The sequence below is a fragment of the Equus caballus genome, chromosome 1 (genome assembly GCF_041296265.1).
Source record: "Equus caballus isolate H_3958 breed thoroughbred chromosome 1, TB-T2T, whole genome shotgun sequence".
NCBI classification, from domain to species: Eukaryota; Metazoa; Chordata; class Mammalia; order Perissodactyla; family Equidae; genus Equus; species Equus caballus.
The window spans coordinates 59,185,083-59,303,272 of NC_091684.1; the positions used below are offsets into that span (position 1 = coordinate 59,185,083).

A 118,190-nucleotide genomic window follows, 5' to 3' on the forward strand; every position below is an offset into this window, starting at 1 on the left:
CAAACTGGTCTTCTTAAGCAGGGAGATGTCACAGAGACTAACCTACCCTACCTCTGCCTGCCGTCCAGGGGAAAAAGAAGTTTCAGTAGTGTTGAAATGCCGCTGTATAACCAGAGTTGGGGGATGGGGCATAATCTCCTTTGGAACTAGGGTTATGGATGACTTTTATTTGCAACACCATGCATGCATGTCTTAAAAGTCCAGTGATTGGACACTTAAAAACAGTTTAAGATGGTTAAAAAAAAAATCTAGTCATTGGGTACATTACAGGCCAAAAGTACAACTGATGCAAAGATGCACTTGTTCACATTAGAAGGTTAACCCAACACCCACAGCATACTACATTGATGTTAGTAGACTAAATTAATATTAATTCCTAATTTAAAAGCATTAGTTGAGGTCACCAGGCAGCTCAGGAAGTTTTGAGGATGCAGCAGTAATAAAGCTGTCTTTCCTCACATTGCAGAAATTCCAACTACCTTCATATATGCAAAAAAGAAAAAGAAAAAAAAAAGCCTGAATGTGGCAAGCTTTACAAAATTTCCAAGTATGATGTGATAGCTCACTATATTTAGTAGAATATTGAATTAGAGTCCTTAATAAACTCCAGAAATACATGTTTTAGTTTGTAAATAAATTATGGTCATATTTTGGTACATAACTATTTGCCTTTAGGAAGCAATGAAAGAATTTGTATGTTTGGATTAGTTAATTCATTCAATATTTGTGAAGCACGTGGTATATGTGAGGACCTATGCCAGGTGCTGGGGATACAGCAGGGAACAAAGGAGATGGGGTCCCTGCCCTCATGGAGCTTGCAGTCTAGTGGCACTTGGAAATCACCTCCGAGGTTTTAGTGGTCCAATTGGAAGACCCTCTGGCACCTCCAGAAGGCTGGGACCTGCTTTGAAAACCACTGCACCACATTGTACTCCCCTTCACTCTCCCCCACAGACCACCCAGGAAATCCTGGTGGAATGAGTGTGTTCAAATGCTATATCATACTATGGCTACTACTCCAGTATTTATAGAACAGTCTTGCAGTCAACAAACATGCTTGGACATTTCTAATGGAAGAGTATGAGGTGAAAAAGATATTTTATCAAAGAGCATTGCAAGTCACTAGGATTCCTTAAAATGCTTCTGTACCCACTGCAGAAATAACATATGTTCCTTTCCAGCTTTAAAAACTCTTGGTGCCTCTCCAGGGCTTCCTAAAGTCCAGGGTATCCTTAGCAAGAGAGCTTGAGACCTTTCATTATCTGATCCCTGCCTACCTCTCTTGCCTGCCCTCCTTCTATTCTCCAGTTTGCAACCAGCATCCCAGCTACCTACAACACATTAGGTTTCTGGAACATGTCACAGGGAGTGGATTAAGAATATGCGTTCAGGGGCCGGCCCAGTGGCGCAGCGGTTAAGTTCGCACGTTCCGCTTCTCAGTGGCCTGGGGTTCACTGGTTCGGATCCCGGGTGTGGACATGCCACCGCTTGGCAAGCCATGCTGTGATAGGCGTCCCACATATAAAGTAGAGGAAGATGGGCATGAATGTTAGCTCAGGGCCAGTCTTCTTCAGCAAAAAGAGGAGGATTAGCAGTAGTTACCTCAAAAAAAAAAAGCATATGTGTTCAGGGGCCGGCCCGGTGGCCAAGTGGTTAAGTTCACGCGCTCTGCTTTGGTGGCCCAGGGTTTTGCTAGTTCGGATCCTGGGCACAAACATGGCACCACTCAATCAGCCACACTGAGGTGGCGTCCCACATGCCACGACTAGAAGACCCACAACTGAAATATATAACTATGTACTGGGAGGGTTTGGGGAGAAAAAGGAAAATAAAAAAGATTGGCAACAGTTGTTAGCTCAGATGCCAATCTTAAAAAACAAAAGAATATGTGTTCAACAGTACATCTGTATTATCTTTACACCAGTTTAAAAGAATTAGGTAGATCCATAAGTAGTAACATGAAATCTCAAAACGTATATAAGCATGATCCCATGCATACTTAAAAAAACACTAAATTATATGTTTATATATATATATTTAAATATATGTGCATAAAAGCATAAAGAGAAATCTAGAAATATTCATACCAAACTGATAACAGTGGTTAATCTCTAAGAAGGGAGTGGGACTGAGAGCAAGGAGGACTTTATCTGTATTTTTTTAATTTTTAACATATTAGAATTTGTGTAACTTTAAAAATAAATAATAATGAATACATGACTACATACATTTGTCAAAACCCACAGATCATTACACACAGATTATTAATGTATGCAAATTTCTTAAAAATATCATTTAGGAGGTCTTAAATGTTCTCACCTCAAAAATGAAATGGTTATTATGTGACATGATGGAGGTGTTAGCCAATGCTTATGGTGGTAATCCTTTTGCAATATATAAGTGTATTAAATCAACATGTTGTACACCTTAAACTTAACACGTTATATTCAATCATATCTCAATAAAGTTGGAAAAAATAAAAATTAAATAGGTGAAGCTACATTTCTAAACATAAAATCATTTAGGAAATTGGGGGATCCTAGGATGGAATACAGAATGTGACACAATAATCTATATTATAAATGTATGAAAAGCCTCACTAAAGAGGGTAGGGAGAAAAGATACTGAACTATGTATCTCTGGAAATGAGTGCTAGTGGAGTCTGCAGGACTAAAGGCAAAAGGAACTGTGTAAGTACTGTACTCTAGCTGATAAAGTTGTTTCCCACAGGGGTACAGGTCCACAATTTGGAAACCACAATACAGTCAAGAGTCACTTAACGACAGTGATATATTCTGTGAAATACGTCATTAGGCGATTTAGTCATTGTGCGAACATCATAGAGTATACTTACGCAAACCTAAATGGTGTAGCCTACTCACACCCAGGCTATATGGTACTAATCTTATGGGACCACCATCCTATACGCTGTCCATCATTGACCAAAACGTCATTATGCAGCACATGACTGTACACGTATACTGGAATTTAACAATTAAGTAAATGGATGGTTGAGGGGAAACCATCATCAGGTTTCTCACTGTTGGAGTGGGAGGTTGTAGATAAGCAAGGGGAGAAAGCTAGAATGATCCATGTGGTAATAGATTAGAGGTGGAAACATCGGTGTGAACTCCTGTTTAGCTTAATATAGATAGAGTTGGTTATATGCGGAAGTATTTATAGGTATGTGTATATACACAGGTTAGTATACACACATATATTTTCTTGCTATGTCGGCTGAGAGCACCTAGAAGCAACAGCGACTCGGTAGCAATGAGCACACCTAATGCTCAGATCTTAGTTGCTAATACCATTTTCCAATAAAAGGAACCAAGTCTCCTTGGAGAAATGGCTGATTCTAGGGCTGGGGCAGGGAAGCCCAGATGAGCCTGGAGCATCTTGTAGTGCCAGAAAGTAAAGAGGTGCCTCCCACACACACCCCAAAAAACACCCAAAGTTGGGGGGGCATGTCAAAGGGAAAACAAGCTCCGAATGGCCCAAACTGGAACAATTCGAGCAATAAAATAAGTAAAGTAGTGTTGGATTATAGCCCAAAGTATAAAATAAATGTCCATGACTCCACACTGACATAAATAAATGACTGAATAAATAAATAGATGGGAGAGAATAGACACATCTCCCACACACACTAATTCCAAATAATAATGTAGACACTCTGTCCTCAAGGAGGTGGAATACAACTCACCCCTCACCTGTGGGCAGCACATAGTGACTTCCATCCAAAGAGTCCAGTAAGGAGAGGGTGGGGGAGGATATCTTCACAGTGCAGAAACCTGACAAACTGTCTCAGCCGGGTGATCACGCTTAACATCAACAGTGATCCATCACGTTGATAGTATGTGCCCTGCATGCGATATGATGAGAATGGCACTTTACCTCTGTGATCTTCCCCCTAAAACAACTTACCCCAGTGTAATCATGAGAAAGACAGCAGACAAATCCCAACTGAGAGACATTCTACAAGATACCTGACCAGCACTCCTCAAAACTGTCGAGGTCGTCCAAAACAGGAAAGTCTGAGAAATTGTCACAGCCAAGAGGAACCTAGGGAGATGTGACAACTAAACATAATGTGAGATCCTGAAACAGAAAAAGACATTAGGTAAAAACTAAGGAAATCTCAATGGGCCTTAGTTAATAATAATGTATCAATATTGATTCATTAATTGTTACAAATGTACCATAGTAATGTAAGATGTTAGTAATAGGGAAATGGGGTATATGGGAACTTTCTGTACTAATTTTCAATTTTCCTGTAAATGTAAAAATGTTTTAAAATTAACATTTTATTTTATTAATTTTTTTAAAGATTTAATTTTTTTATATTTCCTTCTTCTCCTCAAAGCCCTCCAGTACCTAGTTGTATATTTCAGTTGTGAGTCCTTCTAGCTGTGGCATGTGGGACGCCTCCCCAGCATGGCCTGATGAGCACTGCCATGTCTGAGCCCAGGATCCAAACCAGTGAAACCCTGGGCCACCAAAGCGGAGAGAGTGAACTTAACCACTCAGCCACGGGGCTGGCCCCTAAAATTTTATTTTAAAATAAATAAAACTACTTTAGTCCCACTCTTTCCTCACAAAGAATCTGAGTTCAGGGGGTGGGGACTGTCAAGAGGGAAGGACAGAGGCAGAGGGGCATAGACAAAAAAGAAAAAGATTGACATCAAGAAGTGTGAAGCCTCCAGCTGTGTTCTTCTTTCTTGGGATTGCTTTGGCTATTTGGGGTCTTTTGTGGTTCCATACAAATTTTAGGATCATTTTTTCTACTTCTATGAAAAATACCATTGGACTTTTGCTAGAGATTGCATTGAATCTGTAGATTGCTTTGGGTAGTGTGGACATTTTAACAATATTAATTATTCTGATCCATGAACATGAGATATCTTTCCATTTGTTCCTATCTTCTTCAATTTCTTTCATCAAAGTCTTATAGTTTTCAGTGTACAGATCTTTCACCTTCTTAGTTAAATTTATTCATAAGTATTTTATTATTTTTGATGCTATTGTGAATGGGGTTGTTTTCTTTATTTCTTCTTCAGATGTTTCTTTGTTAGTGTACAGAAATGCAACTGATTTTTATATGTTGATTTTGTGTGCTACAACTTTACTGAATTAGTGGATTGGTTCTAACTGTTTTTGGTGGAGTATTTAGCATTTTCTCTCTATAAAATCATATCATCTGCAAACAAAGACTGTTTTACTTCTTCTTTTCCTATTTGGATGCCTTTTATTTCTTTTTCTGATTGACTTGGCTAGGATTCCTAGTACCGTGTTGAATGGGAGTGGTGAGAGTGGGCACCCTTATCCTAGTTCTGATCTTAGAAGAAAAGCTTTCAACCTTTCACCATTGAGTTTGATGTTGGCTATGGGTTTTTCATATATGGCCTTTATTGTGTTAAGGTATGTTCCTTCTATACTCAATTTGATGAGCATTTTTGTCATGAAAGGATGTCATATTTTGTCCAGTGCTTTTTCTGCATCTACTGAGATGAGCATATGATTTCAAACTATACTACAAAACTATAGTGATCAAAATAGTATGGTACTGATGTGAAAACAGACACATAGACTAATAGAACAGAATTGAGAGCCCAGAAATAAACCCTCACATATGTGGTCAACTAATCTTTGACAAGGGATCCAAGAATACTCAATAGGGAAAGGGTAGTTTCTTCAATAAATGGTGCTCGGAAAACTAGATACCCACATGCAGAAGAATGAAATTGGACCCCTATTTTACATAACTCACAAAAATCAACTCAAAATTGATTAGAGACTTAAACATAAGAACTGAAACTGTAAAACTCCTAGAAGAAAACATGGAGAAAAAGCTCCTTGACAACATTTTTTAGACATGACACCAAAAGCACAAGCAACAAAAACAAAAATTAATAAGTGGGACTACATCTAACTAAAAAGCTTCTGCATGACAAAAGAAACAATCAATAAAGTGAAAAGGCAATCTACAGAATGGGAAAAAATATCTGCAAATCATATGCCTGGTAAGGGGTTAGTATCCAAAATATATAAAGAACTCATACAACTCAGCAGTAAAAAATCTGAGTGAAAAATAGGCAGAGGAACTGAATGTACATTTTTCCAAAGAAGACATACAAACGGCCAACAGGCACATGAAACAGTGCTCGACATCACTAGTCATCAAGGAAATGCAAATCAAAACCACAGTGAGACATCACCTCACACCTGTTAGAATGGCTAACATAAAAAGACACAAGATAACAAGTTTTGTTAAGGATGTGGAGAAAAGGGAACCCTTGTACATTGTTGGTGAGAATGTAAACTGGTGCAGCCACCATGGAAAACAGCATGGAGGTTCCTCAAAAAATTATAAATAGAATCACTATATGACCCAGCAATTCCACTTCTGGGTAGCTATCCAAAGGAAATGAAAACAGGATATTGAAGAGGTATCTGCACTCCCACGTTCAACTGCAGCATTGTTCACAAGAGCTAAGACACGGAAACAACCTCAGTGTCCGTCAGTGGATGAATGGATAAAGAAGATGTGGTATGTATATACAATGAAAAATTATTCAGCCAGGAGAAAGAAGGAAATCCTGCCATTTCTGACAACATGGATGAAACTAGAGGACAATACACTAAGTGAAATAAGTAGACAGAGAAAGATAAATGACATCACTTATATGTGGAATCTAAAAAAGCCAAATTCATAGAAACAGAGTAGCGTGGTGGTTAGCAGAGGCTGAGGCGTGGGACAAATAGGGAGAGGTGGTCAAAGGATACAAACTTCCAGTTAGAAGATAAATAAGTTCTGGAGATCTAATGTACAGCATGGTGATTATAGTTAACAATACTGTATTATATACTTGAAAGTTGCTAAGAGAGTAAATCTTAAATGTTCTCATTGTTGGAGGTGTTAGCTAATGCTATGGTGGTAATCATTTTGCCATAAATAAGTGTATCGAATCAGCAGGTTGTATGCCTTAAACTTACGTAATGTCATTGTCAATATTATCTCAATAAAGCTAGAGAGAGAGCGAGTGACAACGAGAAAGTGAGAGAGAGATGGAGAAATGTGTAATGGTATTAATGCATTTATGTTAAATTGTGACTATTTATTGGGATGTATAAGATGATAACATTTTTTGAAAATGAGCTCTGGAGTAAGATGGCCTGGGTTTGAATCCCACTTCTTCTACTTACTCACTCTGTAACTTTGGGTAACTTCTTTAACCTGAGTATGCATAAAATGGACAATAACAGTGTCTACCTCACTATAGTGTCTCTGGTAGATAGCACAGTTCCTGGCATATAGTAGGTGCCCAATGAAATTTATTCAATAATTGAGTAAAGAAATAATTTTTATGGAGATTAAATAAGATTACATTAATTCTAGTTTGCTGGCACAATCAAAACATTCAATATTCAACATCCTCTTGAGCCTTGGGGTCCTTCTTGACTCTATACCTTTGCATGGGCTATTCCCTCCTTCTGGAGCGCCCTTCTGTCTCTTTTGCACCTTGTTGCTCCAGACTCAGGTCAAGCAAAACCCCCCTAGTCAGTCTTCCCCAGCTGGCCTCTCCCCATATTATCCCTCTATCTTCTTTTCTACCATTATAGCACCTCTGACGTTGGTTTACATGATTTTGGGGGTTTTGGTAATGGCTTTATTGAGATATAATTCACATACCATAAAATTCATAGAATTCATTTTATTTAAAGTATACAATTCAGTGGTTTTTAGTATGTTCACAGAGTTGGACAATCATCATCCCAATTTTAAGAAATTTTTACCGTCCTCTAAAGAAACCTCACACCCATTGACATCACTCTCCATCCTTCCCCCATCACTCCAGGCTCTGGCAATCACTAATCTACTTTGTCTCAATGGATTTGCCATTCTAGACTTTCATGTAAACGAAATCATATAATATGTGGCCTTTTGTGTTTGGCTTCTTTCACTTAGCTTAATGTTTTCTAGCTTCATCCATATTGAGTTGTGTATCAGCATTTCGTTCCTTATTTTCATTCATATTCATGGCTGAATAGTATTCACTCTACGATTATACCACATTTTGTTTATCCATTCATCAGTTGATGGACATTTGGGGTATTTACATTTTTTGGCTATTATGAATAATGCTGCTATGAATATTTGTGTACAAATTTTTGTGTGAACATACGTTCTCTTAGGTATATACCTAGGAGTGGAATTGCTACGTGATCTGGTAACACATTTAACCTTTTGAGGAACTGCCTATTTCCCAAAGTGGCTGCACTGTTTTACGTTCCCACCAGCAGCGTATGAGGGGGTCCAACTGCTCCACATCTACAAGAACTCTTTAATGTATCTCCTTGAAGCATTCACTCCTACCGGTGAACTTGCTGGAGGCAAAGAGTGTTAAACTGTGGTATTCTGTCACGCGGGCTCTTAGCCCAGCGCCAACATAGGGTCACCTTGCAACAACACATGCTTATTAGATATTAGAAAGCTTATGAAGTGCCCATTCTGCTAGCAATGATGTGTCAGTAGGAAGCAAGATGCACAGTACAGAATAAGACAGACCACTTAGCACAATTCACAGTACAGAACAAGGCAGGTTCCACAGGAAAAATTTGTTCTGCACCATGAATCGAGAAAGTCTCTCCCTGGTGCAGTGCTCTCCAAGTGCAGTCCTCAGACCAGCATCACCCAGGAGCTTGTTAGAAACACCTGTTCTCAGGTTCCACCCTAGATCTACGAAATCAAAATCTCTGGGGGTGGGGCCAGCAATTGGTTTTAGCAAGCCCTCGGCACGATTCTGAGGCACACTGAAGTTTGAGAAACATTAGAGCATTCTTTTGAGGGTTAATTAGACATTACTAGGAGGAAGGAAAAGGTACATTTAATAAGCTAAGAGACATATTTTATGTCCAAAACTCTGAGATTTGAGGCACTCTCCTAAGGAGCTGGCAAGAGGGCAAACTGATGAGACCTTTCTGGAGGGCAATTGAGCACACGTCAAAATCCTTGTAAATCTGCCTATTCATGGACTCTGTAGTTCCACTTCTAGGTATTTATGCTCAAAAAATCAGAGCTATTTTCTGAGATTTATTTATGAAGATATTCATTCATTGCAGCATTATTGAAAATCGTAAGAAACGGGAAATAAACCGAAAGGCAAATTATAGGTGGTTAAGTGAACTATATCTTCATTATGTAACTAATTGCCTGAGTCACTTTATATAACGTTGAAAATTTTTATAAATGGAGAAGAGTTATATTAAGGGCCTGACCCAAAGAGGTGCTCAAAGACCTTAGGCAGGTCACTGAGGCTTTCTGGCTCAGTGTTGCAAGTGAATTAAACAAGATGAAGTGCACAAAGTCTATAGCACAGGGCTGGACATTTAGGAAGTTCTCGCAAATGGGAACTCGTGTCATTGCTGCTCTTGCTGTGGTAGAAATTTGCTGGATTATCTCATGCTGATCAGGTTACAAGCCACTGAGAAAGCTTTCGTTGATCTGAGATTTATGACTCGAGCCATGGTTTCAAACATTGAGGTATGTAAGAATCACCCAGGGAACTGGTTAAAAATTAGATCCCAGGGCGCGGCCCCTCCTGTTCTAATTCAGTAGGTGTGTGTGTATACACACACACATATATATATTTTAATAAATATCTCAGGTGATTCAGTGCTGGTGGTTCAGGGACCACTGGAGAGAAGCTGCCTTGAGCCAGGAGCCCTCTGCTACTAGCTGTGCTGAGCACCATCTATTGGTGTTCTCCTACTCCATTTGACTTTCTTAAAAAAAATTAAAATAAGGTCTACATGCTTCTAGGAAAAGCAATTCAAAAAGCACAGAAGCTTATACAGTGGAGCGAAACTCCCCAGAGCCCCCTTCTTCCATGCTTAACTCTACATTCCCACCGTGCCGAGATAATCATTGCAAACTGTGGTTTGTTTTTATTTGTTTCCAGAAATTGTCCATGCCAATACAATCATATCCATTACTGTATTTCTTTCTCCCTGGTGCTCCCTTTGTAAAAAACACAAATAGGATCATTGGCTAGAGCAGAGACTGGCAGATGCTTTCAGTAAAGGGTCAAACAGTAAATATTTTTCGCGTTGCAGGCCATCTGGTCTCTGTCCCAACTACTAAACTCTCCATTGTAGCTCGAAGGCAGCCACAGCAATTCGTAAATGAATGGGTGTGGCTGTGTTCCAATAACACTTTATTGACCACACAGGTGGCCGGCTGCATTTAGCCCACAGGCTGGAGCTGGCTGCTAAAGAGCACTACGGCTTTCTCTTTTCATTTATATATTTTGAACATCTTTTCCATATCTGCCCATGCAGTGACTTCATTAACTGCCACGTGGTACAGATAATACATACGGCCATTCCTCAGTTGGACAGTTAGATATTTTCCAGGTTTTGTTATAGTGAACAAAGCTGCCACACACTGTGTGCTTGGTTGACTAATCTTAGTCCACAGGAATGAATTCTTAGAGCAGAATTGCTGACCCAGAGGGTAAGTAGGAATTTAAAATTTTGACAGAGATTGCCAAATTGCCCTCAGGCTTTTTAAAAAATTCAGATTGCCACATAACCTTGTGATCTTCATTGCTTACTGTTACTCCTGGTGAATATTTTCCATTAATTTAAAGGTTTTGTAAAAACTAAGGGAATGATCCCAAAGACCGACAGAGTGAGCAATGAACTGTTTGGCAATTGACTCAAGTTTATAACTGTCTATAAATACTTGCCCACCATGAAGCGATTTGCACCGCATTCTTGTTCATGTGAAAGCAAATTCCCTTCTTCCCAGACTCCCAGAAAGCAGTCGGGGCAGCTTTCTCTAAAAGTAAAGAACATTCTGTGCAAAAGCACAACTGAAGCCCTTGCAGAGCAAATATGCCGATCAGATAGGACATAATTGCCATGATAGCTGCAGCACAGGCAGGCCTGTGCTCAGCAATGGTGAACATGAATTTTGAATTTCCATTCTCATTCAGACCCTTTACACAATTGGGCCAATGCTTCCTATTCCCTTACCTGAAAAAATGCATTGATCACTCTCAGTGTTGTTGCGATTTCAATTATGAACAACCGGCCTTCACTGAGCACCCACTGTGACCCTGGCACTGGGCTAAGTCCTTCACCTACATCCCCTCCACCCTGTGATGATCACCATTTATGGATGGGAAAATTAATAATGCTAAAGTAAGTTAAGTAATTTAACCATGGTAATAGAGTCAGCTGTGTCTGATTTCCAAGCCCATGGAAAAAAATGCAATCATATGCTGCATTGAAAACTAGCAAAAACACTGTGGAAAACAAGAGGAACAAAAATATCTATATTCTAGGAGTGATGTCAGCATCATGGTGGAGTGAGCTCTTCCCTTAGTCTCTCCCCACTAAGATACAATGAAAAGGACATTCATAAACAAACAGAGGACACTCACACAACACAATAGATGTCTGAGAGATCCACACAGCCATATGTCTGAAGGTGGAGGTGCTGGACCCCCTGGGAGGCAGTGGAATGAGATAAGGGGATCTCCTCTCCTTCCCCAAATGGCAGCAACCTAGGGTATGGGACTGTGCATGGCTCTGAGAGGAGGGAGGAAAGGGCAGCCCTCCGTAGGAACGCCTTTGCTCTTTGAGTTGCCTCCCAGCCCATGGGAAGATTCCACATGGAGGAGGCTAAGCAATCACATGGGCATCTTCACCAAGCCAAGCCACCAAGTAGGGCAGAGAGCAAGTGCAGACTGGGACCACCCCCAGGATCATGCATGTGAAAGAAAGCTCCCCTCTCCCTGCATGGTGCACCAGCTTGGCCAGTTGGCTAGAGCAAGGAAACTCTGCCAGAGTGCCTGCATGCCTACATGTGTAAAGCAGTGAGGGCCAGTGGGCAATTGGGCCTTATCAGCACAGCTGCCAAAGGACAGGCACAGCTGTCAAGGATCATGACAGGCTCAGAATACTCAGCTCCTGCCCCCTCCCCAGTGGCAGCAGGTGGGATCTGCAACCAGGTACTACCACAATGTGATGTGCGTTGGCACAAATCCACCCCATCAAATAGCACGAGGAGGTATATCAACACTCCAGGCCAGAGGGAAAATGACAAATACCCAGAAATCAACCCTGAAGTCACAGAAATTTACAATCTAAATGACAGAGAATTCAAAATATCTATCATAAAAAACTCAAGTTACAAGAAAACTCAGAAAGGCTCATTTCAATGAAACCAGGAATAAAATTAATGAACAAGGAAATTCTTCACAACAGTAATTGAAACTATGAAAAACACCAATCAGAAATGTTGGACATGAAAATCAAAATAAATGAGATAAAGAAAAATCTGGAGTCCTTAAATAACAGAGTGATATTATGGAGGACACAATTAGCAATTTAGAGGACAGAAATATAGAAATACTTGAGATGGAGGAGGAGAAAGAACTAAGACTAAAAAGAAAAGAAAAAACTCTCCAAGAAATATCTGACTCAATTAGGAAATGCAACACAAGTATTATAGGTATTTCAGAGGGAGAAGGGAGGGAGAAAAGAACAGAGAGCTTATTTAAAGAAATAATAGCTGAGAACTTCCCAAACCTGGGTAAGGAGCTGGAATTACAAGTAAATGAAGTTAATAGAGCTCCTAATTACATCAATGTAAAAAGACCTCCAAGGCATATAGTAGTAAAACTTGCAAAAGTCAACGACAAAGAAAAAACATTAAGGCAGCAAGGCAGAAGAAAATAACTTACAAAGGAACCCCTATCAGGCTTTCAGCAGATTTCTCAGCAGAAACTTTACGGGCTAGGAGACAGTAGAATGATATATTCAAAATTCTGAAAGACAAGAACTTTCAGCCAAGAATACTCTACTCAGCAAAAATATCCTTCAGATATGAAGGAGAAATAAAAACCTTCCCAGATAAACAAAAGCTGAGGGCGTTCATCACCACAGGACCCCTGATTACAAGAAATGATTAAGAAGGCCCTCATACCTGAATTAAAAAAAAAGTGTTTACAAAAAAAGGGTTCAGGAAGTTCTGAGCAAGGAGATAAATAGACCAACAAAATCAGAAAATTGCAGCTGTCTACCATAGCAGGTTAGCAAACACTTAATTATAACATTAAAGATAAAGGGAAGGGAAAACATCAAAAATAACTATAATCACTTCATTTTAACCACAAACTCACAACACAAAATGGAATAAATTGTGACAACAATAACTTAGATGGGAAGAGGAAAGGAATGGAAGCTGCTTAGACTAAGGAAATAAAAGGCTATCAGAAAATGGACTATCTCATCTATGAGAGCTTTTATAGAAGTAAACCACTACAAAAAAAAATTAGAACAGAGACGCAAATGATAAATAAAGAGAAAACTGAGAAAACCATCATAGAGAACCACCAAGCTGAATTGTCAGTCGGAAATACATGGGACAAGAAACAAGGAAAATACAGAACAATCGGGAACAAGCTATAAAATGGCAGTATGAAGCTCTCGTACATCAATAGTCACTCTAAATGTGAATGGATTGAATTCTCCAATCAAAAGACACAGAGTGGCTGGGTGGATTAAAAAACAAAACCCCAAAATATGCTGCCTCAGGAAACACATCTCAGCTGTAAAGACAAACCACAGGCTCAGAGTGAAGGGATGGAAGATGATACTCCAAGCTAACAGCAAACAAAAGAAAGCAGGAGTTGCCATACTTAGATTAAAGTAGACTTCAAGATAAAAAAGGCAATGAGAGACAAAGAGGGCCAGTATATAATGATAAAAGGGACACTCAACCAAGAGGACGTAACATTTATGAATATATATGCACCCAACACAGGAGCAACAAAGTACATAAAGCAACTATTAACAGACCTAAAAGGAGATATTAACAGCAACATAATAATAGTTGGGGACTTTAACACCCCACTTACATCAATGGATATATCATCCAGACAGAAAGTCAACAAGTAAACAGTGGAATTACATGAAAAACTAGACCAGATGGATTTAATAGATATATATAGAACACTCCATCCAAAAACAGCAGAATACACATTCTTCTCAAGTGCCCAGGGAACATTCTCAAAGAAGGACCATATGTTGGGAAACAAGGCAAGCCCCAATAAATTTAAGAAGATTGAAATCATATCAAACATCTTTTCTGCCCATACTGCTATGAAACTAGAAATCCCCTACAAGAAAATAGCTGGGAAACTGACCAATATGTGGAGACTAAACAACATGCTACTGAACAATAAATGGATCATTGAAGAAATTAAAGGAGAAATCAAAAACTATCTGGAGACAAATGAAAATGAAAATACACCATACCAACTCATATGGGATGCAGCAAAATCAGTCCTAAGAGGGGAATTCATAGCAATACAGAGCCAGCTTAACAAACAAGAATAATCTCAAATAAGCAATCTTAAACTACACCTAACAGAACTAGAAAAAGAAGAACCAAAAAAAGTCCAAATTCAGCAGGTGGGAAATAAAAATTAGAGCGTAAATAAATGAAATTGAAACCAAAAAACAATAGAAAGGATGAATCAAACTATGAGCTGGTTCTTTGAGAAGATAAGCAAAATTGACATACCTTTAGCGAGATTCACTAAGAAAAAATGAGAGAAGGCTCAAATAAACAAAATTAGAAATGGAAGAGGAGAAACTAAAACAGATACCACAGAAATACAAAGGATTATAAGAGAATACGATGAAAAACTGTATGCCAACAAATTGCACAATCTAGAAGAAATGGATAAATTCTTAGACTCATAAACCTCCCAAAACTGAATCAAGAAGAAATAGATAATCTGAATAGACCAATCACAAGTAAAGAAATTTAAGACAGAGTTAGGGCCAATCTTCCTAACCCCCCCAAAAAAGAACCTCCAAAAAAATCAAAGTCCAGGACTGGATGGCTTCTCTGGAGAATTCTACCAAACATTTGAAGAAGATTTAATACCTATTCTTCTCAAACTATTCCAAAAAATTGAAGATGTTGGAACACTTCCTAACACATTCTATGAGGCCAACATAATCCTGAGCCCAAAGCCAGACAAGGACAACAGAAAGCAGGAAAATTACAGGTCAATATTGTTGATGAACACAGATGCAAAAGTCCTCAACAAAATATGGGCAAACCGAATACAGCAATACATTAAAAGGATCATACACCATGATCAAGTGGGATTTACACCAGGGACTCAGCGATGGTTCAACATCCACAAGTCGATCAATGTGATACACCACATGATCATCTCAATAGATGCAGAGAAAGCATTTAACAAGAGCCAACATCCATTTATGATAAAACTCTCAATAAAGTGGGTATAGAAGGAGAGTACCTCAACATAATAAAGGCCATATATGACAAATCCACAGCCCACATCATACTCAACAGGGAAAAACTGAAAGCCATCCCTCTGAGAACAGGAAGAAGACAAGGGTGCCCACTCTTGCCACTCTTATTCAACATAGTACTAGAGGTTCCGGCCAAAGCAATTAGTCAAGAAAAAGAAATAAAAGGTATCCAAATTGGCAAGGAAGAAGTGACCAACTTGCTGTTTGCAGACAACATGATTTTATACATAGAAAACCCTAAAGAATCCATCAGAAAACTATTAGAAATAACCAACAACTACAACAAAATTGCAGGTACAAAATCAACTTACAAAGATCAGTTGCATTTCTACACTCTAATAATGAACTAACAGAAAGAGAACTCAAGAATACAATCCCATTTACAATTGCAACAAAAAGAATAAAATATCTAGGAATAAATTTAACCAAGGAGGTGAAAGACCTATACAATGAAAACTATAAGACATTATTGAAAGAAATTGATGATGACATAGAGAAATGGAAAGATATCCATGCACAAGGATTAGAAGAATAAACATAGTCAAAATGTCCCATACTACCAAAAGCAATCTATGGGTTCAGTGCAATCCCAATCAGAATCCCAATGACATTCTTCACAGAAATAGAACAAAGAATCCTAAAATTCATATGGGGCAACCAAAGACCCCGAATTGCTAAAACAATCCTGAAAAAAAAGGAACAAAGTTGGAGGCATCACAATCCCTGACTTCAAAATGTACTACAAAGCCATAGTAATCAAAACAGCATGGTACTGGTACAAAAGCAGGCACACAGATCAACGGAACAGAACTGAATGCCCAGAAATAAATCCACACATCTACGGACAGCTAATCTTTGACAAAGGTGCCAAGAACATACAATAGAGAAAAGATAGGCTCTTCAATAAATGGTGTTGGGAAATCTGGACAATCACTTGCAAAAGAATGAAAGTAGACCATTATCTCACACCATACACAAAAATAAACTCAAAATGGGTCAAAGATTGAAGATAAATCCTGAAACCATAAAATTCCTGGAAGATAATATAGGTAATGCACTCTGTGACATCAAATTTAAAAGGATCTTTTCAAATACCATGTCTTCGCAGACAAGGGAAACAAAAAAAAATAAACAAGTGTGACTTCATCGGACTAAAGAGCTTCTGCAAGGAAAAAGAAACTAGGATCAAAACAAAAAGACAATCCACTAATTTGGAGAAAATATTTGCAAATCATATATCCAACAAGGGGTTAATCTCCAAAATATATGAAGAACTCACACAACTGAACAACAAAAAAACAAACAGCCCGATCAAAAACGGACAGAGGATATGAACAGATATTTTTCCAAAGAAGATATACAGATGGCCAATGAACACATGAAAAGATGTTCAACATCACTAATCATCAGGGAAATGCAAATCAAAACTACACTAAGATACCACCTTACACCTGTTAAAATGGCTATAATCACTAAGACTAAAAATAAATGTTGGAGAGGGTGTGGAGAGAAGGGAACCCTCATACACTGCTGGTGGGAATGCAAACTGGTGCAGCCACTATGGAAAACAGTATGGAGATTCCTCAAAAAACTAAAAATAGAACTACCATATGACCCAGCTATCCCACTACTGGGTATCTATCCAAACAACTTGAAATCAACAATCCAAAGAGACTTATGCACCCCTATGTTCATTGCAGCATTATTCACAATAGCTAAGATGTGGAAGCAACCCAAATGCCCAAAAACTGATGAATGGATAAAGATGTGGTATATATATACAATAGAATACTACTCAGCCATAAAAAAGAAAATCCCATTTGCAACAACATGGACAGACCTTGAGAGTATTAAGTGAAATAAGTTGAACAGAGAAAGACAAACACCGTATGGTTTCTTTCATATGTGGAAGATAAACACTTGACAGAGTGAACAGATTAGTGGTTACCAGAGGGGAAGTGGGTAGGGGTCTGGGCATAAGGGGCACATATATATGATGACTGACAAATAATCATAATAATGGACAACTGAAATTTCACAATGTTATAAGCTTTTATGACCTCAATAAAAAACAAATCTCTATATTCCATGACCTTGCAATCTATCCCTGGAAATTTATCCTTTCCAGCCTGTCGTACCAGGCTTAGGATTTCTTTTTGGCTTCAGTATGCAGATAACTTTTATCCAGCGTCGATGACGAAGAAGAGAGCTTTCCAAATATTCAAGCTTCTCCTTGGGAGTAGAATTTGTCCCACGAAAACTCCTATGTTGACGTCTTAACCTCCAGCCCTCAGCATGTGACCTTGTTTGGAAATAGGATCTTTGTAGATGTAATTAGTTCAGAGGAGATCATACTGGAGTAGGTGGGCCCCTAATCTGATGATTGGTGTCCTTATAAAAAGGGAGAATTTGGACACAAACAAGCACGTGGGGAGAATGCCACGTGAAGTTTAGCGTTCTGCTGCCACAGCTAGGAACTACCACAAGCAGGAGAGAGGCTGGAACGATCCTCCCCTGGAGCCTTCAAGGGGGGCATGGCCTGCGGACACCCTGACCTTGGACTTCCAGCCTCCAGAAGTGTGAGAATAAATTTCTTGGTTTAACCCAACCAGTTCGAAGTGCTTTGTTACAGCAGCCCTAGCAAGCCAATGCAAGAGTATTATACCTCTCCTTGCTTTGACAGAGGAGTGGCAGCTTTCTACGGAGGATCATACAGGACAACTACTGCTGACATTGTTTCCGCTGGTATTCTATCGCCTTTCCTTTCCATAAATATCCATGGGTGATTCCTATCTATTGGGCCAATACTCGTGAAGTCCCTCACATTGCATAACCTTTCATCAGAAAACATATTTCTTATCCCACCAAACAAATTACTTCAGAAATCCATATTACAATGACCGAGTCAGCATTGAAAAATAGGACTTACAGGGGCCGGCCCCATGGCCGAGTGGTTGGGTTCGTGCTCTGCTTCAGCAGCCCAGGTTTTCGCTGGTTCGGATCCTGAGCGTGGACATGGCACCACTCATTAGGCCATGTTGAGGCGGCGTCCCACATGCCACAGCTAGAAGGACCCACAACCAAAACTTATACAACTATGTACTGGGGGGATTTGGGGAGAAAAAGCAATTAAAAAAAAGATTGGCAACAGTTGTCAGCTCAGGTGACAATCTTTATAACAACCAAAGGAAAGCTCTGAAAGGTGCTAAGATGGGGAGCTGGCATGGGACCCCAGGACCTGAGAAGAGTGGTGGGGCACTGCATCCTATCACCCAACAGGAGGAGTCCTTCCCGACCCTCACCCAGCAACACATGGCAGCCCAGATAGGCTCATCCCTCCCCCGTAGAGAACGGGGGTCCCTCTGGTGGGCATGACACCACCTGGCAAGGGGGATCACTGGGAGCCCAGCCAGAAATAAGCCTCCAGGGGAGGCACTCTCCTTCCTCACAAGGCATGAGACTCCTTTTGTGACCAAGAGTTACCTAGGTCGGTGGGTAGGCTGAGCCTGAGGGAGAAATCCAGCTCTAGCAGGTGGACTGGTTCAGGAAGCCTCTTTATCTCTGCAGCCTAAGACTCCCCTCCTCCACCCACAGACACTAGGGTGGTGCAGTGGGGTGGGAGAACCAGTTGGGGGACCCAGGCAGCACTAGCAGGAACCAACAGAAGTCCCCACAGCCCCAGATAATCCAAGCAGACCCAACTAACACTGCAAAGCCGCTGAAACCACAGTCTACAAAAGGAGGCCAGGACCCACGCGCTGACTCTACACAGGGTGAATCCTGTTAGAATAAAAGATTTAAATAGGACCTAGGGTCTCCAACTATGACAGACAAAATGTCTAGGATACTATTAACAATCACACATCATATCAAGAACCAAGAAAATCACAACTTGAATGAGAAAGACAATCAACGGATGCCAACACTGAGATGAATCTTGACATGGATTTTAAAGCAGCAGTCTTAAAATTGCACTTAGACTGTCAATTAGAAATTCCCTTGAAACAAGTTAAAAAATAGAAAATCTCAGCAAAGAAACAGAAATTATAAAAAAGGACCAAATGGAAATTATAGAACTGAAAAATACAATAACAGAAATGAAAAATTGCTGGGTAGTTTCAATATTAGAGTGGAGATGACAGAGGACAGACTCAGTGAACTTAAGGACAGAACAATACAACTCATTCAGTCTGAAAAAGGTAGAAAATAGACAGAAAAAAGAAAAAACACACAAGCACAGCTCATGGACCTGTAGGACAACATCAGAAGATCCAACATTTGTATCATCAGAGTCCCATTAAAAGAGGAGAGTGGGGCTGGGGCCGAAAGAGTATTTGAAGAAATATGGCTGAAAAATTCCCAAATTTGGTGAAAGACACAAACTTACAGACCCAAGAAGCTGAGCAAACCCTAAACAGGATAAAGTGCTAACATAGCAATAACTATCTTAAATGTAAATGGTCTAAATATATCAATTAAAAGAGATTGGCAGAGTGGACTAAAAAATACAACTCAACTATGTTACTTATAAGAAACTCACTTCAAATTCAACAACATATGTAGGTTGAAAGTAAAAAAATAGAAAAAGATATACCATGCAAACGTTAATTAAAAAAAAGGGGAGTGGTTATATTAATAGCTGATAAAGTAGACTACAGAGCAAAGAACATTGCCAGAGACAAAAATTAACATTACGTAACGACAGAAGGCTCAATCCACTTGGAAGACATTAAGATCCTAAATGTGTGCACACCAAGAACAGCCTCAAAATATATGGACAAACTGATAGAGCTGAAAGATGAAACAGACAAATCCAGTTATAATTGAAGACTTCATCACCCCCCTTTCAGCAACTGAAAAATGAATAGAGAGAAAATCAGCAAGGATACAGAAGAGCTGAACGACACTGCCAATCAACAGGATTTAGTTGACATAAATGGAATACTCCACCCAACGACACCAAAATACACATTCCTTTTTCTAACACTATGGGACATTTCCCAAGACAGACCACACCCTAGGCCATAAAACCACCCCAATCTATTAAAAAGAATTGAAATCATACAGAGTGTCTTCTGACCATAATAGAATCAAACTGGAAACCACTGACAGAAACTCATTAGGAAACTAGACACATGGCTAAAGATTGATCTGAGGGTTCATGCAGGGCCTTATCAAAATCCCAATAAGGTTTTTTATAGGCATAGACAATAGACATAGGCAAATTTATTTTAAAATTTATATGAAAAGGCACAGGCCCTAGAGTAAGTAATCTTGACAAGGAATAAAGTGATAGGAAGTACTGTTTGGTAGTAAGGCTTACCATACAGCTACAGTAATCAAGAGTGTGGTACTGACAGAAGGATGGACATATAGATCAGTGGAACCGAACAGAGGACCCAGAAATAGAGCCACACAAATATGCTCAACTGACATTTGACAAAAGCACTAAACCCATTCAATGGAAGAAGAATAACTTTCAACAAATGGCGCTGAATCATTGGACATCTAGAGGGAAGAAAATGAACCTCGACCTAAACCTCACACCTTATATAAAAAGAACCTCAAAATGTATCATAGATTTAAATGTAAAATGTCAAACTATGCAACTTTTAGAGAAAAACATGGGAGAGAATCTTTGGGATCTAGGCAAAGAGTTAAACTCGGTACCAAAAACATGATCCATAAAAGGAAAATCTGATAAGGTGGATTTTATCAAAATTAAAATTTTTGCTCTGTGAAAGCCCACGTAAAGAGAATGAAAAAACAAGTTACAGATTGGGAGAAAATATTTGCAAGCCACATAGCTGACAAAGGACAGTCGAAACTTATCAGTAAAAAACCAAATAATCCAATTAGAAAATGGGTAAAAGACACGAACAGATACTCCCCCAACGAGGATACACGGATGGCAAATAAACCCATGAAAAGATGCTCAACATCATTAGCCACTGGAGAAATGCAAATTAAAACCAGTGAGATATTACCACTCACCTAACAGAATGGCCAAAATAAAAAATAGTGACAAGCCAAATGCTGGCAAGGATGTAGAGAAACTGAATCATTCATACATTGCTATTGGAAGTGTCAAATAGTACAATCACTCTGGAAAACAGTTTGGCAGGTTCATATAAAACTAAATATGTATCATATGACCTAGCAATTGCAACGAAAAGTTATACTGGTGTATCATTCTATGTATGAATGTACATAGCAGCTTTATTTGTAATAGCCCCAAACAGGAAAGAGCCTAGATGTCCTTCAACAGGCAAAACAAATTCTGGTAGACACATACCATGGAGTACTATTCATCAAAAAAACACGACGAATGAACTATTGATGCACGCAACAACCTAGATCAATCTCCAGGGAATTATGCTGAGTGAGAAAAAGCCACCCCCAAAAGGTTACATACTGTATGATTCCATTTATATGATGTTCCTGAAATGGCAAAACTTTAGAAATAGAGGACAGATTAGTAGTTGCCAGAGATTAATAATGGGGGTGTGGGGGGAACATGAGAGAAGTGGGTGTGGTTATAAAAGCGCAACACAAGGGATCCTTGTGATGTTAGAACTGTTCAGGATCTTGTAGGAGACAGGAACCTACACAGGGGATGAAATTGTATGGAACAATACAGCATAATAAATACAAGCAAAACTGGAAATCTGAAGATCGATGGATTGTATCAAAGTCAATGTCCTGGTTGTGACATTCTACTAGTTTTACAAAATCTTACCTTTGCAGGAAACTGGGCAAGGCATAGGGAGAATCTCTATTCTTTCTTTCTTTTTTTTTATTGAGTTAATGATAGGTTACAATCTTGTGAAATTTCAGTTGTACATTAATGTTTGTCATTCGTGTTGTAGGTGCACCACTTCACCCTTTGTGCCCACCCCCCACCCCACCTTTCCCCTGGGAGCCACTAATCTGTTCTCTTTGTCCACATTTTTAAATTCCTCATATGAGTGGAGTCATACAGAGATTATCCTTCTCTAACTGGCTTATTTCACTTAACATAATTCCCTCAAGGTCCATCCATGTTGTTGCAAATGGGATGATTTTGTTCTGTTTTACAGCTGAGTAGTATTCCATTGTATATATATACCACATCTTCTTTATCCAAGAATCTCTATTATTTCTTATAACTGCATGTGAACCTATAATGATCTCAATAAAAATTTCAGTTAAAAAGAAATCTGAATGCTTGGTACATGTGATTACATGAATAACATCTGTCTTACAAATGAGGGAAGTGAAGTCGAGTGGTTGGTAACTGACCTATTACAGAGCTAATAAGATGGGCTAGGATTAAGAATCCAGGTCTGTGCAGATCCCAAGCCCATGAACTTAATCACACTGCTATTCCAGCTGACAATTCAGAATATAACATCAATGACTTAATGGTCCAATTAGTTGATTAGAGAAGAAAAGGAAGTAACTACATTTCAATAGGTGAGCAAGGTTGTGCCTTCTGCTAATATGATATAAACTAAAAAGCTTTTGCTTTATTATGGGATGCTAGAAATTAGGTAAGAGCATAGTATCAAGACCACTGTAAATATAAGGGATTTCAATCTCATGTTTCTAAAAATAAAGTTTTAGTTTAATAATTATAAAATTGAATTATAAAAAAGATGCTCATCATCACTAATCATCAGGGAAATGCCAATCAAAACTACACTAAGATATCACCTCATACCTGTTAGAATGGCAAAAATAACCAAAACAAAAAGTGACAAATGTTGGAGAGGTTGTGGAGAAAAAGGAACCCTCATACACTGCTGGTGGGAATGCAAACTGGTGCAGCCACTATGAAAAATGGTTTGGAGATTTCTCAAAAAACTAAAAATAGAAATACCATATGACCCACCCATCCCACTGCTGGGTATCTATCCAAAGAACTTGAAATCAGCAATTCCAAAAGTCCCATGCACCCCTATGTCCATCGCAGTATTATTCACAATAGCCAAGACATGGAAGCAACCTAAGTGCCCATCAACTGATGACTGGATAAAGAAGATATGGTCTATATATACAATGGAATACTACTCAGCCATAAAAAGGGTAAAGTAGTCCCATTCACAACAACATGGATGGACTTTGAGGGTATTATGTTAAGTGAAATAAGCCAGATAGAGAAAGACGAACTCTGTATGACTCCACTCACAGGTGGAAGTTAAACATGTAGACAAAGAGAACTGATCGGTGGATACCAGGGGAAAGGGGGGTTGGGGGGAGGGTGCAAAGGGTGAAGTGGTGCACCTACAACATGACTGACAATAATGTACAACTGAAATTTCACAAGGTTGTAAACTATCATAATCCTAATAGAAAGTAAAAAAAAAAAAAAAAAAAATTGAATTATAAGATCATTGATAGAAAACAAACACCAAACAGTACCCATGCCTGCTTGGTAATGTCAGGCTTCAGATTCAAATAAAAATATCATAAACCAAGTTTCAGCAAAATAATTTTATTTCCTGAGACATGGTAAACATATACATCCAATATCTACTTATCTTGCACATTTATTCACAAATAACTTCCAAATTACAACAACTGCTTTGATATTTAAGCATGTACTACAAGTTATCTTAGTGGAGATATGAAAAATGCTTTTAGATGGGTAACATAAATTACTGGAATATACATTGAATATATTGGATTGGTCACAGCAGAATTTGCCTTACTTATGTTAGTTCTATAATTTAAAGCTTTGAACAGCTACCACTTTTGCATCTAATACTTGCAGACGAATAGGATGCAGCAATGTAAGCTTGTATTCCAAGACATATCCTTAGTTTTTCTGGTGATGGAACCACTTATCCACTGTGTTGAGAGAAAAAGAAAAACAAATTAGAATCAAAATACACCCAACATATAACAAAGAATAATATACTTGCTTTAACATATCGTACTATGGATTATCTTAAAGCAAACCCATATACATGCAAAGTTTCGCTATGACAAAAACAGGTAACTTATCACAGCGTTTTCTTTTGGGCTTCCTTACTCCTGATACTAATCATACAGACACGTGATTCTCACCAAAAGAACCTTACAGAGAACTGTAACTGGGGGAGAACTGTTTTCTGGGCAAAGCAGCCTGTGGCCAGATGGGGACGCAGAGCCCAGCCCGCTCCAACGTCCACAAGGCATTTCCCCGGAACTCCGAGGAGCGCATGGGTCATGGTGTGGAAACTGCTGTGATGGGGGCAGCAGTAAAGGTGGTATGTATGGCCATCTTTCTTCCCACGTATACTATGGAACTCTAAAAATGTTTCCTCTCTCCTTCCTTCATATGTGGTATGAAAGATATCTATAGATACAGAGGTAATTTTCCCACACATACACATATGTTTAATGTAATTTTACTAGAATATAGATCTTACCATCTGTTGGTACTGTGCAGGCAGATTCACATGGCGGTGGTAACTAAAATAAAATATTAAAATGTATTAGTCTAATCTCAGAAAAAAAAATAAGCTAAAAAAGTATACTGACACAAAAATCAAAAAGAATCTGAACAGAAGACAACCAGGTCAATTGTTAGGTTCTAAAAATAACTTATATGAGAACAACTCAAGGTTTGCTCTACTGCTAAGAAATGCTAACAAATTCAAAACTTTTTTTTTTTTTTTAAGATTTTATTTTTTCCTTTTTCTCCCCAAAGCCCCCCGGTACATAGTTGTATATTCTTCGTTGTGGGTCCTTCTAGTTGTGGTATGTGGGATGCTGCCTCAGCGGGGTTTGATGAGCAGTGTGATGTCCGCGCCCAGAATTTGAACCAACGAAACACTGGGCCGCCTGCAGCGGAGCGCGCGAACTTAACCACTCGGCCACGGGGCCAGCCCCACAAATTCAAAACTTTTAATGATACACCAGAGAATTAAAAAAAAGTTTTCTGAAAAATAAAAACTGGATTTATGCATATATAATGATTTTATATATACACATATATATAAAATGTAGGCAGTATTCTCACTGAAATGTTATGATTGTTAACCAAAGGCTTTTTCTTTCCAGTTTTTCTTATCCATCTCAATTTTCTTGGAATTCATATATAAATACAGATAAATCTAAATGCATTGGCTTCATTGTTCAATTGCTCTTTTTCCTCGTACTACCTCATTTACAAGGCAATAAAAAGACATACCTCATTTTCTTTTATTTTTCTTATGTAATATTGTAAATTAAAATAAGAGGATCTAGTTCAGTCTTTTGGTTAATCTAAATCAGATAGTTAAAAATAGTACAAAATCAAAATTATTTCTTTTATGGATGGTTTACTACCTCACGTGAAAGTCCTTTCTAAGATTATGAACCACTCTGCAATGGTAGCGGAGATTTGATAACTTTATCAGTCCTTGTCATAACCAAGTCAAGTAAGTTCCCATTGGTTCTTTTGTGAAGAATGGCTTATCATCAATACAGAGGCACTGGGGTTAGTCAGAACATTCTGGAATCATTCTGATTGTTACAAACTGTACTGCTTTGCTATCTGCCCAATTTAGGGTCGACAGATCCCTCCTCAGCTTCTCCCCTCGGTCAAATGTCTACTTGTGTGTGTTCAAGGTTTGTAATTTCAAGACCTCACATAGTAATATGCATACAGGAGGTCTCAAATACTTGTTCAAAGAAGTATTTTCCCTCCCCATTTAGCACCATATGTTTCAGCCCCCAGGTATGTCCCTTTTCCAGGAAACTTTTACATACAGCATCCACAATGGCTTTGGCAGCATCAGGATCACACTTGAAGGGGCTCTCAGACACCGTGGTATTTATGCTATTAAATAAAACAAAAGCAGTCATGAGTCACAGTAACAAAAACTTCTCTCCTCAGAGTTCAAAAACAACCAGTTGAAGATGGTAGGCCCGATGAGATTCAAGTTTAGTTAGTGAAAGCTTTCTCACCTATGTTAAATATTCTAAGTATTTATTTTGGCAAGTTATAGTTATTCTCATTGTCAACTTTATCTAAATACCTTAAGTCCAGATTTAGAAATCTGAGATGGAAAGCTTTGTAATTTTCACTGAAATAGCTAAGAACTGCACATTAAAAGGGGAATCACAGTTTTCCAAATGAGATAAAATGAAAAAACAGACACAACCATTTCCCATCAGTGCTGGTGAGGCACCTGAAATAAACAGACCTTCCCGCAGGAGCAACACCAATTCAACAATCCTGAAAAATAATCTGGTAAAACATGTCCAAAACTTTTTTAAAAGTTCATGTTTTGATAGAGAAGTTCCACCTCTCAAAACTCAGGCGACGCGCGACTGTATTGATGTACTTCACATTCTATTCTGGTTGTTCCTAACTTTATGCTATTATAAGTGACACTAGAATGAACATCCTTATAAATATATCTTGGTGAGCTTTTGGAATACAGCTAAAGGATACATTCCTAGCAGTGGTGGGATGAAGAAATACATGCAATATTAATTTTTAGACTGGATATCGTCGAATTGCCCTTCATAAAGGCTGTACCCAGGGGCCGGCCCAGTGGCGCAGCGGTTAAGTTGGCACATTCCACTCCGGCGGCCCGGGGTTCCCTGGTTCGGATCCTGGGTGCAGACATGGCACCGCTTGGCATGCCATGCTGTGGTAGGCGTCCCACATATAAAGTAGAGGAAGATGGGCACGGATGTTAGCTCAGGGCCAGTCTTCCTCGGCAAGAGGAGGAGGATCGGCAGCAGTTAGCTCAGGGCTAATCATCCACCAAAAAAAAAAAAGGAAAGAAAGAAAAAAGGCTGTACCCATTTATATTCTCACCAACTATATAGATAGATAGATAGATAGATAGATAGATAGATGTCTGTGTTCTTGGCATCCTTAGCTATTATCTAATTTTTTAAATTTCTGCAAATCTAACGGGGAATAACATTATCTTGCTGAATTGCATTTTAAATTATGAGTGAGACTATACACCTCCTTACATGCAAACTTCCTTTTCCTATCTTTTTTCATCCATCTATTGAGTTGTTGGTCTTTTACTTCTCGACTTGAATATGCTGTTTATAAATTAAGGAATTTAGCCCTTTGTCATGTGTTGTTAAAAAAGAAAAGAAACTGGGAAAAATTGTCTCCTGATACATAAAAAATATTCTAAAGTAAAACTTTCTTTTATGGATTGTGAGTTTGTGTTCTGTTTAGAAAAGCCTTCCCTACTACAAGCTAATAAATAAATTCACCTGCACTTTTTCTAGAATTTTTTAACATTACAATTTGTCTGTCTGGAATTAAATATCAACGTAAGACAAAGGTTGCAAACTCAAATGCCGACCGACAGCACCTACCTACCACACAGGCACAAAGCAGCTGGACGTAAGAACACTGGGCCTGGGCTGCTTGTACAGCGTGCTCGCGAAGCACCTGCCTGGTTATAGCACCTTTTAAAACCAGAATCCAACAGCCAGAACACAGTGGTGGTTGCCAGCGTGCATCTCTGGCATAAGGAGTGTCAGAAGCAAGAGAGAGATCTAGTCTATTTTCTTCCTAAACAGCCAGTTGGTCCAATACCACTCATTCATAATACCTTCTTCATTATAAACTAAATTCCCAAACATCTTTAGGTCTACTAAACTCTAACAGAACTGAATAATCTGACTTTCTTCAATACCAAACTCTTAGTAAAACAATGTTACTAAACAATACTAAAATAATTAACACTCCTCTCCACCACCACCTACAGAATTTTCAGAATTTTTTCTGGCTATTTTCACATGCAAATTTTTTCTAGATGAAACTGAATATTATTCATGAACATAGTATACCTTTCTATTTAATATCTTTTATATTTCTCAATAGTCTTCAAGTGTTCTTCTTCTAGGTCCTGCAGATGTCTTCTTTATACTTTGGTGGTTTTTTAAAAAAAAAAAAATACTATTCTCTATGGGATCTTTTCCTCCATTATAGTTTCTGTTACAGTTTGTATAGAAAGCTATCAATATACATATACACTCATTCTGTAATCAGTCATCTTGCTGAATTATTTATTTTTTCTAGGGTTTTCTGGGTACACAATCATACCATTTGACACAATTTGCTCCCCCTTTTCCAATATTCCTGCATCAAAACACATCATTTCTCTTATTTACTTCATTGACTACTATTTCCAGAACAATATTAGTTAAGTGATGATAGAGGGAATTCTCTCTCTCCTTTTCTTTTTTTCTTTTTTAAAGATTGGCACCTGAGCTAACAACTGTCGCTAATCTTTTTTTTCCTTCCCAAAGCCCCCCAGTACATAGTTGTATATTCTAGTTGTGAGTGCCTCTAGTTGTGGCATGTGGGATGCCGCCTGAGCATGGCCTGATGAGCGGTGCCATGTCCGTGCCCAGGGTCTGGACTGGCGAAACCCTGGGCTGCTGAAGTGGAGCATGTGAACTTAACCACTTGGCCACAGGGCCGGCCCCTGGGCATTCTCTTATAAATCTTTAAATAGCTAAGAGGAAGTATATTGTCCTGAATATGGGTTGGGGGGGTCAGACAGAATTGGATGCGAGTCCTAACTCCAAAACACTTATTGTGGATTACTTTGGTTAAGTTTAATCTCCATCTCTGTTACGTGCCTGGCAAATATTAACTGCTCAATAAATATTAGCTATTATTTTAGTGGCAGTAAATTTCGAGTGCATGGTAGCCAGAGGTCTAGTTGCAATGTATCTTACATATTTATACCAGAGAATACCACAGCTTGCACTCAACCTGATTTTATCCATTACGTTCCGAGCACCCTGACGCTAGGCAGCTGTTCCCAGTTACCCTCACAGAGCTCTGACCTCACTGTCCCCTTTATAGTTTTAGTTCATACTTGTCCAGAGAGCATCTTACAGGCACTTTTCAGTCGTGTAACTACCTACCTTCCCACTCACATGAGCACTAACAAAACGGACAGTCTCTTTCCTAAGTGAATATAACTGTACAGTGTGTTATGGTTATCGAAACCTTTGGAGCAAGCTGGTCTGCTTTGTGTGCTAAACATGCAGAGAAGAGCTAATGCTTACCAACTGATTCCTTTTCCATCGATTTTCTTCGTCACCAGTGCTCTCCAATAATCATGAGTGCTTTTAATGATATCAATTGCAAAGTCCTATAATTTGAAGAGATGTGCATTACAATGATAGAAAAATGTTCTTTTCTTATTATCAACATTTTCCCAAAGCCTGAGAACTCTGTCTCTTTTGAATCACTTCCGTGTGTCAAAAATGGAAGAAAATATTTAAATGAATAAATCAACATCAAGGCTGTCTTATGTCTTTAGACATTTGTTTTATGATCATATAGTCTTTAAATGGTAACAATATATAGTTAAATTATGTCTCAAATAAACAGGCCTAAAGCTACAGTTCTGAATGATACATTACCTTATCTTTAAATTCTGCATTGAAAGCAAACTGGTTCTCTGGTTTTCCATCAGGAACCTTGTACCTTCTAAACCAGTCCACAGTAGCTTCTAGGTAACCAGGTTTCAGCCGCTTGACATCATTAATATCTATGAAGAGAATAAGCAGATTGCAAGATATATATGTAATTATTTATGCATTCAATAAAAATATCAAGTACTTACTTTGAAAGAGCTACAGGATGGATTATCAAAAAGTTCAAGATAATGTTAGAGCTAACCACCTTGTTGAGAAGAGAGCACATACACACATTAAAAAGAAACGATCTAGTGTCTTAGAATAGCTCTGATGTTAAGTACTGAGAGAATAATCAGTACCATAGTAACTTCTACTAGATAAGAAGAGGTAGAAATGACTGGGCTACATAAGGAAAGAATAGTTTGGCAAGTGTGGATAACTTTTATGGGAAGGACAGAAGATATTAAAAAAGACAGGTTGAGGCTATATTCAGAGGATCACAGCCCAAATTACATTCTGAAAGACAAGAAAAACCGATTACACTGATATCCATTGATTGGTTACACAGTAAGTGACTATAGACTTTTCTTGCTCTATAGTATGGGCATTCTATATCACGTTGTTTTAGTTCTGGCCAACAGAAGAGAATCCTGTTTAAAAAAACTTTTAGAAGTTTCTGTACAGCCATCAAAAAAGGCTAGCTTCAATGTCATCAAACAATTTTAAATGACAAAACTGTTGTTCAATGCAAGCGAACAGAAGATACAAGTGCTAAAGAAATCAATCAGGAAAAGTATTATTGAAAGGAGGAATATATTCAACAATAGAAGCTTATTTATACTTGTATCAAATAACTTTGCTTAAGTCCAATTTATAATCTACATAGTTAGAGAATATCATGCACTCTATTATCATACCACTAAAAGTACAGAAAGTTCGCAAAGTGAACTGGGAAATGTTAAACATAAACTTCAAAGAACTTATAATTAACATAAAATGTGTCACCAGATAAGAAATAATTTGAAAACCCAAAAATCCAGAAATCCAAAATGCAAGTGTAGGGTGTTTTCCAACACCAATAACTGATTCTCCAATTCTCCGGGCACCAATCTGGTGTCCAACAAGTCAACTCAATTCCGACACTATCTATCTGGAATTAGCGTCACATCCCACAAGTTAAAGGGATCAGTCTCACAAAACTGACCCCACTTCAGACACCAGTTCCAAGTCCCAAGGCACTCACACTTCTGACTGACTGCTATAAATGAGGGTCCCACAACTCCCTCCTCAGGGTTAATGTGCTAGAACTCAGGAAACACTTCACTTACGTCTGCTGGTTTATTATGAAGGACATGACTCAGGAACAGCCAGAGGGAAGAGACGTATAGACCCAGGTACAGGAAGAGGGCTGCGGAGCTTCCGTGCCCTGTCAGGGTGGGCCACCACCCTCCCAGCACCTGATGTGTTCACCAACTCAGAAGCCCTCCGAATCTCATTATTCAAGAGTTCTACGGAGTTCCATCTCCAGCCTCCCAGCATCTCAGAGGTCGGTTGGTAGGGCTGAACGTTGTCATCCTCTAATCACTTGGTCTTTCTGCTGACCAGCCCCAGTCTGAGGCTAGCTAGACGCCCTAACCCTAAGTCACCTTAAGCTCAGGTGTGAGGAAAGGGACTCATTATGAACAAAAGACACCACAAACACTCAGGAAATTCCAAAGGGTTAGGACATCTTTGCCAGGAACTGGAGACAAAAACCAAATATATTTTTATATTATACCACAGCAAGGAAAAATCAAAGAGCTGATTAACTCTCTGATTGTGAACCAGACATTGAAAGGTATGCTGGATCCAGACTGAGAAACCCTGAACACCAGACCAAGAAGGAAAAATTAAGGAAAAAAACCCCTCAATTTTTGTTCCTCGTGTTGTACGTTCTATGTATGTAGACAAGTCTGCAGAGCTACCTGAATTGCCTCCTGAGGCCACACCAAGACCCTACCAACGACAGCACCAATTCCACGCGGCTCCTTCCTGGGTTCGGCTTTCCTGCCAGCCAAGCAGTGCTGTAGCATGCACGGAATGTAAGGCTCACTTTCAATGATTCCCACAACCAAGCAGGAGGGTAGTCTGGCTGTTGTGGGCCCCACGACAACGAGGAGGATCAAAGTGACCGACCAGGTTGCTTTAGTGGGTGGCCTGTCCTCTTCCATGGCTCTGTGCTATCCCTCCCAAAGTTGTGGCTAGTCAGGAGTTCTCTCTATCTAGAAATGCCAATAAACCCTTCAGAGTATAACTGATGACAGACAGACACTGCCTTAGTTTGACATTTAGGGAAAGCTACATGCTACTCGCGCCATGGGCCCAGCGACCCAGAGAAAGTTTTCAGGGTTCTAATAACCTCTACTGCAGGGAAATGAGGCCCTAGCAAAATTGTGCTAACACAATGACAGGTGTGGCTTCACTAACTGTGGCCACAGCATGCCACTTAGCACGTGCAGTCTAGTCTAAGCAGTACATGTCAAGACGGACACAACAATCAAGAGAATCAGAGCTCTACCGTCAGGGGTTAGCAAATGGTACGAATGCATTCTAGCTGTACAAAATTTAAACAACACAGAAGTATGTGAAACAAAAAGTCAGTCTCTCTTCATCCTTCTTCCTACTGCACTATTAAAGGACTGGTGTTCTTCTAGTAGTTTTTAATGAACTTACCTACTTATGCAAATATACATATATTTAAACATACATGAGATCATGCTCTGTAAGGTAAAGATAACAGCAGAAAGGAATACCACCATTTTGCCATAGTGATCTTTCCACATCTGTATACGCAAGCCTACCTCACCCTTTGTAATGGTCACTCAATATTCCATCATCTGGACAGACCATAATTATTTAACCATCCAACTGGTGATGGACATTTAGGCTCTTTCCAGGTTTCTGCTACCATAAACAATGCTGCAGTGAATATTCTGGCACATACATCTCTGTATATATTTATGAGGAATGCCATGGAATAGATACTTAAAGTAGAATTGCTGGGTCAAGGTGATATTGATGATAATGCCAATTTTCTATAAGTGCTCTAGAAAACAATCTTATTTGGGATATTTGAAAAATATTGCTAGTGTAAAAGGAGAAGGTGGCAGTTTATCCTCCCTTCATATAGTGTTTTTTACTTTTGCAAAACCTTTCCATCTACAGTCTCTCATTTGATGACCACCACAAAATCACAGTATTTACAGAGAATTATGAACCTACCCAAAGTTATACAGCCAATAAGCCAAGGAATCCACATCTCAGCACCTAGTCCAATGCTCTTTCCGTTCACAGGACAGATCTTTCTTATTAATCTTAACAAGACAAAGAGCCTTCTTGGCACTACTTAGTAATGTCAGAATAATAGCACTTTGAGATCTCCTAGCTCACACAACTGTGATTAAGAAAATACAATGCCTAGGAGAAAGCATGGACCACTACGAGGATTTCTGAAATCAGCTACAAACTTTACCACCTGATAGCTGTAGGCTGGTTGCTGTAATCCCATTAAACATCTAAAACCATAAACACTCCTCTCGTGATAAATGCAAAGATGTTGACTCTTGCATAGGAAATCTCAAACTTTAATTGGGTTACAAGAACCAAATGCCTTAATTAGACCCAAGAACCCAAGAGATAAAGCACAACCCAACAGATATCACAAGTCTGTCCTCTGTTAGGCTGCCCCCTTTCAAGTGGCACAGAAACCACGTGATTTTCTGCAGGAACAGCCAAATCTTTTACACACACATCTTATTGAGTCTGATAACATTGTAGTTGAAGTTGTTAGGGTAAACGTGGCCTCAGAGCTCACCAAGGCCCCTGTACAGCCGTCCCTTTGGACTGGCTGCATCTCTGGAGTCTATAAAACATTGTTTTCTAATCATGGTTAAGCAGCTGCAGTACGGAACACAGGACTCACTGGCAAGTGCACACGAGGGCCTCCATCAGCAGCCTAGGGTGTTCCCTTTTCAGAGAGTTAACAGAGCAGAGTACTTCTGCAAGCACAAGCAACGTGACTCTCAGGTCACTGTCTCACTGTAGAATCCCAATGAGAAAAAACAATCAAAACTTCACAACCTGTTTGACACTGACTTGTGTTCTTCCCAACGACTGAAACGTAGCCATCAGCCCTGTTAACATCTACAGAATTGTTTGAGAGACTACACTCAAATATATTTGGCTCACACACTTTTTAGACCTTCTCAATAGCACCTCACATCCTATTAATCATGCTCTTAAACTACTCCAATTGCCTATTTTTTCTAATAAACTTTTAGAATAGTTTTAGATTTACAGAAAAGTTGTGAAGATACCACAGTACAAAGAGTTCCCAGATACTCTACACCTCATTTCCCCCGTTATTAGCATCTTATATAAGCACAATACATTTGTCCCAAATGAAGAACCAATATTGATACATTATTATTAACTGAAGTCTTTATCTGTTCCAGGATCCCACCCAGGATACCACATTACATTTAGTCATGTCTCCTTAGGCTTCTCTAGGCAATATTCTGCCCACCACAAGTGGTGACACTGCGACAGTGAATACATGATGCCGCACATTTGTCAAAACCTATAGAGTTTTACGGTAGCGGGATAATGCCCCCCCTTCCAGAGCCGTCCACCACCTAATCCCTAGCACGTGTGAGTGTGTTACCTTTGGTGGCAGATGGACTTTCAGATGTGATTAAGGTTAGGATCCTGAGAGGGAGATCCAAGACCTAAATGTAAGAGGTAAATTCATAAAACTCTTGGAAGGAAATATAAATGTAAATCTTTGTGACCTTGCATTAGGCAATGATTTCTTAGCTATGACATCAAAAGCACAAGCGACAAAAGAAAACTCTGATAAATCAGACTACATAAAAATGAAAAACTTGAGTGCTTAAGAAAATGAAAAGGGGCCAGCCCCACTGGCCTGGCGGTCAAGTTCAGTATACTCCACTTTGGCAGCCTGGGTTTGGCTCCTAGGCACAGACCTACACCACTCTGTTAGTGGCCATGCCATGCTGGTGGCCCACATATTACAAAACAGAGGAAGACTGGCGTGGATATTAGCTCAGGGCAAACCTTCCTCAGCAAAAAAAGAAAATGAAAGGACAATCCACAAAATGGAAGAAAATATGGATGAATCATATATCTGATAAAGGTCAAGAATATATAAATAACTCTTAGAATTCAACAATAAAAAGACTCACTAGAATGGCTATAATAAAAAAAGATAAGTAATAACAAGTGTAAGGCAAGGAAGCAGAGAAATCAGAACATATACGCACTGCTGGCAGGACTGTAAAATGGTGCAGCTGCTTTGGGAAAAAGTTGGCAATTTCTCAAAAGATTAAACATCAAAATTACCATATGATTCAGCAACTCCACCCCTAGGTATATAAGCCCAAGAGGATTAAAAACATATGTCTACACAAAACCTCGTACTGGAATATTCACGGCAGCATTATTCCTAATTGCCAAAAACAACCCAAATGTCTATCAACAGATGAATGGATAAACAAAATGGTACATATCCACACAATGGAATATAATTCAACCATAAAAAGGAAGGAGTACTGATACATACAATGTGGACGAACCCAGAAAACACCGTAAGTAAAAGAAACCAAACACAAAAGGCCACATCCTTTAAGATTCCACGTATATGAAATATCCCGAATGGGCAAATCCTTTATGGAAAAGGAAAACGGAAAGCAAATTAGCAGTTGCAGAGCCTGGGAGTACGAGGGAATAGGGAGTGACTGCTCAGAGGTACGGAGTGTCCCTCTGGAGTGATGAAAATGTCCTGGAACGCGATAGTGGTGATGGTTGCACAACCTTATGAATGTACTAAATGCTACAGAATTGTACACTTTATAATGGTTAAAATGCTAAATTTTATGTCAAGTGAATTTTACCACCAAAAAAGAGGAATGAAGCACTGATAAATGTTACAATGTGGATGAACCTGGAAAATATGCTCTGTGAAAGAAGCCAGACATACCATCATATGACTCCACTTATGTGAAATGTTCCGAACAGACAAATCCACGAAGACAGACAATAGAGTAGTGGTTGCCAGGGACTGAGGGAAGTGGGCATAGGGAGTGACTGCTAACGGGCACCAGGCTTCCTGGTGAAGTGGTGAAAATGTTCTGGAATTAGATAGTGGTGATGGTTGCACAACCGAGTGAATATATTAAGAATCATAGAATCGTATATTTTAAAATGGTGAATTTTATGGTGTGTGGATTATATCTTAATTTAAAATGTTTTTTTAAATAATCGAGCAACTGAGTGCCAACATGTATGAAAGGAAAGGAAAAAACAGTAAACACAAACTACCAGATTTTTTCTTTCCTGGAATGAAGGAGAAAGTTTACTTAGTTAATTATTGAAGTTCAGTAGCAGAAATAACAGTGCTTTGCCAGAGGTTTGGCTCCCCCATTCTTTGACAGTTTGAAGGCATGGGCTTACAACCCTGTCAGCACAGGGTAAGGTTGGTGGTATGTAAGATATAGGTATAAAGACTCTGACTCTTCTGATTTCCTTACCATTATAATTGGCTGCGTCAGGATCATCCACATTAATGGCAATGACTTTCCAGTCGGTTTCCCCTTCATCAATCATAGCCAAGATGCCCAGAACTTTCACCGCGATTATTTCACCTCTTGCACATACCTGAGAGTCAATAACCAGAGTGAGGACAATACTACAGAATGAAAAGTCTAGAAGAAAGTTTTACTTGGTGGATAATAGGAGATAAGGAAGATGCTGAGTGTCAGCACACTTATCTTAAGATTGCTACTTTAAGCAATTTTTAAAAAGCTAAATAAGTAAGCACTTGTCAGTCCTATCAAAGTTGAAAATAGGTACCCCTTTACTATTTCTAGGTCCTAAGAAAGTCAGTAACACAGTTCAGGGCAATTAATGTTTTCTGAACTCTCATTGATTGTGCCAAAGCATAATTTGTTTCAAATACATACTTAAATGTGCTTTCCTTACTTTTTATTTTATAGACGCACTGAGTTAGGCAAGTCATACAAATGACTTAACTTGATGACTTAAACACTGAATGACAACTGTCTTTTCAGTTGTTTACTATTTCCCTGAGCCTAAAAAAAATCATAAAGAATCTTAGAGCAAGCCTGTTTTGAAAGAGGAATCCCTACCATAAATCTCCAGCTCATGAGGTTATTTGTCGTGGGCCAATTCACTGACCGCTCCAAATCACTGGGCAAGGTCTATCTCGTATCGAGAGGAAATTTGCCCCCTGGCGCTCTTCAGCTATTAACTAGTCATCTGCCCTCTAAAGCAATGCAGAACACATCCACGTCTTCCACAGGTAGGTAGTCATACACGTACATATACAGATTCTTTCCAAACTAGGTTTAAATGTATAAATTGTAATATACAAATGCTTAGATACAATGGAAGCTTTTAATTTATCACCCAGAGAGACATCAATATTTCACAAGTCATATATTTTAATATGAACTTTGTATATTTCATTAATATCATCTTAATCCTAAAGAAAAATATTTCCATTACCTTGCTTCCAATTTCACACACATCAATTGGGTCATTGTCACCACAACAGCCAGTGTGTTGGTCATTATGTCCTGGGTCTTCCCAAGTCTAAAAAAAAAAAATAAGGCTTAGAGTTTATCATTCCTTTTTTTTCCCCTGCTTTTTCTCCCTAAATCCCCCCAGTACATAGTTGTATATTTTAGTTGTGGGTCCTTCTAGTTGTGGCATGTGGGACACCGCCTCAGTGTGGCCTGACGAGTGGTGCCATGTCTGTGCCCAGGATCCGAACCGGCCAAACCCTGGGCCTCAGAGGCAGAGCGCTTGAACGTAACCATCGGCCACAGGGCCGGCCCCGAGTTTATCATTCCTATACACGCTACTGACAAAGAGGATCCTGTTGATATTAGAAGACAACATCCATGAGTCTTTCTGTGAAAATATGAATCTTTATCTATTTTCTCATTTTTAAGAAATTCTTTATTCACATCTAAGAATCATAACTACACACAATAATTTTAATTAAATGTTAGGGCTCCTATATGCATATAATGCTAAACTAAATTTAAGCTTTAAAACTGACAATGATACTATTTAAAACAAACAAAAACCAGTCACCTAATAAATGAAACAACAGGTAAACACAAGAATAGACCCAAATATTTACTTTAAAAATATATTAAAAGAAAAGTGCGTTGATGAACTCTTCATACACACTATCTTCTACTAACTAGATTTTCTTTAAAGTAATTTCCAAAGCAGAGGTGGCTAGGCAGTAATACTAAAATGGAAATGATGTGTTCTGATGGTCAAAGTGTCACCGCGGACCAGGACCCAAGACTGAAAAGTTTAACCAGGATTTTCTGAAGCTTTCTTTCCTGGTAAATCGCAAAACCGAGTCCCGCAGAGCATCTCAAAACAATGGATGACCTGCGCCTGCCCCCAGCTCAGGTTTAAAACGTCGCTGTTGTTCTGGTTCCTTTCGCCCCCAATCCGGAACACGTTACTTGGATTTACTTGCCTGCTAAGCCAGAGTAAAGGCAAAAAGATAAAAGTGCAGGGGGACAGAGAAGACTGGACCCAACAAAGCCAAATCCAACCTCCAGAAGAAGTATTTCAGCAATGCCTTCCCAGAGGGACGGAGGGGAAACACTAAACCAACCGAGTACAAGCTGAGTGCTGTAATTCAGGCAGAGAAACGGCTTCATGATTTCCTAATAAGCAAGACGAGTTCGACCCATGTTTTGGTAACTTACAGATTGTTTCACAGTAGATTCTACCTAATAGGCTTAATGGTTCATAAAAACAAACCATTTATCAACAGGAAAAAATACATTGAATAGTTCATGTAGAAATCATAAGTGCCACAGCATTAGCCTAGCCAAATCAGAGTTCAATATCCATCATTTACTCCTAATAGACATGATTCAAGTGATTGTTCATTCAAGCATTATATAAAAACGTACCACACACACTGGCATTGTGCTGGGGATAAACTGGTAAACAATGCAGACATTGCCCCTCCTCAAAGGTTGGCTATTTAGGAAAATACAATCCCATTACTGCTTTACCACAAAGAACTTGGCTTAAAGAAAAAGGAATGACTAAAAGTCAACAGCTGTGAGAAGTGACATGTGGCAGGTCACCAAGGGCTTTATTGCTCACAGTAACCACATGAGGTAAGCCCTACTAATATCTCAGGGAAGACACCAATAACACAGGGAGGAAGACACAGGCAAGTCAGGTAAGCCGGAAGGGGCAGACTCAGGATTTGAAGCTTAGTCTGTCTGGGGCCAAAACTCAGTGCTTTTAACCACTGGCTTATACTGGCTTTCTTAATAGATGTGCCACTCATTCTGTAAGAAAGAACTTTTATAGTTTATAACCAGTCCATATAGAAAAATAAACATTTCATAAAAGAACAAACTTTCAAATGTGAATTTAAACACTGTAAATATTTACCTTTCAGTTTATCTTGACAATAAGTTGTTCAAAGCAATAATAAAATGACTTAATTATTCCTTATGTTTTTTTCATGAGGAAGATTGGCCCTGAGCTAACATCTATTGCCAATCTTCCTTTATTTTTTTCTCTCCAAAGCCCCACTACATAGTTGTATATCCTAGTTGTAAGTCATTCTAGTTCTTCTGTGTGGGACGCCACCACAGCATGGCTTGATGAGCAGTGCCAGGTCTGTACCCAGGATCCAAACCAGCAAACCCCAGGCTGTTGAAGCAGAGTGTGTGAACTTAACCACTCGGCCATGGGGCTGCCCCCTCATCCTTTACGTTTTTTAAACCTACCATAGCAAAACCTTTCTGAAGGTGTTTAATTTTTTTTTTTTTAATAACAGCAAGATTAATTTTTGTAAGCTAAAAAGCACATTTTGCACAGAGACATACCTGAGGGATGGCACCATAGTTCCAGATATATCCTTTATAAGGGAACAAATTTGCAACGTAACGAAGTTTTCCTTTCTTCACATCTTGTTTAATTGGGTTTAAAGGGTCCTTTGTAGCAATCTAAAATAAGAAATTTCAAGTCATTGTGAAGTACTTTTCAAATAAGGATTTGAGGAAATAAATAATGGACGGAACCTCCCCTAATTCCACTTTAATGATATATTTTACCCCCAATATTGTTATAATTTGAAATAAAAGTTTATCCATAATCAGCCTTTAAGTGAAAAATTTATTTGAGGTAAACAGGAACTACTGAGAAGGGAAAAAGAACATTTACAAATTTCAGAAAACAAAATCTAAAATTAGCTGGAATAAATCCTAACACTTGAGAAATAAAAGTACTAAGATTTTTATTAAAAGGGCAAAATACATATTACCCAACTTCAGCTTTCCATTAAGCATTTAAAATTATTCAAATATTTGAGTGTCTATTACATACAAACTGTGCTTACTGTCAAAAAGCTTAATTAAGTGACATGAAATACATAATAGATATCCATAACAAAAAGCTAAATATGTCAGGTGTCATCAGAAAGCAATTTACAAAATGCAACATAAATTCCAAAAAGATCATTTTTGGATCTTTGGCTGGGGTGACTACGGAAAGCCCATTGCCTCTGTAGAGGAGTCAATGATGGACTTAAAGAGAACAAGAGAAGGGAGAAAAAGATAATTCCAGACTTTGGGAACGCAAGCAGCAGAAGGTGGGGTAGGAAAGTCTGAAGCATATTTGCAAATAGAAATGGCTCAGGTCAGATGGAGGACTGAAGGAAGCCTGGCAGGTAATGGGAGGAGTAACTGGAAAACAAACTGGGACCAGACAACAGAAAACCATGGACTTCAGCTGTTTAACCTTTGAGGAAATCAGTGTGCCTGGGTCAAAACTAATCTCCTCCGTCTGACCATCAACATAAGATGAAACATACCTCCATTTTTGCATTAGACCAGCGTGGTACTTCCACTACCATGTGGAACACGTCCTGAAAAACAGAGAAAGGGAGACGGTCACAGGAGCTGACCTGTTCTCTAACTGAGTGAGCATGCCCTGGTTCCAAAGCTCAACTGTTCACTGCATCAGAGCTTTGAAGTCAATGGACTTTCAACAAAATGTATCAAAAAGTAAGACAGCTTGAGGGGTGAAGAGATAAAGCAAATATAGGAAAATATTCATTGTAGAATCAAGGTGGTGGGTATACAGCTGTCCACCGTACAATTCTTCAAACTTTCCTGCATGTTTAAAATTTTTCATAATAAAATGTTGGTGGGGGAGGAGAACGTTTCTATAAGGAAAGAAACAGTTTTTAATCATAACAGAACTTGTATGTCTGAGGAAGGCCATCTTTAAAGCAATCCTCTCCACAGGCTACTCATTTCCTCAGGTGACACTGCAATTACAATGTTTTTGGATCTTCTAATTCAGAGGTGGTTTCTAAGACAAATCCCAAATCAGTTTAATTACTTTGTCATACTTTAGTTTTAGCCTCAAACAAATTTATTTATGTACTTTTTGCTGAAGAAGGTTTGCCCTGAGCTAACATCTGTGCCAATCTTCCTCGATGTTTTTAGTATGTGGGTCTTAGCACAGCATGGCCACTCAGAGCCATGTAGGTCTGTGCCCGGGAACTGATCCCAGGCCACCAAAGTGGAGCACACTGAACTTAACCACTGAACCACTGGGCCACTGGGGCTGGGCTCCTCAAACAAAATTAATCAGCTTGATTACCTGCATTGTTCCTCCAATTTGGCTGTTTTTAAAAATCAAACACTCCTCAAAAAGATAAGAAGTCTGACACTGATGATAAAATACTATGTTCCAAAAATATTTTAACCAACGCCAGTTCTGTTGTAATTAGTTAATAGCCTTAAGCTGACCACATTAAAGTGGATGATATATTAAGAAATTCCAGATGTTTACTACTTAAAAACACAATGAAAGAAAAATCACACTTTGTCATCTTATTTTGCATACCATAGTCAAATATCAACTTGAAATAGGTTCTCTAATTAAAGCTGAGCTTGAAATAGAAAATTATTTTTACCAAGGAATAAATCTTAAAAATTCAGTTTTTCAGTTGATAGCCTCTACAAAGGGCACACACGAAGCCCAATCTGCAATTACTGTTATAAAATAGGTTTTTTAAAAAGTTGACTTAATTTGAAAATCACCACACAACGTTTTAGAATTACTTCTTTGCCACTTTGCATCAAAAAACAGGGACTGATAAGCTACAAGAGAGTAAGTCAAAGGTTTCCAGCCAATAATGACCTTGTGGCTACTTTTAACCAGGCAGAAAAGCTACCCAGATTTATAGAGTGTAGAACTTGTGTCATTTATTAAATTCTTGTCAAACTGAGGAGACTCGGGCATTCTGTGGGTTTCTGCTCCAAGCCTCCTGACGCCTACTTGATACAACAGAACACCCCACAAAGAAGGAGACACTTAAATCAGGACTGAACAAACACAAACCGCTCTCTCCCTGTAAAGGGATAACTGGATGGTTTTAGAAAAAACATCGCTCATTGTCCATGGTAGGAAACCTCAGACCCAACGTCTGATCAAATTTATTCTCTTTACTCTAAGGTTTCAAGAACTCTTTCTGTCTGGTACCACGACTCGGGGGTTACAATACAGATCCGTGTGTCTGCGATACAAGAACAGGTCAGGGCTTTGCAGTCCTCAGCAGCAATACCCGAACGGCTCACAAGATGGAGCTGTTACTACATGAAAGATTGAGATGTGAAAATCAAGATTAGTTAATTTTTGGGGGGAAAATATTACCAAATGAACAAATTGCCTCAAAAAAAAAAAAAAAGTAGCAAATAGAGCTGAACTCACTAATTCAAAGTTTGGAACTATTTTGAACACTTTAATGGGATTAAATGATGAATACGTATAATCCTCAAAACCACATTACCTAATATTACAAACCTACATAACTAATGGAAAGCAAAAGGGAAAAAAGAAAAAACCAACATTACAGGAAAGAAAACATCTTTCAGAAAATGGTAAGACAACTCTATTGCAAACAGAAGAGCTCCAAAAGCCTGAAGGTTTGGTGCTTTTTAGAAATTAGCTGGGCCAAAATTAGCAAGGAGTATCCTGCACGGAGCCTCAAGCCAACTCATTCATTTTTCAACAAATATTTACTGAGCACCACTAATTTGTGCCAGACACTTCTCTAGGCGTTAAAGACTAGCAGTGAACAGAATAAAAGCTCTTTTAACTCCCTAAGAGTTGGATCCCCAAACCAGGTCGTTTCAGCTTGTAGGCCTCAGGCTATTGCTTGGGGTCCACAAACCCAGATGAGGGACTAGGGGGTAAAATGCACGTTCAGCACATTTTCAAGTGTATGTAGATGCTGTAGTCATTACTGTCTCTCTCACTCTTTCTTTTTCATGAGGAACAGTGGCCCTGAGCTAACATCTGTGCCAATCTTCCTCTATCTTGTATGTGGGTTGCCACCACAGGATGGCTTGAGGAGTGGTGTAGGTCCGCGCCTGGGACCCAAACCTGTGAACCCCAGGCCGCCAAAACAGAGAACACCAAACTTAACATTATGCCATCAGGCCAGCCCCTGTATCTGTTTTTTAAAGCAATGAATTTGTAGTAGCTTTTAGTCATTATTTTCTCCATCAATTATTATCACAACAGAGGATGTTTTTAAATATTTTGATATAAAACAGGGGAGGTTCTCCTTCTTTAGCAGGAACTAAGGAACAGTTTGTTTCTCCTAGACACCATGGCTACAGTTCAGGGAGTTGCCACTAGGTGAAGGGTAATACTGAGGATTTTCAGTGCAACTGATACGAGAAACTCAACCAATTACCCCACTGATAGAAACATTTTTACTGTTAAAACATTATGCATTATAATTGGAACTCTTGCGCACTGTTGGTAGGAATGTAAAATGGTATAGCTGCTGTGGAAAACAGTATGATGGTTTCTCAAAAAATTAAAAATAGAATTACCATATGATCCAGCAACTCCACTTCTGAGTATAGACCCAAAAAACTGAAAGCAAGGTCTTGAAGAGCTATTTGCACACCCATGTTCATAGCAGCATTATTCACAATAGCTAAAATGCAGAAGCAACCCAAGCGTCCATCAAAGGATGAATGAATAAGCAAAACGTGGAATAAGCAAAATACACACAACAGAATATTATTCAGCCTTACAAAAGGAAGGAAATTCTGACACATGCTACAACATGGAACCCTGAGGACATTACGCTAAGTGAAATTAGCCAGTCACAATAAGACAAATGCTATACGATTCCATTTACATGAGGTACCTAGAAATGTTAAATTCATAGAAAATAGAATGGTGGTTCCCAAGGGACAGTGGAGGGGAAATGGGGAGTTACTGTTTACTAGGCACAGAGTTTCAGTTTTGCAAGATGAAGAGTTCTGGAGAAGGGTGGTGATGGTTGCACAACAATATGAATGTACTTAATACCACTGAACTGGACAATTAAAAATAGTTAACATGGTAATTTTATGTTATACGTATTTTACAATTAAAAAACTGGAAAAAATCATGCATCCTAATATTTCCAACATTTATGTATTTAAAATACTGAGACAAGATTTTAGGAAATCTAGTACCACCCAGTTACAAATTCATGCCTTCTTTCTTTAACCCCAACTGGTTTCAACTACTATTTAGCTCAATCCTGGATTTATCGTATTATTATCTCCATTGTTAGGACTTCCCAGAACTCTGTTCTCCACTTTTCTTTTTTTAAAGATTGGCACCTGAGCAAACATCTGTTGCCAATCTTCTTCTTTTTTTTCTTCTTCTCCCCAAAGCCCCTCAGTACACAGTTGTATATTCTAGTTGCAGGCCCTTCTGTTTGTGCTATGTGGGACGCCACCTCATCATGGGCTGATGAGCGGTGCCATATCTGCGTCCTGGATCTGAACCAGTGAAACCCTTGGCCGCCAAAGAGGAGTGCACGCACTTAACCACTAGGCCACAGGGCTGGCCCCCTGTTCTCCGCTTCTACTATGCTTTCTAAATTCTAAGTCCCTACTTTGGCATCAAGTTCTCAGCTCCCTGTTCATAGTTTCAGAGTAAGAAAGGAAGATGTGAAACTTCCTAGTAGGACGATTCTGACGAGGCTGGAGAAGGCAGGGGATAGGCCAACTACAGCTTTAGCTCTCACTGCCCAAAGTCAGCAACATAAAATAACCTAGCAATCAGTCTTACTTCCCAGACTTATAATCAGTTCATGGACAGGACCAGAAGGTTGAGCCGGCCCTGATGGCCGAGTGGTTAAAGTGTGGTGCTCTCACTGCTTCGGCGGCCCGGGTTCAGTTCCCGGGTGTGGAACCACATCACCAGTCTGTCAGTAGCCATACTGTGGCCACAGCTCACATGGAAGAACTAGGAAGACTTACAACTAGAATGTACCACGATGTCCTGGGGCTTTGGGGAGGAAGGAAAAAGAGAGAGAGAGAGGAAGATCGGCAACAGATGTTACCTCAGGGCGCATCCTTCCCGGCAATTAAAAAAAAAAGAATGTTAATGTTAAAGATGTCCAGATTCTAAGGAGATTGGAAAGTTAAGTCTAAATTATATCACTCCATTAATCAAAAGATTTAAAATAAAATTGTTTTAGGTACAGAAGAAATGTAACATAGCTTGGTTAGGCTTTTAACATCATGGTTAAACAGGAATATTACAGTAGTACAGTGATCATGAGTCTTACCTCCAAGCTGGTTAATTTTCTTGTGGATCAAGTCAGTAGTCTGTCAGGTTGTTCATTAATAACAGCTATGGCTATTTGGTAGGGTATTAACACTAACATAGTTAAGTAGGTGTATAGGGAACATGCTCTTAATTACATCCCATCTCTCAATCTTAGTAGTGAAGTTAAATGTGTCTTTAATGGAAGATTTACGAACGTCTCCTGATTACGATCTGCTTCCAACGTTGGATCTGAAGCCTAGTGAACATGACACGCTGTCTTGCAAAATTACATAAGTGGCTTAAATTAGCATTTTCAACACGACTCATCACGTGTCTCTCTAGATAACTCCAGAAATTAAGTAAATGCCAGACAGGAAAAAATACAAAAATCACCCTCTGATTCCATCATCCTTTCTTTTATTTTTCTGTTTTGCAATAAAGTTTGGATAAAAACAGTAGTGGTAGAGAGGATTTTCTTCTAAATCCATCCAGAGATTAGACGTAAAGCAAGAAGCTAATAAAAAACAAGGACAGCTTGCTTTTTTTTTTTTAACTTAGAGAGTAGTTTTGGAGTATAAAATCTCTATTAGAAGAGCTCATGTAATTAATAGATGCTCCACTCCCATAAAGGTGCATTTGAAAAGCTGTCACAGACTTCATCACTTCCAAAAATATTATAGTTTATTCAGGGCTCACCAAGTGACAATGGCTCTTAACCCTTACTTTTAAGTTTTGGCTTCAAAGTCCGTTTTATGATTCTAAGATATAGTTTAAGTTGTTAAAAGTAACAGGTTCCTCCTTGTGCACTGTTGGTGGGATTGCAAACGGTGCGGCCACTATGGAAAACAGTATGGAGGTTTCTCAAAACACTAAAAACAGAACCACCACCTGACCCAGCAAGCCCTCTTCTAGGTATGTATCCAAAAGAAATGAAATCAGAGTCTCCAAGAGACATCTGCACGCCCATGTTCACTGCAGCATTAGTTCAACAGCTGAGATATGGAAACAACCTAAGTTCTATCAACAGATGAATGGATAAAGAAGATGTGATACACTTAGACACACACACAGACACACGTGCAATGGAACATTATTCAGCCTTAGAAAAGAAGGAGATCCTGCCATTTATGACAACATGGATAAACATGGAGGATATTATGCTAAGTGAAATAAATCAGACAGAGAAAGACAAATACTGTATGATCTCACTGACACATGGAATCTAAAAAAGTCAAACTCACAGAAACAGAGAGGAGAATGGTGGTTTCCAGGGGTTAGGGGGTAGGGAAAATGACCGAGATGTTGGTCAAAAGGTGCAAACTTTCCGTTCTAAGATGACTAAGCTCTGGAGATCTATCGTACAGCACAGCTCTATGAAAATTTGCTAAGAAAGTAGGCAGATCTTAAGTGTTCTCACCACACACCCACCCACCTCCCACCCACCCACAAAAGGTCAATATGTGAAGTGAGGGAGGGGTTAATTAGCTTGATTGGGGGGATTCTTTCACAATGTATACGTATATCAAAACATCACACTGTACATCTTAAATAGAATGATTATTTGTTAATCATTCCTCATTAAATCTGAAAAAATAAGTTTCAAAAAATTTTTTAAAAAGAAAAAATAAATGGGTTCCTGGATTATTTCATTGTCAAAAGTCTGTTTGAGAAGCTGACAGAAAGAAATATGATGACAAAGTTCACAGTGTGTGCCCTTTATCCATTTAAAATTTTAACTTCGCAAAGGAAAACCTGATTTATACCAACCAAAACAAATTCGCCCAATGAATTATGTTAAGAGTCCAGGGGAGCTAGTTAACCTATTAAATTTTAAAAACAAACAAACAACAAACACCTTTCAGTAATACCTATTTGTTTTCCAATTACACAGATTTTCTGCTCACAGCAGTTCCAACAAAGTCTTGTGTTTGGTAACGCATAGTGCCATATGTACCTATAGAAAGTAATAAAACAGAACTGACATGTCATAACTCAGAATAAGCTATTTTTTCCCCTCAGATAAGCTCTAAAGATTACTAAATTTTGAAAACAGATATTCTAACCATAATTTCTCTTTACTTTCCTCTCTTTATAAAATCAAGCAAAAGGGTCTGCATTCCCAGCTGTCAAACTTTTCTATGATTTGCAATGACTTAAGAATTTTGACCACAGAAACTTTCCTAGAAAAATGCACACTTACATCAAATCGCAATTTCAGAGAGTTCACAGAACCTCATCCATGGGTTTCATGGATGGGCATTCCAGGGCCTTGGGGCCACCAAGAATCCCTGGACTAGACGACTTTATAGCCTTCCCAAAGGAACAAAGTTCTTATTCATTTCCATTGAATTCTAAGCCAAAAAAACCCTAACCAAGTCTTTTTTTCTTCATTATCAAAGAGATATTTACTGCAGAAAATCTGGAAAATACAAAAAAGCACAAAGTAAAATCCACCCCACACACATCCCCATAATCACTCAAGGCAGTGCTGCTCAATGGTTAAGACCACAAGTTCTGAGCCAGAATGCCTGAGTTTAAATCCTGCCACCATTGCTCATGAGTTCTAGTTAGTGATCCTTGGATAGCAGGGTTAATAAAAGAACCTAGCTCAGAGAATAACATGATGGCTAAATGAGACAATCCACATAAGGGCTTTGGTATAGTGCCTAAGGAAACATTCAATAAATTAACAACAAATTTTCTTTTTACAATGATCTCTAATGAAACTTCATCAATAAGCTTTATCAATAATACACACAGAACCATGGGACATCAGTGTAGAATATAAGCTAAAATACCCACTAAGACTAACAGTACTCAGAGATAAAGCAACTTGGTCAACATCGCAAAGCCAGTGAGTGGTAAAACTGGGACTAAAAATCAAGATTTCTCGCTCCTAGTTCAGTGATCTTAACTCCAAAAAATAGAGGCCTGGGACTGGCCCCACGGCCGAGAGGCTGGGTTCGCGTGCTCTGCTTCATCAGCCCAGGGGTTCACAGGTTTGGATCCTGGCACAGACCCAGCACCGCTCATCAAGCCATGCTGAGGTGGTGTCCCACATATCACAGCCGGAAGGACCCACAACTAGAATATACAACTATGTACTGGGGGGCTTTGGGGAGAAGGAAAAAAAAAGAGGAAGATTGGCAACAGATGTTAGCTCAGGGCCAATCTTTAAAAAAAAAAAAAAAATAGAGCCCTGAAAGGCTTTAGAAATAAGCAGTCATTGTGGTCAACATCAGCAATTCTATTTTTATTTTCTTGGTTATTATGTATTGAGACTTTACTAGAAGCCAAGCATTATGGCTGCCCATTATATGCATATTTAATCATTGCAACTTTATCTTTTTGACAAAATTGATAAACCACAGAGATTATGCTTAGAATAACTGTTTTCAAAATTTAGTCACCTTAGAGTTCATCTGAGAGGAAAAAAATAGGACTTTATTCTTAGCTATGACATGTCAATTACGTTTGTACTCAGTTTTCATCTATGTTCCCACTTCTAACTTTGGTTTGGAAAATGCAAAACCAAAAGATAAACAAGACAAAAAAAAAACAACAACAACCCAGAAAACCCAACCATTCTATATACCTATTAAGTTGGGGAAGACAAACAGTGTTTAAATTATTTAGTGGCATTTTAAAAACTTCCACTTACAGAACTGTCTATAAAAAAGAAATAGAAAATTCAAAACAAAGAAACCCTATAAGAAGTGAGCTAACAAGCACCCGCCTGAGCAGTGCATCTCCTCTCAAAGTGCCAGGTACAGCGAAATAGTCTCTTTAAAAATTTAAGAACGATATACAACTCCAGAAAACATTCTGTTAAGTTTCTGAAGCATCAACCTATTTGATTAGAAGTTTGACTTTTTTTTAAAAGAGAAAAAGAAAAACACAGCTCCCTAGGTATATATCCTGCCAACAGTCACCTGAAAAAAAACCAGCAAAAGGCCCACATTGTTCAAACTATTATTTAACATCAAAGTTTAAAACATGGAACAGAAAAATACCAAACTTCTAAAATTAAAACATCAAGTAATGATATTTGAGCACTTTAAGATTTAGACAAAGCTTCAATCTACCAGTGTTTCACACTGTTTATGCTGACTCTGTTGGGGATTTTTAAAATTTCTGTTATCTCAGAAGGCCCGCCATTTCTATCAGAAGAAACTCTGAACTACAGGTGTTTTTATATTAGATCCCAAAATAAAGCAAAGGACAACCTACAATTAAAAAAATCCAGTGAGTCTTTACCTTTGCCTTCTTCCACCTAATGGATTTGGAAATAATCCAGGCAATGTATCTGAGTCACCAGGATCTCCAGAACTGACTGGCTGGATTACCTAATGGCATATATATCAAATAGAAAGCTGTCCACATTGAAAGGTCCTAACACGAAGCAGAATATAAGCCTTTGGGCATTTTTCCTTCGTAGAGCTAACTGAGCTGTATTAAAGGTCCATTCCCTCACTATTACCCCTCAAATGACCGATCACATTAGGGATAAAGTCTATGGCCACACACACAAAAATGTACTTACGTATACTTAATCACACTGGGATGTTTAAAAAATTACCCTCTTTTGCAATCACCAGAATTGATCCGATCTTTTATTTAGGCTATAATCCAAAATAACTTCAGTGTAACACACCCTCATGTATGTTTTATATAAACTTCCTTAAAAACAAAAGAACTCTTTCCTGCTTCTCAGGCAGGAATCCAGAGTGCTGAGGTTCACTGAGTGGGCCACTGGTGAAATCTGGAGTTGCTGCAAGAGTTTGTGGTTGTTTCTTTTTTTGAGGCAGATCAGCCCTGAGCTAACGTCTGCCACCAATCCTCCTCTTTTTGCTGAGGAAGACTGGCCCTGAGCTAATATCTGTACACATCTTCCTCTACTTTATATGTGGGGTGCCTGCCACAGCATGGCTTGACAAGTGGTGTGCAGGTCTGCACCCAGGATCCAAAACAGCAAACCCCAAACCACCGAAGTGGAACATGTGAACTCAACTCCTGCGACACTGGGCTGGCCCAAGAGTTTGTGCTTTTGAGCCAGACCAGGGTTTTCATTTGAGTTACCCTAGAGTACAGGCACAACGAGTTCTGTACATGACTTTTAGAGTAAACTAAGTGAAGACATTTTACACAACACCAAAAGGTAGTTTCAATTTCCAGTTTTGGGGTAACTTGAAGCAGCAACAAGATTAGGCAACACAATTGCTATGATCATTCTGGTCCTTGGCTAGAAATATTGTCACTTATAGGTTATAGCTATGGTCTGAACGTTTGTGTCTCCCCAAATTCCTGTGTTGAAATCCTAACCCTCAAAGGTGATGGTATAGCAGGTGGGACCTCTGGGAAGTGCTTAAGACATGAGAGTAGAACTCTCACGAATGGGATTAGTGCCTTAGAACAGAGGCTCCATGAAGGTCCCTAGCCCTTTCCACCACATACAGACACAGCTAGAAGTCTGTGACCAGAAGAGGGGCCTCACCCAACCATGCTGGCACCCTGATCTTGGACTTCCAGCCTCCAGAACTGTGAGCAATAAATTTCTGCTGTTTATAAGCTACCGGTCTATGGTATTTTGTTACAGAAGCCTAAACAAAGACGCCATGAACTCACCAAAAAAACAGCTATATGTCCTTCCCTAGCACATCTGGATGCCAATTTGCTATCAGTAAATTTAGGGTCATCATTTTATACCTCTTCATTCTCAAAATGGTCAGAGATGTGATTGTAAAGCACTTTGACATACAGACTAATTATACAAGAAGACAACTCACGCCAACCAGATGACGCCAGCTCAAGAGGAAGGAAGGATCCTGCATCGCATCGCAACTCCCAGGAAATCAGATGTAACAAATTAGAGTTTCTGAATAAATACAACTTTGAGACTCCCACAGGAGAACACAGGCTAATTAGAGGTCCCTGCTGTAACTGTGGCACACAATTGGCCTCGGGCTGTTTGCTCCACCGCCTACAGCTGGAGCCCAGCTCAGGCAGGCTCCTCAGCAGCAACATGAAGGCTGGATTTTGCGCCAGTGGCCAAGCGTCATTACAGAACCGCAGCAAACTTCCTGGTAGAAGTATAATGAATCTATTTCTGATAGTCAAGCACAGAAAAACAGTTAAGACTTAGCACGTGCAAGGATAAGATTTCATCTTTACTATTATTCTAGGCAAGCACTGGAATGTGAGGTTCATATGTCTTATGTATTGACATCTTACAATTCAAAAAGATTCACTGTGAATCAAGCTTCGTGGCTGAATGAAAAAATTTTGTAAAGGTATAAAAAAGAATCAGACATTTGTCCTTGTATCAGTTCCTGAATACAGTACAAACTTCTCCTCTTGGGAAGGAGGATAAAACAAGCTGTGGTTTTTTGTTAAAAAAAAATTAACTATTTAAGCTGTACAAACAATACATGCTCTTTGTAAAAAAGATTAGAAAATATGAAAAAGGCAAGAATGAAAATTAAAAACAAAAAGTCACTAGCAATCTACCTCCCAAGGATCACAAAGATTTTGGAATATATAGTTACAGACTTTTTCCCCTAGGAAAGTAAATATTCTTACCAATTTGTCCTAAGGTTAGATTTCTTCAGCTCACAAGTGTGTATAGGAAGAGCCATCTCTTTTGAAGTTTGAGGACTTACCTTTATTAACACTATTTGCAGATCTTAACTCTACCAGTCCATTAAAAGTACTGAATTTTCCTGTATTCACTTAATAGTCTAGTTTATTTTTACCACTTAATAAATATCAAAGCCCAAATTTTGTGTTGGCCACTTGATTAATTTTAAAACCACTTATGAAGTACTAAAATTTTAGTTCCACATACAAACACACAAATGACCAATCTGGGTTTTTTTTAACCAAGGCAGTTTTAAAACATTTACTTCTGTTCTTCTACTCCTTCCCCAATTTATAGTTGCTTCTTTAACCAAACAATCTGGATTTAAGACTGACTTCTTATTTAGTCAACATACCTTTAAGTCACAGCACGAGGCACGTTAAGCACTTGTTAAGACGTATAAGAAAATCCCCATGTGGGACTAACTGATCTGAGTGAAGTGACTACATTCAAAAGATAAGGATGTCTTACCTTATCTGCATAAATTGGAATATCATGAAATGGAGATATATATTGTCCTTTTTCATTTTCTGCAAAATGAATTAGAAAAAGTTATTACTTTTTTGGTTGACTGTATTTCCAAATGCATGAAGTACACATTATTTTTAAAAAGATTTTACTTTTTTAGAGCAGTCTTAGGTTTACAATACAATTGAAAAGAAGGTACAGAGATTTCCCATATACCCCTGCTCCCACGAGTGCATAGCCTCCCTCGTTATATACTTCATCTACTTGACCCCTCCAAGACTGGGTTAGGTTTTCATCCAATGTGCTCCTCAGGTGTCTAACAGGTACTAACCTCTGTAATGAGGGCAGGGACTGCCTTAGAGATCTTTATATTCCCAGAGCCTAGGAGTGCCTGGCATACAAAAGGTGCTCCAATTGTTTTGGGTTGATCTTACATCATTTGACAGTTTACATAACTAATGAAACAACTGGGCTCCAAGAGAAGGGAGGAGACCAATTTGCTGAATTAGAAACCATGTTGCTTTAAGTGATGCTCCAGGAAGAGAGCCATCTTAGATGATGATTTTTCTTAGGGATAAACGAGCTGCAACATTTTCACAGGTTATTTCTGTATTCTAGAGACCTAACTACCATATCCAAAAAGTAATTTTAAAACTTCCTTACTGGGGTCGGCCCGGTTGCCGAGTGGTTAAGTTTGCTCGGCCGGCTTCGGGGGCCCAGGGTTTCACCGGTTGGGATCCTGGGCGCAAACATGGCACTGCTCATCAAGCTATGCTCAGGTGGTGTCCCACATGCCACAACTAGAAGGACCCACAACTAAAAATGCACAACTATGTACCGGGGGGCTTTGGGGAGAAAAAGAAAAAAAATAAAATCTTTAAAAAAATTAAAAAGAAAACCAAAAAAACTCCCTTAAATATTCTTAAAGAATATTTAAGAAACCTAAGGGTCAGTCCACACTGCATCCCTTCAGGTTTAAAAACCAAAGTGGAATAGGAAAAACGTAACAGTGACCACCCCCAATACCACAATGGTCTCTTCAGAGTCAATTGTGACTTTGCAGTCCACCATGAGTTTTAAAGAGACTGGCAAATGTAACATTATAGAGGCCAAAAATCTTCTATTAAGGCAGGATGCTAAGAAATCTGTGATTTGAAAAAAACAAATGAAACAAAATTATATATAATTATATAGGTGGCTGTAATTATTAGTATTTCTTAAGTTCCAGCGAGTTCCATCTGATAGCTAACAGTTACTTTAGCCAGTGCCAAAGTCAAGGAGTGGCTTCGGTCTTCTATAATGGCTATCGAATACTCGCCACCAATACATAACTAAAAACTGCATTTGCTCTGCACATACAGCCCGCCGGCAAGTACCCAAATCATGCCAGTCACCTCTCCAAATCCCTCCTAGAAATTCTGGGGCCAAGACTAACTCCAGAAAAATAGTTCAGTGACGTATTCGTCAAAAGTTCTTGCACTGCCCTTGCTGCTTAATTCTGAAATTAATTAAAATGGGGAGCCCCACCCTTGGATTTTACACCGTAGTCAACTTCAGCTGGATGTGGACACTTTTGAGTTCACTTTCCTTCTCCTCCTGCATCAGGCTACTTCTTGCTAGGAGATTTGTTCACTCTTTCACTATTCTCATTCGTCCCCTCTACGCCCCCCTCTTTCCTGACGTTCAACACACGCAAGAACTTAAAGAAGCTCGTGCACCTGCCCATTTCCTTCCGCATAAAACCGTAAAGAATTTAAAACAGAAAGGCCTTTGGTGACACATTTTTCAACACCTCGGTTATCTCTAATAATCTATTCCCAGTAGCTTGGGGGAGGGAGGTAGAGGAAAAAGATAAACCCGAGGGAGCTTTCCTCCACCTACAGCGCAAAAGGTGGCGCGCCGAGGAAAGCGGAGCGCCGCCAGCCCGCAGCTTCCCGGGCTCAGCGCCGCTCTAGGCGCGGACTTGGGGGAAGTACCCCTTAGACGCCAATTCCCTGCACATGGGTGAAAACTTGGCACTTTCTTACTCTGCCTCCCAGATTGACGTCACCTGCTCGACTGGAGGGGACCAGCTTTCTGTTTCACAAGGCGCATTCCCAGCATCAGTGCTCCGGGAAAACACAACGCAGGAGAGGCATGAGCGCTACGGGGACCCCCAAGGGATGGGTCCAGTCATCCACTGACCGCTCCTGATCCAGGCCTCAGTTTCCTCACCTGCAGAACGAGGGGCTGAACTTGATCCCCCTCGGCGCCCACAATCCGAATTACAGTGAAGGAATTAAGATCTTGGGGAGTCATCCCCCCCGCCACCCCCCTACGTTCCTCCAACTTAAGCAATCCTCTTACGAGGATTAGTTTACCTCCAGGCACCTTTCTAGGGTGACTTAGTGGTATCCTTTTCCCATTAGACACTGCCCGAGCCGGACACCTGCAAAACCGGCCTGGCCCACGTTAGGGTCCAACCAAGCGCGTGAAAGAGGAACGCCGACCCACGCTGTCCCGCCCGCGAGGGGGACGTGAAAGATGGGAGGGCCGGGCCTGCCCAGGCCCCGGGGACCCGCCGAAGGAGCCCCGCCCGCGGCCGGGACAAGGGGTCGAGCGCGGGCCGCAGCCGCCCGGGCGGGACGCAGGGCGAGGCCGGGGAATGAATGGGCTAGCGGGCAGGGTGGGGCCGCGGGCCGCCGATACTCACTGAGGAAGACTCGGTACTCGAAGGTGAAGGGCGCGGCGCGCTCCTCGCTGCTGAAGCCGCTCATGGTGGCGGAGACGAGTCGCCGCCGCTGCGACAAAGCCACAAGCCTGCACGCGGCGCCCAGTGACAAGGACAGATCTCGGCGCCTGCGCACTGCAGGGACTGGACCAGCGAGCAAGGAGGGAGAGCGGCCTTTAAAGCGGCTCACGCTCGCGGGCCCGGCCCACCCTGCGCGCAGGCGCACTCCGCCCGGCCCGCGAGTCCCCGCGCCCTAGCCCCGCCCCCTCGGGCCCCGCCTCCGCGAGGCGCCGCGCTGGCTTCCAGACAGGGCCACGTGGCTGCCGGCAGGCTGTGGTTCCAGTCTTCCACCTGGGCGGGCGGGGTTTGCGACTCTGACGCAGAAGGGTAAAAGCGCAAGTTCTCAGCTTGGACCAGATAGAATTGACCGTCGGCTCCTCTCCTACCTTTGGCTCTCGCACACCCTTCCCTGCAGAGTAATTCCTTATCTCAAAAGGCTTTTGTAAGTCATACGCTTCACCCGACACGCCCTGCCTGCGGTCTCAAAGGTGGGCATTTTTCTGATCCATTTAAGCGAAGTTGAGGCATGTCACTGGCACCCGAAATGGATACCAGCTGGGTACCAGCTCCACCGCTTTCTCGTGTATGATATTGGGCAAATTCGCTGTTAAGCTTTCTGACTCAGATTCTCATCTGGGAAATGGAGATAATAACTATTTCATGGGTTATAGGAATGTTTAACTGAGTTGAGACACGTCAAGAGTTGGAGGAGGAGCCTGGCTCCTTGTAAGCGCTCGGGCGGTGTAACTTGTTATTCCCACGTTCCCCGATGGGGGAGGATTCCCTCTGCCCCTTCCTTGCCCAACCCATCCCAGATCCCCGGGGACTGCCGATGGAAGCATTGGGAAAGTCTAGGCGTGAGCTCAGAGTCCCTGGAGGACGTTTCTCTCAGGCATAAGCTCCTAGGAGCTTGTTTTTCTACTCTTGCATCGTGTCAGGCCAGACCCCTAAAACTAAAGTCTGATTGAGGCTGTGGGCAGATAATTGCATCACTTACTTCCCCAATCCTATATGTTAAAAAAAAAAAAGTATGTTTCAAAATCCGAATTATAACTTAGGAAATTGTTATTCACTAATTTGATTATATAATAATGATTATTTCAAAGAATACCTGGCTTTATTTAAAAATTTTGATGGGCTGGGTTTCTTTAAATAATCTTGTTTTTCTAAGGCATTGGAGATAATGTGCCTTAAAGACAATTTAATTTAAACTTTTTTTCAAAACAATGTCTATTTGTAAAACGAGATGCTCCCTGATTAAATGAAAACCTAGTAAGATAATTTTCTAATTAGTTGGAAGGAGTGTCTCTCCCTTGCCTCTATCCAGACTCCTGTTAATTTTCAGAAGGCCATGACTCACTGACCTTTTGAACACTACCCCACACTGTTTTACTATGGAACACAAGGGGAGAGAAAAAATAGAGCAATAGTTTAGTCAGTAAAACAATGTATTGCTGAAAGTTAAAGGAATCTTTGCAAAGTGAATACTAATTAGGGTCAAGTTCAGAGAGTTTTTTAAAGAGGATGCTCTTTTGATCGACCTGCTCTCTCAATTTTCTGCCTTTGAGAAGATGGAACTACTTTTCTTGGAAAAACTCAGAATCTCCTCTGTGACTGACTTATGAACAGACAGAAATTATGCAATAATGTGCCACACACAAGTGCTTTTGTTTCCTGCCAGCTCATAGCACAATAATAAAGTCTTACTGACCTCTGGACTGGCACACTAGCTCTTGTGTCATCGAATGTGTTCAGAGAGCCAATCAGTACCAACTTCAATAAAACACTGAGGCCTGGCTTTGCTGGGGCTCATGTCAGTGCCTTGTAACTTTCCCTTGCAGACAAGAGTGGTGAGCCCCACAGGACCAAGTAGATCTTGTTCTCTTTCTCATGTCTCCCTGGGGCTGAGCCCAGTATCTGGCCTAGAGTAGATGTTTAATGAATCTTTGTTGGACCAATGGATAGAGGAAATAATCAAAAGGAGGGGGAAAATACCTTCTTAAGTATATTTGACAGAGGAGCACCCCTGTCCTCAGACATTATCCTTCTTTCTCTGTAACCAAATCCGATAACGCTTTTCGGTCGGTATCCTGTGCTCTTTGCTGTGGGTGATCCTGTTGGGTACCTGCAATTTCCTGATGCCCTCTCCTCCTTGGCTGGTGGCTGCACTCTCTTCTGACATTCCTTCTACTTCTCTGGCCACTCATTTCCCATCCTCCCCCTTAGCTTTCTCGTCATCTCTTTATTTTAATCATCATTGTCTTCTTACTTCTCATATTCTCTCTCTCTAGATATACCCTCTCCCTAAGTTATCTCATATATATATTTGGTGTCAAATACCACCTATAGGTCCTATAACATGAAAACTTTCAAATCTATAAATTTTGTTTAACACTTACTGTGGCCATGCTCTGTGCTAGATGGTAGGGATCTAGCTCTTAGAAAGACATGGTGCTGGCCCTCACAGAACTTACAGTCTGAAGGGAAGACAGACTTCAACAAATAATTACAATAAATTTGGATATGTAGAATGATAGAGGAAATATGGGGCGTTGCATTATGGGAGCAGAGAACCTCTTGAAGGAAGTGACCCTTAACCTGTGACCTGAAGGATGAGAAGGGGTTCATAAGGTGGAGGACAAGATAGAAGCCAGAAAAGGATTATTAAGAGATGAAACCAGAGATATGGTCAGGGTTAAATGGTGAAGGGCCTTGGAAGGCCTCATGTGGGGTTTGAACTTTTCCCTAAGAGCAATGAGAAACCTGAGAAGGGTATTTGCCAGGAAAGTGACATAATCAGAATTGCTTTAAAAAGTGTCTCTATTAGCAGCTTGGAGCCTGAATGAGGTTTAGCAAGACTAGAGGCAGGGAGAGCAATGAGAAGGCTGCTGCAGTGGCCCAGGTGAAAGATGATGGTGTTGCCCTGGGCTTGGGTAGCCAAAGAGAAGACTAATTATGGAGCTAAATTCAAGAGAGAATCGATGGAATTGATCATTGGTTGGACAGAGTGAAAGATCAGGGAGATGAATTTGAGCATGATTTCTAGGTTTCTGGTGACAACAACTGGTTGAATGGTGTGTCATTTACTGACATAGTTTCGTTGGGATGGAAGGTGAGAAAAATGATGACTTTGTTTTGAGTATTATGGCAAACACCGATAGTAGCCTGCCCAATAGCATATTACTCCTCCTTTCTAAAAGAATCCTGATTTTGTTCAGGTATCTACTCCTCTGTGTTTACATTTGCTTCAGGGCATCCAGCCCCTCCACTGTCTTCAAAGAATGAGTTTTAAACAAGCTAAGACAATCATGGTTGCCAGCGATAGTTTCAGGCACGCAAATGTGATGCAATTATGTCCAATGGGATGAAGGGAAGGCTGCTAGAAGGTTTCTGGAAAAGATTTACTCTCTCTTAAAAAGAGAGTATACTTTGGATGCTTGTTGTGTGAAGCCAGAGAGACTTGGCAGGTTGTTTGTTATAGCAGCTTAAACCAGCAAAAGCTAACTAACACAAATGGCTACCGCAGCTGCAGTCCTCTTAGAAGGCATCAGTCATCAGGAGAGTTTGCCTGAGAACCAAGCTGACACGTAGAGATCAGGAAAGCAGAAATAGGGCAAGAATCTGAGTTTTTAAGATGTCTTTGACTTGTTGACTTAACCAACCCTGGAGTTACTTTGCCTCTGGAACCTTTTATTGAGTTAGATAATAAGTTCCTTAGAGTTTAAACCAGTTAAATTGGGGTTTTCTATTATTGAACTAAAAGCATCTTGGCTAAAATAGACTGATAGCCTAAAAAATGAATGAAATTCTGACACATGCTACAACATGGATGAACCTTGAAGACATTATGCTAAGTGAAATAAACTAGTCACAAAAGGACAAATATTGTGTGATTCCACTTACATGAAGTTTCACCTAGAGTGGTAAAATTCACAGACACATAAAGTATAATGGTGGTTGTCAGGTGCTGAGGGGAAGAGGAGATGGGGAGTTGTTTAATGGAGTTTCAGTTTTGGAAGAGAAAAAAGTTCTGGAGATGAATGGTGTGATGGTTGCACGACAGTATGAATGTACTAAATGCCACTGAACTGTACACTTAAAAATGGTTGAGATGGTAAAAAAAAAAATGATATAATTAAATATATCTTTCCTTAAAAAAAATGCGAAATTTAAGACATCTGTGATCAATAATTACTCCAAAATTTGTACATAGATGGTGTATCACCTAGGTCCAACCAGACAAAAACTACTCAAAATGTTTAAAACAGAGGAACTTTAATGCAGGGAATTGGTAAATAAGCAATAGAAGAGGCGAGAGGCCAAATATAGATTAGCAACAGCAGGAAGCCACAACCGTCTCTAGGCCAGAGGGACTAGGCAGGAGGAAGAGGCAGGGTCACCAAAGGGAGTCACTCAGGGGCTGTGGACAGAAGCTAGAAGCACAGTGGGCCTGCCCATCTGGAGATAGAGCTGCTGCTGGAGCTGCTACCTGGGGCAAAAAGGGAAGGGGAGACGTATTCTTTCCCTGCCTCATGCCCTCCAGTCTCCTGTCAGGGTCTCCCATTGGCTGGGCCCAGATGAAAACCAACTGTATTAGTCAATTTTGACTAGTTTATGCTACTGTAACAAACAATATACAGAATTTCAATTGGTTACAAGAATGAACATGAACATTTATTTCTTGTTCAAGTTCCAATATCATGGTGGTGATATGGGTCAGCTGTGGTTCTGCCCCATATGTCTTCTCATTTGCAGACTGAGGCTTAAGTGGCATCCCCCATCTTGATCTTATTGCAGAGGGAGAAAACAAATGGCCAAACCAAACGATGGCTCTAAAGCTTTGGATCAGAAGCAGTATATATCACTTCCACTCACATTCAATTAGCTAAAGCAAGTCTTATGACCTTGTCTGATGCCAATGAGCCATGGAAATAAACTCCTCCTTTAGCAGACATTGCAAGTGGGTAACCATGTATAGGAATGTATAATTCTCCTATAGAGAGAGAAGTAAATAAATAGTAACAAGAATGCTGTCTTATCACACACAGTGTACTTTCTTAATCGTAAATATTCATTTGTCCCCTTTTTGCATGAAAAATACACTTACTCTCCCTACAAAGAATGACACTCAAAAGTCTCAACCAATCATGACGTCAGAGTCAGTTTAGTATCTCATGATAGTTTCTGTGTTATGTCCAGATATGGCTCCTCTTGATCCAGAGACTTACGCACTTAAAACAAACAAATGTTATCTACTGCTCCCCACATCTGTACCTAATAAGAAATGGTTAAACAAGGACAGAATAAACAGTGAAATAAACACCTATTCATCAAAAGAAAGAATGCGAGGCACACAGCTATGACTGGTTGTCAGAATTCCAAAATTCTACTGGGTGTGGGAAACATTCCTTGATTAAGTTCCAGTTCAGCTCTCTTGAGTTGCCTCCTGTTATTGTTCTTCAGAGCCCTTGGCCTTACTCTATGGAAGTTCCTTTCTTTTCCAATATCCTTCTTGGCCACATTTGGAAAATATATACTCCTTAGGGATTGAGCAGCTTTTGCAACTTCCTTCCTTCCTGCTCACAGAAATTGGGGAGCCCAAAAGTTGTTCTCCAGTAGTCATAACCTCTTTTAGCCCAAGTTGGTGCATCTTGGAAGTACAACTCTTTTCAAAACTTGTATAGTGTTTAGCTATCTGATTCTAGCCAGCTCCATGTGCCCGTTACCGCACCTGTAATTCTTTCCAAGAAATGCCTCTCTCTCTAGGTGTAATTGCTACAGTAACTTGAACTTATCAAGCCTCCATTGGAGAGCATGCTCTTAGTGTATTTTTCCTGAGTCGTTGTATCCAAGAAAGGATGTACTAGAAGCTCTGGTCTCTCTCCCAAGGCTGTTTTAATTTGACATGTAATCAACTTTGTTACTGAAAGCATTTCTTAATTTCTCTCCTTTATTTGAGATGAGCAAGAGTTGAGTCTTTTAACCCTGCCGATCCTGAAACTTCGGAGTCTCCCGTTATCCCTTTCATCCCTGCTTACGAAACAGCTAATTCTTTTCTAAGCTCATCTGTTTCTTGTAGTTTCCTGTCAAATGCAGCTAAATGCAACCAAGGCACACTAGTAACAATCTGTTTCCCAGCCTCTTTGCATAAAACGACAGGCTCCTTGGTACATTATCTGCCTTCCACGGGACCAAAGGCTGTGGTCCTTGCTGCCCACCACTAGGTCCCAAAGCCAATGACACACTTTTTAGGAAAGCATTCTGCTCCTGCCACCAATTCCTCTGTCAGCTTTTCTAGATAATGTTGTGTTAACTGACAACCCTCCCCCCTAATCTTACAATGACATTCACTTCTTTCTCAGATTACATGTCAGGGCTTTGGCTCTGTTCCGTGTATCTATTATTCTGGGCTCCTGACAGAGGGAACGGCTCCTTTCTTGGTCTCATAGTAGAAGGAGAAGAGAAATGGCTTGAACCTCATCATGGCTCCTAAAGCTTCTGGTAGGAGTTGGTATTAGCAACTTCTGCTCACCTTCCATTGGCTAAAGCAAGTTATGTAGCCAGGTCCAGTGACAAGGGAGCAGGGAAGTATACTCATCTTCAGAGAGGCACCATAAGGCACTGGGCAATGTGGGGATATATACTCCTGTTACAGAGAGGAGAGTGAATAATTAGGAACAATAATATAATCTTGCATTCCTCTGACACAGGAGCTTGAGAAAACTAGTCTACAGTGGTTAGCTGCCCCCAGCCCCCTCCTCCACTACACAACAAATACAGCTGAGCAGGGGAAGAATAAAGAATGGATATGACAACAGGGACTTAGGATAGCAATAGAATTGGATGAGGAGGCAGCTTGAAATTGCATTTGTGTAGTCCATTATATAAGACAGAGGGAAAAAATTGTCCAGAATTATCAGTGACAAATAATGGAGGGAATCTTATAGACATTCTGGAGGTGGGGAGAAACAAAATTCCTAGTTGAGATGTCCAAGGAGTAGTTAGATATAAGGCATTGAACTCAGAAAAGAAAGGAAGGTTAGGGGCCAGCCCCATGGCCGAGTGGTGAAGTTTATGGGCTTCTGTGGCCCAGGGTTTTGCCAGTTCGAATCCTGGGTACGGACATGGCACCACTCATCAAGCCACGCTGAGGCAGCATCCCACATGCTACAACTAGAAGGACCCACAGCTGAAAATATACAACTATGTGCCAGGGGACTTTGGGAGAAAAAAGGAAAAATAAATCTTTTTAAAAAATTAAAAAAAAAAGAAAGGACAGTTGGCCAGAGTCATTGATGTGGGTGATTTTAGCCACAAGAGAAGGTAAAACCACCTACAGGAAGTATATAGAGTAATAATTTTTTAAAAAGCAGGGGGTCTAGAACAGAACCCAAGGAATTCCAATATTCCAGGGACAGATGGCAGAAGAGGTGTCCACAAAGGGGTCTGAGAAGGAATGCCAGTGAGGTGGGAGATAAAACACAGCACTGTGATGTCTTAGAAGCCAGGGGAAGAGGAGGTGTTAGGAAGAAATTATGGTCAACTCTTATATACAGCTGCCTTCTGGACTTCTCTGCCTGGCTGCCCCATGAGCATCTTGTATTCACCAAATCCAAAAATGAACTTTCCTTTTTCTCTCTTGAGTCCTCTGTCGCAGTTACTGGTGCCACAACTGCCCAGTCAGCCAACCTGGAAGGTCCTCCAGGCTCCCCCTGGTTAACCTTTGCAGCAGCCACTGGTGGTTGCCTACCCAACACCTGTTCACTCTTCCTTTCTCCTTCCCAACAGGACTCTGTTGTTGTTCAGACATGCATCCACCTTCCCCTGCATGGCCCTGTGCTTCGGGGATTGCAGTGTCATCCCAGCCCCAGGGGACGGTCTGATTAGTCCAAGTTAATCACAGTGGTTCCGTTCCCCTTGCCAGTGACTAGTTTGGTCGTGGGTATGTGACACAATTCTGGCCAAGGCAGTTCTAAGGTGAGTGTGATAGAGGCTTCTGTGTAAAGTTCTGTTCCTTCTATGAGAGATACACTAGAAGAGGCCGTCTCTTCTTCTCTTGGGTATGGTCTTGGGATTTGCCAAGCACAGCTGTCTTACAACCTGGAGGAGAGGTAGCCTGTAGGTAATATTGATACACTTACCATGAAGATGCCAAGTGGAAAAACCTTGGGTCTTGATAATGTCATTGAGCTGCTCACTTAACCAACCCTGGGCCTTCCCTGCCTCAGGTCTTCTTACAAAGAGGTAATAAATTAACCTTATTAATAGCTAATAAATTATACGAGATAGTTTGACTTTGCTGTTGTGTTTAAACCAATTTGATTGAGAGTAGTCTGTTTCTTGGTGGCTGAAAAACGTTCTAATGGATACGGTTTCTCAGTGGTCTTTCACCCTCTCCCTCAGGTTGATTGGAGATGGACTCTAGTTCCAGAGATGGGCCTTGATTTGTCTAAATCAGTCATTGTACTCCTACCCCCTTTGACTGTTCCAGAACCCACTGAAGAACATGGGATTCAGAACATGACATTCCCCTAGCCACAGAAATTGGTTCAGGAATGGATATCTGACCCAATTTGAACCAATGAAAGTTTGCTGCCTCCTTCTGAGAAGGTACTTTGCTCTCTCAGGAGAAAGTCAGGGGGGCAGATATCCCCCCCGCAAGGTGAACAAGAAAGCATGTAGCTCTGATTGCCAATAGCTGCATTCTGCACCACAAGGGAAGCCAGCCTGAGGAGGAAGTTGACACTGTAGATGGCAGAGAAGAGGAATGGAGACAACCTGGGTCCCTGATAACATTGTTGAGCCTCTGGATCAACCAATCCTCTGTGCTTACTGTTATATGAACCAACATGTCCCTTTTGTTTAAGCCAATTTGAGTCAGATTTCGCAGTGGCAACTAAAAGCATCCTGGATAATGACCTGATAATGACTCCCACATCCTACCAGTTACCAGGTGTGATATTATGATTTATAAGAAATATATATATATATTTGGTCATTCAGATTATCTATTTGGTCTTCATCTACAGCTCTTGGCTCACAGCATTTAAAACCCTTGGCATTTCCTGAGCCGTAAGGGCAATGGGAGCATCTTTTGTTATAATATTGGTCTCTTGTCCTCAGTTCCTGGAAAGCTTCAGAGCCATAAAGGTGAAAAGAGTGTTTTGTTTATGTTAATGAAGGTGACTCTTGGATCTCACCCAAGGGTGGGGGCTGGTGGCCAGGAGATCAAAGGATTAGTACTTTCAGTCCCACTGCCTGATTTCTGGGGAGTGGAAGGGGGCTTGAGGTTGAATCAGTTGCCAATAGCCAATGACTCAGTCAATCATGACTACTTAATGAAGCCTCCATAAAACCCCAAAAAGAATAGCTTGTTGGCCCTTCTTTTTTGGAGAGCTTCCACACTGGGGGACCAGAAAACTTCCATGTGCCACTGTGACAGGCCCCAAGCTCCCCAAGGAAAGAAGCTCCTTTGTTTGGGACCCTGCCCTATGTATCTCTTCATCTGGCTGTTGATTTGTATTATTTAATATCTTTTGTAACAAATCAGTAAATGGGTTTTCTTGAGCTCTGTGTGCCATTCTAGAAAATTAATCAAACCTGAGGAGAGGGTCATGGGAACGTCTGATTTATAGCCAGTCGGTCAGAACTACAGGTAACAACCTGGACTTGCTCTTGGCATCCTGAGTTGGAGGGGCTTCTTGGAACCTCCGGTTTGTAGGCCAGAAGCACAGGTAATGAGTGGGCCTTGCACTGGCGTCTGAAGTGGAGGGCAGTCCTGTGGGACTGAGCCCTTTACCTGTGGGATCTGATTCAACTCTGTGTAGATAGTGTCAGAACTGAATTGAATTCTGGGACACCCTGCTGATGTCCAAGAACCGCTTGTTGGAGTGGGGAAACCTCCACACACACACAATGGAGTTGGATCCAGGAACCCTTTGCACCAGGAGATATTGAATTGATCTCTCAAACATCTCTTGAATTTGTCACCTCTTCTCCATCCCTACCGCCTCAGCCAGTCCTGGGACTTCTCATGTGGATTCCTGCAAGTACCTCCTACCTCGCTTGTCTCCAGCTCTGTCTCCCTCCAAGTCATTCTCTACCTGCCGCCAGTGTGAGCTTTAATGGATAAAGATCTGAATGCATCACTTCCCTGCTTCAAACCCTCTACCTGGTTGTCTCCAACTCAGTTTTTAAGACTTATTTCAAGTTTCTTATAGGAGCTCTTTTCTAACACTCCTCAGGCTGTCCCATTGCTTCTTCGGCCAACCACGAGGCCTCATCGAAGAAAGTACTGTACCACAGTATGATGTTTTTCTTTTCCATCTCTGCGCACTGGACTGTGGGGACGTCCGTGTTCCCAGACTCCAAAGACACTACTTTTGTTGAGCACACATATGCTAGAATTATTTCGTCTAAACTGCTGCATACGCTTAAAAGTGGGGAGCTAACCAAGTAGGCAATTTGATATAGTGTCAAGAACACTCAACTGCAACCCACAAAGCCCTAAAGTTTGTTTTGATTTCACCACTTAGGAGCTGTGGGGGCCTCAAGGAAATGCCTTGGGCTCCACGCATCTGTAAAGTGGGAATAAGAATGTGATGTCGGTGGTAATATAGTCTACTGTCTACCTTTTCTGAAGGGATGATTACTTCGCCTGGGAATTTTTCATTCACAGTAAAGACACAAAAAAAGGCAAACTACTAATGCAATAGAAAGTAAAATGTAAACATGAAGTCTTTTATAATGAGTTTATTTTTCATCACTTTTAGCATAGGTAAAAGAATTAGGTTCCAAAGACATGGACCAGAGGAGAATGAAGGAGGTGATCATGATCATTAGAGGTGACTTCAAAGGATCGCCAGACAGCATGACACAAAATGCACTTCCTTGGGGCAGTCAGAATACATGAATGTAGGTTATTCTGTCATAAACAACTTGGCTTTGGCTGTTCTAATCTCCCTGCAGAAAGGAAGACAGAGTGGGGTGGGGGGTGATTACTCCTCAAACACAGAGTGATTTACCACCACCACTGGCTCTGTGACAGATAAACTAATTTGCCCAAATCACGAAGCTTGGGTTTTTCCAGCCACACTCATTTGGTTGCTTGCACATGACAACAGCAGCATTTGTTGGTGATGGGAGTCAAAGGCCTGGGCGTTGCAGCTAGGGAGAGAGCACAAACAACTCAAGGCAGCACAGTACAGCAAGTTCGGCAGCTTTCATCCCCTGACCACAAGGCAGGAGAGTGGAAAGGTTGATTTCTTTCAGCCCATGGCTGCATGAAGGCTTGATGGGTCAAACTAAATTTACACCTTTTACTTAAACTGCTGGTATTCCTTCCATCTCAAATCTTTGGAAGTCACTGAATGTGATAGAAATGTGGTCTTCGGGCCAAAACAGCAGTCTGGAGCCTGTGGCTGGCTGGATTTATTTTTAGGATTAGAGGGGACCTCCCTTTAATTTAATTTAATTTAATTTTCTAACTTTTAGGATTAGAGGGGAGCCTCTTTCATTTATTCTGAACCTCAGTTTCCCAAATATAGGAAGGAGGATCCACAGCAGCTTGGGGGAGTGGCAAAACCCTGGGCTTCCTGGTCAGACGGACCAAGATGTGAGTCTCAGCTTTGGCACTTCCTAATTATATGATCTTCAGTAAGTTACTTAACTTCTTTGAGCCTTAGTTTGGGAATAATAATAAATACCTTCTTATTTCATTACTTCATTCATTCGACAGACATTTATTGAGTGCCTCTTCTGTACCAAGCAATGTTCTAGGTCTGAGTCCACAAAGATGAGTGAAATAGACATAGTTCCTGGCCTCCTGGAGCTTATGGTCTGTGGTGAGAAATAAATCACAGACACACAAAGCACTTACGACCGTGCCTGGCTTTTAACATTTAACATAAATGTTTTGAGTTGACCAGAAATGTAATTATTGACATTCAGTACCATTTGTTATGCGTTCTTTCCTTTTTCATTGATCCCTATCCTATCTCAGGGCCTTTGTACATGATATTCTCTCTGTCTGGCATGTTCTTTCCTCAGCTATTCCCATGGCTCCTTCTCTCACTTCATTCTTATCTGAACTCAAATGTCACCTCCTCAGAGAGGCCATTCCTAACCACCTATTAAATAGCCCTCCCGTGTCCATTATGTCTCAACAAAAATGCAAAAATCCTTTTTTTAAAATAGCCCTCTCACCTCTTTCACATTCTATCCACTTATCTTACTTTAAACCCATTCTTGATGGGTTTAAAAATTATCTGTCGGTGTTAAGTTTCTCTTAGATTTAAGGCAAATTTTTGTGGTAAAATTTCTACAATAATCATATTTTTAAAAGACAGACTTGAAAACACTTTACAGTAGAAGATATAACAATGACAAATAAGCATATGAAAAGATGCCCAGCATCACCAGTGATCATTTTTAAGAGACTGATACTACTAAATGTTGGCAAGAACAACTGGAACTCTCTCATGAGAGCAAGAACACTGCTGATGGAATGCAAAATGGTACAGCAACTTTGGAAAATACTTGGGCACAGTTAAACTATACACTTAAACCATACAACCCAGTAAACGCACTCCTAGGTATTTACCCAAGAAAATTGAGAACGTATATACATATAAGGACTTGCATATGAACATTCATAGCAGCATTATTCATAATTCTAAATTTATAAAAACTGGTAACAACCCAAGAGTCTATCAACTGATGAATCGACAAACAAAATGTGATGTACTCATACAATAGAATACTACTCAGCAATAAAAAGGAACAAGCTACTGATACATGCTACAACATGCGCAAATCTCAAAAACATCATGCTAAGTGAAAGAAGCCATACTCAAGGGCTACACAGCCTATCATTCCATGTGTATGACATTCTGAAATCAGACAGGTGGTTATCTGGGGCCAGGAGTGGGGAGAGGGGTGACTACAAATTGGCACAAGGGAATTTTGGGGGATGCTGGAAATATCTTGAGTGTGATGGTGATTATACAACTGTATATAATAGCTAAAACTCATTGAACTGTTCATGTAAGATGGGTGAATTTTATTGTAAATGAATTATTTCTTAATAAAGCTGTTACAAAATTTTTACACATATAGATATATATGCATAGAAAATGACTCTATGCTTATCTCTTGTGGTGGGATTTGGGTGCTTTTTATTTTCTTCTCTTTGCTTATCTAAATTGTGTAAAATTTCCACAGTGATTATAGAGTGCTTTTGTAGAGAGAGAAACCAACAATAAAATGCCATAAACATAAATAATTGGGTTATTCAACAAGGAATCTCTTGTTGAGCCAACATTGTTTGCTTGTAATGAGGCCCATTTGGGTCACCTCCTTCTCATCTGTCTTTTCTCAGTGGCACTTGGAAGGGGTGAGCTGAGGAAATGGATGCAAAAAGGTACAGAGCTTAATAGCAATGCTTTGTCCATCCAGCTCTCGGTTTGGCTCTCACCTTGATTTTTGAATGAATACACAGTAGACTAATGATAGGGGGGCTCTCATCCTACTTTGCCAACTCCATCTTCCATTCCAACCCAATCAACTCATGTGTCCTCCAGGCCCCAAGAGAAAGTCCTCATAGGGCTGGACGGATTGTGGTTTGTAGGGTCTAGGCTGGGCCCCTGCCTCCAGCTCACATTGGTCTGTTGAGTGCTGCGTGGTCTTGGAGAAGTCAAGAGGCCATTCATCAATGGAGACCCATGATTAGAACAACTGCCTCATGCTGCACATGGCGGGACAGGACACGGAGTTCCTCTAAGAGCCTCTCTGGGGTGCGGGTGCTCAGTGTCAACAAGCCCTTGGCTCTTTTCCCCATCACACATCCAATTCGTCTCCTAACTTTCTGCCTGTGAAAGGCAGTCACCTTAGGAGACCTGACCAGCCCGTAGGTGGAGGATGCCACATCAGGAGAAGTCTGCATTGCTTGCCATTGCACGCCTGGGGGTAGCCAGACAAGGTCTCTGACAGGGCCCAGGTGTCAGGACACAGAATTCTAGTGAGGATAATAAAGCTACACTTACAAAAAAGGTTCAAAAATACCCTATGGAGGGAGCTCACAGTTTTCTAGCCACTCTAGTCCAGAAGTAAAGCCCAGCAGAAGCTCAGAGCAGTTGGGGTGGGCACAGGGGAGTGAGACAAATCATAGCTTTCCTCAGAGCTTCTACTTCATTACCCATAAATGCTAGGTTGGGAGAAATCCCAGGTCCCCAAACTGGGGTCTCTGTCCTCAGGGTTCACAAAGGCACTATTTTCAGGAACTACTTCTAATATCTTAAAACTCCACACATTATTCACAATAGTCAAAAGGTGAAAACAACCCAAGTGTCCATTGACTGATGAATGGGTAAACAAAATGTGATGTGTGTGTGTATACACACACATATATAACAATGGAATATTCTTCAACCTTAAGAAGGAACAGAGTACTGCACATGCTGCCACATGGATGAACCTTGAAGACATTATGCTCAGTGAAAGAAGCCAGTCACAAAAGGACAAATACCGCATGACTGTACTTGTATGAGGCACCTAGAGTAGTCAAATTCATACAACAGAAAGTAGAGTGGTTGGTGCCAGGGCCGCAGGGGCTGGGAGGGATGGGCAGTTATCGTTTAATGCGTCCAGAGTTGCAGTTTGGGATGTTAAAAAAAAATTCTGGAAACAGTTATAGCAATGGTTACACAATAATGTGAAAGCACTTAATGCCACTGAACCGTACACTTAAAGATGGCTACAACGGTAAATTTAATGTTGTGCACGTTTCACCACATACACAAAAAATGAACAGTCCACAGGTACCCACAAGGCCTCAACCCCTCACGAAAGCATCAAGTCATGCCTGTTACCACTCAGATCAAATCTCCGAATGGGCAGGCAGGACCTTTGATTGATCTTCAAAAAGAAATAAAAATAACAGCAGAATACATCAGTTATGACCTAGTGTAGTTTTTGTGGTAGGCACAGCCTTTCAGAGCATGGCATCTTCGGGGGAAATGAAACAAAGGGGCCTTGGTGGAAAGGTTGGCTTGAGTGAGTGCCCTGGTTTCCCCCTGCTGTGGAGGCTGTGATTTTGTGGTTGAGGCAGTCATGCTAAAGGAGAAACGCACCCAGAGGAGAGACCAGACTGTGTCTCTGGACAGATGCCACCCAGGCACAGGGACAAGCATTTGAGTTTGAGATGGCCTTTTCTCTGGCCTATTTTTAGAGCCTGGAGTCAGAGTTCTTCACAGTAAGCAGCTGGGAACTCTCTGTCCTACATGACACATAACACTGATACAGTACCAAAAATGGGGCCCACACATGCACTAGCTAATGAGGGACAGGACGGCACACCCTCTCTTGAGACCCTCATCCATCACCCCAGACCCCTGGATCGTGTGGAGTTGTGATGGATCCTGGCAGCCCGCTCAACACATGGGTTTATAGATACTGTGTGCAGCACAGCTCAGGAAGGATATTACAAGAATTAACACAATAGACTTCCATCTCCCGGACCAAGATCTTGAGGGTGAGGATTCTGGTTCACTATCAGGCAAAAAACTTTCGCGAGAATTTCCCGCTCTCCTCCCCCTTATGCCCAATCCAGCTTCCTTGAAAGGCTGGATGCAGCGTGGAAAGGAACCATCAGAAGACAAATTCTAATTCAAACCTTTGCGGCCTGCGACCTTGGCCACTTTGAGCCTTTGTTACTTTGTGAAATGGCAACAACATCTCCTTCCACCTCATTTTATGAATCAAATGAGACAGTGTCTGGGGACATGCTTGGAGACAACATATTGTACAATTGCTTAAGAATTTTCTTCTGCCCCAACATCTAGTACATAATGTGGAGTAAACACGGTTAAGTCAATGTGTATCGATTGGATACAGTCAAAGCCTCAGAGTCACATTCGCTGCCCTGACCCCTGGAAATGTTCTTTTTTTTTTTTTTTTAAGATTTTATTTTTTCCTTTTTCTCCCCAAATCCCCCCGGTACATAGTTGTATATTCTTCGTTGTGGGTCCTTCTAGTTGTGGCATGTGGGACACTGCCTCAGCGTGGTTTGATGAGCAGTGTCATGTCTGCGCCCAGGATTCGAACCAACGAAACACTGGGCCGCCTGCAGCGGAGCGCGCGAACTTAACCACTCGGCCACGGGGCCAGCCCCCTGGAAATGTTCTTTTTTATTCACTAAAACTCTAGCAACACTTTGTCTTCCATAGAGATGAGGGGGAAATGTCCAGTTAACTGCAGGTTATTGGGGCCGTGCAAGGACCACCGAGTCAGTCCCATCTCCTTCCATCTCAGGAGCAGTCTCCTTTCTTCAAGCTCATGTAGGTGTGCTGAGTGAGAGCCAAGTACACAAGGGACTTCCTGATCCCCAACCCTTTTTAGGGTACATGAGTTATCTGTGTTGGAAAGGGGTTTAGTGTTTGTCCTCCATGAAGCCCCAAAGGGCACCACAGCTTCCCTTGGTCAACTTCTCCGCCCATTCCCCAGAGGCAGCAGGGAAAAAGAGGCCTTGGGGAAGGCTTTGTGCTTGCAGCTCCAGTGAGCAGCTACATTTCCAAAGGCTGAAAGGGGATACTGTGTTCTCCCTTTCTCCTGTCCATGAATAAATAAACCCACGCCTCCCTGTGGCCTTGCAGCTGCCTGTTGCATTATGAGTTCTTGTTGGGCCTGGGGGATGGCAGTGGGCCCTATGAGGAAAGGAGAGAGAACAGAGCTCACCCGGCCCTTCTCTGGGCTCAGACCGGGAGGGCAACACCTGGAGGGCAAGACTCCCGGGGGTTCATTCTGCAGCTGCTCAGACATGACGTCCTGATGTAGTACTTAGGAAGAGAATGGCCCTGGGCACCTCTTGGAACAAAGACAAACCTACGCAGAGCTGGCAGGAGGGGCGCACCATGTTCTTGTGGGAAGAGGTCAAGGAAGGTGGCTTCAGTAATACATAAGGGACTCCAGGACACCAACACAAAGCATCAAATGGACAGGCCAGCTTTTCTTTCTGCTTCTTCCCAGCTGCCTAATGAGGATTTACACATTTCACTGTGCTCCTCCTTAAGGGGCCCCTCTGGAGAAAGGTGAGATGGTAAAAACCAAACAGGCCCTGGAATCAGGCCCTGTGAGATTTCCAGCTGTGAGAGTGGGCTGGCCTCGTCTCCTCTCCAGGCCTCAGTTTCCCATCTGTAGAAGGGGGATAAGAAAGCCTATTCCCAAAGCATTGTGAGGATTCACGAGATGACGGTTGTGGCGCCCACCACACAGAAGGGTTTTGGGGAAACTTGGCTCCTCTTCCCTTGCCCTCCTTGGCCTCTATCTGAGGGGGAAGGTAGCAGAGATCACTAGCAGCGGCCCACTGCCTTGTATTCGAGAAACAGGCACTATGGTACTCTCTTCAAAACCACACTGGGCTGCTTTCAGGTCCAGGAATCACATGTCCAGTCGGCGCCCTCAGGTTCAGGGCCCGTCCTCCGTGTACCACTCAAATGTCCCAGGCAGGGACGGTGAGGGGCAGATGGGAGCAGCTGGGATCCTCCCCGGCCATGCCATGGTGGGCCACCCGGCCATTGCGCAGCGGGAGGCGGCCAGGCCTGGGGGCCCCACTGCTCGGCCCCGACTCAGAGGGCAGGCCCGAGTCGCTGGGCGGCACCTCCACGAAGACCCGTGCGCGCACGAGCCGGCCCCGCCGCTCCGAGTAGGCCGCCCTATGGCTCCCCCAGGGCGGCGGGCAGAGCTGCGCGCGGAAGGCGGCCTGGAAACCGCGGCGGAAGTTCTCGTTGAAGTAGCCGTAGATGATGGGGTTGGCGCTGCTGTTGAAGAAGGCCAGCCAGTGCGCGAAGGGGAAGGCGTAGACGGTGACCAGATGCAGCTGCGGCTCGCTGAGGTGCCCGTAGTCGATGAGCAGCAGCAGCGCCCAGAGCGGCAGCCAGGACAGCGTGAAGAACAGCGCCACCATGGCCAGCATGTGCACCACGCGCGCCCTGCGCCGGACCCCGCGCGCGCCCTCCGCCGCCGCCCCGCCCGCCCGGCCCGGGCCCGAGGCCTGGAAGAGCTTGCGGGCGATGCGGGCGTACATGACCACGATGAGCGCGAGTGGCGCCAGGTAGATGTGCGAGAAAAGCACGGTGGTGTAGACCTTGCGCATGCCCTTCTCGGGCCAGGCCTCCCAGCACGAGTAGAGCGGGTAGGAGCGGTTGCGGGCGTCCACCATGAAGTGGTGCTCCTCGCGCGTGACGGTCAGCGTGACGGCCGAGGGGCACATGATGAGCAGGGCCAGGGCCCAGATGACCGCGATGGTGACCAGCGCCTCCCGCAGGGTCAGCTTCTCGCGGAAAGGGTGCACGATGCAGCGGAACCTGCGGCGAGGGATGAAAGAGAGGCGGGGAGGTCTGGGGGGGCCCCAGTCGTCCCCAAGTGAGAGCCAAGCCTGGCTGAGGGCTGGCGGGGTGTGGGCGCTTGACAGTCATCATCGCACCTCAGGCAGCGTCAAAAAACAGATCAGAAGTTAATTAGGTTAGTTTGCAAGTAAATTGGTTTCTCACCTGGGAGGGAGTCAGCTGCCAAGGAACAAAGGCAAAAACAGGATGTACAAGAGAAGAGGGGAGGAGGGAACTGCAGGCGGGAAACAATGAACCTGTCTGTGCACCTTGGGGGGTAAACTTGCAGCTAGCAAAGCGATCAGTCTGCACATTCTGTCCTCGAGTAGGCTGATTAGGTAAATGTACCAAAGAAAACAATGTTTAGCTGTTTATGGATTCTCCAGAAAACCTTGGAGGTTCAGATGTGGAGCCTATCTATGTAACAGGCACACCCAACTCCTTGTCCTCCTCCCAATATGGGCACTTCTTAGCTCCGCCCTTTCCAGAATCTAGTATCCTCATCCTAGTTCCACCTCTGCCCTTACCAAACTCAGTCTTTTGTGACCCAATGAAGTAGGTGGTTGGGGTGGTGGAACTGGGTTCCTGTCTCTGCAAGGCCACTAACTACCTGGGTAGTTGGGGCAAGTCCCTCTGCTTCACTGATCTTCATTTGTTACCATTGTTGAATGACATGTGCGGTATGCAACCCCTCCCAGTGGTGTTTGCAGTATTCTTCAAGTTCCCATCTCCTCCAGAAAGCCTTCCTGGTGTGTCCCAGGATTCTCCTCCATCCATTTTGTGTGTAAGGAAGAAATAAAATAATATTAAGAGCTGACATTTGGACACTGTGCCAGATAGTGTGCATCACCTCTACAATCAGAAGCTCACTGAAGCCTTCCAGCCACCCTGCAGGGTATTTACCATTTTACAGATAAGACAACTTAGGCTCAGAGTGTGAAGTGACTTAGTGAAAGGGCTCCCTGGAGGGAGGAGGGGGAGAAAGACCATTTGCAGTTGGGTCTGTCTTTCATTGCTTGCAAAGCCTCCTTGGCCCCCCCCCCCCCCCCCCCCCCCCGCTCCATCACATTAGCAGACTCATGCTTATCAGAGAATCTGATGGAATCTGGAGCTGAAAGACCAGGAGTAGCTGGAGACAGGGTGGCGATGGCGGGTCAGGAGGGCCTGGATGGCCAGGAAGCAGCTGCAAGGCTGTGGAGGTGGCGTGGAGGGGCAGGGACACACCCCTCCTCCCCAGCCGTGCTGAGGCCACTGTGAAGCCGAAGCTGGCTCGCCTGGCTCAGACTCATGGATGGCAGGATTTCTGCTGCTCAGGAAATAAATGAGGAGGATCCAGGCTGCCCCAGGGAGAGAAGCCCGAGGCGTCCCAGCCTACATACCGATCTACAATGTCCTCTGGGAAGCATAGGACGTCCTGACCTGATCTGACCTGATTTGTATCCAAAGTTAGAGGACCACCCGATAACCAGATGCCACCTGCACTGATACCATTTTAATGACTTTTTAAATGATTTTTCCTTTGTCTAGTAAAAAATAACTCACATACCTATAACTTATAAATTTAGCCCTGCCCTCAACCCATTGCAGCTCTTCACTGCCCATGGGCCCTGTCCCCTGGAATCCCTATTAAATCTCCTTAGAAGCTGTCTCTGGGCTTTCTGGAAGGAGGTGATGGTGTCCTCTGCAGGTCTTCCAAGTCTAGTGGGCAGCCAGACCCACAATCCTTCCCTGTACGGCTCAGAATCCAGCCCCACCCACTGCTGAGCAGCCCCGGCCTTCCAGCCAGCCCAGCACTGAAGGCAGTGGCTCTTCTCCAGGCTGGGCCCCCAGTTGGCCTGGGATAACCTAGTCGGGAAGCCTCTCACCTTTCCACAGCAATGGCCACCAGTGTGAAAACAGAAGCCGACACGGACATGCCCTGCACCAAGCCGCTCATCTTGCACGTGGCGTTGTCGAAGGGCCACCCTGCAATGACAGAGGCCACCATAGAGTAAGAGAAGTCTTACTCACAAAGAGCCAGGGGACTCTGACCATCTAAGCCCGTCCCCTCTGTGGCTTGGATCTTTCTTCTGTACTGCCAGTTAGTCATACGTCTCGGCTTACACACTTCTAGGAATAAGGAACTGACCAGGCCATACCACTATGGACAGTTCTATTAGAGAGACAATTTTTATATTGACCAGCGATTTCTCTCCATGAGCTTTGGATCCACCCAGGCCTGCCTGGCTTTCTGCTCCCATGGCCCTGCCCCGGGTTCTAGGCCAGTGGTTCTCAGCACTGGCTCCTCTCTAGAATTGACTGAGAACTTTGAAAGAATGAGCATCCAGGCCCAGACTGGACCATTTACAATCAGAATCTCTGGGGGTGGGACCGAGACATCAGTATTTTAAAAATCTACCCAGAGGATTGGAGTGGTAGCCAAAGGTGAGAACCACGAGGACAAATCAATCCTGACTCCCAGGTTCGGGGTGATAGAAGCAGCTTCATCTTCTCTTACCAATATCCTCACTCTGATCCCCAGGCTTCTGCTCTGTCAGGAGACCTGGGCCCCACCTGCCCTCAGGATTGGTGACCAGATCCACATCCTGGTTCCTGAGGCCGTGTGTTGGTAACTGCCTGGCATCTCTGCCCCCTCTGCCTGGTACCCCACCTTATTCTTGTCTACTGTGCCCAGAGACAAGAGTCCTCTCCCAAGGCTGGGGCCCTCTTTTCACCAGCTGTCTTTCCTGAGTTGACGTTCTGCCTGCACGTGGACTGAGTACCAGACGCTGTCTCAGTCAACCCTCACAACAACCCTATTATTATCGTCTCCTTTTTACAGATGAGAAAACTGAGGGGGAGATTAATTAATTTACAGTCTCTTTGCCTGCTACGGATTAGCAGTGAGAGTTTGGTCCGGGTGCTGGGAGTTTAAATGTCGTGGAGAGTCAGCATCGCTGTAGAGAGCAGGTTGGTTCTCTGTTGGAAAACTGGGTATGTGCAAACTCCCTGGCCCAGCAATTCCTCTCCTGAGTTCCTATCCTGCAGACATTCCCCGTTGTCCGTAAACACGTTCGCAGCAATGTTTTTATAGTGATGGAGACTCGGAGGCAGTGGTGTGCTGGTAAATCAACTCTCAAAAAAGAAAACAAAAAGTTCTGGTTTGCAGCATTTGCCAATTCCTGTGGTGTAAAATCTCCCTACATAGCAAAGTTCATACTATCAACATGATGTCACTGAACACAGACAAGCTGGCTCCAGTACACCACTAGGTAGAGGCCACCTGGGGGCCCATCCCTGGGAGGTCAGAGGGAAGATGTGGTAGACACACACCGTGGCCTACCAGGCAGCAGTGGGAAGCAAGAGGTTAGATGCACCCATGGCAACGCCAATAGAAGGCTTAGCGAATAAAGTAAGAAATAGAATGAGATCTGTAACACAAAACCGCTCAATTAAGTTAACAATACAGCCACAAAAATAACCAGGAAAATCTTGACAAAGAAAAATGACAAGGGGAACCAGCCCCTACCAGACATTAGAAAATACTATTAAACGTCTATAATTAAAACAGTGTGGTGTTGGTGCGTGAATAGACCAGCAAGCAGGCCAGCAGAATAGGAGAGAAAGCCCGGCAACAGACTCAAGTAGAGTAGAAGTTCAGTATGTGATAAAGAGGGCATCTGAAAGCATGTGCAAAGATTGACATTTTAATAAATGGTGCTGGGTCAACTGGGTAGCCATTCGGAAAAAGATCAAACTAGATCCATATCTCACTCCATACTCAAGAATAATTCCCAAGTGGATTAGGGGTATAACTGCAGAATATTAAACTGTACAAGTACTAGGGAAAAAACCCATAGGCGAATTCTTCTTTAATCTATGTGTAGAGAAAGGCTTTCTAATTATGTTTTAAAATCCAGAGGCAATAAAAGAAAAGATTGATAAATTTGACTACATCATCAAAATTTTTAATTTTATAGCAAAAATTTCTGTAAATAAAGTCAAAAGAGAATTGGCAAACTGGGAGAAAATATTTGCAACATATGCCACAAAGTGGTATTACTCTTGATATGTAAAGAACCCTTAAAAATTGAGGGACAGAGGACTAAAAACCTTATGGAAAAATGTGAAAAAGATTCACAATTCACATGAAAGATTTAAAAATTGTCTTTAAACATATGAAAACAGTTCGAATCTCACTCATAATTAGCAAAATGCAAAAGCAAGGCTGTGGAGACAGGGGAGCTCGAATTGCTGGTGGGAATGCAAACTGATACAGCTCCGTGGAGGGGAGCCAGGTGATGCCTACTTCGTGCACGTAGCTCTTGATTGGGCAATCTCACTCTGGTGATCCACCCTGGAGGTACACCTCCAATATGCAAATACATATGCACAAGCTATTCATGGTAGCATTGTTTGTAATTGCAAAATATCTAAACAACCTACATTCCCATATACACGAGTGGTTGAATAAACTACAGCACATGTACACAATGGAGTATTATACAGCTGTAGAAAAGAATGAAGCCCTCTATGACTGATATGGAGTGATTTCCAGGATATATCACTAAGCGCAAAAAGGAAAATACAAAGAGTGTCTATAGTATATTACCCTTCATGTAAGAAAGAAGGGGATATAGGAAAATATACGCTTATCCACTTGGGCAAAGGAAGCACAAGAAGGATAAATCTGAAAATAATGAGACTGGCTAACTGTAGAGGGAAGCGTAGGAATGGGGTGAAATAATGGAGGGCAGGGGGAATCGCTATGACAGAGGAGTGACACTTCTCTGAGTGTATCTTTTGTTATGACTCTCTTTAGAACCATGGCAGTGTTTCACATACTCAAAAAAGAAAGAAATTAATTTATCAGGGCATAAGGAAACCCAAAGTGGAAGACAAACAATAACAAATAAACCTGAATGTATTACAAGTGAAGAATAACCCCAGTGAAGGGGCATGGGGAAACAAGAAACTAACCTAAGTCACTTGGGAAAACAGCATACGGACTCTCTATATAAGAACTGGACACAGATACTGTACTCTCATTAAGAAATTTGTTTCTGGGGCCAGCCCGGTAGCACAGTGGTTAAGTTCACATGTTCCGTGTTGGTGGCCCGGGGTTCGCCGGTTCGGATCCCGGGTGAGGACATGGCACTGCCTGGCAAGCCATGCTGTGGGAGGTGTCCCACGTATAAAGTAGAGGAAGATGGGCATGGATGTTAGCTCAGGGCCGGTCTTCCTCAGCAAAACGAGGAAGATTGGCAGCAGATGTTAGCTCAGGGCTAATCTTCCTCAAAAACAAACAAAAACAAAAAAAAGAAATTTGTCTCTCACAGAGGTATGGGTTAGCAATACTAAAACTACCTTATGTGTATACTAAGACTGAACAAATAAGTAAATATGCTGTGGATAAATAGAGCTAGATTTCTCACTGTCAGAGAAAGAAGCTACAAATGAGGAAAAGAGGGAAGTTAAAATGAATCCTGTGATGTTGGACTGGAAGCGGAGGTATTGTGATTTGTACGTACAGAGGGAGAGATAAAGAAACAACGGTGTGTATTTTAAGTGTGTGTTAGCATGCATGTATTTCCTAGCTCTGTCCCTTCTACCAAATCCCTGCTAAATGGCCAGCTAGTCCCTGCTTAGACACTCAGTGACAGGTAGCTCGCTGCCTGAAAGACAAGACTCTCTTTTGTTGGAGAATAGCTCAAATAAGTGGATCTTTAGGTCCTCATTCAGAGGAAACCTGTCTCCCTACCATTTCTTCCCACTGGCTCTAGTTCTGCACACGGGAGCTACCTGTGAGAGTGAGGCTGAATGGTGTAGTGGTAAGAAATAGGCATGTGAGAATGTGGGACTTGACGGTTAGCTGTGTGACTACAGAACGGTCCCTTAACCACTCTGAGCCACAATTTCCTCATCCATTAAGTGGGGATGATAATAACACATACTTTATCGGATTGTTGTGAGGATTAATTAAGATAATGCAGGCAGAGTACATCACACAATGCCTAGCACAAAGAAAATAATTAATTTATTGTTTCTATTATTTCTGGTCTAATTACTCAGCCACAAGACGGTCTTGAGAGTTTGAGACCATAGCATCTTGGCCAAGAGACAGGGCAACAACGCTTTCAGGGGTGAGGGGTACTCCTACTGCCTCCACTGCCTCCACTCACCAGTGATGAGGTTGTCCACAAGGGTGGTGGGCATGCAGAAGATGCCCACCAGCAGGTCACTGACGGCCAGGTTGAGGATAAACATGTTGGTGACGGTGCGCATGTGCCGGTTCTTGAGCACGATGAAGCAGACCAGAGCGTTGCCCACCATGCAGAGGAGGAAGATGAGCACATAGGCCACAATGAACATGGCCGCCACTGGTGAGGAGTGCTGGTAGTAGGAGGAGAAGGTGAGGTTTGCCGCCGGGGTCGCCTCGGCGTTACTCCCATTCTGGCTTGGGAGCCAGCGGCTGTTGGGAGGCTGGGCGTGCTTCCCTAGGAGCAAAGGAGCATATGGGTCAGGATCCTGGGCAAAGAAGAGATGACTGACTTCTCACTACTGGTGAGACCCTTCTGTGCTCCACACCCTGCCCTGCCCTAGTACCCAGACCTTGTGCTCTACTCCAGTCGCAACTGGATGCACTGATCCATGACTTGCAACCCACAACCACTCAAACCCTGATTTCACACCTCCCACCTGGTCCTGTCCACAACTCGTTCCCCAGTGTCAGCTATTATCCATTTGCACACAATCCCCTCTCTGCCCCAGAGGCTGACCTCCAAGGACTACCTCACCTAGGTTCCCTTGCCCTCCAGTTTTTGACAGGGCTCAGCCAATGGGAGGCACTGAAGGAGACTGAAGGACTGGAGGAAAGAGAGGTCAGGGTATTCAGCTCCAGACTCTCTCCCTGCCTGGCCAGTTCTGCCTGTAGGGCTGTCTTTATGGGCGCAGCTCCCGTCAGGTGACTCCTCTTCTGTGGCTCTAGCTTTGGGCCACACTGACACTGTTTCCTCTCTGCAGTCTCTGGGTTCTTCACCATCCCTTGCTGGTTCTCTTACCCCGCCCCCTACTCCCCTGTAAAGTCCCTCCACTAACTCTTTGCAGTTAAACCCTTTCTGAATGCACCACTCATTTTCTTCTGGGACCCTGACTACTACACCCTTAAAATCTTTGATGTCCCTCCTCATCATCTCCACAGAACTTTAGTTGGGAAAAGCAAGAAGGCAGTAGAGGAAGGGAGATTGAAAGGGGATTGTGACCCAGAGCTAAGGAGCAAAGGCATACATTAAAGTCACCAGAAAGCCATTCCAAGGCAAGGCTAGCACCCATCCTTCACTTCCCCGCAGGTGGTGATCAGCTGCTTCATTTGGACAGCATTTCACAAAGCACTTCCATACCTATTATTTTATCTAACCCTCCCAGCTAAGTATTAGCCCCATTCAAAAATGGAGAACTGGGATCAGAGGGGTTCCGTGACTGGCTCAAGGTAGCAGAGGAGTATGCGGCAGAGTTGGCCCTGCTCTGTGTGTCTCTGAATCAGTCCGGGGCTTTATTGTGTGTTTCTCCAGCCTCGTTTGGAAGTGTCCCACCACAGCTCCTCTGGGAAGTCATTAGGTGTGGTGACTCACAGTGTTGTCTTGTAAACGCTCCTCTCGCCTTCCTGTGGGACCGACTGTGGCCTGTTCCAGGGGATGAACAGTCTTTGGGGAGTTTTCTGTTGCATCCCAAGCTCAGCCACTGGCCTGGAGGCCTGTCGGAGGCTTGGGACCTGGAGCCTAGGGAGACCCTGGGGGGAGCAAGGGCTAATAAGCTGGTGCTACAGGGACCGCAGGGACCAGCAGGTGCAGCAGGGGCACTCGGGTGGGGGTGGAGGGCCTGCTGGTGGAGGTGGAGAAGCTGGAAGCTTCTGGCATGCAGCAAGAGGAGGACATGACACTCCCCTTCTTAGGCCCCCTAGGAGCACCCAATTTATCCAAACGTCTTTATTTTAATACAGAAAATGTCAAACGTAGAAGAGAGAATGTTTTAGTGAACATATACAAGAGTATATAGTTTAATGAACTATTACAAGAGAGAACCCCCACATGTCTATCATCCACTTTCAACAATTATCAGCTCAAGGCTAACCATGTCTCACCCATTCCCCCACCTCTCTTTGGATTATTTTGAAATGAATATTACATCACTTCCTTTCATGCATAAATAGTTCAGTTTGTATCTCTAAAAAAAAAATCAAACCCCATAACCATAGTATCATTATCATAACAAAATTAACAATTATGTAATAATATTATCAAGTATCCAGCAACTAGCATTCAAAATTCCCTGATTGTTACATAATTTTTTAAATAATTGGTTTGTTTGAGTGACGATCCAAACAAGATTTCTGTTTCTATTATCTATTATTATGCTGCAAACTACCCCAAAATTTAGTGGTGTGGCACTGTGGCTTGGCAGTCTGGGTGGCCCTTCTGCCGGTCTCTCTTTGGATCACTCATGCAGCTGTGGTCATCTGATGGCTCGACTGGGACTGGAACGTCCAATACGACCTCCCTCACATGGCTGGTGGTTAGTGCTGCCCTGTGTTAGTTCTCTCAACACCTCTCCTTCTCCAGGAGAATAGACTGGGCTTCTGCACAGCTTATTGGTCTCAGGAGGCCAAGACAACAAGAGAAGAAGCTACAGGCTTCTTAAGATCTCGGCTGCAGAATTTTCGCATCATCACTTCTGCCACATTCTGTTGGCCAAGGCAAGTCACAAAGTCGGCCCAGATTCAAGCCAGAGTAGAAACAGTCTCCTCCTCTTCACGGGAGGAGTGGCAACGTTACACTGCAGAAGAGTGGTGATCACAGGGAATCACGATTCGTGAAGATCCGTCATTGTAAAATCTACCACCACCTCCACATTGAGTTTGGCTTGTGGAAACCAATAAACAGAAACCTCATTAAAATGGATTCAGGAGGCCACAAAGGGGAGCTCTGACACCCTGCAATGATTTCAGAGCCCAAGAGGAAGAAGAAAGACTTCCTCTTCTTGCCCAGCAACAGCTCGGCCAATGAGAGACTGTCACGACTCAGCCACTGAAAAGCCACTGCACTTGGAATTCCCAGTCTCCTCCAACGATTCTGTCTACAATAGTCCTCCCACTTCCTCTTCCTCTCTTTAAAAGAGTTTTTCCTCTTTTTGCTGCTGGGGAAGTGGATGTGGCTTGCCATGCCTGCAGACCCCGAACTGCAATATTTTGGTGATCCAAAAATTTGGTAAACCCATTTTTTCGGGAGAAATAACTGGCTGTCTATTTGATTAAGGTCAATATTTTGATCGCTGTCTATTTCATGGTCAATTTCTCATGGGGGATCCAGAAAAGACCCCCAACGACTCCAAGACTGGTGAGCAAACAGGTGTGGTACCCACAACAGAGCCCACTGAGCTGGCTGCTTTTCTCACCGACCCTGGAGTTGGAGGGTGAGTCTTCCTCCTGGATCTGAGCTTCTGCCCTCTTTGTGTCGGAGGCTCTCCAGGCTTTACTCGAGATCTACTTTCAGACTTCATCCTGAGCCCAGCCCTGTGGCCTAGTGGTTCAGTTCGGCACGCTTCACTTCAGTGGCGTGGATTCATTTCCTGGGTGTGGACCTAAACCACTCGTCTGTTAGTGGCCATGCTGTGGCGGTGACCCGTATACAAAACAGAGGAAGACTGGCACAGATGTTAGCTCAGGGACAATCTTCTTCAAGCAAAAAGAGGAAGATTGGCAACAGATGTTAGTTTATGGCAAAACTTCCTCAGGAAAAAAAAAAAAAGTCTTCCTCTTTTTCTGGTTAAAGCCTTGTTTGTCTGTGAGTACTCACTCGCGTGGCACTTCGTCCTGACTCTTTGATTCAGGCTGTTCCTTCGAACTGCACTAATCTTCGGTCCAATTTCTTTTGGAACTGGACTGTTTCCACCGAAACTGGTCAGCCTTGGGTCCGACTTTTGGACTGTTGATTGGAACTGTGCCATCAAGACTTTGGCCTGACTCTCTTGGGAGCGGACTGTCCCTTGGAACTATATTGACCCTTGGGAACTGGTTCTTTGGAACCGTGTTGATCCAACCCTCAGTCCACCTTCATGAACTCGGCATGTTCCACTGGGACAGGCTGGGAGTAAGCCTGCAGGCTGCTTGAGCTGCTCAAGCTGTTTAAGCTGTTAGAGCTGTTTAAGCTGTTTGAGAATTATTCCTTTGCTCTAGAGAAAAACCCCTAAGAAATGAGATCCTAGTTATCTAACTATTTTGAGGGTGCCCCCGACAGAGACCCCAGATGATTTGATGTTTAAAAACTGCTGTCATTCCTCATGTACATTTCTAATTTAAATGGACCAATTTATTTAAAAGTAATTTAGGATACCGATGGCCATTATGGGGAACTTTTGAACTGCCCAAACTTCCTTTTCTTAAAACTGAATTGGACAGCACTAGCTCTGTAATTTCCAAACGGAATGGAACGTCTGTTTTGATTGGCATGCTAAGGCTTCCAAACGTCACCAGGAGTCTAAAATTGCCTCTTTAAAAAATAAAATTTAAAGATTAACTGAGGGGAACAATTAAAGTGGTTTCGGAAGCCTCCTGGTCCTCTGCCCCGGCGCCTGGTACTCAGGCCCCGCCTCTGCGCAGGCTTCCTCTTCCGCTCCTGTAAGGCCTACCTCTCCCTGCGCCCTCACTCTCAGCCACGCCCCTCTTCCCCAAACCTTTGCCGACTTGCTCTGCGTCTGAACCTATCAGAACCTGTCCCTTTAAAATTAAGCCTTCTGGGGATCAAAAACTAAACCTTTCTCTTTTTTTTTGATTTTTTATTCTTTTTTTTTAATTGCCATAACAGTGGTTTATAACATAAATTTCAGGTGTACATTGTTATATATTTTGTTTGCTGTGTAGACTACATCATGTTCACCACCCAAAGACTAATCACAACCCATCCCCACACACGTGCCTAACCTGCCTTTCACCCTCCTCCCTCCCCCTTCCCCTCTCCTAACCACCAGTCCATAAACCTTTAATTTCTTATATTCCCTGGACCAAAGCTGAACTGTGAGCCATAGCCAAAGATTTTCCCAAAATAATCAAAGATCTTCACAGATTTGCTGAGGAATTTAACAGAGTCATTCAAACTTATCAACCCGGTTTCTCTGACTTCTATCAGCTCATTCATATGCTTCCGGTGAAGGACAGGCCCAGCAGTGGATGAAAACCGCTAGTTGGCAAAATCCTGCAAGGTCTCTAGAGTTACAACCAGGTGACCAGCCCACTGACGTTGTGTGGTGAGGCTCAGGCAATCGCAGGCGACTTCATCCGGCAGTTCCCGGGGCTTCCCCACGCCTGCTGATTGGAACAAAGTTCAGGCTTGTGCACAAAACCCCATGAACCCGTCCATGGCTCCCACAGTTGACTCCAGATTGTTTTTAAGAAAATTCTGCCCTTCCTTCAGATCTTGATTCCACCCGGGAAGCTTTTAACTCTATGTTTATTAATAGTCTGAACAGGACCTTTCCTTCCAGTAAAAAGGACCAGGATGGAATAGGAAACTGTGCCCACCCAGATTTTGTTAATCTGGCAAACCAGCTCTCTCGCACTCTAGATGAGTCACCTAAAACAAAGACCACTAAAATTCTTTTTTTTTTTAATTGAGTTATTGATAAGTTACAATCTTGTGAAATTTCAGTTGTACATTAATGTTTGTCAGTCGTGTTGTAGGTGCACCACTTCACCCTTTGTGCCCACCCCCCACCCCACCTTTCCCCTGGTAGCCACTAAACTGTTCTTAGTCCATAATTTTAAATTCCTCATATGAGTGGAGTCATACACAAATTATCTTTCTCTCGCTGGCTTATTTCACTTAACATAATTCTCTCAAGGTCCATCCATGTTATTGCAAATGGAATGATTTTGTTCTGTTTTGCAGCTGAGTAGTATTCCATTGTATATATGTACCACATCTTCTTTATCCATTCGTCTGTTGATGGGCACTTAGGTTGCTTCCACATCTTGGCTATTGTAAACAGTGCTGCAATAAACATTGGGGTGCATAGGACTTTTGGGATTGCTGACTTCAAGCTCTTTGGATAAATACCCAGTAGTGGGATGGCTGGATCGTATGGTAGTTCTATTTTTAATTTTTTGAGGAATCTCCATACTGTTTTCCATAGTAGCTGCACCAGTTTGCATTCCCACCAGCAGTGTATGAGGGTTCCTTTTTTTTTTATTTTTTATTTTATTATTTTATTTTTATTGAGTTATTGATAGGTTGCAATCTTGTGAAATTTCAATTGTACATTAATGTTTGTCAGTCATGTTGTAGGTGCACCACTTCACCCTTTGTGCCCACCCCCCACCCCACCTTTCCCCTGGTAGCCACTAAACTGTTCTTGGTCCATAGTTTTAAATTCCTCATATGAGTGGAGTCATACACAAATTATCTTTCTCTCGCTGGCTTATTTCACTTAACATAATTCTCTCAAGGTCCATCCATGTTATTGCAAATGGAATGATTTTGTTCTGTTTTGCAGCTGAGTAGTATTCCATTGTATATATGTACCACATCTTCTTTATCCATTCGTCTGTTGATGGGCACTTAGGTTGCTTCCACGTCTTGGCTATTGTAAACAGTGCTGCAATAAACATTGGGGTGCACAGGACTTTTGGGATTGCTGACTTCAGGCTCTTTGGATAAATACCCAGTAGTGGGATGGCTGGATCGTATGGTAGTTCTATTTTTAGTTTTTTGAGGAATCTCCATACTGTTTTCCATAGTGGCTGCACCAGTTTGCATTCCCACCAGCAGCGTATGAGGGTTCCTTTTTCTCCACAACCTCTCCAACATTTGTTGCTATTGGTTTTAGATATTTTTGTCATTCTAACGGGTGTAAGGTGATATCTTAGTGTAGTTTTGATTTGCATTTCCCTGATGATCAGCGATGATGAGCATCTTTTCATGTGCCTATTGGCCATCCGTATATCTTCTTTGGAGAAATGTCTGTTCATGTCTCCAGCCCATTTTTTGATTGGGTTGTTTGATGTTTTGTTGTTGAATTGTGAGAGTTCTTTATATATTATGGATATTAAGCCTTTGTCAGATATATGACTTGCAAATATTTTTTCCCAGTTAGTGGGTTGTTTTTTTGTTTCAATCCTGTTTTCATTTGCCTTGAAGAAGCTCTTTAATCTGATGAAGTCCCATTTGTTTATTCTTTCTATTGTTTCCCTTCTCTGAGAAGGCATGGTGTCCGAAAAGATCCTTTTAATACTGATGTCAAAGAGTGTACTGCCTACGTTTTCTTCCAGAAGCCTTATGGTTTCAGGTCTCACCTTTAGGTCTTTGATCCATTTTGAGTTTATTTTTGTGAATGGTGAAAAAAATGGTCAATTTTCATTCTTTTACATGTGGCTTTCCAGTTTTCCCAGCACCATTTGTTGAAAAGACTTTCTTTTCTCCATTGTATGCCCTCAGCTCCTTTGTCAAAGATAAGCTGTCCATAGATGTGTGGTTTTATTTCTGGGCTTTCAATTCTGTTCCATTGATCTGTGCACCTGTTTTTGTACCAGTACCATGCTGTTTTGATTACTGTAGCTTTGTAGTATGTTTTGAAGTCAGGGATTGTGATGCCTCCCGTTTTGTTCTTTTTTCTCAGGATTGCTTTAGAAATTCAGGGCCCTTTTGTTGCCCCATATGAATTTTAGGATTCTTTGTTCTAATTCTGTAAAGAATGTCATTGGGATTCTGATTGGGATGGTGTTGAATCTGTAGATTGCTTTAGGTAGAACGGACATTTTAACTATGTTTATTCTTCCAATCCATGTACATGGAATGTCTTTCCATCTCCTTATGTCGTCATCCAATTCTCTGAGAAAGGCCTTGTAATTTTCATTATATAGGTCCTTCACTTCCTTAGTTAAATTTACCCCAAGGTATTTTATTCTTTTTGTTGTGATTGTGAATGGTATTGTATTCTTGAGTTCTTTTTCTGTTGGTTCATTACTGGAGTATAGAAATGCTACTGATTTATGCAAATTGATTTTATACCCTGCAACTTTGCTGTAATTGTTGATTACTTCTAACAGTTTTCCAATGGATTCTTTGGGGTTTTCTATATATAAGATCATGTCGTCTGCAAACAGCGAGAGTTTCACTTCTTCCCTCCCTATTTGGATTCCTTTTATTCCTTTATCTTGCCTGATTGCTCTGGCCAGGACCTCCAGTACTACGTTAAATAAGAGTGGTGATAGAGGGTATCCTTGTCTCATTCCTGTTTTCAGGGGGATGGCGTTCAGTTTTTGCCCATTGAGTATGATGTTGGCTATGGGTTTGTCATATATGGCCTTTAGTATGTTGAGGTAGTTTCTTTCTATGCCCATTTTGTTCAGAGTTTTTATCATAAATGGCTGTTGGATCTTGTCAAATGCCTTCTCTGCATCTACTGAGTTGATCATGTGGTTTTTATTCCTCAGTTTGTTGATGTGGTGTATCACGTTGATTGATTTGCGGATGTTGAACCATCCCTGTGTCCCTGGTATGAATCTCACCTGATCATGATGTATGATTCTTTTGATGAATAGCTGAATTCTGGTTGCCAAAATTTTGTTTAGAATTTTTGCATCTATGTTCATCAGTGATATTGGCCTGTAGTTCTCCTTTTTTGTGGGGTCCTTGTCAGGTTTTGGTATCAGCGTGATGTTGGCCTCATAGAATGTGTTAGGAAGTGTTCCATCTTCCCTAATTTTTTGGAATAGCTTGAAAAGGATAGGTATTAAATCCTCTCTGAAAGTTTGGTAGAATTCCCCAGGAAAGCCATCTGGTCCTGGTGTTTTATTCTTTGGGATGTTTTTGATTGCTGTTTCAATCTCTTTCCTTGTGATTGGTCTGTTCAAATTGTCTGCCTCTTCTTGTGTGAGCTTTGGGAGATTGTAGGAGTCCAAGAATTTATCCATTTCCTCTAGGTTATCCATTCTGTTGGCATATAGTTTTTTGTAGTATTCTCTTATAATCTGTTGTATTTCTGCAGAGTCTGTTGTTATTTCTCCTCGCTCATTTCTGATTTTGTTTATTTGAGCTTTCTCCCTTTTTTTCTTTGTAAGTCTGGCTAGTGGTTTGTCAATTTTATTTATCTTCTCAAAAAACCAGCTCTTTGTCTCATTGATCCTTTCTACTGCCTTTTTCGTTTCAATAGTATTTATTTCTGCTCTGATTTTTATTATTTCTCTCCTTCTGCTGACTTTGGGCTTCATTTGTTCTTTTTTCTCTAGTTCAGTTAGATGTGCTTTAAGGTTGCCTATTTGGGATTTTTCTTGTTTGTTAAGATGTGCCTGTATTGCAATGAATTTTCCTCTTAATACAGCTTTTGCTGTATCCCATATGAGTTGGTATGGCATGCTATCATTTTCATTTGTTTCCAGGTATTTTTTTATTTCTTCTTTAATTTCTTCAATGATCCATTGCTTGTTCAGTAGTGTGTTGTTTAGTCTCCACATCTTTGTGCCTTTCTCCGCTTTTTTCTTGTAATTAATTTCTAGCCTTATAGCACTATGATCTGAGAAGATGCTTGTTATTATTTCAATTTTTTTAAATTTGTAGAGGCTTGCCTTGTTTCCCAACATATGGTCTATCCTAGAGAATGTTCCATGTGCACTTGAGAAGAATGTGTATTCAGCTCTTTCAGGGTGAAGTGATCTATATATGTCTATTAAGTCCAATCGTTTTAGTTTTTCATTCAGCTCCACTATTTCCTTGTTGATTTTCTGTCTGGATGATCTGTCCATTGATGTGAGTGGGGTGTTGAGGTCCCCTACTATTATTGTGTTGTTCTTAACATCTTCCTTAGGTCTGTTAATAGTTGCTTTATGAATCTTGGTGCTCCTGTGTTGGGTGCATAGATATTTATAAGCGTTAGTTCTTCTTGATGAAGTGTCCCTTTGATCATTATATGTTGTCCCTCTGTGTCTCTCTTTACCTGTCTTATTTTGAAATACACTTGGTCTGATATGAGAATTGCAAGACCTGCCTTTTTTTCCTTGCTATTTGCTTGAAGTATTGTCCTCCACCACTTCACCCTGAGTCTGTGTTTGTCCTTGGGGCTCAGGTGTGTTTCCTGGAGGCAACAAATTGGATCGTGTTCTTTAATCCATTTTGCCACTCTGTGTCTTTTTATTGCAGAGTTCAATCCGTTCACATTGAGAGTGATTATTGATGCATGTGAACTTAGTGCTGTTAATCTGTTGCTCATTATCTTGTTTTCCTGCGTTTCTTTTCCTGTTTGCTTTAGATTACCCATTTAATATTGCAATTTCTTATGCTGGGTTTCTTAGATTTTTCCTTATTTATGATTTGTGACTCTGTTGTGTACTTTATTTTAGTGTCTACCTTGAAGTTTGTAATTAGAATCTCGTGTATAATATAGTCTATTCTCTGGTGGTCTCTTACTTACTTGACCAATACTGATTTAGACCCTTTGCTCTTCCCCTCCTAAATAATTATTTTCATTTTTTATTCCAACTCATCTTATTATTTGGTAGTTAGAGTGCTAAGATCATCCTTGTTTTGGTAGTTTCCTTACCTTTACCCTAATGCTATAATTGAATAATTGCTATCCTGTTCTGGTTCTATCCATCGGTCTCCCTAGTCTGTGGATTGTGTCCCCTTTCTCCCTTTTTTCTTTTTTCAGGTATGAGAGCCTTCCTGAGGATTTCTTGTAATGGAGGGCTTTTAGTTACAAATTCCCTTAACTTTTGTTTTTCTGGAAAAGATTTAATTTCTCCCTCATATCTGAAGGAAATTCTTGCTGGATAGAGTATTCTTGGCTGAAGATTTTTATCCTTTAAAGCTTTGAATATGTCACTCCATTCTCTCCTAGCTTGTAGGGTTTCTGTAGAGAAATCCGCTGACAGTCTGATAGGGGCTCCTTTATAGGTTATTCTCTTTTTTTTTCTTACTTCCCTGAGTATTCTTTCCTTATCTTTCCTTTTTGCCAACTTTACTACTATGTGCTGTGGGGTAGCTCTTTTTACATTGACAAATCTAGGAGATCTAAAACCCTCCTCTACACACATTTTTCCATCGATCCCTAGATTTGGGAAGTTCTCTTCAATAATTTCGTTAAGCACACTTTCTGCTCCATTTTCCTTTTCCATATTCTCAGGAATTCCTATGATCCTTATGTTCTTACTCCTTATTGAATCCATTATCTCTCAGAGATTTTCCTCATTTTTTTAAATTCTTAGTTCTCTTTCTTCCTCTGTCTGGTGCCATTCAGCCTGTCTATCTTCGATTATGCTAATTTTCTCCTCTACGTTGTCTACATGGGCATTCAGGGAATCCGTATTCTGTTTTATCTGGTCCATTGTGTTTTTCATCTCAAGTAATTCTGTTTGATTCCTCTTTATGATTTCAATCTCTTTTGTGAAGTAACTCCAGAACTCGGCTTGTTTCTCTATCTTTCTCTCTACCTCATTGAGTTTTTTGATTATAGCTGCTCTGAACTCATTATCACTTAGTTTACCCATTATCACTTAGTTTACCTAATTCCAAGTCCTCAGGACTTAATTCTATGTTTTTATTGTTTTCCTTCTGGTCTGGGGCTTTTATAAATTGCTGGATGGTAGAGGAGCGGTTTTTTCACATGGTGGTATAATTCGGTTGCAGTTACAGCCTGTCGCCACTAGATGGGGGTCGAGAGCAGCGTGTTATGAGCTCTCCGCCTTGGGGCAAGATGGCTGCGCCCACTGGCTTTGCGGAGGGTGGGGGGGAGCGGGGAGCTGTTACTCACACGCGCCAGTCTGGGTTCAGATCAGTTCTGTTCTCTGGTCTCCTGAGGCCCTTGATTTATGGGGTCCCTGTGGACGGAAGCTCCCCCCCCCCCCCCCCCCCCCCCCCCCGTCAGCGGGTCTCCACTGAATCAGCAGCAGGAGTCCTGGATGTTCCCCAGGTCACACGGCCCCTCCCCCACTCCTTCCCGACCCGCGCCGCAGCAATCGCAGACTCTAGGGGAGGGAGCGATGTTCTCTCCTACCGTTCTAGCGCCTCCGAGGGTGTAAGTAGGGTTTATGATCTCTGCCTTCTTGGTATTGTAGGTCTCTAACGAGCTGACATTATGTTTATTCTCTGAAATTCAGTTCTAATCTTTTGTTGTATTTTGGAGGGGAGAGAATCCCGGGTCAGCTCACTCCGCCATTTTGCTCGGCCCCCTTCTCAAGACCACTAAAATTCTTAATCCTCAACTCCAGCAAATGAAGGCCCCGAACGAAACCCAAAACCTCCTCATTTCTGTTATTATTATTGCGAAGAGCCAGAAGATTGAAAAAGAGATTGTTAGAAATGTCAGGATTGTTACAAATCTAAGGGGTTCCAGCACATTCAGCCCTCTAACCAGCCTTTCCAGCGTCCTCCAAATTCTCAGTGACAAGGCTCTGAGGAGCTACAGGGCCTCTTTCAATCCTCTCTCTTAATCGGCTCAGAGAAACACCTCTCCAGATCGGAGATGAATCTCTTTCTGTCCTAATTGACCCCGGAGCCACACTCTCGGTGTCTAGCCCCACTGCTATGAAGCAGGCCCTGCCTCCGAGGACTAAAACAGATCAGATGGTGGGGATTTCTAATAAACCTCAAGAGTGTCCTGACTCTGAACCTAGTCCCTTTTGCTTAGGCCCTTCGAGAGACTTGCAGCCTTTTCTCCTTAGTTCCCCCACCCCTATTTTTATTAGGCCAAGCCTTCTGGAAAGTATCATGCTGGAATTTCTTTCCCCCAAAAGGGGGAAATTATTCTGGAATTTGACAGTAGTCATCAAGACAGTCAACCAGGTGAATTAAATGACCCTTTTGACATCTTTTATTTGCTCCATCTTTGACGGTACTATAGTTGATTCTGGGAACAGTAATCATTTGCCCTGTTGAGTCTGCTCCCATCCTCCTCATGGGCAAAATCTCCAACTGATATTGGTAAAATTCACAGCACACCTCCCATCAAGATTCAAATAGATCCCTCAAAATCTCTCCCCAGAATTAATCAATTACGTAAAGAAGCCCTTCAAGGTATAAAGTCCATAATAGAGGATGACAAGGCTCGAGGCCTCATTATCCCTTGTCCTAGTCCCTGTAACTCTCCTATTTTACCTGTGAGAAAACCTAAGGGCCAAGGGTGGTTAGTCCACGACCTCCAAGCAATAAACAACATTGTTATCCTTTGACACCTTGTGGTTCCTAACCCTCATATGCTACTAACACCCATCCCCACTGGATGCGAGTTCTTCACAGGCATTTACTTATGCAGCAGCGCATTCTTTAGCATTCCAGTTGATGAAGGTAGTCAACACCTTTTGCCTTCACATGGGAAGGAAAACAATCCACCTGCCTCAGAGTTTTACTGAGCACCCTTCTTATTTCTCACAAATCCTGAAGGCTGATCTGGATGATATAAAGTTCCCTAAGGGTTCTCCTTTGTTGCAACTTGCAGATGATTTGCTTCTTTGCTCTCCCTCCCAAGCCTCCTCACAGGAAGGCAGCATCCACTCTTGCTAAAGCTTTTACCCTGAAAGGGCCATAAGGTCGCCAAGGAGAAATTGCAGTTGGCCCAAATCCAGGTTTGACGTTTAGGGCATCTGACATCGGAACAAGGACTACACTAGATCCAGATGGGCTTCATCGTGTCCTGAGTTTCCCCAAACCCCAAACTAAGTGCCAACTGCGAAGTGTTCTCAGGCTAGTTGGTTATTGCTGAAATTGGATTCCAAATTTCTCTCTTATGGCCAAACCTCTGTATGTTGTACTCAAGAACAATACCCTCAACCCAATTTTATAGGAAGAACTGGGTGACTTAGACTTTAAGACCTTAAATGGGAATTTGATGAACCCACCCGCCCTTGGACATCACAATGATCAAGTTCCCATTTTCCTTTTTGTATATGAGAAGGAAGGGAGTGCCCTTCGGGTACAGACCCCAAAACACGGGACCACCATCCACCACAGTTTTATAGCTAGCAACTGGACCCCATGGCACAAGAATACCCCCCTTGCCTTAGAACCATTCCTGCCACGGCCCTTTGGGTTAAGGCCACTGAGAAAATCATTGTGGGATCCCCTTTAACCATTTTTGTACCTCATGCAGTAGAAATCCTCCTGAGTTCTCATCACACTCAACATGTTTCAGTCAGCCATCTCACCTTCAATGAAATCCTGTTGTTAACCGCTCCTCACATCACCCTTTTAAGTGGTGATCATCTTAACCCTGCTGCTCTTCTCCCCTGGTTACTGCCAAAGGCCCCCACAACTGCTTAATGCTGATCTCCTCCCGACTCCTCGTGATGACCTGCAGGAAGCCCCTTGGGTGATGCTGACTTCCCAGGGCTCACTGATGGTTCTAATTTAAAAGGTGACAATGGCAAACACTGTGCTGGGTGTGCTGTTGCAACTCATTTTGATACTGTCGGGGCTGCCTCTTTGCCTATGGCTACTTCGGCCAAACAGGCTGAATTGCGCACTCTAACATGGGCTTGTACTTTAGCCAAGGGCAAAACTGCCAATCTGTCAGAGTGGCTCATGATCTTGGAGTGTTGTGGAAGCAACAACGCTTCCCTACTTCCAGCAGAAATAAAATTAAAAATGGCCTCCACATTCAGGAATTATCGGAGGCTATACTTTTACCTGTCACTTTAGCTTTATTAAGATCCCAGGGCATTCTAAACTTGAGTCCCTGGAAGCTAGAGGGAATCACCTTACTGATATTTCTGCAAGGAATGCCGCCCTTAAAGGAACCGACAGCAGCTAAACCTCAGTCATAGTCTAAAGGAATATTTCCCTAAATGATAACTTAAAAAACCAACTAGAGGAGCCAAACAATTGGCCTCAAAAAAGGAAAAACAAGAGTGGAAATTCAACAATTATTGGTTTGATAAAAAGAGAAAGCTCCAGTTCCAAGTAAATAACAACCCAGTCCTAACGAAGACTCTAAAATTCCCACCCCTGACCACTGCACATGCATCAAACCATTGATGTACTGACAAAACGACAGCATTGATGAATCAGCATTGGTGGTGAAACGTTAACAAGGCCACAAAAAGTACCCACCTCACTTGTCCCATTTGTCTGGAATACAACCCAGGGAAGTATTTTATGTTCGTACTGCTCCCAGAATGTTTAGACTGTCTAGTGGACCATTTGAGATTTGGCAAATGGATTTCCTACAGTTGCTCCCCTCTCATGGATATAAATATGTTTTAGCCATGGTTTGTATGTTTTCTCACTGGACTGAAGCCTTCCTTTGCAGACAGCCTACTGTCTCTTCTGTGGCCACAGTCCTTTGGGAAAGGACTATCCCTACCCGGGGAACTCCTCTCGAGCTTCATAGTGATCAAGGAACCCATCTCACCGGTCAGGTGCTCGACAAGTCTGTGCTGTTTGGCCAATTTTATGACACTTTCACTGTGCTTACCACTCTCGATCCTCTGGTTTAGTCAAATGCCCCAACGGCATTATTAAGACTCAGTTGGCAAAATCTGTAGAGACCCTCCAAATACCTTGGCCAAAAGCATTGCCCTTTGTTCTTATAAATCTCAGGCCTGCCCCCTTTGGAACTCATAACCTCTCACCCTTTGAGACAGTCACAGGATGCACAGGGCACTTGGCTCCTGCCTCTTTTGACCTACAGCTGATAAAAGGAGATATACTCCAATATTGTGAAGGCCTAATTGCTTCTACTAAAAATAACCACGTTTTGGTAGAGCAATCTCTTCACAGTGTGATCCAGGGAGACGAAGACCTTAAGCATCACAGCTTGCAACCTGCAGATTTTGTCTATCAGAAGGACTCCCTTCAACCTCAGTGGAAAGGCCCCTGTGGGCTACTGCTAAGTAACCATTGTGCCACAGAACTCCAAGGAAGAGACTCTTGGATTCATGTGACAGAGCTAAAGAGAGCACAAAATCCTGACTGGACCTGCACGTCATCTGGTGACTTGAAAGTAAGGACTTCTCAGAATTGAAGCAGACAACATCTCATGAGACAGCTTCCTCAAGATGCCTGGACCAGGGCAGTTGGAAGGCTATGTGCCAAACCTTTGATGATAACATAATGCTTCAAATGATCTCCAATGCCTATGATCTTGATAACACATGGACTTTAAAAGTGTCTGAGTGTTCTCCCTTCTCCCCCTCCTTGTTTCTCAAATGTGGCCACAAGAGGTTTCCAGTCTGTGCACTTTCCCTCCAACATGAGACATGAAACCTAGGAAATGTCCTCCCTGGCATTGAGGGACAAGAAGTTGCTGAAATCAGAAAACTTGACTCTTGGTCAGAGATGCTTTCAGAGAAGGATCTCGATCAAAAGGGGAAAATGTGGAAATTAATAAACAGAAGCCTCATTAAAATGAAGTCAGGAGGCCAAAAAGGAGAAGCTCTCATGCCCTACAACAACTGCTGAGCCCAAGAGGAAGAAGAAAGACTTCCTCTTCTTGCCCAGCAACAGCTCGGCCAATAAGAGACTGTCACAGCCAATGAAAAGCCACTACACTTGGAACTCCCAGTCTCCTCCAATGGACTCTGTCTACCATAGCCCTCCCACTTCCTCTTCCTCTCTATAAAAGAGTTTCTCCTCCCCTTGCTGCTGGGGACTTGGAGATGGCTTGCCATGGCTGCAGAAATCAAAATGCAATATTTTGGTGATTCTGAATAAACCCATTTTTGCTGGAGAAATAACTGGCTGCCTATTTGTTTAAGGTCAACAGGTTGATGTGGCTCTTAAGTCTCTTTTAGATTCTAGGTTCTCTCTCTCTTTTCTCTCTCTGCAATTTATTTGTCATATAAATATCTGGGTCATTTGTCTGTAGAATTTCTTGCAGACTGGATTTTGCTGATTGCTCCCTGGTGATGTCATTTTACGTGTTCTACTCTGTCCCTTGCATTTTCTGTAATTGACAGATCTAGAGGCTAGGTCAGATTATCTGGTGGTCTCTTTTTTGACGCTAAGCTTGACCAGTGGGCTGAAGAGATGTCAGCCTGGTCCCTCCACTGCCAAGTTCCCCATCAGCTTTGCTCTGGTGATGATTATTGCCCAGACCCTTCACTGCGTCTCAGATACAACGCAAACTCTTTACTGCGTGGTCTGATTCCTGTCGCTGTCTCTCTGGCCTGACCCTTTGCAACTCTGCCCTTTGCCCATTATGCACTGGCCACCTTGTGATGGCTCCTACACGCTCCTGCTTTTTCCAACCTCAAGGCCTTTATCTCTTCCTATTCCCTCTGCCTCTTTCCCTCCCTTAGCTCCCGGCTTAGATGTCTTCTCAGAGAAGCCTCACTAGATCACTTTATTTAAAGTAGGTGCCCCACTATTATCTCTCACAGCATCCTGTTTATTTTCCTCGGTCTGTCAATATTTTATTGGTTTTTAGCTTTATTGTTTTTCCCACCCTTGAAAGGCAGCTCCTGGGGAGCAGGGATCTTCCCTGCCTTGTTGGCAGCCACATACTCAGTGTGTCGTCAGCGCCTGCCCTTTGCAAAGGGTTCAGTAACTGGTTGTTGAATGGATAGATATTGGTATGGAGAGAAAATGGAAGGAAAGATTGGTCCTGATACCAGGTGACATAGTCTTGCTCCTAACTGCATTACTGGCGTTGGAAGGCCATCTCTGGGGTCCTTTAGAAAGAACCCCCACCACAGAGTTTTTGGGAGCCTCCCCATGTGGCTTACCCCTGCTGAGCCTCAAAACCAACTCTGAATCAGTCCCCATGACTTGGGGAAATCTGTCGGTCTGCCTGGCTAGACTCCAGTCTGTGTGTTTCCCCTACTGCCTTCATTAAGCCTCAGAGAACTGCTTAGTGAGTTCACCTGCCACAGTCTGTCCCTGGGAAGTGTCTGGAAGCAACCCTGCCCATCACTAGACCCTCAGCAGAGCCTGGGCAGCAGTCTCTACACTTAGGCGAGTTTCCAGCATTATAGACTGCTTATTTTCCCAAGGAGGAAAAACTCCTTCCTATTCCTGGCAACTCCCCTGGGCTGGGGTGAGATGGTCTGGAGGCAGGCAGCCCTCTCCCCCCTCCTGGGTCCCTGCCTGCAGCTGGAGACCTCATTAACACCCTGGACTTATCATTCTGGGATCTACCCAGTGCCCTTGTGGATGCATGACAGCCTGTGAAAATCATCCGCCGAGCCCAATTAAGCAATTCCCATACTTGGGGAGCTTCCTGGAGGTCTCAGGATATAATAATGGTTGCCTCCACAGCGTCTGATGATCTCAGAGATCAAGCTCTAGGCCACTGAAAGCCCAGGGCCAGAGAGAGAATGGAGATGCACTGGCTCTCAGTGTGTGGCCCCGAACCAGCAGCAGCATCACCCAGAACCTGTTAGAAACGCAAATTCTTAGGCCTCACTCCTGATCTAGGGAACCAGAAACCCTAGGGAACGAAAACCCCAGGTATCTCTGCTGTAATGTATCCTCCAGTTGATTCCGAGGCACTCTCCAGTTGGAGAGCCACAGAGCTAAAGGACTTGGAGCAAAGACCCTGGAGGTAGTGGATACACAGAGACCGGGAAGTCCCAGCTCTCCTTTCTGGTGACTTCAGGCAATACATTGAATGTTTGCGTCCCCTCAAAATTCATATGCTGAAACCTAATCCCCAGTGTGATGGTATTTAGAGGAGGGGCCTTGGGGAGGTAATTAGGTCATGAAGGCAAGCTCTCATGAATGGGATTATAAAGGAGACCCCAGAGAGCTGCCTTGTCCCTTCTGCCATGTGAGGACACAGCGAAAAGATGGCTGCGTATGAACTAGGAAGCGGGCCCTCACCAGCCACCTGGTCTGTGCCTTGATCTTGGACTTCCCAGCCTCCAGAACTGTGAGAAGTATATCCTGCGGTTTATAAGCCAGCCAGTCTATGGTGTTCTGTGATAGCAGCCTCAGCCGACTAAGATACTCCTCACCTCTGTGGGAACTTACCCTTCTCATCTTTAAAATGGGAACACACATTTCCTGGCTACGACCTTGGGTAGGTCATGTCACCTCTCTGGAAACCAGAGTCCTCACTAGTAAAATGGAGATAAGTTCACACTTACTGCAAAGGTGTCGTGATGAGGAGTCAGCGAGATAACGTGTGACGAGAACCTGGAGCGACGCCAGGCATGGGGCACTCAATGCATGTGTAGTTCAAGCCCTGACAGTCGTGTTTTTTCCTTTTTTGTAATGCAAGTGCCTGACTTAAGCTTTGATTGCCAAGGTATCACTTCAAAGAGGCATCCACTTCAGCGTTGGCTATCTCAAATAAACACATTGCCAGTACACAACTAGATAAAGAGCCAGTGTGGAGCTTCCTCAAAAAATTAAAAATAGAAATACCATGGGATCCAGCTATTCCACCTCTGGGTATTTATCCAAAGAACATGAAAACACTAATTTGAAAAGGTATCTGCATCCCTATGTTCATTGCAGCATTATTCGTAATAGCCAAGACATGGAAGCAACCTAAGTGCCCATCAGTGGATAAAGACGTGAAATAGAAGACAGTGAAATACTGTTCAGCCATAAAAAAGATGAAATCTTGCCATTTGAAACAACATGAATGGCCTTGAGGGTGTTATGCTAAATGAAATAAGTCAGAGGGAGAAAACAATTACTGTATGACTTCACTCATATGAACAAGATAAACAAACAAACACAAAGATACAGAGAACAGGTTGGTGGTTACCAGAGGGAGAGGGGAGTTGGGGAGGGCGAAAGGGGTAAAGGGGCACATGTGTATGATGATGGTTGGCAACTAGACTTTTGGTGGTGAAGACCATGCAGTCTACAGAATATAAAATATAATGATGTACACCTGAAATTGATATAATGTTATAAACCAATGTGACCTCAATAAAATATATATATATGTATATATGTAAAAAGAGGGGCCAGCCCTGTGGCCAAGTGGTTAAGTGTGCACACTCCGCTTCGGCGGCCTGGGGTTCACTGGTTGGGATCCTGGGTGTGGACCTAGCACTGCTCATCAGGCCATGCTGTGGTGGCGTCCCACATGGAAGAACTAGAATGACTTACAACTAGGATACACAAGTATGGTACTGGGGCTTTGGAGAGAAAAGGGGAAAAAAAAAAAAGAGCCAGCCTCCTCCCCCCACAGAGGCTGCTTTTTTTAGAGATCTTGGTTGATTTCAATAACTATTTGGACCACTTGTGGGTTTTTTTTTTTCCTTTTCCTGCACTTTAAATTCCTGCTCCTATATTTTAAATTCACCAGTAAAGAGTGAGTGCCCTAAGCCCCGTCCCAAACACTGGTAAAAGCAGAACCCAGGCCCATGCGCTCTCTCTCTCCCACAACCTCGCTGTGTGGCCCCGGTGTGCTGTGTAATTTCCAGGTCTTGTAAGTAATAAACATTTATTTTTTCAGTTTCCTCATGGATCTTGCTGAAGGCGTCTTGCAGTCACTCTAAGAACCACGAGGGTGGCCCAGCCACAACGCCGGTTATTGACAGGCTGAAACCAGCACAAAACGGCACGTTAGCTCAGGAGCAGCAGTGTCGACCGTGTTAAACTGCACAATGAATATGAGAGTAATATTTTTTTGTTTTCTTTGGAGGAAGATTAGCCCTGAGCTAACTACTGCCAGTCCTCCTCTTTTAGCTGAGGAAGGCTGGCCCTGAGCTAACATCCGTGCCCATCTTCCTCTACTTTATATGTGGGACGCCTCCCACAGCATCGTGTGCCAAGTGGTGCCATGTCCGCACCTGGGACCCGAACTGGCAAACCCGGAGCCGACAAGAAGCGGAATGTGCGAACTTAACCACTGCACCACCAGGCCAGCCCCTGAGAGTAATAATTTTATAATACTCTTGGTTTGGGCCTCCCTGCAAAGCCTGAAAGATGTCTGAGAGAGAGAGACCACCACCAAAATGAATGCCCTGAGCTCAGAATCAGTCTGGGTATTTCCCAGAGTTCACAGCTCTCCCACTAACACTAACTTCATCATTATCACCACCTGCTCCACTGTCCTGGTACCACTCGGGAGCTCAGCCCCAGACCAGGGACCTGGGTTCACCATTCAACACCCGCTTCCTGAGAGTGTCCTGGGGGAACCGGCCGGGGCTGAGAGGCTGTGGGGATTCACTGAAGAACACAACACAAAACAGTACAAAAGGCTAACGAACAAGGGAAAACACTCATGTTCATTTGTAACCCAAGAAATGCAATTTTAAAGAACATTGGGGTGCGGCTGGCCTGGTGGCTGAGTAGTTAATTTCATGCACTCTGCTTTGGCAGCCTGGGGTTCAAAGATTCGGGTCCTGGGCATGGACCTAGCACCGCTCGTCAAGCCATGCTGTGGTGGCATCCCACATAAAACAGAGGAAGACTGGCACGGATGTTAGCTCCGTGACAATCTTCCTCAAACCAAAAGAGGAGGATTGTCAACAGATGTTAGCTCAGGGCCAATCTTCCTCACACACAAAAAAAAAAAAACAGAGAGAGAGAGAACATTGGGGTAAGCTTTTCATCAGTCAGATTGGCAGAGATGAAAAGTGCTCAGTGAGGGCTAGAGTGTGGCCGTGCACTGTAGGGGGAGGAGGGACAAATCAGTTCAGCCTTCACAATTGGGGCACATCTGTCCAGCACCCTGACAAGGGACCCACTCCCGAAGCCAGGCAGTCCACTTCTAAGGTTTATCCTAAGGAACAGAACAAGCTCTAATGGTGTAGGGGGGAAATATTGACCAAGAGTTGTAATGGTTACAAAGTATTACGTACGTGCACTGTAAATCTGCATGTCATGTAAAAGGGTGTGTGTGTGTGTGTGTGTGTGTGTGTACAAACGACAAAACAAAAACATTAACAGTGTTTGTCACAGGGGGTGTTTTAAGCGACTTTTATTTACCTTTTCACTAACTTGCATTTGACCTTCCTAATCAGAAGGAAGCTCTGATCAATGTGATGAACATACCAACTACGGCAGTGCTTCTCAACTTGGACTCATAGCAAAACCACTTGGCTTTTTTGAAGAAGAAGAAGACTGGCCCTGAGCTAACATCTGTGCCCATCTTCCTCTACTTTATATGTGGGACGCCTGCCCCAGCATGGCTTGTCAAGCGGTGCCATGTCCACACCCGGGATCCGGGCCTGCGAACCACGGGCCGCTGAAGGAGAACATGCGAACTTAACCACTGCACCACTGGGCCGGCCCCCCAGATCGCTTAGCTTTTAACAAGACAGACCCCATCCCTACCAGTGAATCACTCTCTAGGGGTGGCATCCAGGCACTGATATTTTTATTTAAACCTCCCTGGTGATTTGCAAGTGTAGCCAGATTTGAGAACCACTGAATTACACAGTCCCTCAAAGGTGCTTACGCTCGGGTTTAGCGGTGGTTAACATTTTGGGGATCACCAAACTCTTGGAGACCCTGATGCACCTGAATCCATTTCACGGACGCTTTCCCAGAGCTTTGTCTTGCTATACCAAGAAACGGTCTCTGTCCAGATGGAATTTACAGTCTTTGAAAGCTGCAGATCTTCTCTCAATGTTTCACACACACTTGCAGGGGAGTGGTGGGCATCCGGAGCTGTGGCGAACCTTGCGTGCATTATCCCTTTCTCTAGCGTTGATTTTTCCCTTGGGGAGTCAGCCCTCCTCCCTGCATGCAGCTTTAGAGGGACTGTCAATCAGGGGTCTGCACTGGCCCCTGGCCAAAGGATGGCCAATCTGACTTCTGCTTTGGATCCAACTCTGGGTCCTCAGAACACAGCTTTTCCTTCCACTGGATGACTTACCCACACTCTTCTGATAAATCCCCATTGTTGGTTAAGTCAGTGAGAGTCAGTTTCCGTTGCTTGTAACCCCAGTGTCTTGACTAAAACAAGGGGACTAAAGTTGATCATCCTTGGACCTCCTGGAGTCTGCAGAGTTCAGGATCAGAACCCCAGGGACAGTCGGAAGGGGTAGGGGTGGGTAGGGACAGCACCATAGACCCCCAAGACTCCTGCTCCCCAGGTTAAGTATTTGCCGTCCCTATGCTGCTGCTAACAGGCCATGTCTTCCACAGAGACTGCACTGAGGCAGGCGGGAAAGGACACTGACCTGGAGCCAGAAAACATGGCCTTGAGATCTGGCCCGGTGGTGGTCACTCCAGAACTTGCATATAGGAGGGGTTTGGGGGGTGGGGAACTTAGTTTGAAGGAGAAGGTTGGGAACTTGTCTCAAAGCTGCTTTTGGGGGCTGGCCCCATGTCTGAGTGCTTCAGTTCGCGCTCTTGGCTTCGGGATCCCAGGGTTTCGCCGGTTCAGATCCTGGGTGTGGACATGGCACCGCTCATCAGGCCATGATGAGGTGGCATCCCACATAGCACAAACAGAAGAGCCTACAACTAGAATCTACAACTGTGTAGTGGGGGGCTTTGGGGAGAAGAAGAAGGAGGAAAAAAAATGATTGGCAACAGATGTTAGCTCAGGTGCCAATCTTTAAAAAAAAAAAGCTGCTTTTGCACAGTTATTCGGAGATTTTCAGTTTAGGGTGACTTGGAGAGTGATAATGGGGGAACCTAATTCCCTATGCCACCCCTTGGTACTCCTAGGTGAACTGGGGAGATACCCTTGATCTCCCTGTGTTCTCCTTGGCTTTCAGACGTGGATGACCTGGGCTTCTTGCACTTCCCCATCTCATGGGGTTGCTACCAGGCCCAGTGCAACATCACAGGAAATTATAAAGGTCCTCTCTGACTTAAGGGCTGGCTCTTGACCGCATTAGCTATCTTCCAGGCAGCTGCAGGGGCTGGAAGGGTCACAGCGAGGGTCCAAGTCATTTGGGTTTGTTCCTGAGAAAGCCAGTCTCGGCAAGGCCTGTGTTGGGACACTCAGGTGAGTGAAAGGTGGGTGTCTGAGAGGCTCCCTGCTGAGGGGGAGGCTTCCTGAGACCTCACTCTGCCCTCCTGGAAGCCGAGCTGAAGCCACCTCAGCCCAGGCACCTGCCACAGCAATATAGATTTTGCAAGCCCAGCCCCTTCTTGGCAAGTGAGAGCAGGTGGGCCTGCTCATTTGGGTTGACAGAGGCCAACGACAGGTGCTGAGGAGTTCCTGGAGCAGCCAGCAGGAACCTCAAACAAGCCTCTTTTTGCCCTTTCCCTTCTCCTACTCTGAAATCTTTTCATTTCTCCTCACTTCCTCCTGGAGCTCTCCAGTTTTCTGTTTTACCTATCAAAACCCATATTCAGGAAGGAAGGTTCTGATGCAAGTTGTTTACCTCTCAGTAAAAACTGAAGTCACCTCATTGCTCTTTACTCACATATTAAGCCTACACTCTCAGCACATCCAAAGGCATTCCAGACCTCAGAAAATAGGGTAGAAGAGACTTAAGGTGAGGGGGGAAAGGGAAGGGGTTTTCCTCTCTCTTGCTCTGGGTAAGGCTAAGCCTATGCCCTGGAGCTCCCTTTCTGGGCTCTATGACTGTTTCCCCAGGGTCTACCTGCAGTCCTGGTCACGTTCAGTTTCCTCCTTCAGCTATGTGTAGAATTTTTTTCTTTCACTAAGCTAGAAATGCCTCAGAGGGTGAAGCTATGCCTAATTCAGTTCAGAATACTTTCCACTATCTGTCACCAGGCCTAGAACATAGAGATGATTAATGAACATTGGCAATTAATATAGGTCCTGAAGGCTATGAATTTTCCTCTAAGCACTGCTTTAGCTGTATTCCATAGGCTCTGATATGTACCATTTTCATTATTGTTGAAATACTTGTTATACAACATCAAGCTATCTCTGAAAAGGAAAGGAGAATTATTTTCACATCACAGATAGGAAAATTAAAGCTCAAAGATAAAGAGACTTGCTCTTAGAACACAGGGGGCAGCAGTGGTGGAGCCTTAGGTTTCACTTGGCCCCAAGATTCAGGGTGAATCAAGTAAGCCAGGTGACCTAGTCTGAGATAAGCCTGGCTCTGGCTCTGCCACCTTCAACCATTTCTCATCCTCTCTGGGCATCACCAGGTCAGCTATTAAGACTTCCAGTGTCCATTAACAGCAACTAATGGACAGCAACTAAGGATCCTTGATTTGAGGGGGACATTGCCATTCCAAGGCTCAAGCTTCAAAGCTGACACCACAAATACTGCCTGTGTCATCTAAAACCTTTCCTGAAGAAGCAGGCACACAGTGCCAGAGGGAGAGCCAGCCTAGTCTGGGCTCAACTGAGAAGTAATGGAAGTGAACACCTACCTCCTTTGGGATTCATTCTTCCCCCACCCAATATCTCCCAACCAGGAATCACCACTCAGAGTCTCAGTGTCCCTGTCCCAAGCTACTTATATTCTTTCTCTCCCTATTCCTAGCAGGATCTTCTTTTAGGAAAGATTCTGATAAACTTGTTCACATGGATGAGGAAATGACTCATAACAACTTAAAGTGCTGTGTCTCTTTATGGTGTTTCAATTTTAAAGGGAGTCAAATCTTGAATCAGAAAAAGCAAAGCTCTAATGGTGCAATTTCAGTTAATAATGACAGAGTAGCAAAAGGTTTTTGAGAAAGAATGACTGAATTTAATTATTTTATATTTATATCTTATGTAGATCTGGTAGAAATTAGCTGTGTTGTCAGTTCCACTCTCTGTGCCTCAATTTCCTCATTTGTGAAATCGAGGCCGAGCAGCTGCTTACTCAGGCCTTTCCTGGCTCTAATAACCTTGGGTCTTTGCAATAGAAAGGGCCACACAACAATTGGAGGAGAAATAGTTACTATAATTATTGCTTCTACTCACTGCTAGAAGCAGGACAGACTGCCATCGGACAGATCATGGCCCCAGTGGGAACCAGAACTGCACCTACCTGGCCTCTGCCTCCCCAGCAGCAGCTGAGATTCCTCCCATTCCTCACTCCCAGCAAGACAGGAAGGTGCAGACAGTGGATAGGTGGGCTCCATGGAGACTGCAGCCCCAAGAGTCCCCAGAATCTGGGCCATTTGTGCAGAGAGCCAGCAGACCCGCTGTAGTTTCAAGCCAGGGCAAGCTGCAGCTCCTCAGCTCAGTTTCATCATCTGTTAAGTGGGGGTGAGGCTGTCTCCCCGCCCACCTCCCAGGCTGGATGGGCGACCCCAAGGGGATGAAGTGCTTTGTGAAAAAGAACAGGACACAGTGTCTCTGGCAGCATTTCCAAGGGGCATGGAAAAGCAGAACCCCCCTGGACCTCCAAAATGCTTCTGTGTCCTGGGCTACAGGGAGGCCAGCTGGCTTGCTCCTCGCCTCCTCCTCTCTCCAGCGGCCTCCTTCCTCTGCACAGGCCACTTCCCCACTTCCTCCAGCCAGTGTGAACATATATCCTCCCAGCCTATGGCGTCCCCCAGCCACAGAGCTCCCAGGCCCAGTAGGCAGCTGTGGAGGCTACGAGGGACTCTGAGGAAGCCACTAGGAGTGGATCTGATTTGCTGTCCTTTGCTGACTTATTGCACAGCACGCCACCACAGTCAAGGCCCAGTGGGAAGGCTTGGATGGGGGTTACTGCCCGGCTGGCCCCCGCAACGCAGCAGGGGGCTCTGCAGACTGCAGTGTCTGTCCTCAGGCATTGGGAGCAGGCTTCTGGGCCCTCAGAGACCCTCCAGGCCATGTTTTTGATCCAGCCACCCAAGAATTCCCCCTTCTGCCCCCTTCTCAGTCCCCTTTACTCAAGCTGGATGAGAACTGATGAGGAGACAGCTTCCAGGCCAGCTCTGAGTGACAGTAAGTTCTTCCTGATGTTGAGTTGAATTGTCTTACTGTAATGTGCTCTCTGGAGCCACAGAGAACAAAGGTGAGCTGCTGTCCCCAGGATCATCGGCCCTCTCCCTGCCTTTTTCCCACACTGAACATCTCAGGGGCTCCACTCTTCATTGAGAGGAATTCCAGGCCCATCTTACTGTCAGTACATTTTGATCCCCCCAGTAATTTTCCTCAAGAATACAAGCCAGATCTCCCCCATTTTAAATGTATGCAATTGATTTTTGGACTTAAATTCAGGACTTTGCATTCCACTTACTTTTACCTTTCATTTTCTTAGATTGGACCCAGCATTCTGGCATGTTGAGACACCCTTAAACCTTGAATCTGTTGCCGTGTGGGTGTTTTGGCTCTTATCCACAGCTTTGATAAGCATGCTTTTTACTTTCCCTCTAAATTATTTAATGTCACATCAAGATCAGAGTCCAAGGGATCTCCAGGCTGCATTTAAGCCTTTAATGAAAGCTCCATTGTCAGTCCTCCAGCCCCTTTCCCACGTCTCTCCATCAGTTCACAGGGCTTTCTGAGAAATCTTTGCAGCATCCTGCTGAAACCTCATAATTCAGCTTTCTATCTCTCAGAGACCCAGTCTGAAAGAGGAAAATTGGTACGTTTAGGCTGATTTGTTCTCAGTGAGCATTAATATTGGCTCCTAATGAGCAGTACATTATTTTCTTTCGTTTTGAAACATTTTTTTGTTTTTATAAAAATGACGTGCTTATTATAAAACAGCTCTGAGCACTGCGAAAGAAGAGAGCAAACGCCACTGAGCTCTCCCGCCCAGAGAGAAGCCCCGCGGCTGCCGCCTTTGTGATGCTTCCTGCCACAGCTCCTCGGCCCAAAAATTCTCGCTGGGGGGGACACTTCCTTGCACTTCTAGTGCCCCTTCAAGCCTGCGTCCAGGGGTCTCTCTGCTTTGCTTTCTTTGAAGCCATGATCAGGAACCACCTAGAAGTGCAGGAGTGGGGCAACCCTCAATCGATGGAGAGGGGTGAACAGCAGTCAGGTCCTCATCTCGTGTGGGCAGAATTTCAGGTTCATTCTGCACTTTTCTCAGAGGGTCCCCAGAGGGATAGAACCCTCAAGCGCCCACAGCTAAACCCAGTTCATTCATGTACCCATTCCTTGCTTTTTCTCCCTCTCCCATCTCACCCTTCTGACTTCTGCCTCTAGTTATCACCTCCCAAATAAACTCCTTGTACCCAGCCCTTCTCTTAGGGTATGCTTTCAGGGGCAGGAGAATTCAAAGATGTTAGACCTATCTCTTAGGTGATAGATCCAAAGACCATCTCCTTGCATATATTTTACATATATATCCAATAATAAGCCTATGTAATTTTGCATAAAGGAGATCATAGTACACACGTTCTAAAACCTGCTTCTTTTTTTAAAAAGTAGTATTCACAGTAGGCAGTGAATATATTCTTATACCAGTAAACAAAATCCTAAACACAGTTCTTAATGTCTGCCTAGCCATGCCACTGCAGGTGTGTCTCGTCACTCAATTTACTTAATTTACGGACATCTACATGGTTTCCAAGCGTGCACTGCGAGGCAGACGCTCACACACCTATCTTTGTGAGTGCACAGAATGGCGTCCTTTGAAAGAATCCTCAGAAGTGTGATTGCTTTATTGTCTCCTAAGTGTTCTCTGTGTTTGATTATTTATTCTGGAATTTTAGCAGAGGTTGATATTAATCTTAGTACTTTAGAGGTTTTTTTTTTTTTTAAAAACTCTCTTTCCTTCTTTTTTGAAAATCAGGACATTTGCCCATCTTCAGTTTTCTGGCACTTCCTTCACTCTCTGTAATTTCCTCTGAGGCAATGATTACATCTGCAAATGCCTCCAGGCCCCTGGGATGTCATTTGTCTGGGCTCCGACTGTATGTGGCTGGATGCTGTCTCTCCATCGCCTGTCTTGGGTTTCAATTTCCTCGTTATGCTCTTTATTCCACTGTTTGAATTAAAATTGCCGGTGCCCTGCTCTGCCTGTCCTCCCTTGTGCATTAGGATTACACCACGCACCCCAAACCCTGAGCAGATTCCTTTTTGTTGTCCTTACTTACTTTGAAGCTTCTTCCCCAGTTTTCCCCAGCTTCTCTTCTCTCGGGCTTCAGAGTCTTGCTAACACTATTCTTAGAGATCCTTCCAATCTTCCAGACTCATCTAGGGTTATGCATTCCTCATTGCATCTTTTGTGTGCGCACTTTTCAAACCCTAGCTCACTGGAAAGCTACAAGTGCAGCCGCACAAGATGTTCTGTAAAACTCCCTTTTCTTTCTTGCCGGCAGTGTTTACAATTACTTGCTCAGAATTTCAGGGTTTTATTACCTCCTGCAGCAGTCTTCTCTTACCAGCATGAATTTATTCAACACATCTTCTTTTTTCACCCTCACAGCCTTCATAGCCCCACCCTGTGAAGCCAGCTGAATGTAAGTTTCTCCTTTCAACAGGTGGGTAACCAGTGGCACAGTGAGGTTTAGGCACCATCCCAAGGACACCCAGCAAGCCAGTGGACCAGCCTTCAGTCCTCCAGTTTCTTAGCTTAAATAAAGTTTCCCTTGCCCACACTGGCTGAGAGAGGGGCTTGGAGCTTTACGTGGTCCATAGTCCCCTCCCCTTTCCCCCAGGGAGAGAAATTCTCTCTGCATGGAGATCTTGTCTAGAATTCCATCTCCCCCACTACTCCCACCCCTTCTAGCGGCAAAGCCAGTTACAATTTCTCTAAAGCTAATAGCCAAGCTGTCCTCACCTGGTTTCAAATGATCCCCTGCCCAGGCAGGAGGGAGATGCTATGCACACACCGACACACCTCAGGTCTTTCTCTCCCTCTCTATCTCTATCTTTCTGTCTCTGTCTCTGTCTCTCTCTCTCTCTCACACACACACACACACACACACGGGCACACACACTACAGAGCACTCTAGGTCTTTCTCTCAGTGTCTCTCTATCTCTGTCTCATGCACACACACACAGCGTCACAGTGTCTGGCTCTGGATAGCCCTCTGTGACTGGACACCCCAGGCCCTTTTCTTTCCCTTCTCTCACTGCCCCTGAGTCAGTACCGCGCCCACCCCCGGTCCCATCACCCCCAGTCCCCGGGTCACTCACCCTCCATGCTGCCCACTCCCGCCCGCTCCGGGACAGTCTCCGATGGAGGGAGGCACCGGGCCCCTCCAAGCTGACAGGGGAGAAGCTGTCTCCCTGCGCTGGGTTGCCCGGCCCGCGCCTCTGCCTCTGCGCTCCGCGGATCGAGTCCGGAGTCCGGTGGAAGCGGGCAGGGATGGTGCGCTCGCAGGCCCCAGCCCTTCGCTGGGTGTCGCTCCCCTCGGGCCCGGAGTCAGCCGGCCAATGGCCGGGGCTGAAGACTCTGGTGCAGCGCTGCTGCCTGCCCGGCTCCGCCGCCCGCTGCCCAGCGCCTCCGGGGCGGGCGGGCGGGCGGGAGGGGGCTGGCAGCGCCGTCGCCATGGCAACCGGCACACCTGTGCCGGCCGCAGCCCCTGCCCGCGGCACCCAGCCGAGCGGGGGCGTCCCGGGCCCGCCTCCCTGATGCGGCTCCCTCGGAAGGGACAGAGCACCCCTCCAAACTAGGGGACATGCCCCACTGCCCGCTGCAGCCCTGGCAGCGACTTCCAATAACTCTGCACCCTTCTCCTGGTGCCCCAGATCCCAACCCCTGTCCCCACTCCTCGTCCTTGCCCCACTCAGTCTGACCTTCAGCCACGACGCTGGTATCCAGGACCCTGCGGCCCTCCTGAGAAGGGGATGAGAGGCAGCTGTGAATACACAGGAGGGCCAAAGGAGGGAGGTGGGCCTCCCTATCAGCTCTGAGCCCTGCGAGTGGGGACAGTGTGTCCCTTGGATGACCACTGACTGTGGAGTTAACTGGCCCAGGTGCTCACTAGATGCTTATCCTTGGGCAAGTGTGTTACTAGCACCTGAGTCTTAGTTTCTGCGTTTGTGAAATGATTTCATGGGGAGTAAATGAGATGATGTCAGGTTCTGCCTAGCACGTGGTAAATGCTCGAAAGATGGTCCCTTGAGCTGGATGAGAGGCTGCCTCTCCCCAACCATTTCAGCCACGGTAAGGCACCCATCAACCACTACCATAGACTTCTGTCACATGAATCAAGATCTCTGGTTCCACGCAGACCAAAGAGAGTGAATGGCCCATTTCTTCCTTTACTGGGGACCATGGGTTTACTCCAGGGGGACTCTGGGGAAACCATTCACATCAGGCTTCTTCCTATTCTTTTCCCTCTAGCTCCTCTTCTGCCCCAAGTAGCTGGCAGAGTCTCAGGGCTGGAAGGGGCTTAGAGGTCATTGAGTCTAGCCTTGCCCCGGGGCAGGTGTCCAATCCTAAGGCCCAGCAGCCGATCCTCCTGCCCTCCCATCAAGCCCTCTTCCCGCAGGACGGCCCTTCGGGCAGCAGGAGGGGGCAGGGAGGGTGCCCTCTCTCAAGTCTGCCCTTCTGTGGACGAAACACCTGAGTTTCTCTGGGCTTTTTTCTTCCTGTGACCTGCCTCAGTTTCATCTGTAAAATGGGGAAAATAATCCCACCTGTCTCCTAGAGGTGTGAAGATTAAAGGAGTACTCTGTGGAAAGCCCTTGGAAGAGTGTCTGGCAGATGGGAAGTGCTCAATAAATGGTAGCTACGTAGTATCTTGGGTCCACCTCCCTATGGAAGTGCTCACAGTTCTTGAAGTCCCTCGGGGTCAGGACCTAGAACTGTCACAGGTCCTATCAAGCCCCTTTGACCAATGCAGAGTTCAGGACACTGCTGTAAAGTCAGTCTGGCCCAGCACTGCCATTTAGTGTACGTGTGACTTTAGGAAAGTTATATAACTTCTTTGTGCCTCAGTTTCCCCTGATATACAAAATAGGGATAATAATAGTATTTGCCATGTAGTAAAGCACTTACCACAGTAAATATTTGGAAACTAGGCTTTAAATAATTCAGTCTCTCTTTCCACTTTTTTTTCTCCTTCTTCGTTTTCCCCTCCTTTCTTCTTCTGTTAACAGCCACATCATTCTAGTGCATTAATGTAAGCTTGTGGTCAATTCCCCTCCCCGCATCTTTTTTATTTGAATGGTTCTGGATGACAGAGCTTCTTTTCCTTCTGCCTCCTCTTCTACAGACTTCTTTCTTCCATCATCAGAACATGTGTCCAGTGCCAAGTACCTTTGGCACCACACAGAATGAACTCAGTGGGCCCAGCCTTTGAGGGGCAGGCAGAGCAGTGCCATGGATAGAAAGACCCGGGTGTGAATCCTTCCTCCACCACTTATTATGAGTGGCCAGGGTAAGTCCCTTAAGCCCTCTAACCTCATCTTCCCCATCTGTAAAGTGGGATTTATGATCCTCTTCTCCAGGCTGTTGTTGAGGATCAAAAGTCAAGTGCCAAAAATACAGGGCCCGTCCTCATCCCCAAAGTTGTGGGTAGAGGCCAGATAGATTGAAGAAAGGGCTTTCCATGCAGATTAAAAAAGTGCCTCCTCTCACTCCCCTCCCTACCCCCAAGGGGCTCCCAGGAGACCTGAGGCACAGTCAGAGCATGCCTTCCCCCCAGGTTTACTGGACCGTAGGGCTGGGCTACTTCCCAGCCTTGAACCTCAAGTCCAGAGCCCTTCAGACAAGCAAGGCACCATTGTTCCTATTTTGCACGTGGAGCCACTGAGGCTAATGCCTTACCCAATATTGCACAGCTGGACAGTGGAGGAAAGAGGCTGAACACTCCTCTGGACTCCTTGGGCATTGGCCCTGCTGCCCCTCACCCCAGCTGCCCTCAAGGTTCGTGGCACCCCAGGAGCATCTGAGAAACTACGGGTGCAGTCTTCCAGGCCAGTCTCTGTGCATCTCGAGGAGTCCCATCACTTCCTTGCTCTTCAGGGCTTCCTGCTCTGCCCAATCTGGCCAAGCCCTTGGCCTGGCTCCTCATCCTCAGGGGAGCTGCTCCCCATCCCACCCCACCTCCAACAGCTGTGGCCTAGGGCCTTTCCACAGAAAGCCCTACCATCCTGGAAACTGATTTCCATCTGAAAAGCTGGGTACCAAGAGGTGGCAGGAGGGCAGTGGGATTGAGAAGGGAGAAGGGCCTCTTGTGCCGACTGGAATGAATGTGGACACCTGGGTCCACAGGGAGCAGAGGAAGAGGTAGAGGGTGATCTTAGAATCAGGCTTTCTAGCGGGCAGTGATGGAAGTCAAAGGGGACAATACCATGACTGAAGGACAGCCTTTCTCCTTGGAGGTTTAATGACCTGGCATCCTTCCTGGTCACAGGCCCTCGGTGGGCGTGGATGGAATGTACGAGGCCTGTGCTGGCCTCTCACCTGAACTTCTCCTCTAAGCAGAGTTGGAAGTGGGTTCTGAGACGCCTGAGAGAGTTGGTAGGTGCCTGAGGAAGGGTTGGCATGAAGCTGCACAGTCCTCTGTGGGATACCTCCCTGGTGGTGGGAAAGCCAAGCATCTCCACTGGGAGACCCAGACTATTGCTCCCTGATCGGAAATGCATGTGGGCCTTTGGGATGAGGAAGGCCATTGGCATAGCCACCATTTTGAAAAGGCTTAGAATCCACAGAGAAGGGGAAGAAGGTCTGAACCTCGTGGTGGTATGGTCCCTGGGAAGCAGACCCCGGCACACTGCTGGTGTTTTCATCTATTTGGTGGGGGTGGTGGGTAGGGGAGAAGGGACTATCACCTTGAAGAGTGAAGCCAGGGGAGCTACAGAGAGGCTGAGGTCTGGAGGCTGGTGGGGTCCCTTCCTGGGAGCCAGGAGGTACCCCTCCCTCTCCTCAGCCAGCCTCTGAGGACCAATTCCTTCAAAATGCTTTAAAATGCTTATTAGTGAGTTCTCCCCAAGGAAGGAGGCCTGAGTTGGTATCTGCGTTCATAAATGACAAGTGAGGGTTCTAATGGCTGATTCATTCCCACAGCACAGTTAGGACAGCATGGCCAAGGAGCAGAGGTCAGGAGTGCTAAGCAGATGAGTTCCCAAACATCAGGACCAAGCAAGGGCCCAGAAGGAACCCAGGGCAGGAGCCAGGAGACCTGGGCATTCATCTGAGCTCTGCCAGCAGCTCCCCGCATGTCCTTGAGCAGATTACTCCACGTGCCCTCTGGAACACTCTCGAACATTCCCCTGGAACTCAGTGTTCCCATCTATAAAATCGGAGAGGTTTGGACCAGACCTTTCTCACTCTGACAGTTTACCTTCTCCTCTGGAGAACCCAGGGCAAGGAGTTTCTTCCTGATGAGGAGCTGGGGAGGGGGGCACACTGGGGCAGTCCAGCTCTCTGGCTGGGTCCTGCACCCTGGGCGGCGGTGAGGGCTTCCAGGTCAAGGAGGGGTACTGGTCAGTCTCCATGGCGCCAGGAAGAACAAGTCTTTGGGAAGGTGTTGAAGCCTCTTGGGAAAGGTGTGCAGCTCTCTGGGGGCAGCCCAGGGGCCTCCTCCAGGTGAGGCGCAGCCTTTTGTAAACCATTCCCCAGGCCTTGAACACTGATTCTAAGAGACACCGACTCTGGTCAGAAGGCCTGGGTTTGGATCCCAGCTGCCCCACTGACTAATGTCTGACCTTGGCCAGGTTCTTATCTTCTCCAGTCCTCAGCATCTTCATCTATAAAATGGAAATAAAAATAGTAGCTACCTTATATGTTGTTGTGGGGATTAAATAAGAAAAGAAATGCAAGGCACTTAGCATAGTCACAGACACAGGGTAAGCTGCTAGTACATATTTTTATTTCAGATGCTTTTCTCCTTCTCTACTCCTTTTTGCACCTCTGGTTCTTTCCTTTGCCTCAAGCTTTGGGTGGCCCCAGTCATTTAACAGAAACACACAGCAGATGATCAACTTGGTCCCAGGGATAATAATGCCCTCCCAGGGGAATTTTTTTAGGAAATATTACTTAAAACCTAGAAGTGAGGCCAAGATGATAACTGCACGCATGAAGCACTGGTCCACAGGCTTGCCCACAAGAACGTGGCACTGTGGTTTTGTTAGTTACCATTAATTAAGGGACTCTGTGAAGTTACATGTTAATTTGTGGATTTGTGTCCAGTAAAAAGTCGACTCTAAAGTTGACTATTTATTATCCTATAGGACATTGATCAGTGTTGTATGTAACAGCAATCTTATTCCAATACTGTTTTTTAAGGACTATGATAACTCCAGTTCTTCAAATGCTCTGGGAAACAGCTTTACTATCTTATTGGTTCCCTCATTAATTAATGAGTTGAATAAAATCTTTGATACATGTTCATCTTCTATTTACAAGATTCATGTTTTTAGCTTCTCAAAGTTATACTTTGGCACTGCCTATCACAGAGACTTTGAGAAGGTGAGAGGGACCTTAAAGTCACAGAATGCCATGCCTCTCAAACTTTAACATGCCCCTGGATCACATGGGGGGGCTTGTTAAAATGCAGATTCTGATTCAGAAGGTCTGGGGAGGGACCTAGCCTCTGCAGATCTAACATGGCCCTGGGTATTGTTGATGCTGCTCATCTGAGGACCACGCTCTGAGAGGAAAGGGTCTGGTCCAACCTCTCAGCTTTGTCTATAGGAATCCCCTTTGCAATCCTGACAGGGTTGGAATAAGGTCACAGGGAGAGTGATACCAGCCCTGATTTTGGCTCCCCTACATTAAACTCAGTATATGTGGGGTTAAAATCAAAGCACTCATACCCTTTTCCTACTTACTCCTTGGCTTCCTGGCACCAGAATCCACTAGCCACCACGGAGGCAGACAACCAAGGATACCCACCTGCAGATTTCTGTATCTTGCCATCCTCCTCCCTTCAAACAGCCTCACAAGGCTAAGTGCAGGCTGGCGGGATATCACCAACCAGCAAGGCCACAGGCTCCCCTACCCTATGAGCAGCTGCATTCCTTGCAACCTTTAAAACCCCTGGCCTCCCATCTTTCAGAGAGATGGGACAAATTTGAGGGCTAATTCTTGTCTCCTGGCTATTCCAGTTTTTATATGGCCCCTCTTGTGTGGCGGTTAAAGAACCTATCATTATATGTGGTAACAATTTGGCAAGCCAGTCAGGAGGCTCTCGCCTATGGCTCTGCAGCTCCAGGCTGACTGGGATTTCCTGGGAAGCAGTCCAGCAGCTGGACTTGAAAATATTGGCCTGGTATCTTGCTCACGTGTTCCCATCAATCATCCTGGGTAAGTAAAGAAGGTTACTTATCTGGCAGGTGCAAGGAACCTCAATATTTTGAGGACCTCAGAAGAGAGAAATTCACCCAAATCTGTAGATATTACAGGCAGAGTCTGACGACAAGCTCTTGGTCTGGTTTTCCTGGCCTTTAAAGTTCAACCTGAGATTCCTTACAAAAACTTTCAGCAAAGCAGATTTAAAAGAGCCTATATGATCAATTGCTATTCTTGCTATACTTATGTAAATAATTGAGCCAAGTTTATTAAAACTAGACTTATTTTGTAAACCAATGGGGTCTTAATTTGGATATCTTTAGTAAAAATGAGGGTGATTTTAGAGAGAAAAATTATGTTTCAATAAAAACTATAATACACATTCATGGATATTAGATTCTAGTTCTGTTAATTGTCTGAAGTTTTGGTTTATATCTGTTAACTGGACTGGATCCTGAATTCATCTAGTCTTCTGAAATATCTGGCTACAGATCTCTAAACTAACATTTTCAATTTTTCCATCATTTTCATTCAGAATCATTGAAAACTGAACTTGCTCTTTTTTTTTTCCCTGAAGCCCTGCAAACTAAAGCTGGACATCTTAATATAAACTTAAGAGGGATTCATGCCTGCTACTATGTAAGCCACTCAGAAAGATACCTGAACACCCAATGACACCATCAGAGACATTTCAAACGGCAAAAAATGCTTTAACTCTGACTTCTAGAAATATTTTCGATTCGCTGCCCCCTGGGCTCAGGAACTGGTTTATAATTTGCTCCAACAATTAACCTTGTTTTTTCTTTTTGTTTCTCTAGAAACACTTATGAAATACCTGGCTACTTACTTATGCAGTACAGGCCTAACTTTGGGAGCCCACCTGCATCACTGTCTTATTAAAAGACTGGTTCATTGAGATAGAGCAACCTATGCTCTGATTCAGCAGGAAGAAGCTAGAGAAGTTGTCACCCCAAATCCCTGAAGATTGAGGAAGGAACATAAAATAGGGGGAAATTGATACTGGCCTGATATTGGTTCCCCTACATTAAACTCAGCATATACGGGGTTAAAACCAAAGCACTCATGCCCTTTCCCTGCTTACTCCTTGGCTTCCTGGCACCAGAATCCACTAGCCACCATGGAGACAGACAACCAAGGACACCTACCTGCAAATTCCTTTATCTCACCATCTTTCTCCTTGCAAACAGCCTCACACAGCCAAATGCAGGCTGGTGGGAAAGTGCTGACCAGCAAGGCCACAGGCTCCCCCTCCCCACAAGCAGACACATTCCTTGCAACCTTTAAACCCCTGGCCTCCATATTTCAGGGAGATGGGACAAATTTGAGGGCTCACTCTTGTCTCCTGGCTTATGTCACCCGAAATAAAAACCTTTCCTTGCCATAAGTCTGGTGTTCCAGCTTTTATTTGGCCCCTCTTGTGTGGTGGGTAGAGAACCTATGATTATATGTGGTAAGAAGAGGACAATGCTTAACCAGAAGCAAAGCTCTCATACTGATGGACTTCAGGCACAGTAGCAGGCTAGTGGGGGGGATCGGAGGGCTGCACATCTTCCCTCAGGTCATGCCTTCTGGCTTTTGGCCACTCCACTTAGGAAAAGGCCCAGCCACAATATCATGGCTTGGGAGGGATGGGAAGACCAAAGTGGGGAAGACTTCCTACTGCTTGTTAGTCGTTTGGAAGCAAACTTTCCTGGTGGGATGCAAAGGCCCTGAGGCATGAGCACACCTGGGTGTTAAAGGAAAGCTTGAAGGATGAAAGTAACAGGAAGAAGGCAGGCCTTGCAGACCATTGTAAGGACTTGGCTTCACATTGAAGTGCAGTGGAGAGCCACTGTGGGACTTGGGGCAGACGAGTGACTTAGGATTTATAAGGCCCCTCTGGGTGCTGTGTGGAGGAGAAATAGAGACTTAAGGTGCAGAGGTGTGGGCCTTGCTTTGAGTTTGGTTTACTGGGGCTCAGGTGGGCTGGGGAATGTGCTTCTTAAAGCACTCCAGTGATTGACTCTCGTTGATGGTCCAGAGATCCAGCACCACCTCTTGCACAACTCTAGGGGCCCATTCACATTGTTTCCCACGTAACAGGTGCCAATCAGCTGGAATGCATTGTGAATGACACCCATCAGAGTTGTGCAATGTGGCAGTCCTGCAGGTCCCACCCTTGAAGATACCCTAATTTAAGTACTTCCCGTCTACAGGAAAGAGGGTACACAGGTCCCTTGGCTGTAAGAAGTTGGAGGTACACAGAGTAGCATGAGCCCCAGCTGGCTCCTGGCCAAGGCATCGAATGCCTTATCATCCTGTCTTCAGTGGTCCTTGAGGCCTGACAGGAGCTTCATAGATTCCTGAACTGTGAAGATGGGATGAGCGGTGGGCTGTGGGTCTTCTTACTCCCTGTGGGAGTAAATCTCCCATCAGCATCCAGATGTGCTCCAGAAAGGTATGACAGGCAGCTCTGCACTGCCTGGGGAGGCGAGGTTCTGGTCAGGGCACCATAGGCTGGGCCCACACACGGCAGGCGTAAGCAGATGGGTGAGGACATTCTCAGGTAGGTGAAATGGACACACTGCTGTCCACCAAGGGCCACTTTCCTCCACCCTCTGC

At 43.1% G+C, this 118,190-nt stretch overlaps 2 protein-coding genes and 1 long non-coding RNA gene across 3 annotated transcripts; 1 reads left to right on the forward strand and 2 right to left on the reverse strand.

Annotated features, from left to right (window-relative positions):
- Nucleotides 1-23,826: 23,826 nt before the first annotated feature.
- Nucleotides 23,827-55,532, reverse strand: PPA1 (inorganic pyrophosphatase 1). Its single transcript, XM_023644229.2, has 11 exons — nt 55,248-55,532; nt 52,559-52,617; nt 40,685-40,738; nt 39,699-39,818; nt 37,321-37,407; nt 36,324-36,450; nt 29,740-29,867; nt 29,380-29,465; nt 26,086-26,155; nt 24,762-24,804; nt 23,827-24,198 (listed from the first exon to the last, which is right to left on the reverse strand). Exons 1-11 carry the CDS (start codon nt 55,309-55,311, stop codon nt 24,167-24,169), a joined length of 870 nt encoding a protein of 289 aa, XP_023499997.1. The 5' UTR covers nt 55,312-55,532; the 3' UTR covers nt 23,827-24,166.
- Nucleotides 55,533-55,606: 74 nt separating this feature from the next.
- On the forward strand, nt 55,607-68,604 carry LOC138916205 (uncharacterized). Its single transcript, XR_011423121.1, has 2 exons — nt 55,607-55,813; nt 63,729-68,604. It is a non-coding gene; the product is annotated as an uncharacterized lncRNA (long non-coding RNA).
- Nucleotides 68,605-72,670: 4,066 nt separating this feature from the next.
- NPFFR1 (neuropeptide FF receptor 1) lies at nt 72,671-81,600 on the reverse strand. The gene is made up of 4 exons (XM_023647938.2): nt 81,508-81,600; nt 79,867-80,212; nt 75,571-75,670; nt 72,671-73,684 (listed from the first exon to the last, which is right to left on the reverse strand). The coding sequence occupies exons 1-4, from the start codon at nt 81,598-81,600 to the stop codon at nt 72,811-72,813; spliced, it is 1,413 nt and encodes a 470-aa protein (XP_023503706.2). The 3' UTR covers nt 72,671-72,810.
- Between the last annotated feature and the right edge of the window lie 36,590 nt (nt 81,601-118,190).

Coding starts and splice junctions, on each gene's coding strand:
- PPA1 (XM_023644229.2), bottom strand. CDS start 55,311: ATGAGCGGCTTCAGCAGCGAGGAGCGCGCCGCGCCCTTCACCTTCGAG. Junction 29,868..36,323: donor TGACGCAGCCAATTATAATG/GTAAGGAAATCA, acceptor TTCTCTTCATAG/ATATTAATGATGTCAAGCGG. Junction 26,156..29,379: donor GATGGAAAAGGAATCAGTTG/GTAAGCATTAGC, acceptor TTTATTTAATAG/CATAAATACCACGGTGTCTG.
- NPFFR1 (XM_023647938.2), bottom strand. CDS start 81,600: ATGCCAGAAGCTTCCAGCTTCTCCACCTCCACCAGCAGGCCCTCCACC. Junction 80,213..81,507: donor TGCTGGTCCCTGCGGTCCCT/GTAGCACCAGCT, acceptor TTCTTTGCCCAG/GATCCTGACCCATATGCTCC. Junction 75,671..79,866: donor TGTGGACAACCTCATCACTG/GTGAGTGGAGGC, acceptor CTGTCATTGCAG/GGTGGCCCTTCGACAACGCC.